Raw genomic sequence first — 121896 nt, forward strand, 5'->3', positions numbered from 1 at the left:
CCACAGTCAGGGGAGTCACTGAGCACAGGGAGGAGACAGACACCACAGTCAGGTGAATCACTGAGCACAGGGTGGAGACAGACACCACAGTCAGGGGAGTCACTGAGCACAGGGTTAGAGACAGACACCACAGTCAGGAGAGTCACTGAGCACAGGGTGGAGACAGACACCACAGTCAGGGGAGTCACTGAGCGCAGGGTGGAGACAGACATCACAGTCAGGCGAGTCACTGAGCACAGGGTGGAGACAGACACCACAGTCAGGGAAGTCACTGAGCGCAGGGATGTGACAGAAACCACAATCAGGTGAGTCACTGAGCACAGGGATGAGACAGACACCACAGTCAGGGGAGTCACTGAGCACAGGGATGAGACAGACACCACAGTCAGGGGAGTCACTGAGCACAGGGTGGAGACAGACACCACAGTCAGGAGAGTCACTGAGCACAGGGTGGAGACAGACACCACAGTCAGGGGAGTCACTGAGCGCAGGGTGGAGACAGACATCACAGTCAGGCGAGTCACTGAGCACAGGGTGGAGATAGACACCACAGTCAGGGAAGTCACTGAGCGCAGGGATGAGACAGAAACCACAATCAGGTGAGTCACTGAGCACAGGGATGAGACAGACACCACAGTCAGGGGAGTCACTGAGCACAGGGATGAGACAGACACCACAGTCAGGGGAGTCACTGAGCACAGGGTGGAGACAGACACCACAGTCAGGTGAGTCACTGAGCACAGGGTGGAGACAGACACCACAGTCAGGGGAGTCACTGAGCACAGGGTGGAGACAGACACCACAGTCAGGGGAGTCACTGAGCACAGGGTGGAGACAGACACCACAGTCAGGAGAGTCACTGAGCACAGGGTGGAGACAGACACCACAGTCAGGGGAGTCACTGAGCGCAGGGTGGAGACAGACATCACAGTCAGGCGAGTCACTGAGCACAGGGTGGAGACAGACACCACAGTCAGGGAAGTCACTGAGCGCAGGGATGTGACAGAAACCACAATCAGGTGAGTCACTGAGCACAGGGATGAGACAGACACCACAGTCAGGGGAGTCACTGAGCACAGGGATGAGACAGACACCACAGTCAGGGGAGTCACTGAGCACAGGGTGGAGACAGACACCACAGTCAGGAGAGTCACTGAGCACAGGGTGGAGACAGACACCACAGTCAGGGGAGTCACTGAGCGCAGGGATGAGACAGAAACCACAATCAGGTGAGTCACTGAGCACAGGGATGAGACAGACACCACAGTCAGGGGAGTCACTGAGCACAGGGATGAGACAGACACCACAGTCAGGGGAGTCACTGAGCACAGGGATGAGACAGACACCACAGTCAGGGGAGTCACTGAGCACAGGGATGAGACAGACACCACAGTCAGGGGAGTCACTGAGCACAGGGTGGAGACAGACACCACAGTCAGGAGAGTCACTGAGCACAGGGTGGAGACAGACACCACAGTCAGGGGAGTCACTGAGCGCAGGGTGGAGACAGACATCACAGTCAGGCGAGTCACTGAGCACAGGGTGGAGATAGACACCACAGTCAGGGAAGTCACTGAGCGCAGGGATGAGACAGAAACCACAATCAGGTGAGTCACTGAGCACAGGGATGAGACAGACACCACAGTCAGGGGAGTCACTGAGCACAGGGATGAGACAGACACCACAGTCAGGGGAGTCACTGAGCACAGGGATGAGACAGACACCACAGTCAGGGGAGTCACTGAGCACAGGGAGGAGACAGACACCACAGTCAGGTGAATCACTGAGCACAGGGTGGAGACAGACACCACAGTCAGGGGAGTCACTGAGCACAGGGTTAGAGACAGACACCACAGTCAGGGGAGTCACCGAGCACAGGGTGGAGACAGACACCACAGTCAGGTGAGTCACTGAGCACAGGGATGAGACAGATACCACAGTCAGATGAGACACTGAGGGCAGGGTGGAGACAGACACCACCGTCAGGGGAGTCACTGAGCGCAGGGTGGAGACAGACACCACAGTCAGATGAGTCACTGAGCACAGGGTGGAGACAGACACCACAGTCAGGTGAGTCACTCAGCACAGGGATGAGACAGACACCACAGTCAGGGGAGTCACTGAGCACAGGGTGGAGACAGACACCACAGTCAGATGAGTCACTGAGAGGGATGAGACAGACACCACAGTCAGGTGAGTCACTGAGCACAGGGTGGAGACAGACACCACAGTCAGGGGAGTCACTGAGCACAGGGTGGAGACAGACACCACAGTCAGGAGAGTCACTGAGCGCAGGGATGAGACAGACACCACAGTCAGGGGAGTCACTGAGCGCAGGGTGGAGACAGACATCACAGTCAGGCGAGTCACTGAGCACAGGGTGGAGACAGACACCACAGTCAGGGAAGTCACTGAGCGCAGGGATGTGACAGAAACCACAATCAGGTGAGTCACTGAGCACAGGGATGAGACAGACACCACAGTCAGGGGAGTCACTGAGCACAGGGATGAGACAGACACCACAGTCAGGGGAGTCACTGAGCACAGGGTGGAGACAGACACCACAGTCAGGAGAGTCACTGAGCACAGGGTGGAGACAGACACCACAGTCAGGGGAGTCACTGAGCGCAGGGATGAGACAGAAACCACAATCAGGTGAGTCACTGAGCACAGGGATGAGACAGACACCACAGTCAGGGGAGTCACTGAGCACAGGGATGAGACAGACACCACAGTCAGGGGAGTCACTGAGCACAGGGATGAGACAGACACCACAGTCAGGGGAGTCACTGAGCACAGGGATGAGACAGACACCACAGTCAGGGGAGTCACTGAGCACAGGGTGGAGACAGACACCACAGTCAGGAGAGTCACTGAGCACAGGGTGGAGACAGACACCACAGTCAGGGGAGTCACTGAGCGCAGGGTGGAGACAGACATCACAGTCAGGCGAGTCACTGAGCACAGGGTGGAGATAGACACCACAGTCAGGGAAGTCACTGAGCGCAGGGATGAGACAGAAACCACAATCAGGTGAGTCACTGAGCACAGGGATGAGACAGACACCACAGTCAGGGGAGTCACTGAGCACAGGGATGAGACAGACACCACAGTCAGGGGAGTCACTGAGCACAGGGATGAGACAGACACCACAGTCAGGGGAGTCACTGAGCACAGGGAGGAGACAGACACCACAGTCAGGTGAATCACTGAGCACAGGGTGGAGACAGACACCACAGTCAGGGGAGTCACTGAGCACAGGGTTAGAGACAGACACCACAGTCAGGGGAGTCACCGAGCACAGGGTGGAGACAGACACCACAGTCAGGTGAGTCACTGAGCACAGGGATGAGACAGATACCACAGTCAGATGAGACACTGAGGGCAGGGTGGAGACAGACACCACCGTCAGGGGAGTCACTGAGCGCAGGGTGGAGACAGACACCACAGTCAGATGAGTCACTGAGCACAGGGTGGAGACAGACACCACAGTCAGGTGAGTCACTCAGCACAGGGATGAGACAGACACCACAGTCAGGGGAGTCACTGAGCACAGGGTGGAGACAGACACCACAGTCAGATGAGTCACTGAGAGGGATGAGACAGACACCACAGTCAGGTGAGTCACTGAGCACAGGGTGGAGACAGACACCACAGTCAGGGGAGTCACTGAGCACAGGGTGGAGACAGACACCACAGTCAGGAGAGTCACTGAGCGCAGGGATGAGACAGACACCACAGTCAGGAGAGTCACTGAGCACAGGGATGAGACAGACACCACAGTCAGGGGAGTCACTGAGCGCAGGGTGGAGACAGACATCACAGTCAGGTGAGTCACTGAGCACAGGGTGGAGACAGACAACACAGTCAGGGGAGTCACTGAGCGCAGGGTGGAGACAGAAATCACAGTCAGGGGAGTCACTGAGCACAGGGATGAGACAGACATGACAGTCAGATTAGACACTGAGGGCAGGGTGGAGACAGACACCACAGTCAGGGGAGTCACTGAGCGCAGGGTGGAGACAGACACCACAGTCAGGAGAGTCACTGAGCACAGGGATGAGACAGACACCACAGTCAGGGGAGTCACTGAGCGCAGGGTGGAGACAGACATCACAGTCAGGTGAGTCACTGAGCACAGGGTGGAGACAGACACCACAGTCAGGGGATTCACTGAGCGCAGGGTGGAGACAGACATCACAGTCAGGTGAGTCACTGAGCACAGGGATGAGACAGACATGACAGTCAGATTAGACGCTGAGGGCAGGGTGGAGACAGACACCACAGTCAGGGGAGTCACTGAGCGCAGGGTGGAGACAGACATCACAGTCAGGTGAGTCACTGAGCACAGGGATGAGACAGACAACACAGTCAGGTGAGTCACTGAGGGCAGGGAGGAGACAGACACCACAGTCAGGTGAGTCACTGAGTGCAGGGATAAGACAGACACCACAGTCAGGAGAGTCACTGAGCACAGGGTGGAGACAGACACCACAGTCAGGTGAGTCACTGAGCACAGGGTGGAGACAGACACCACAGTCAGGGGAGTCACTGAGCACAGGGTGGAGACAGACACCACAGTCAGGAGAGTCACTGAGCACAGGGTGGAGACAGACACCACAGTCAGGGGAGTCACTGAGCGCAGGGATGAGACAGAAACCACAATCAGGTGAGTCACTGAGCACAGGGATGAGACAGACACCACAGTCAGGGGAGTCACTGAGCACAGGGATGAGACAGACACCACAGTCAGGGGAGTCACTGAGCACAGGGATGAGACAGACACCACAGTCAGGGGAGTCACTGAGCACAGGGTGGAGACAGACACCACAGTCAGGAGAGTCACTGAGCACAGGGTGGAGACAGACACCACAGTCAGGGGAGTCACTGAGCGCAGGGTGGAGACAGACATCACAGTCAGGCGAGTCACTGAGCACAGGGTGGAGATAGACACCACAGTCAGGGAAGTCACTGAGCGCAGGGATGAGACAGAAACCACAATCAGGTGAGTCACTGAGCACAGGGATGAGACAGACACCACAGTCAGGGGAGTCACTGAGCACAGGGATGAGACAGACACCACAGTCAGGGGAGTCACTGAGCACAGGGATGAGACAGACACCACAGTCAGGGGAGTCACTGAGCACAGGGAGGAGACAGACACCACAGTCAGGTGAATCACTGAGCACAGGGTGGAGACAGACACCACAGTCAGGGGAGTCACTGAGCACAGGGTTAGAGACAGACACCACAGTCAGGGGAGTCACCGAGCACAGGGATGAGACAGACACCACAGTCAGGGGAGTCACTGAGCACAGGGAGGAGACAGACACCACAGTCAGGTGAATCACTGAGCACAGGGTGGAGACAGACACCACAGTCAGGGGAGTCACTGAGCACAGGGTTAGAGACAGACACCACAGTCAGGAGAGTCACTGAGCACAGGGTGGAGACAGACACCACAGTCAGGGGAGTCACTGAGCGCAGGGTGGAGACAGACATCACAGTCAGGCGAGTCACTGAGCACAGGGTGGAGACAGACACCACAGTCAGGGAAGTCACTGAGCGCAGGGATGTGACAGAAACCACAATCAGGTGAGTCACTGAGCACAGGGATGAGACAGACACCACAGTCAGGGGAGTCACTGAGCACAGGGATGAGACAGACACCACAGTCAGGGGAGTCACTGAGCACAGGGTGGAGACAGACACCACAGTCAGGAGAGTCACTGAGCACAGGGTGGAGACAGACACCACAGTCAGGGGAGTCACTGAGCGCAGGGTGGAGACAGACATCACAGTCAGGCGAGTCACTGAGCACAGGGTGGAGATAGACACCACAGTCAGGGAAGTCACTGAGCGCAGGGATGAGACAGAAACCACAATCAGGTGAGTCACTGAGCACAGGGATGAGACAGACACCACAGTCAGGGGAGTCACTGAGCACAGGGATGAGACAGACACCACAGTCAGGGGAGTCACTGAGCACAGGGTGGAGACAGACACCACAGTCAGGTGAGTCACTGAGCACAGGGTGGAGACAGACACCACAGTCAGGGGAGTCACTGAGCACAGGGTGGAGACAGACACCACAGTCAGGGGAGTCACTGAGCACAGGGTGGAGACAGACACCACAGTCAGGAGAGTCACTGAGCACAGGGTGGAGACAGACACCACAGTCAGGGGAGTCACTGAGCGCAGGGTGGAGACAGACATCACAGTCAGGCGAGTCACTGAGCACAGGGTGGAGACAGACACCACAGTCAGGGAAGTCACTGAGCGCAGGGATGTGACAGAAACCACAATCAGGTGAGTCACTGAGCACAGGGATGAGACAGACACCACAGTCAGGGGAGTCACTGAGCACAGGGATGAGACAGACACCACAGTCAGGGGAGTCACTGAGCACAGGGTGGAGACAGACACCACAGTCAGGAGAGTCACTGAGCACAGGGTGGAGACAGACACCACAGTCAGGGGAGTCACTGAGCGCAGGGATGAGACAGAAACCACAATCAGGTGAGTCACTGAGCACAGGGATGAGACAGACACCACAGTCAGGGGAGTCACTGAGCACAGGGATGAGACAGACACCACAGTCAGGGGAGTCACTGAGCACAGGGATGAGACAGACACCACAGTCAGGGGAGTCACTGAGCACAGGGATGAGACAGACACCACAGTCAGGGGAGTCACTGAGCACAGGGTGGAGACAGACACCACAGTCAGGAGAGTCACTGAGCACAGGGTGGAGACAGACACCACAGTCAGGGGAGTCACTGAGCGCAGGGTGGAGACAGACATCACAGTCAGGCGAGTCACTGAGCACAGGGTGGAGATAGACACCACAGTCAGGGAAGTCACTGAGCGCAGGGATGAGACAGAAACCACAATCAGGTGAGTCACTGAGCACAGGGATGAGACAGACACCACAGTCAGGGGAGTCACTGAGCACAGGGATGAGACAGACACCACAGTCAGGGGAGTCACTGAGCACAGGGATGAGACAGACACCACAGTCAGGGGAGTCACTGAGCACAGGGAGGAGACAGACACCACAGTCAGGTGAATCACTGAGCACAGGGTGGAGACAGACACCACAGTCAGGGGAGTCACTGAGCACAGGGTTAGAGACAGACACCACAGTCAGGGGAGTCACCGAGCACAGGGTGGAGACAGACACCACAGTCAGGTGAGTCACTGAGCACAGGGATGAGACAGATACCACAGTCAGATGAGACACTGAGGGCAGGGTGGAGACAGACACCACCGTCAGGGGAGTCACTGAGCGCAGGGTGGAGACAGACACCACAGTCAGATGAGTCACTGAGCACAGGGTGGAGACAGACACCACAGTCAGGTGAGTCACTCAGCACAGGGATGAGACAGACACCACAGTCAGGGGAGTCACTGAGCACAGGGTGGAGACAGACACCACAGTCAGATGAGTCACTGAGAGGGATGAGACAGACACCACAGTCAGGTGAGTCACTGAGCACAGGGTGGAGACAGACACCACAGTCAGGGGAGTCACTGAGCACAGGGTGGAGACAGACACCACAGTCAGGAGAGTCACTGAGCGCAGGGATGAGACAGACACCACAGTCAGGGGAGTCACTGAGCGCAGGGTGGAGACAGACATCACAGTCAGGCGAGTCACTGAGCACAGGGTGGAGACAGACACCACAGTCAGGGAAGTCACTGAGCGCAGGGATGTGACAGAAACCACAATCAGGTGAGTCACTGAGCACAGGGATGAGACAGACACCACAGTCAGGGGAGTCACTGAGCACAGGGATGAGACAGACACCACAGTCAGGGGAGTCACTGAGCACAGGGTGGAGACAGACACCACAGTCAGGAGAGTCACTGAGCACAGGGTGGAGACAGACACCACAGTCAGGGGAGTCACTGAGCGCAGGGATGAGACAGAAACCACAATCAGGTGAGTCACTGAGCACAGGGATGAGACAGACACCACAGTCAGGGGAGTCACTGAGCACAGGGATGAGACAGACACCACAGTCAGGGGAGTCACTGAGCACAGGGATGAGACAGACACCACAGTCAGGGGAGTCACTGAGCACAGGGATGAGACAGACACCACAGTCAGGGGAGTCACTGAGCACAGGGTGGAGACAGACACCACAGTCAGGAGAGTCACTGAGCACAGGGTGGAGACAGACACCACAGTCAGGGGAGTCACTGAGCGCAGGGTGGAGACAGACATCACAGTCAGGCGAGTCACTGAGCACAGGGTGGAGATAGACACCACAGTCAGGGAAGTCACTGAGCGCAGGGATGAGACAGAAACCACAATCAGGTGAGTCACTGAGCACAGGGATGAGACAGACACCACAGTCAGGGGAGTCACTGAGCACAGGGATGAGACAGACACCACAGTCAGGGGAGTCACTGAGCACAGGGATGAGACAGACACCACAGTCAGGGGAGTCACTGAGCACAGGGAGGAGACAGACACCACAGTCAGGTGAATCACTGAGCACAGGGTGGAGACAGACACCACAGTCAGGGGAGTCACTGAGCACAGGGTTAGAGACAGACACCACAGTCAGGGGAGTCACCGAGCACAGGGTGGAGACAGACACCACAGTCAGGTGAGTCACTGAGCACAGGGATGAGACAGATACCACAGTCAGATGAGACACTGAGGGCAGGGTGGAGACAGACACCACCGTCAGGGGAGTCACTGAGCGCAGGGTGGAGACAGACACCACAGTCAGATGAGTCACTGAGCACAGGGTGGAGACAGACACCACAGTCAGGTGAGTCACTCAGCACAGGGATGAGACAGACACCACAGTCAGGGGAGTCACTGAGCACAGGGTGGAGACAGACACCACAGTCAGATGAGTCACTGAGAGGGATGAGACAGACACCACAGTCAGGTGAGTCACTGAGCACAGGGTGGAGACAGACACCACAGTCAGGGGAGTCACTGAGCACAGGGTGGAGACAGACACCACAGTCAGGAGAGTCACTGAGCGCAGGGATGAGACAGACACCACAGTCAGGAGAGTCACTGAGCACAGGGATGAGACAGACACCACAGTCAGGGGAGTCACTGAGCGCAGGGTGGAGACAGACATCACAGTCAGGTGAGTCACTGAGCACAGGGTGGAGACAGACAACACAGTCAGGGGAGTCACTGAGCGCAGGGTGGAGACAGAAATCACAGTCAGGTGAGTCACTGAGCACAGGGATGAGACAGACATGACAGTCAGATTAGACACTGAGGGCAGGGTGGAGACAGACACCACAGTCAGGGGAGTCACTGAGCGCAGGGTGGAGACAGACACCACAGTCAGGAGAGTCACTGAGCACAGGGATGAGACAGACACCACAGTCAGGGGAGTCACTGAGCGCAGGGTGGAGACAGACATCACAGTCAGGTGAGTCACTGAGCACAGGGTGGAGACAGACACCACAGTCAGGGGATTCACTGAGCGCAGGGTGGAGACAGACATCACAGTCAGGTGAGTCACTGAGCACAGGGATGAGACAGACATGACAGTCAGATTAGACGCTGAGGGCAGGGTGGAGACAGACACCACAGTCAGGGGAGTCACTGAGCGCAGGGTGGAGACAGACATCACAGTCAGGTGAGTCACTGAGCACAGGGATGAGACAGACAACACAGTCAGGTGAGTCACTGAGGGCAGGGAGGAGACAGACACCACAGTCAGGTGAGTCACTGAGTGCAGGGATAAGACAGACACCACAGTCAGGAGAGTCACTGAGCACAGGGTGGAGACAGACACCACAGTCAGGTGAGTCACTGAGCACAGGGTGGAGACAGACACCACAGTCAGGGCAGTCACTGAGCGCAGTGTGGAGACAGACACCACAGTCAGGGGAGTCACTGAGCACAAGGAGGAGACAGACACCACAGTCAGGTGAGTCACTGAGCACAGGGTGGAGACAGACACCACAGTCAGGGGAGTCACTCAGCACAGGGTGGAGACAGACATCACAGTCAGGTGAGTCACTGAGCACAGGGTGGAGACAGACACCACAGTCAGGGGAGTCACTGAGCACAGGGTGGAGACAGACACCACAGTCAGGTGAGTCTCTGAGCACAGGGTGGAGACAGACACCACAGTCAGGGGAGTCACTGAGGGTGGAGACGACACCACAGTCAGGGGAGTCACTGAGCACAGGGTGGAGACAGACACCACAGTCAGGGGAGTCACTGAGCGCAGGGTGGAGACAGACATCACAGTCAGGTGAGTCACTGAGAACAGGGATGAGACAGACACAACAGTCAGGTGAGTCACTGAGGGCAGGGAGGAGACAGACACCACAGTCAGGTGAGTCACTGAGCGCAGGGTGGAGACAGACACCACAGTCAGGTGAGTCACTGAGCACAGGGTGGAGACAGACACCACAGTCAGGGGAGTCACTGAGCACAGGGTGGAGACAGACACCACAGTCAGGGGAGTCACTGAGCACAGGGTGGAGACAGACACCACAGTCAGGTGAGTCACTGAGCACAGGGAGGAGACACACACCACAGTCAGGTGAGTCACTGAGCACAGGGTGGAGACAGACACCACAGTCAGGGGAGTCACTGAGCACAGGGTGGAGACAGACATCACAGTCAGGTGAGTCACTGAGCACAGGGAGGAGACACACACCACAGTCAGGTGAGTCACTGAGCACAGGGTGGAGACAGACACCACAGTCTGGGGAGTCACTGAGCACAGGGAGGAGACAGACACCACAGTCAGGTGAGTCACTGAGCACAGGGTGGAGACAGACACCACAGTCAGGAGAGTCACTGAGCACAGGGTGGAGACAGACACCACAGTCAGGAGAGTCACTGAGAGGGTGGAGACAGACACCACAGTCAGGTGAGTCACTGAGCACAGGGTGGAGACAGACACCACAGTCAGGAGAGTCACTGAGCACAGTGTGGAGACAGACACCACAGTCAGGGGAGTCACTGAGCACAGGGTTGGAGACAGACACCACAGTCAGGGGAGTCTCTGAGCGCAGGGAGAAGTCAGACACCACAGTCAGGTGAGTCACTGAGCGCAGGGTGGAGACAGACACCACAGTCAGGGGAGTCACTGAGCACAGGGTGGAGACAGACACCACAGTCAGGAGAGTCACTGAGCACAGGGTGGAGACAGACACCACAGTCAGGGGAGTCACTGAGCGCAGGGTGGAGACAGACATCACAGTCAGGCGAGTCACTGAGCACAGGGTGGAGACAGACACCACAGTCAGGGAAGTCACTGAGCGCAGGGATGAGACAGAAACCACAATCAGGTGAGTCACTGAGCACAGGGATGAGACAGACACCACAGTCAGGGGAGTCACTGAGCACAGGGATGAGACAGACACCACAGTCAGGGGAGTCACTGAGCACAGGGTGGAGACAGACACCACAGTCAGGAGAGTCACTGAGCACAGGGTGGAGACAGACACCACAGTCAGGGGAGTCACTGAGCGCAGGGTGGAGACAGACATCACAGTCAGGCGAGTCACTGAGCACAGGGTGGAGACAGACACCACAGTCAGGGAAGTCACTGAGCGCAGGGATGAGACAGAAACCACAATCAGGTGAGTCACTGAGCACAGGGATGAGACAGACACCACAGTCAGGGGAGTCACTGAGCACAGGGATGAGACAGACACCACAGTCAGGGGAGTCACTGAGCACAGGGTGGAGACAGACACCACAGTCAGGAGAGTCACTGAGCACAGGGTGGAGACAGACACCACAGTCAGGGAAGTCACTGAGCGCAGGGATGAGACAGAAACCACAATCAGGTGAGTCACTGAGCACAGGGATGAGACAGACACCACAGTCAGGGGAGTCACTGAGCACAGGGAGGAGACAGACACCACAGTCAGGGGAGTCACTGAGCACAGGGATGAGACAGACACCACAGTCAGGGGAGTCACTGAGCACAGGGAGGAGACAGACACCACAGTCAGGTGAGTCACTGAGCACAGGGTGGAGACAGACACCACAGTCAGGGGAGTCACTGAGCACAGGGTTAGAGACAGACACCACAGTCAGGGGAGTCACCGAGCACAGGGTGGAGACAGACACCACAGTCAGGTGAGTCACTGAGCACAGGGATGAGACAGATACCACAGTCAGATGAGACACTGAGGGCAGGGTGGAGACAGACACCACCGTCAGGGGAGTCACTGAGCGCAGGGTGGAGACAGAAACCACAGTCAGATGAGTCACTGAGCACAGGGTGGAGACAGACACCACAGTCAGGTGAGTCACTCAGCACAGGGATGAGACAGACACCACAGTCAGGGGAGTCACTGAGCACAGGGTGGAGACAGACACCACAGTCAGATGAGTCACTGAGAGGGATGAGACAGACACCACAGTCAGGTGAGTCACTGAGCACAGGGTGGAGACAGACACCACAGTCAGGGGAGTCACTGAGCACAGGGTGGAGACAGACACCACAGTCAGGTGAGTCACTGAGCGCAGGGATGAGACAGACACCACAGTCAGGTGAGTCACTGAGCACAGGGATGAGACAGATACCACAGTCAGGTGAGTCACTGAGCACAGGTTGGAGACAGTCACCACAGTCAGGGGAGTCACTGAGCGCAGGGTGGAGACAGACATCACAGTCAGGTGAGTCACTGAGCACAGGGTGGAGACAGACACCACAGTCAGGGGAGTCACTGAGCGCAGGGTGGAGACAGACATCACAGTCAGGTGAGTCACTGAGCACAGGGATGAGACAGACACCACAGTCAGGGGAGTCACTGAGCACAGGGATGAGACAGACATGACAGTCAGATTAGACACTGAGGGCAGGGTGGAGACAGACACCACAGTCAGTGGAGTCACTGAGCGCAGGGTGGAGACAGACATCACAGTCAGGTGAGTCACTGAGCACAGGAATGAGACAGACACCACAGTCAGGTGAGTCACTGAGGGCAGGGAGGAGACAGACACCACAGTCAGGTGAGTCACTGAGCGCAGGGATAAGACAGACACCACAGTCAGGAGAGTCACTGAGCACAGGTTGGAGACAGACACCACAGTCAGGTGAGTCACTCAGCACAGGGTGGAGACAGACACCACAGTCAGGGGAGTCACTGAGCGCAGGGAGGAGACAGACACCAAAGTCAGGGGAGTCACTGAGCACAGGGAGGAGACAGACACCAGTCAGGTGAGTCACTGAGCACAGGGTGGAGACAGACACCACAGTCAGGGGAGTCACTGAGCGCAGGGTGGAGACAGACATCACAGTCAGGTGAGTCACTGAGCACAGGATGGAGACAGACACCACAGTCAGGGGAGTCACTGAGAACAGGGATGAGACAGACACAACAGTCAGGGGAGTCACTGAGCGCAGGGTGGAGACAGACACCACAGTCAGGGGAGTCACTGAGCGCAGGGTGGAGACAGACATCACAGTCAGGTGAGTCACTGAGAACAGGGATGAGACAGACACAACAGTCAGGTGAGTCACTGAGGGCAGGGAGGAGACAGACACCACAGTCAGGTGAGTCACTGAGCGCAGGGTGGAGACAGACACCACAGTCTGGGGAGTCACTGAGCACAGGGAGGAGACAGACACCACAGTCAGGTGAGTCACTGAGCACAGGGTGGAGACAGACACCACAGTCAGGAGAGTCACTGAGCACAGGGTGGAGACAGACACCACAGTCAGGTGAGTCTCTGAGCACAGGGTTAGAGACAGACACCACAGTCAGGGGAGTCACTGAGCACAGGGTGGAGACAGACACCACAGTCAGGTGAGTCACTGAGCACAGGGTGGAGACAGACACCACAGTCAGGAGAGTCACTGAGCACAGGGTGGAGACAGACACCACAGTCAGGAGAGTCACTGAGAGGGTGGAGACAGACACCACAGTCAGGGGAGTCACTGAGCACAGGGTGGAGACAGACACCACAGTCAGGTGAGTCACTGAGCAGAGGGTGGAGACAGGCACCACAGTCAGGGGAGTCACTGAGCACAGGGTGGAGACAGACACCACAGTCAGGGGAGTCACTGAGCATAGTGTGGAGACAGACACGACAGTCAGGTGAGTCACTGAGCACAGGGTGGAGACAGACACCACAGTCAGGGGAGTCACTGAGCACAGGATGGAGACAGACACCACAGTCAGGGGAGTCACTGAGCGCAGGGTGGAGACAGACATCACAGTCAGGCGAGTCACTGAGCACAGGGATGAGACAGAAACCACAATCAGGTGAGTCACTGAGCACAGGGATGAGACAGACACCACAGTCAGGTGAGTCACTGAGGGCAGGGAGGAGACAGACACCACAGTCAGGTGAGTCACTGAGCACAGGGATGAGACAGACACCACAGTCAGGGGAGTCACTGAGCGCAGGGTGGAGACAGACACCACAGTCAGGTGAGTCACTGAGCACAGGGAGGAGACAGACACCACAGTCAGGTGAGTCACTGAGCACAGGGTGGAGACAGACACCACAGTCAGGTGAGTCACTGAGCACAGGGAGGAGACAGACACCACAGTCAGGTGAGTCACTGAGCACAGGGTGGAGATAGACACCACAGTCAGGAGAGGCACTGAGCACAGGGTGGAGACAGACACCACAGTCAGGAGAGTCACTGAGATGGTGGAGACAGACACCACAGTCAGGTGAGTCACTGAGTGCAGGGTTGGAGACAGACACCACAGTCAGGGGAGTCACTGAGCACAGGGTGGAGACAGACACCACAGTCAGAGGAGTCACTGAGCACAGGGTGGAGACAGACACCACAGTCAGGTGAGTCACGGAGCACAGGGTGGAGACAGACACCGCAGTCGGGTGAGTCACTGAGCACAAGGATAAGACAGACACCACAGTCAGATGAGACACTGAGCACAGGGATGGAGACAGACACCACAGTCAGGGGAGTCACTGAGCGCAGGGTGGAGACAGACACCACAGTCAGGGGAGTCACTGAGCACAGGGTGGAGACAGACACCACAGTCAGGGGAGTCACTGAGCGCAGGGTGGAGACAGACATCACAGTCAGGCGAGTCACTGAGCACAGGGATGAGACAGACACCACAGTCAGGGGAGTCACTGAGCACAGGGATGAGACAGACACCACAGTCAGGGGAGTCACTGAGCACAGGGTGGAGACAGACACCACAGTCAGGTGAGTCACTGAGCGCAGGGTGGAGACAGACACCACAGTCAGGGGAGTCACTGAGCACAGGGTTAGAGACAGACACCACAGTCAGGGGAGTCACTGAGCACAGGGTGGAGACAGACACCACAGTCAGGTGAGTCACTGAGGGTGGAGACAGACACCACAGTCAGGGGAGTCACTGAGCACAGGGATAGAGACAGACACCACAGTCAGGGGAGTCACTGAGGGTGGAGACAGACACCACAGTCAGGGGAGTCACTGAGCGCAGGGTGGAGACAGACACCACAGTCAGGGGAGTCACTGAGAGGGTGGAGACAGACACCACAGTCAGGGGAGTCACTGAGAGGATGCAGACAGACACCACAGTCAGGTGAGTCACTGAGCAAAGGGTGGAGACAGACACCACAGTCAGGGGAGTCACTGAGCACAGGGTGGAGACAGACACCACAGTCAGGTGAGTCACTGAGCACAGGATTGGAGACAGACACCACAGTCAGGGGAGTCTCTGAGCGCAGGGAGAAGACAGACACCACAGTCAGGTGAGTCACTGAGCGCAGGGTGGAGACAGACACCACAGTCAGGGGAGTCACTGAGCACAGGGATAAGACAGACACCACAGTCAGGGGAGTCACTCAGCACAGGGTGGAGACAGACACCACAGTCAGGTGAGTCACTGAGCACAGGTTGGAAACAGACACCACAGTCAGGGGAGTCACTGAGCACAGGGTGGAGACAGACATCACAGTTAGGTGAGTCACTGAGCACAGGGTGAAGACAGACACCACAGTCAGGGGAGTCACTGAGCGCAGGGTGGAGACAGACACCACAGTCAGGGGAGTATCTGAACACAGGGTGGAGACAGACACCACAGTCAGGTGAGTCTCTGAGCACAGGGTTAGACAGACACCTCAGTCAGGGGAGTCACTGAGCACAGGGACGGAGACAGACACCACAGTCAGGGGAGTCACTGAGCACAGGGTTGGAGACAGACACATCAGTCAGGGGAGTCACTGAGCGCAGGGTGGAGACAGACACCACAGTCAGGTGAGTCACTGAGGGTGGAGACAGACACCACAGTCAGGGGAGTCACTGAGCACAGGGATAGAGACAGACACCACAGTCAGGGGAGTCACTGAGGGTGGAGACAGACACCACAGTCAGGGGAGTCACTGAGCGCAGGGTGGAGACAGACACCACAGTCAGGGGAGTCACTGAGAGGGTGGAGACAGACACCACAGTCAGGGGAGTCACTGAGAGGATGCAGACAGACACCACAGTCAGGTGAGTCACTGAGCACAGGGTGGAGACAGACACCACAGTCAGGGGAGTCACTGAGCACAGGGTGGAGACAGACACCACAGTCAGGTGAGTCACTGAGCACAGGATTGGAGACAGACACCACAGTCAGGGGAGTCTCTGAGCGCAGGGAGAAGACAGACACCACAGTCAGGTGAGTCACTGAGCGCAGGGTGGAGACAGACACCACAGTCAGGGGAGTCACTGAGCACAGGGATAAGACAGACACCACAGTCAGGGGAGTCACTCAGCACAGGGTGGAGACAGACACCACAGTCAGGTGAGTCACTGAGCACAGGTTGGAAACAGACACCACAGTCAGGGGAGTCACTGAGCACAGGGTGGAGACAGACATCACAGTTAGGTGAGTCACTGAGCACAGGGTGAAGACAGACACCACAGTCAGGGGAGTCACTGAGCACAGGGTGGAGACAGACACCACAGTCAGGTGAGTCACTGAGGGCAGGGAGGAGACAGACACCACAGTCAGGTGAGTCACTGAGCACAGGGATGAGACAGACACCACAGTCAGGAGAGTCACTGAGCACAGGGATGAGACAGTCACCACAGTCAGGGGAGTCACTGAGCGCAGGGTGGAGACAGACACCACAGTCAGGGGAGTCACTGAACGCAGGGTGGACACAGACACCTCAGTCAGGTGAGTCACTGAGCACAGGGATGGAGACAGACACCACAGTCAGGGGAGTCACTGAGCACAGGGTGGAGACAGACACCACAGTCAGGGGAGTATCTGAACACAGGGTGGAGACAGACACCACAGTCAGGTGAGTCTCTGAGCACAGGGTTAGACAGACACCTCAGTCAGGGGAGTCACTGAGCACAGGGACGGAGACAGACACCACAGTCAGGGGAGTCACTGAGCACAGGGTTGGAGACAGACACCTCAGTCAGGGGAGTCACTGAGCGCAGGGTTGAGACAGACACCACAGTCAGGGGAGTCACTGAGCACAGTGTCGGAGACAGACACCACAGTCAGGTGAGTCACTGAGCACAGGGATGAGACAGACACCACAGTCAGGGGAGTCACTGAGCACAGGGATGAGACAGACACCTCAGTCAGGGGAGTCACTGAGCGCAGGGTTGAGACAGACACCACAGTCAGGGGAGTCACTGAGCACAGGGTGGAGACAGACACCACAGTCAGGTGAGTCACTGAGCACAGGGTGGAGACAGACACCACAGTTAGGTGAGTCACTGAGCACAGGGTGAAAACAGACACCACAGTCAGGGGAGTCACTGAGCACAGGGAGGAGACAGACACCACAGTCAGGTGAGTCACTGAGCACAGGGTGGAGACAGACACCACAGTCAGGGGAGTCACTGAGCGCAGGGTGGAGACAGACACCACAGTCAGGGGAGTCACTGAGCACAGGGTTAGAGACAGACACCACAGTCAGGGGAGTCACTGAGCACAGGGTGGAGACAGACACCACAGTCAGGTGAGTCACTGAGGGTGGAGACAGACACCACAGTCAGGGGAGTCACTGAGCACAGGGATAGAGACATACACCACAGTCAGAGGAGTCACTGAGGGTGGAGACAGACACCACAGTCAGGGGAGTCACTGAGCGCAGGGTGGAGACAGACACCACAGTCAGGGGAGTCACTGAGAGGGTGGAGACAGACACCACAGTCAGGGGAGTCACTGAGAGGGTGGAGACAGACACCACAGTCAGGTGAGTCACTGAGCACAGGGTGGAGACAGACACCACAGTCAGGGGAGTCACTGAGCACAGGGTGGAGACAGACACCACAGTCAGGTGAGTCACTGAGCACAGGATTGGAGACAGACACCACAGTCAGGGGAGTCTCTGAGCGCAGGGAGAAGACAGACACCACAGTCAGGGGAGTCACTCAGCACAGGGTGGAGACAGACACCACAGTCAGGTGAGTCACTGAGCACAGGTTGGAAACAGACACCACAGTCAGGGGAGTCACTGAGCACAGGGTGGAGACAGACATCACAGTTAGGTGAGTCACTGAGCACAGGGTGAAGACAGACACCACAGTCAGGGGAGTCACTGAGCACAGGGTGGAGACAGACACCACAGTCAGGTGAGTCACTCAGGGCAGGGAGGAGACAGACACCACAGTCAGGTGAGTCACTGAGCACAGGGATGAGACAGACACCACAGTCAGGAGAGTCACTGAGCACAGGGATGAGACAGTCACCACAGTCAGGGGAGTCACTGAGCGCAGGGTGGAGACAGACACCACAGTCAGGGGAGTCACTGAGCGCAGGGTGGACACAGACACCTCAGTCAGGTGAGTCACTGAGCACAGGGATGGAGACAGACATCACAGTCAGGGGAGTCACTGAGCACAGGGTGGAGACAGACACCACAGTCAGGGGAGTATCTGAACACAGGGTGGAGACAGACACCACAGTCATGTGAGTCTCTGAGCACAGGGTTAGACAGACACCTCAGTCAGGGGAGTCACTGAGCACAGGGACGGAGACAGACACCACAGTCAGGGGAGTCACTGAGCACAGGGTTGGAGACAGACACCTCAGTCAGGGGAGTCACTGAGCGCAGGGTTGAGACAGACACCACAGTCAGGGGAGTCACTGAGCACAGTGTCGGAGACAGACACCACAGTCAGGTGAGTCACTGAGCACAGGGATGAGAAAGACACCACAGTCAGGGGAGTCACTGAGCACAGGGATGAGACAGACACCTCAGTCAGGGGAGTCACTGAGCGCAGGGTTGAGACAGACACCACAGTCAGGGGAGTCACTGAGCACAGGGTGGAGACAGACACCACAGTCAGGTGAGTCACTGAGCACAGGGTGGAGACAGACACCACAGTCAGGTGAGTCACTGAGCACAGCGTTGAGACAGACACCACAGTCAGGGGAGTCACTGAGCACAGGGTGGAGACAGACACCACAGCCAGGTGATTCACTGAGCACAGGGTGGAGACAGACACCACAGTCAGGTGAGTCTCTGAGCAAAGGGTGGAGACAGACACCACAGCCAGGTGAGTCACTGAGCACAGGGTGGAGACAGACACCACAGTCAGGGGAGTCACTGAGCACAGTGATGAGACAGACACCACAGTCAGGAGAGTCACTGAGCACAAGGTGGAGACAGACACCAAGTCAGGTGAGTCACTGAGCACAGGGATGGAGACAGACACCACAGTCAGGGGAGTATCTGAACACAGGGTGGAGACAGACACCACAGTCAGGTGAGTCTCTGAGCACAGGGTGGAGACAGACACCACAGTCAGGTGAGTCACTGAGCACAGGGTTGGAGACAGACACCACAGTCAGGTGAGTCACTGAGCACAGGGATGAGACAGACACCACAGTCAGGTGAGTCACTGAGCACAGGGATGAGACAGACACCACAGTCAGGAGAGTCACTGAGCACAGGGTGGAGACAGACACCACAGTCAGGGGAGTCACTAAGCACAGGGACGGAGACAGACACCACAGTAAGGAGAGTCACTGAGCACAGGGAGGAGACAGGCACCACAGTCAGATTAGGCACCGAGCACAGGGTGGAGACAGACACCACAGTCAGGTGAGTCCCTGAGCACAGGGTGGAGACAGGCACCACAGTCAGATGAGACACCGAGCACAGGGTGGAGACAGACACCACAGTCAGGGGAGTCACTGAGCACAGGGTGGAGACAGACACCACAGTCAGGAGAGTCACTGAGCACAGGGATGAGACAGACACCACAGTCAGGAGAGTCACTGAGCACAGGGTGGAGACAGACACCACAGTCAGGTGAGTCACTGAGCACAGGGATGGAGACAGACACCACAGTCAGGTGAGTCACTGAGCACAGGGATGAGACAGACACCACAGTCAGGAGAGTCACTGAGCACAGGGTGGAGACAGACACCACAGTCAGGGGAGTCACTGAGCACAGGGATGAGACAGACACCACAGTCAGGTGAGTCACTGAGCACAGGGTTGGAGACAGACACCACAGTCAGGGGAGTCACTGAGCACAGGGTTGGAGACAGACAGAACAGTCAGGGGAGTCACTGAGCACAGGGATGAGACAGACACCACAGTCAGGGGAGTCACTGAGCACAGGGTGGAGACAGACACCACAGTCGGATGTATGACGTTACAACGCATACTTTTACAACGCCTACCTTTACAACGCATTTTTTACACCGCAACATTCATTGCAACGCACACCATTACAACGCATGCCATTACAACGAATTCTTTGAAACTACCTTTACAACGCATTCCACTACAACGCATACTACATTTACAACGCATACCATTACAACGCATTACATTACATTGCATGTAAGGTAAGTGTTGGATAGTGTAGGGATAAAAATTACTATTCTAACTCCAGGGGGTGCAGCAGTCGGGTAAGTGTTGGATAGTTTAGGGGTAAAAATTACTATTCTAACTCCAGGGGGTGCAACAGTAGGGTAAGTATTGGATAGTGTAAGGGTACTATGTGTTGTAATGCTATGCGTTGTAATGGTATGCGTTGTAATGACTGCGTTGTAATGACATGCATTGTAGTGGTGTGCGTTGTAGTGTCATGCGTTGTAATGACTGCGTTCTAAATGCATGCGTTGTAATTGATGTTGCGTTGTAAAAGTTTCGTTGTAAATGTAGTGCGTTGTAAAAGTTGCGTTGTAAAGGTTGTTCCCCACCACAGTCAGGTGATTCACTGAGCACAGGGTGGAGACAGACACCACAGTCAGGGGAGTCACTGAGCGCAGGGTGGAGACAGACACCACAGTCAGGTGAGTCACTGAGCACAGGGATGGAGACAGACACCACAGTCAGGAGAGTCACTGAGCACAGGGTTGGAGACAGACACCACAGTCAGGTGAGTCACTGAGCACACGGATGAGACAGACACCACAGTCAGGAGAGTCACTGAGCACAGCGTGGAGACGAACACCACAGTCAGGTGAGTCACTGAGCACAGGGATGAGACAGACACCACAGTCAGGTGAGTCACTGAGCACAGGGTGGAGACAGACACCACAGTCAGGGGAGTCTCTGAGCACAGTGATGAGACAGACACCACAGTCAGGGGAGTCACTGAGCACAGGGATGAGACAGACACCACAGTCAGGAGAGTCACTGAGCACAGGGTGGAGACAGACACCACAGTCAGGTGAGTCTCTGAGCACAGGGTGGAGACAGACACCACAGTCAGGGGAGTCACTGAGCACAGGGATGAGACAGACACCACAGTCAGGTGAGTCACTGAGCACAGGGATGAGACAGGCACCACAGTCAGATGAGCCACCGAGCACAGGGTTGGAGACATACACCACAGTCAGGTGAGTCCCTGAGCGCAGGGTGGAGACAGACACCATAGTCAGGGGAGTCACTGAGCACAGGGATGAGACAGACACCACAGTCAGGTGAGTCACTGGGCACAGGGTGGAGACAGGCACCACAGTCAGGAGAGTCACTGAGCACCGGGTGGAGACAGACACCACAGTCAGGGGGGTCACTGAACACAGGGTGGAGACAGACACCACAGTCAGGAGAGTCACTGAGCACAGGGTGGAGACAGACACCACAGTCAGGTGAGTCACTCAGCACAGGGATGAGACAGACACCACAGTCAGGAGAGTCACTGAGCACAGGGTGGAGACAGACACCACAGTCAGGAGAGTCACTGAGCACAGGGTGGAGACAGACACCACAGTCAGGGGGGTCACTGAGCACAGGGATGAGACAGACACCACAGTCAGGGGAGTCACTGAGCACAGGGATGAGACAGACACCACAGTCAGGAGAGTCACTGAGCACAGGTTGGAGACAGGCACCACAGTCAGGTGAGTCACTGAGCACAGGGATGAGACAGACACCACAAACAGGAGAGTCACTGAGCACAGGGTGGAGACAGACACCACAGTCAGGAAAGTCAATGAGCACAGGGTGGAGACAGACACCACAGTCAGGAGAGTCACTGAGCACAGGGTGGAGACAGACACCACAGTCAGGAGAGACACTGAGCACAGGGTGGAGACAGGCACCACAGTCAGGAGAGTCACTGAGCACAGGGATGAGACAGACACCACAGTCAGGAGAGTCACTAAGCACAGGGTGGAGACAGACACCAAAGTCAGGAGAGTCACTGAGCACATGGTGGAGACAGGCACCACAGTCAGGAAATTCACTGAGCACAGGGTGGAGACAGACACCACAGACCACAGTCAGGTGAGTCACTGAGCACAGGTTGGAGACAGACACCACAGTCAGGAGAGTCACTGAGCACAGGGTGGAGACAGACACCACAGTCAGGTGAGTCACTGAGCAGAGGGTGGAGACAGACACCACAGTCAGGTGAGTCACTGAGCACCGGGTGGAGACAGACACCACAGTCAGGGGGGTCACTGAGCACAGGGATGAGACAGACACCACAGTCAGGGGAGTCACTGAGCACAGGGATGAGACAGATACCACAGTCAGGTGAGTCACTCAGCACAGGGATGAGACAGACACCACAGTCAGGAGAGTCACTGAGCACAGGGTGGAGACAGACACCACAGTCAGGAGAGTCACTGAGCACAGGGTGGAGACAGACACCACAGTCAGGGGTGTCACTGAGCACAGGGATGAGACAGACACCACAGTCAGGGGAGTCACTGAGCACGGGATGAGACAGACACCACAGTCAGGAGAGTCACTGAGCACAGGTTGGAGACAGGCACCACAGTCAGGTGAGTCACTGAGCACAGGGATGAGACAGACACCACAAACAGGAGAGTCACTGAGCACAGGGTGGAGACAGACACCACAGTCAGGAGAGTCAATGAGCACAGGGTGGAGACAGACACCACAGTCAAGAGAGTCACTGAGCACAGGGTGGAGACAGACACCACAGTCAGGAGAGTCACTGAGCACAGGGTGGAGACAGGCACCACAGTCAGGAGAGTCACTGAGCACAGGGATGAGACAGACACCACAGTCAGGAGAGTCACTAAGCACAGGGTGGAGACAGACACCAAAGTCAGGAGAGTCACTGAGCACATGGTGGAGACAGGCACCACAGTCAGGAAATTCACTGAGCACAGGGAGGAGACAGACACCAAAGTCAGGTGAGTCACTGAGCACAGGTTGGAGACAGACACCACAGTCAGGAGAGTCACTGAGCACAGGGTGGAGACAGACACCACAGTCAGGTGAGTCACTGAGCAGAGGGTGGAGACAGACACCACAGTCAGGTGAGTCACTGAGCGCAGGGTGGAGACAGACACCACAGTCAGGTGAGTCACTGAGCACAGGGTGGAGACATGTGGTTCTGAAAATTCTGGACTCGTGTAATAATTCTGGACTCGTGTAATAAACTTTGTTGTAGCATGACGATTTTTATATCAAAAGACCGAGAATGGCTAGTACACTATGTACAAGCATTTTTCGTCATATTCCAGTAACGATTTCACCTCGAAATCGTCATTTTCGTCCTGAACCCTTGGCTTCCATTTTGTGTACGGCAGCCATTTTGTGAGTTGCCCTCACATAGGCTTATAACTACAGTCAAATTCGATTTCAAAGTTCACGTACACCTTAATTGACTTCTCTGTGACCTGGGCAAGCTGGAACCATTGCCCCAGGCCAAACCTGTTTGGTCAGTTCCTCTCCCAGTGGCCGAACGAGATAGCATCAAGGCACAATATGCCATAAACCCTTTTCATCGCACACACACCCTGCCTAATCTTGCTCACACCTGTCCCTGCTCTTTTCTCTCTCACTTGCTTTATGATGAGGAGGTGCCCGTTTTTATTGGGAGTCCACCGATATCTGATGGAAATGTTGGGCCTTGCCGGGTAATTTGTTATGGGCTGGACGAACTGTGATGTGGGCTTGTCATCATGACTCTGCTTTTCTTTTGTAGTGAAAACATGTGAATGGTATACTAAAATGTGAAGAATGTTTGCCTAAAGCACAATATTTCGTATAAAAAGAGAAGCCTGGCTTTGTAAGATTGAGCAGTCTCCTGAGAATATACACGTGTTGTACTTCTAGGACGCCTGTTACTTGGTTGCAGCCAATAAATTCGATCTTTGACTTCACCTAGAAGACTCTGAGTTTCTGTGTCTGAATCAGGAAAGTACTCGAGGTCTTTGGGTGTTGTCCCTGGCACCGCTGGGTTACCGGTTCAGTACCGGTTCTGAAAAACCCAGTACCTCAGCTGGCGCCCAACGTGGGGCGATACCACCGGCACCGGTCCAAGCCTGAGGTTCGTGAGGAGCTTTGTGTGAAAATTCTGGAGGAAGGCCGCCACTTCATCGACCCCTGCATGTCGACGTGGTCTGAAAGTCTTTGCTGCGAGGTTCCCCGCTTCCCGACGGCTACGAAGGACTGCTGCCCTGGCTATCGCCCTGATTTGGACCCTTGATGCTTGTAGAGCGAAACGATAGACGAGTCTTCTGGTGACTTCATCGATATCTCAGTTAAGTATAAGTGGAGCGTCTCCCAGTCCTTATTTGGTCTTAGTTTTGGGTATCCCCTTGGGATCTTTGATTTGGAACTTGCAAGTACCAAAGCCGAAGGACTCGTGCATTCACGAGAATATCGTAATCGATAATCCTTTGAAGTTTGAAACTAGACTAGAGAGCGAAGATGCCTGGTCTTAGCAGACTTGGAAATTTGTTTTGTTGTGGTAGTAATAGGGATTCCCGATTGGAGGACTCGTGTCCGGTTGCTCCGATTGGAACTCCAAAGTATGAACTGTATGTGAAACATGGAGTAGGCCCCATCACATATAATGAAGTGTGGATCAAATACACCAGAAAAGATGGTGTTTTAAAATGGCCCCAATATGGTAGCTTTGACACGGAAATCTTAGACAACCTCGAAGTTAAACTTTTTAAGAAGAAAGCCCGGCCGGCGATGTTTGACTCTTTCCGCCTATGGCGTAAGGAAGCCAAACAGAAGGAAATTAAATTAGCGAAGAAAAATAAGAGAGAAAGGGGTATTTCGATAATGCAAGCTGCTATGCAGTTTAAAGATAACGAAGAGGAACAGATGAGAGCAGTTGCACAGGCAACGTAAAATGGTCATCGATAAATGTTATCCAGTTTTGCCGCCTCTTCAGCAAGATGCAGCAAAAGAGCTTGAAAAAGATCCCCTAATGTCGCATTTGTTAAGTTCGCCACCCCCCTATGCGCAAAATGCTACGGCACCTCCGCAACCTTTAGTTGCGCAACCCGTGGTTGCATTGCCTCCTGCTCCTCCACAGCACCCACCAGCTGTTCTTCAGTTGGCTCCTGCTCCTCCGGTGCAGCCTCCTCAAGGGCCACCGGCTTTTACATCTGCCCTTCCTATACTTCCTACAACTTTGACTACTATATCGACTACCACTCCTAGTATTCCTCCTGACACTGCCTCTACATCTGCCTTGACTCCTCCTGCTTTCCCTCTTGTCTTTTCATCGACTTCTCCTTCTGTTCGACAGAGAGTGACTAGTACTGTTACTAGGCTTTTATATCCTTTCTTTGGGGCGACAAGTACGACTCCCACTTTAGAGCGTACACAGTTGCGTAGCCAACTGCCTGATTCAAGGGAGAAGGAAACGTTGAATTATTTGGCACATAGATGGATGACCGAACCGACAAAATATGGTCTAGAGTCTGTTATGGATGTCTTCCATCAGTGGGAAGCATTGAAGCAGAGATACGTTTTTGAGAAAATGTGTGCTTTTCTGTGTGAAGATTTAGAGGACAATGATTTGGACTCTAATCCGCCCGAGTTGAGCTATGTACGGTTCGAGTTTTCAAAAGGCGCAATTGTGGGTTCAGATGTTAAGAAAGCAGTTGCGACGTTGTTGTCGCTTAGGACTGAAGGTGTTTCTAGGTCGTTGTTTGAGTCTGATTCTTCTGTTAAGAAGAAGGGGAGACAATATCCCATGAGAGAAGTTCCCCCAGTTTGGAGAGATGGTGATCCGAATGCTAATCCGGTTATTCCGCCACACTTTAAGCGTGTGTGGGTACATGTTCCATGGAAGCGAGCTGAAGTTTTGGCCCTTAAACAGACATTGCCTGATCCCCGTAAAAATCCTGCAGGGTATTACAAGGAGTTGTCACAGACTGCTGGGTCATGTATGATGAATTTAGCGGATATAGACATGTTGTTTGGGAATGTTGTTCCACAGCCTTTATGGGGAAAGATTCGCCATGCAGATCATGATCAGGAGTTAGGTGACTCATGGGCTAATATCACTGCTGCAGATGGCCGACAAGTTGGTGGTGCTAAACCTGAGCCTTTAGTAGCAGAACTTCCTGGTAAGATCATTGATTACATGAAGACTTTAATGCCTGCGATGCGTGTAAATTGGGATAAACTGTCTGCGTGTAAGCAGAAGAAAGATGAAACGGTGTCTGATTTCTTCACCAGGTTTGAAGAGACGTTTGTCGACCACAGTGGTCAAGATATGAGCACAGAAGGTGGTCAGCGGTTGTTCGTCGATACATTTGTCCACAATTTGCGTCCCGAGTTGTGTAAGAAGTTAAAAGATTCAGAAAGTTCTTAAGCAGTTTCCTCTTCAGCACAGATATTGGCTACTGCCCAGTACTACGAAAATAGGGACAAAGATGAGAAAGATAGAGCAGAGAAGAAAACTAAGGAGTTAAAAACGAAGGTTCTGTTACAGCAAGCGTATCCGCCACGTGGTGGTGGTGGCCAGAATAATGGTGCTCAGAGTAACTATCACAATAACTATCAACAGCCTCAACAGTTTCAGAGGAACTCGCAAAGAGTCGAGTATACTCAACCACATCTCCCTGTAGGTCCCAACCAGTGTTCATATTGTAAGGAAGAGGGTCATTTCAAGTATAGTTGCCCTATTTTGTTACAGCGCGCAAATGGTGTTTCTGGCTCAAGAGGTCGAGGTGTTCAACAAGCACCTAGAGGTAGAGGACGTGGAAATTTCCCCCAGAACACTCGTTCCCTTCCGCCTCAAAATTCAATGAATAGTTTTGATCAGCAGAATAACGCGTCTGGTAGGACGGCTCAGTACTATGCTGATGATTACTATGCAGAAGATGAAAATATGGAAGGTAATGATTGCTAGGACAGCCATAGACAAAGAGAGGGAGTTGTTTCAGTTCAAGTAGATGAGAGTGGACCTTACGTTGAGGTGATTTCCTCAGGTGTGTCAGAACCTTTTCTGTTGGATAATGGTGCTACAAAGAGTTCTATTATGCACTCAAAACTCCCTGACGCACCTTTGTCTGGCGAAATGAATGTTTATGTAGGTTTTTCTGGCGCCCCGGTTAGGAACCCGATTTCTAGTCCTATGTCCCTTTCTGTTGGTCCTTGTGAGTTAGAAGCACCCCTTATTCTGACAACAGGTTGTGGTGAAAACTTGTTGGGATTGGATCTGTTAAAAAGATTGTATGCGACTTTGTACTGTTCTCCTTCGGGAGTACAACTTACACTGGGTAAGAAAGTGGTTTCTCCAATGTATTTGTCAAGGGACAAACTCCCGACATAATTGTCGTTTCTTCCTGATGTTCTTTGGGCTACTGGTCCTAATGATGTGGGTCTTTTGGAAATACCACCATATGTTGTAACATTGAAAGCCAATGTTAAAATGCCACGCATTCCCCAATATAAAATTTCTAGTGAAGGTGAAAAAGCTTTACTAGCGATCATTTATGATTTGATTGAAAAAGATGTGATTGAAGAGACAAGAGGCAACGTTTGCAATAGTCCTGTTCTGCCTGTTTTGAAGCGTACTGATCCTTCTCAGCCACCGGTTTACAGATTTGTGATTGATCTTAGAGAGGTCAATAAGATCGTTGTGCCACAATTTCCACTTGTTCCTGATATCACTGCCCTATTGACTATGATTCCAGCTTCTGCCACCTGGTTTTCGGTGATTGACTTGAAGAATGCTTTCTTCAGCATCCCGATTGCTGAGGAGAGTAGGGATATTTTTGGCTTCAGTTTAGGAGGTCGAAGCTTCCGCTTTAAACGCGCTCCCCAGGGCTACTGTGAAAGTCCATCAATATATAGTCAAGCTTTAAAAACACAGCTTGATACGATTGTTTTACCTGATGGCGCTACCCTCATTCAGTATGTAGATGATTTGCTTGTTGCTGCAGATACTGAGGAAATCTGTAAAGAAGGCACGTTGTCATTGTTGCGTCATTTATCTGAGTTGCATCACAAAGTGTCTCTCTCAAAATTGCAATATTGTCGACAAGAAGTGACCTACTTAGGTCATCTCTTATCGAAGGAGGGAAGGAAACTGACCCCAGAAAGAATTCAGGCAATAGCGAAATTGAGTGTGCCAAGAACATAGAGAGAAGTGCGTGCTTTCTTGGGCATTACATCATATTGCAGGCAATGGATACCAAATTTTTCCTTGCTGGCCAAACCTTTGGTGGCATTAACTTGTAAAGATACACCGAATCCCGTCCCATGGTCTGAAGAGTGTCAGAAAAGTTTTTCTGAATTGCGCAAAGCATTATGTTCGGCTCCTGTGTTGGGTACCCCCGACTACAGTAAGCCCTTTACATTGTATGTCCATGAGAAAGAAGGTTGTGCATTGTCTGTGTTGACACAGTTGTTCGGAGACAAGCAGCGTCCATGCGCGTATTTTTCATCGACTTTAGACCCGGTAGCTAAAGCATTGCAGAGTTGCTTGAGAGCCACAGCGGCAGCAGCTGTTTCTATTCGACAGTCTGCTGGTTTAGTGATGAATAACACGTTAATCGTGATGGTTCCACATGCAGTGGACACGTTGTTAAACAGAACCAAGACACAGCACTTAACTAGTGCTCGATTGTCAGGTTACGAGTTAACATTGTTAGCGAGTCATGTGCACATAAAGAGATGCCACACACTTAACCCAGCTACGTTGTTGCCAATTGTAACAGAGTTAGATGATTCAGAACAGCATGATTGTTTTCTTAGAACAGAAGAAGAAACAAAAGGGAGAATAGACCTCCAGGATACTCCTCTTGCTGAATGTGATGGTACATTATGGGTGGATGGCTCATGCTTCAAGCTTCCGAATTGTGATACGACTGCAGCATATGCTGTCACGACTATGCATACAATTGTTGAAGCTGCACGTATCCCACATAATTCGGCTCAAGCAGCAGAATTGATTGCACTTACGAGAGCATGTGTGTTGTCAAAAGGAATGAAAGTGACCATCTATACCGACAGCCAGTATGCATTTGGTGTGGCTCACAGTTTTGGACAATTGTGGAAAGAACGTGGGTTCCTGACTTCGCATGGAGCTAAGATACAGCATGGTCAGTTGGTGAATGAGCTTCTTGAGTCACTTACTTTGCCGTTGAAGGTTGCGATTGTGAAATGTAGTGCACACAAGAAGGTGACTGATGATGTTGGTCGTGGAAATGCATTTGTTGACGAAATCGCAAAAGAAACTGCAAGGAATGTGATGAGTCGAATGTATGTTGCAGGCCCTGCAAGATGGGTTGGTGATGTTGGAATGTGTGAAGACACGATAGAGAGTGTGAAATCTATTCAAGCTGAAGCTACAGAGAAAGAATTGAGTGTGTGGAGAGAAAGTACGGGTAAAATGGATGCAAATGGTTGTTGGATTGAATTGTCAGAGCATCAGAGATGGTTGTTACCCGATGCGTACGTGCTTGCAGTGGTTACAATGGCGCATGGAATGGCTCACATCAGTGTGAAAGGGATTTGTAAGTTGTTGGCTCCGGTATGGCAAAATACTGGAATTCCTAAGTGTGCAGAGAATGTGGTCAAGAATTGCATGGTATGTCTGAAATACAATCCTGGTAGGGGAACCCCAACTCCAGCTGGTCATTTTGCACCTCCTACGTATCCGTTCGAGGTTTTGCAGCTAGATTTCATCCACATGGAGAGGTGCAACAATTTAAAATACGTACTCGTTGTTGTTTGTGCCTTTTCAAGATGGGTGGAAGCCTACCCCCTAAAAGACAACACTGCCTTATCCACAGCTAAAGCCCTTGTGAAAGAGTTCTTCCCTAGATTTGGAATGCCGAGAATGGTCTGGAGTGACAATGGAAGTGAATTTGTGGGTCGTGTGATGAAGAAAGTATGTGAAGGGCTAGGCATCCAGCAGAAATTCCACGCTGTAAATCACCCCAATCAGCTGGACTAGTAGAATGCTACAATGGCACGTTAAAACTTAAATTGGCCAAAATTCAAGCGAGCTCTGGTCTTAAATGGCCTGACGCTCTACCTTTAGCACTCCTATCAACCAGAATGACTGTGCATTCGCGAGTGGGACTTAGTCCTTATGAGATTGTTTTCGGCCGCCCGGCCAACATATGGGGAGTGCCAAGGCCCACCAAATTTAGTGAAATCGAACACCCTGTTTTGCTTGACTATTTGTACGAATTGACGGCTAAATTGCGTGTTTTACACCAACAGGTGCATGATACACTGCCTCAGGTCTCTGAAGCTCCAGGACATCAGATCGTTCCTGGATCCTGGGTGCTGGTCAAGAACTTCCAGCGAACAAAGAATGACCAGCCCAGATGGACCGGCCCACACCTCGTCCTTCTTTCAACGAGATCAGCTGTTCGAGTGGAAGGAAAGAAGCACTGGATCCACGGTGTACATTGCAAGAGGGTGCCTTTGCCTCTGCCGTACGACCGGTGGGTCTAAGAGGGTGTCGCCGACTCAGAGACTGAAACTGTGCCTCGTTTTCTGCCTTTTAGTGATGCACGTATAAAAGGAACACTTACTGAAAAAGAGAGTGACAATATTTTGCAACCAGCTGTATCACCGTCAGTTCGATTGGACACTACAGAGCCTGAACTCTTGTTTCAAGATCAAACAATACCTGGAAAGCAAAGATACAATCTGAGGCCGAGACCTATGGACAAATAAATAATATGTTCCTTTTATTTGATATTTTTGAAAGTGCAGCTCTCCCATCTGAGAAACTTTTTTATATTTTGTTTTTTGAACCACCATCCGGGTTCCGCTGTAGGGTCGCAGTTGCCCAAAGTCTTTGGGGTGCAACTGAAGACGTTAGGTCGACAGTTCTGGTTGGTCTAAGGGAGTTGCCCTGGACTGACAGAAGCATTCTTTAGCATAGAACACCCAACCATCGCGAGCAGCATATTAGAGAGGATGGAGTTTTTCGAGGTGGAGAGACCTGCCAAGGAAACCAACTTTAAAAGCAGAATGTGTAAAATGATGACAAAGAAAAGCTTTTTGATATTGTGCATTTTCATGTTATTCAGTGTAATGATATTTTTAATAGGATATGTCTTATTTTCTTTTCAAGTGACATTTGCACCCACTACATGGCCTATACCTCCTCCTTCTACTGTTTCCCCTCACTCTTTTCAACCCCTTCCTGAACATGAATCCGCTAGGAGATTAGAGTTTATGAATAACTCCTTCGTTCAGCTTTTGCACCAACACCAACTAGTAATGAACACGACTAACTGTTGGGTGTGTGGTCTTATGCCTCACACAACGGATAAAGGTATTCCTTATCTGGTCCTGCCTTTCAGCCATAATGGTTCTGTGTGGGCATACAGAACAATGTTCATCTATGCACATGAAGTCTACCCCCTACGTTCTGTAACAGACAATCCTAAGAATAGTGCTCTAGTTAAGGGTATAGTAGATATGATTAAGGAAGATATTTCCTATGAGACTATCCCGAGAGATGAGACACTAGTATACATAGGATGGAACGTGACCGGATATGGAGCCACTCTGAGTGAGAAACAGCAAGCTAAGAGATCTTCCCCGATTTGGATTGTACCCCATCAGGGTCACCTGTGTCTGCAAGGTACTGGCAAGAATCCCAGAGCTCAGTTAGGGAAGAGTATCTGTACTAAAACGTATGTTTTTGCAGCCCAGACTTCCCCTTCGTTCTTAGCAGCTAAGGGTACCTATTTCATCTGCCATGATAGAGCCTATACATGGTTGCCCCCTGACTTTTCGGGCACATGTTTTGTTTCGTTCCTGTTGCCTCCCACCTACACAGCAGCGGCAGACTACCACAAGACAAGGATAGTTAGAGGTGTCTTGAGTAAAGAAGACACTACAGGACAAGAATTTGGGGACTTCGTAAAGGGTTTTCTGCCGTTCTGGGGACCCATGGCTAACAGCAGGAACATTAGGCAATTGACAAGGGTGGTTGAATCCACTGTAGTTGAAACTGCCGGTGCCCTTAGTAATTTGACTGCTGAGCTCCAGTCGGATCGTCTCATGACCCTTCAGAACAGGGTCGCATTAGATGTCATACTTGCAGACCGAGGTGGGGTATGTAAATTGATCCAATCGAGTTGCTGTGTTTTCATTCCAGATAACGCTCCAACAGTGTACCAGGCCATCTCCAAACTGCATAGGATTTCCGAATCTATTCATGTGGATAAAGGAGATTGGTCGTTAATGGGATGGTTCTGGGAACTGATATCCGCCTGGGGATGGAAAATTCTGATGGTCATTGGGATGGTCTTAGCCATTCTTTTCCTGTTCTGTCTGTGCATGCAGTGTGCTCCTGCAATATGTGGTCTCTGTGCTACATCATGTGTAAGGAAACCTGTATCAAGAGACGAGCTAAGTAGTAGGATGATGTTACAGCAACATCTCAAAGACTTTAGGAATATAGACCTGGACTCAGATTAGCATGAGGATAGGTTAATTGCCTGTGTAAGGGCAAAAGGAGGGTTTGTGGTTCTGAAAATTCTGGACTCGTGTAATAAACTTTGTTGTAGTATGACGATTTTGGTATCAAAAGACCGAGAATGGCTAGTACACTATGTACAAGCATTTTCGTCATATTCGAGTGACGATTTCACCTCGAAATCGTAATTTGCGTCCTGAACCCTCGGCTTCCATTTTGTAAACGGCAGCCATTTTGTGAGTTGCCCTCACATAGGCTTATAATACAGCTAAATTCGATTCCAAAGGACGCGTACACCTTAATTGACTTCTCTCTGACCTGAGCAAGCTGGAACCATCGCCCCAGGCCGAACCTGCCCGGCCAGTTCCTTTCCCAGTGGCCGAGCGAGATAGCATCAAGGCACAGCCTGCCATAAACCTTTTCATCGCACACACACCCTGCCTAATCTTGCTCCCACCTGTCCCTGTTCCTTTCTCTACGACTTGCTTTACAAGGAGGAGGTGCCCGTTTTTATTGGGGGTCCACCGATATCTGATGAAAATGTTGGGCCTTGCCGGGTAATTTGTTGTGGGCTGGAACGAACTGAAATGTGGGTTTGTCATCATGACTCTGCTTTTTCTTTGTAGTGAAAATATGTGAATGGTCTACTGTAAATCTAAGAATGTTTGCCTGAAGCATAATATTTTGTATAAAAAGAGAAGACTGGCTTTGTAAGATTGAGCAGTCTCCTGAGAATATACACACCGTGTTGTTGTACTTCTAGGACGCCTGTTACTTGGTTGCAGCAAATAAATTCGATCTTTGACTTCACCTAGAAGACTCTGAGTTTCTGTGTCTGAATTAGGAAAGTACTCGAGGTCTGAGGGTGTACCCTGACACCGCTGGGTTACCGGTTTGGTACCGGTTCTGAAAAACCCAGTACCTCAAATATAAAGCTGTTAGGGAAACACACTTGCATCCTTTATCCTTATCTTTGCCTGAACTTTTGCTAAATCCTAATTGCATATGTCCCTTGTTCTCACCCTACCCTTTTATAAATGACTGAAAATCGTGAAAGTATCTTTATTAGCATGTTCCACTTTTTCCCCTACCTATAGGTGAATAAACACTGTTTCTGAACACCAACATCCCCCAGGCCCTGGTCCTCCTCGATCTGTCCGCCGCCTTTGACACGGTAGAGCATTCCATCCTTCTGTCCCGTGTCAGGGCGGCGGGCATAGAGGACCAGGTTCTCACCTGGATAGGATCCTTCCTCGAGGGGCGCACTCAGGCGGTCCATCTTGCCGAATTTTTGGCTCCACCCAGCAGGGTGAAATGCGGGGTCCCCCAGGGTTCTTCCCTCTCCCCTCTTTTGTTTAACCTCTATATTTTTCCTCTTATTTTCGCACTTCAACAATTGGAGGTCACAGTTTATAACTATGCTGATGACCTCCAACTCATTTTTGATTTTTATGTTCCATCATTAGCAGCCCCCCGCCTCCAGTCCATCCTGCTGTTTATCCGGGCTTGGATGAACGCAAACCACCTCAAACTCAACCCGGATAAAACAGAGTTGATTTTGACTGGAGGTAGAGGCAATCCCTGGACACCCTCCTTCTGGCCCCCTTCCTTTGGTCCCCCTCCGACCCCTTCTCACTCTGTCAAGACCCTCGGAATTATGCTCAATCACCACTTGACACTTCACACCCACATTAGTTCTGTTGTTTCCTCTTGTTTTTTTACTTTACGCATCATCAGGAAAATACGTTCCTCTGTCAAGTCCCTGCTAGTCATCACCCGGTTCAAGAAAAAACGATCCGGTGGCCAGAAATTTTCGGTACTCGCACCTACCTTCTGGAACTCCCTGCCCCTTCCCCTCAGATCCTCCCCTTCCTACTTGGAGTTTCGTAAGGCTCTAATGACCTTCCTGTTCCAGCAGGCTTTCGGCCCTTAGCTTTCCGATGCTTCCCTCGATTCTGAAATCCCATAGCGCCAAGAAACTGCTTAGTGAATGTGCACTCTATAAATAACAAAAAATTCAAATTCAAATTCAATTCTGAATAAATAGATGTTCCTTCTCTTTACCCACCCTTTACTGAATTAAAATATTTGCTCTGAATGTTAGCGTATTCCATTTCTCTCCTTCCCTATAGCCATATGGTAATTCAAATTCTTTTAGTCTTTTGAGGAATACTCAACTGTGATATTCTAGCGTGTTCGTTTTCTCCCGTCCTTTAGACGCTCTATATTGAACCCAAAATCCTAGAAACGTTTTAATAGCATGTTCCCTGTTTTTACCTTCCCTTTAGAGTCCTAAATGGTTGGCTTTATCCTTTTCTTGCATAGCTATACAATTTTCTTGCTTCTAATCATTGATAGTTTAATTGCTGTAAACATTTTACTTTCTGACCTTGAAGAAGATTAGATAAAGTTCTTTAAAACTTCCCTTCTGGTTATTATATGAGTGCAAAGAATATAAATGGTATTGTATTTTTGGTGACTGCTTATCTTTTACAGCTAGCTCCCTGATCCATGGTGATCATAGGTACCCTTGACAGTGGATTGGTAAGTTGGGTACATTAGAAATAAATAGGAAGTGTGTAGGTTACCCGAATAATGAACGTGGTAAATTGGATTTATGGGCCCAATGTGTATATGGTAAAATTATAGTCGGGTGACCTGCGCGCTGTATCACCTGTAGATGATGGCGAGTCCTCCTCCGGTTTGGTTAACGCGGTCCTTACAGGTGATCTTGTAGCCGTCCGGGGTGGCTATGGCGATGTCGGGGGCTGAGGAGGAGTTCATCCAGGTTTCCGTGAGGAAGGCGATGTCCGGTGCTGTTGTATCGAGGAGGTCCCAGAGTTCGACGGCGTGCTTGTGGACGGAGCGGGTGTTGAGTAGGATGCACTTGAGGTGGTTGTAGTTGTTGCTTGATCCGGTGGGCGGGGGGCAGGTTTGGAGGCAGGTGAATTTGCAGGCTTGCAGGTGAAGGGTCCGTGGGTGCGCTTCGGGGTGGCTTGGTAGCAGGCGGGTGGCCGTCCGGTGTTGAGTGTGTTGAGGGCAGCGGTGTCGTATCTCAGTTGGGTTTCCTGGTTTCGGAGGGGGCCAGGGGGCCTGGCGCAGGGCGCGGACAGGATACGGATGGGCGCAGACGGGCTTGCCTTTGGCGCGCCTTTGGCACGCCAGCAGCGCGCCCGCCTCGCGGCCTCCATATGAGGGGCTGTAGGAGGGAGGAGCAGCTGGGAGGCGGGAGTTGGGTGGCGAATGGGACAGCAGGGGGTGGGGCCGCAGGGACGCAGTGGCGGGAAAACACGGGCGGGGGACACAGAAGGCAAAGAGGACGGGGGAGGGGGCACAGGGGCACAACAGAGGTCACAACAGTGAAAATGCAATGAAATACAATGGCAGTGGAATAAAGTAAAAATTAAAGGCAGCAGGTCACAGAAAAAAAGCAGCAAGTTAGAGAGAGAGATGAGGGGGATAGGAAAGGCACTTCAAAACAGCTCAGCGGCAGCGGGACAGCGTCACAGGGAGGACCGTGTGGCGGCTGGGGGGGGTGACTTACCTGAAGACAGGGTCACGGGTCGCTCCCTTCACCACCGCGCGGCCTCCATATGAGGGGCTGTGGGAGGGAGGAGCAGCTGGGAGGCGGGAGTGGGGTGGCGAATGGGACAGCAGGGGGCGGGGCCCCAGGGACGCAGCAGCGGGAAAGCGCGGGTGGGTGACACAGAAGGCAACGGGGGTCAGGGGGGAGGGGGCACAGGGGCACAACAGAGGGCACAACAGTGAAAATGCAATGAAAATATAATGGCAGTGGAATAAAGTAAAAAGTAAAGGCAGCAGGTCACAGAAAAAAGCAGCAAGTTAAATGCCATAATTCGTGAAATAATAAAATTCTGGGATTTTTCGGGCATCACAATCAATTGGGGAAAATTTCAAGTTTTGCCGCTTACAGATTGTACCGTTCTGTTCCCAATGGATTACCCATTGCAGTGGTGTGACGACGAAGTTTGCTATCTTGGGGTCACCGTCACTAAGGACAAAGATGCACTCATGAGGGAAAACTATGGAGTGGCTCTCGACAAGATAGAGAGCTTTATCACCAGATGGTTAGCCCTTCCGCTCTCCCTTGAGGGTCAAGTGGCCTTAACACAAATGGTCATTATGCCCAAATTCTTGTATCTGTTCATAAATATCCCCTTCTCCCTATGCTGTCATTTCTTTACCAGGCTGAAGAGTCAGCTCATTCGCCTGATGTGGAGCGGGAAACAGCCTCAGATAAAGTGGAGTACCCTCACACTACCGTTCACCCAGGGCGGATTCGAAGCACCCGATCCTGAACTCTACTATCTTAGCGCTCAGGCACACTACGCTGCCTATTGGCTTGCACCCCCACCCTTTATGACTCACTTGGCAGTCGAACATTGGCTTCAGGCATCCGGTTCTCTCACAGGACTTCTAGGCGTTGACAATAAAACAGCTGGGGGATCACGTCCACAGTGGCATGCACCAACAATGCGTGGCGTGCCATATCCAAACGATCTCAGGGACCTATGAACTACTCCCCGCTACTCCCAATTCGCGATCAGCCTCATCTGCCCTTCACTAAGAAGGCATCTGCAAGCGCATGTTCCTCAGGTTTGGGATCAATACCTGGGGAGACATGTACCACGAAGGGCAGTTCAAGGGCACAGCAACATTCTTCGGTGACACTCCCCCCACTACCATGGACCGCTTCCTCTACATTAGCTTGCGACTGGATGTCATGGCCGCCACACCGGCATTCCTGGAGGAGCCCGCTACACTGTTACCACTACACCTGACACTATGGGCTGGGGCATCACATGCTGTATCACGCATCTATAAGGCAACCATCGGGCAGGATTGAATGGCTCCCTGGAAGCACGACAGGGATGGGAAATGGAATTAGGCCATCCCAATTCAGACGAACCCTGGGCATATTTCTGCCAGCAGACTGAGCGCATTACAGCTATCAGCAGATTTAGGATCATACATTTTAAATTCCTTCACCGCGTGTATTATACCCCTGCGAAATTGCACGATAGAGATAAATGCGACCGCTGTGGGGGGAGTGGGTAGGGGTTCCTCCACTTGGCATGGGAGGGTGGCGGCGTTGGGGGACATTACTGGGGGGCAGATTGAACTTACAGTTTGTGTTTGTATTGAAATTGGTGGGGTTTCTCCATGTTAACATCTTAATAAAAGAACTTAAGTAATCTACGCTAGAAGTCCTGACCATCTTCGATTACAACATTAACCATCCAAAACAGATCCACGTAGACAGTAGTAAGCCACAAAGTTGTCAAACAGGAAATTGGGCATAAGGAAATAAAGTTGAAATCTTCTGAATCCGTAAGAAAGATTTCCGTAGTAAATCCGTGGGTTCTTGATGTCGGTGTCTTCAATTATCACTCGTTGCCAAAATTGTTATGTCAGGATGCACGTAGTCCACGATGACTTCAAAGCTTTATTGAAGGATGAAGATACAAAAGGAGCACACCATCTTCAATCCTTCTCCTCAGCAAACCCAGTAAAGAAGGCCGGTTGCCAAGGGGAAATGATTTAAGAACGGAATCAACAGGTTGAATGAAAACATACCTGCGTGCAACATATGTACAATACAATGCTTGTGCAAGAGCGCGAGGTGTGTAACAACATTAAAGAGAAATACATAGGAGGAGGAGCTACGTCGCGAACCAATATGGCTGCATAAGCTCCCGGCTCCGTCGACCTCCGCCGGCGGCTCGTCTATCCTGTTGTCTATCCTCTACCCACGCCCTATGCCTGGGTGCATGAAGGTTGCCTGATGCCGACGGTGCCATCCCTGACTTCCTACCTTATTCGGTGACGGAGTTATGTCGTGTCTCATCCTCGGCCTACTCCAGGGCTGCCGCCGGGACCTCGATTCCTGACCCATCCGAGTGGGGACTGATCACCATCGGCTGTGGGACCCAGATCGTGACCGGTCTTCCGGATTCGAATAATTCTTTGCGCTTCCGATTTGTGGCTTCGTTGATGGAGGGTGCCGGAGATGAGGCATCGTGACGTGCTGTGATCCTCCTGAGCCGTGGCCGAGGGCTGTGTGCCCCGACCCCCGTTTCCCGGTCCGGGGCTGACGGGCTGCTCCCGCGGCCGGTGACGGTGTTGAGCGTGCCAGTTCGGGGCGCCCCTGTTGTCGAGATCGCCTGAATGTGTGTCCGAAGCCCAGCGATGTTGTCTGGGGCTCGTATCTCCCTCCGTCCTCTGGGTCCCGAGATGGAGGGGACGGATGGCGCACTTTCGTTGAGATCCGTAATGGCAGCAATTGGGGCGCTCCGCTCCCAATTCACCGTCACGTATGTCTTTCTGGCGGCCAAGCTGGACGATGTCTGCTCGCGACCAGCCACTGACGCTGCGACACCTAAACAGCACTTTGTGGTCCCGTCGAGCGATTTGACCCGCCATTTTGAGGTTCCCGAGCGGCAGCCTGACCTTGCCCATTTGGAAGTTTTCTGCCCCACTTCTCCTTCACCCGTCACAGTGCCTGGTCTTCCCCTCACGTTTCCTATTCGATGGAGTATCGTCGCTGGAGGTCATGATCGTCAACGCCGAGTCTCAGGGTCCTGTTGTAAGGGACTGCCGTTCTTCTTCATCCTGGCCCGTCTGTACGGCGAAGGCCGCCATTTTGTGTTCGGACTTTGTTCCATCCTCAGTGCCTCGGACTGCCGTGGACGCTTTGTCTGCCTCTGGTCGGCTGTGGCTTGGTTGGCGCGTGCCACGGGAAGGATTCGCACTGGTCAGGGCTGATTCCAACTTTTTGTTGTTCTTGCTCCTCGCCACTGCTTTGGACTACCTGAGACGCTTTTCCTGATCGCATTTGCTGTGACTCTGGCGATAGGTCTCCCCATGATCCTTTCAGGGTTGACTTTTACTTTTCTGGGATTGCTCAGTTCATCTTTTTGCCGGGATTGCACCGAGTATCTCACCGGGCGCTGGGGTGGGGGGGTTTCTTATTGGTGACTGTCCTCCCCGTGTTACTGCCAAATGTTTGCTTTGATTGACGATGATTGTGCCTTGGGGAGGTCACTGCCGGCGGGGGGTACCGGGTGTCCGGGAGTGTGTCTGTCTCTCTCCTCCTCCACTTCTTTTACTTTTTCCCTTCTGTGGGGCAGTTCCGGGGCGACAGGCACGCTGTTAGTGGGTTAGGCCGTAGCCATTACAGGGGTGCAGGGTGGCGGGTGCGGGGGGGTTTGTTATTTTAGTTTGTTTTGTTCTATGGTCCCTATCGCTCTTTTCCGGCTTTGGGAGGGTCTTTTCCTCTTTAGTAGGGTTGGCTGTCTCTTGGTCTTACACCTTTTTTCTTTTGCTGGCGTCTCAACATGCCTCTGTTTCTCTGTCCTTGGGGGGTGGGTTTTCTGGGATGATACTTAGCAATGTTGCTTTCTGTAGTGTCGCCTGCTGCCCAGTTCGGCCGCCGCGGCCGCCTAGATTTAATAATTGCTGGAGTCATAGCCTGTCTCCGACTGTAAGTGGGGTACGTCCCCCCTCGTCTCCTTTGTGTATTTCTCCTGTAAGGTGTGATGTCCTTGTTGTTGCAGCCCCTACTCTTCTCTTATATTTTAAAATGAAAACCTCCTATCCTGTGTTGCGGACCTCACAGCCACGTCTGAAATAACTCTGAATATCCTGATTGTTGATCGACCTGCGTTTCTCCTGTTCCTATTTACTGTCTTTGCGGCCGGCCATGGTGGTTGTGGGCCTGCGCATGTATCTCCTTACTTTTTAAATAAAGGTTTAAAAAAAAAAAAAAAAAAAAAGAGAAATACATAACATGTACAAAGCCAACACAAGGACGCCTCAGATTGTCATTGAAGCTGGTAGAATTTGTCTTTCAAACGTAACACTGACATCCGGGAAGACCTATAAAATAAAAGTGTGCTAGATGAGAAATTGGGATGAAGAGCCTAGAGCTTGTGATCATACAATGCTTTTATTCAGGGAGCACTTTCCCAGTGTGCTGCATATTTATTTATTATTTGAGTTTTATATAGCGCTGGCTAGACCCGGAGGTATCAGAGTGCTTTACATAAGGAACAAAAATAGCGAGTTACAAGGTAAAATAATTTAAACATTTGTTGCACAGTATTTACAAAGTAAGTGGAAATCTCATAGGAAGGGAGAGAAGGTAGAGGGGGACAAGAATAGTGTTCTGAGAGAAGGTGAGGAGGGAGAAGGAAACCAGAGGGGGATGGAGTTAAGGCAGACCAGGAGAAAAACATTTGAGGATCGTCAGGGGGAGTCCGGAGGGAAGGGAGAACAGACAGATGTCAAACAAGATGGCGGGTCCGGGTCGTGGGTATAGACGGAGAACAACAACAAAATGGTGGGATGCACTAAAGTAAAAAAAACAGAACGAAGAACCAGAGAGCAGGATTTAAGTGAGAAGAGTCACACAGCCACAAACCCAAAGGGGGGTCGAAGGCTGTAGAAGGCGTGCAGAGGCTCAGGACCACGGGGGCATTGGTGTCGACGATAATAATAATAAATAATACTGAGCTTATACAGTGCCTGGTTACACAAGCCAGTGTGTCCCCGCGCTGTGCCGCTGAGGAACCCGTCCTGGCCTGTTCCTGTGAGGTGCCCACTCCTGGGCACCCCAAGGTGAAGCCAGGCATCCTAGCGGTAGGGTTGGTGTGGAGATTAAGCAAGCTATCGCCCAGAGTTGCAGAGTGGGACCCATGATTAGAGTAGGCACCGAGGCGAGAGAATTATCGGGTCCGAGGACATTGAGCCCAAGACCCTGCCGTGACGGGAATTGAACGCTGGTCCGGGCCAGACCTCTGCATCAGAGTCTGACGCTCTAACCAGTGAGCCACAGTTCTCCTCTCCACTAAAACTACACGATCCGCAGGGCGTAGATCTTGCACCCCCATACCTGGAAAGGACTGGCGGGTCCCAGAAGTCCGAACTGAGAGGAAACACACCCAAGCAGACGGCCAGTATGAAATGAATCGCTATTATTGCAATACTTATAGTTAAGTAAAGTGTATACAGTAAAAACAGAATTATAAAATAATACTGTAAAAGCATTGATATGGTTTCTTAGCCATATGATACTTTAAAATGGATAAAATAGATACATACATATATACATTGACTAATCGTACTCAACTGGTGCTTCTAACTACGCCTACCCCAGTGTACCTGACCTAAGCCTAATACGTGGGCGGGAGTAGATAAGTAGCAGTTTAAGTTAAGTTTGCTTTGCCAAGGATCTGATTCAAGAATTCTCTGTAAGGGGTTATTCAGTTCTGTACCTGGGATTTAGAAGGCTGGAGGGTTGGTATCTCTATCTCAGGACTTGATATCCCAGCTGCCTGCGAGGGCGGCTGGAAACGCCAGGGCTGGATTTCTCGGCAAGAGAAAAGGCAGCGTCTCTCTCTCAGCGCGTCAAAAGGGAGGGGCAGCGTCCGTGGGCTTTCTCTGCATCAGCTGGGCTCCTCGGCAAGTCGCGCTGCTCCAATCCTGTCACCACAGTGTGTTTGCTTAGGGCAATGTCAGTATTATTTATACCTGAAAGGTGCCGAGATTGACGTAAGGATGGACATAAATACGTCAATAAGGATGTCATAAGAACTGGTCGTTCCTACATTCTTTACTGGAGTTCTTGGCTAAATCAAAACAATAGCTGCGGGGGATTTCCCAGGTTGCTGGAGGTTTGATTTGTTTTGAGAACTCGGTATGCTTTCTATGGGGGCTGGAGGGATAGTGCTTGCCTAATGTGATAGCATGCGCTATGACCTAATTAGAAAACGGGGTTGCGTGCCGTTGTATGGCCACTATTGATTTATTAACCGGACAAGGGTCAGAAACAGGAATATCGATACAGTTCCCATAGGAAATACATCACAGGGGAAGCAGCAGCGGGGACTGGCAAAGTGAGCTGCTCCTAGATCAGAAGATTGCAGGCAGAAATTCAGGTCTACCGGACCAACAGCGCTGCAGGAGATGAAGCGTCAGGGCCGACAGCTACTCATAGGAAATATACTTCTCTTTTAGAGCTTTGAAGTGCCTGCTGTGTGTGGCACACGAGCCCGGCTTTGTTAGAGGGGCAATCCCAGGGGAGGGCAGACTTGGCACCTGACCACCCTGTGACCCACCTCTCCTAGGAACACAGCCGAGAAATGGCGGGAGATCCTCAGGGGGAGAACCTCGAATCTAGGATCGTACGCGCTGCACTAGCACCACTCGACAAAGGGACACCACACCGTAGGATTAAGAGAACGTATTCTTTATATCTTCAAGTAAAAATGGATCTTTATGATCCGCAGATTCTCATGTACAGGCGAGCAAGGGCTCAAAGAGTTTTGGTCGGGGGTAGGGTAGCGGGACAGTCTTAAGGTTTAAAGTCACTTGCGGGTGCGTATCCGGCGCACAGCTCTCAATCCTCGAGCCGGGGGATACGGGGCGATCTGGGTCCAGCCGGACCCGGATAGTCTCTGAGCCGCGATCGAATCAGCAGGGCTCGAGTAAGGATGTAGCAGTTCTTACGGTCTGTAGGGAGCCGCGATCGAATCAGCAGGGCTCAGGAGTTTCTCAAGGTCGCAGGGGAGCCGCGATAGCTGTGGTACTGAAAGAAGATTCCAGGAGATCATCAGAGAAGTGGCTTTCTGTGGGAGTGATCTGGTCAGGAGACTGAAAATCTACTGAGGAGCACAGAACAGGATTCTACTAAGAAAGTACTCTGTGCACAGGGATTCTGGAGATTCTTTGATTCTGCAGCCCGGTATATTTCTGATTTTCCTGATTTTGATCCTCCACATGATGTCACTCCTGACTGATAACCTTTTTGCGTGAGTATTCTAAAAAGACCGTTAGGTCATGTAGAACTTGACAGTTAGAATTTGGATAACCTTTTGACTGGTAAAAGGAAGAGTTAAGTATAAGTGGGTCGCTCCCAGTCCTTTGTTCCTTGGTCCTTAGTTTGGTTCTTAGTAAAGGGTCTATGGGTCGCACACTTCTGACCTCACCAGCGGGTGTAACCCTCGAGCATCTTGGTAAATGCAGTCTTTTAGGCGTGTGCGCCTCTCGCAGCTCTGAACGTGTGACAGGCAAAGTTGCAGCATCAACTCTGTACACCGGTGTTTCGGAATTGTTGTTCCTCATCAGCCGAGTTTAGGTTATTCAGGGATTACTGGATAGGTCGCCAAAGAATTAACAGGTTTGGTACCCCTCGTGGCGCGAAGATGCGGTGTCCGAGCTCGTCAGCTCCAAGGTTCAAGGGAACCATATAAAGTAAAGGGTCTATGGGTCGCACACTTCTGACCTCACCAGCGGGTGTAAGCCTCGAGCATCTTGGTAAATGCAGTCTTTTAGGCGTGTGCGCCTCTCGCAGCTCTGAACGTGTGACAGGCAAAGTTGCAGCATCAACTCTGTACACCGGTGTTTCGGACTTGTTGTTCCTCATCAGCAGAGTGTAGGTTATTCAGGGATTACTGGATAGGTCGCCAAAGAATTAACAGGTTTGGTACCCCTCGTGGCGAGAAGATGCGGTGTCCGAGCTCGTCAGCTCCAAGGTTCAAGGGAACCATATAAAGTAAAGGGTCTATGGGTCACACACTTCTGACCTCACCAGCGGGTGTAACCCTCGAGCATCTTGGTAAATGCAGTCTTTTAGGCGTGTGCGCCTCTCGCAGCTCTGAACGTGTGACAGGCAAAGTTGCAGCACCAACTCTGTACACGGGTGTTTCGGAATTGTTGTTCCTCATCAGCAGAGTGTAGGTTATTCAGGGAATACTGGATAGGTCGCCAAAGAATTAACAGGTTTGGTACCCCTCGTGGCGCGAAGATGCGGTGTCCGAGCTCGTCAGCTCCAAGGTTCAAGGGAACCATATAAAGTAAAGGGTCTATGGGTCGCACACTTCTGACCTCACCAGCGGGTGTAACCCTCGAGCATCTTGGTAAATGCAGTCTTTTAGGCGTGTGCGCCTCTCGCAGCTCTGAACGTGTGACAGGCAAAGTTGCAGCACCAACTCTGTACACCGGTGTTTCGGAATTGTTGTTCTTCATCAGCAGAGTGTAGGTTATTCAGGGATTACTGGATAGGTCGCCAAAGAATTAACAGGTTTGGTACCCCTCGTGGCGCGAAGATGCGGTGTCTGAGCTCGTCAGCTCCAAGGTTCAAGGGAACCATATAAAGTAAAGGATCTATGGGTCGCACACTTCTGACCTCACCAGCGGGTGTAACCCTCGAGCATCTTGGTAAATGCAGTCTTTTAGGCGTGTGCGCCTCTCGCAGCTCTGAACGTGTGACAGGCAAAGTTGCAGCACCAACTCTGTACACCGGTGTTTCGGAATTGTTGTTCCTCATCAGCAGAGTGTAGTTTATTCAGGGATTACTGGATAGGTCACCAAAGATTTAACAGGTTTGGTACCCCTCGTGGCGCGAAGATGCGGTGTCCGAGCTCGTCAGCTCCAAGGTTCAAGGGAACCATATAAAGTAAAGGGTCTATGGGTCGCACACTTCTGACCTCACCAGCGGGTGTAACCCTCGAGCATCTTGGTAAATGCAGTCTTTTAGGCGTGTGCGCCTCTCGCAGCTCTGAACGTGTGACAGGCAAAGTTGCAGCACCAACTCTGTACACCGGTGTTTCGGAATTGTTGTTCCTCATCAGCAGAGTGAAGGTTATTCAGGGAATACTGGATAGGTCGCCAAAGAATTAACAGGTTTGGTACCCCTCGTGGCGCGAAGATGCGGTGTCCGAGCTCGTCAGCTCCAAGGTTCAAGGGAACCATATAAAGTAAAGGGTCTATGGGTCGCACACTTCTGACATCACCAGCGGGTGTAACCCTCGAGCATCTTGGTAAATGCAGTCTTTTAGGCGTGTGCGCCTCTCGCAGCTCTGAACGTGTGACAGGCAAAGTTGCAGCACCAACTCTGTACACCGGTGTTTCGGAATTGTTGTTCCTCATCAGCAGAGTGTAGGTTATTCAGGGATTACTGGATAGGTCGCCAAAGAATTAACAGGTTTGGTACCCCTCGTGGCGCGAAGATGCGGTGTCCGAGCTCGTCAGCTCCAAGGTTCAAGGGAACCATATAAAGTAAAGGGTCTATGGGTCGCACACTTCTGACATCACCAGCGGGTGTAACCCTCGAGCATCTTGGTAAATGCAGTCTTTTAGGCGTGTGCGCCTCTCGCAGCTCTGAACGTGTGACAGGCAAAGTTGCAGCACCAACTCTGTACACCGGTGTTTCGGAATTGTTGTTCCTCATCAGCAGAGTGTAGGTTATTCAGGGATTACTGGATAGGTCGCCAAAGAATTAACAGGTTTGGTACCCCTCGTGGCGCGAAGATGCGGTGTCCGAGCTCGTCAGCTCCAAGGTTCAAGGGAACCATATAAAGTAAAGGGTCTATGGGTCGCACACTTCTGACCTCACTGTATCGATAGAGATAGCCCCTTGAAGTTTGAAGCTAGATTAGTGAGCTATAAGGTGCCTGATCTTAGCAAATTTGGAGATTTGTGTTGGCCAACTTTGTATACGTTTGGATTAGCCGGCTTCCCCTAAAGGGAATATCTAAATAGGTTTAGATTTAAAAACATATTTCTTCCTTGGTGATTTTGTATCCCCAGGGAATTAAAATATGACATATTACAAAACAAGGATCCTTTGTTCTGTGCAATTTTTTGAATGGAGATATGCAGAACGATTTTTGGTGTTCTGCCAGCCAAAGCTAGTGAATTAAGTGTATTGTGGCTTCGTGCACAGTCTTTTGGAACCCTATTGAGACGTGTTTCTTACAGCTAATATTTACAAATGGTTTGGTTTGAGTACAGCCTATGGGCTGTCCTTTGTTTTCGTCCTAAGTGTTGATTTGTGGGTTCAATGTGTGTTTCAATGTCTATGTGGTTTTTTTCATTGGTGTAACTTCAGTATGTGAATTGCGATGGCAATTTATGAAAACAATAGCTACAACACTGTATTGTGTGTCCTGAGTGTTTAAATCCTTTCTCTTTATGTTTGCAATGAGCTTGTGGGTTTCTTGATGTTTTCAGTCTGTTAAGTAAAATGTCAGATTAATTAATATTTAGTAGAAATTAAATAACACTCCAGCAATTTACTATGTCACATGCTAAAATCGCTATATGTTGCGATTTAATTTACAGACTAAGCAAAAACGCATATGTGCAAATTGTTAAATGCTTAAAATAGATAAGTTAAAATTCACATTCACTAGGAATATGAAGGGCCTCAAAAATAATTGTGTGTTTTGTAGCAAAACGAATTTATAGCATTTTTACTTACATACATTGTAGTACATGTAAAAGGCAAACACCTCAGCTAAAGTGAATTTTTTTCTTGCTAGATTTAAATGCAATTTTTTTTGCACGCGCATTTTTAAAAACTTGAAATGTCTGTTTTCAGTAAAACTGAAAGCGTGCTCAGGTTTCAGCACTATGCAGGGCCTTTTCTGCCTTAAGGCAGCAGATGTTGGTTTTCGAAGGCCATAAATAACATTGGAATGTTTATTTAGCCCAGGACTTAGCCGTTAGTTAATCACAGTTGGCCTTTTTCATTTCAGAATAGTGTTTTAGAGGGTTACAAAAATAAGGTTCATCACTTTGTATCACTGGAAGACATTCCAAATGCGGTTTTCCTCTCTTAAAGCATTTTTTTCAAAGTATATTTTTGGTTCTGTTGAAAATACTGATTGCCCTTTAAAAATGGCGTGAAAAATGTCATGTTTTAAGTTAGGCTTTTTGGGCGTAGGCGCATAAATGAATGCATCTAAAAATGATAGGCAAGGGATGCAGCTTACCTTTATATGTGGAGTTATCATAAAAACAGATAATTGGTTTCATTGAATGAAAAATTATCAATTATGGAAAAATTATTTGAGAAAAAAATAAGTGCTTTTTAAAATTGTTTTTTGATATTTATAAAGCTTAATACTCATACTATGACCTCCTAGTATTAAAATTTGATTTAAGTTATGTGTTACGGTGTAATTAGGTAATTTGCATGTTGGTTTTCACTTGGCGCAGGCGTAAAAAACTCATTTTTCCAAGGATTTACATGAGATATGACTAATGTCTAATATCTGTAATGTGTAAAGAACATCCTGAGGATGATTAATATGTAAAACAATTATAGGATATTTATTTTTAAGTGCCCCAAAGATAAAAGTCGAAATTGAGTTAAATGGGTTTTTAACACAGATTCTTGTCATTTACCATAGCTTGAAAGCGTCTCTGGCTTCAGTAATGCATACATTTGTGCATAATACAAACTTGTGGGTTGTTATTGAGGTTATTTTTCATAGCTCAGTGAGCCAATGTGCCCGGTGCAGAGGTTTGTGTTTAATATCAGGGTTGAAGGTTCTAACTTTAGCGGGGCCCATTTAGGCGTTCATCCATGTTAGGTTGCTAAAATGAGTACCATTGTATAGGGTGGTGGCAAACATTTGTTCTAAAAACTGGTATGTGTGAATCATTCACAGTAAATGTAGTAGGCCTCGGAATGAGCAGAAACTGTGGGCTACTCACGTTGCACTAAGATGCTATCTTTAGTGGCTGTCATGTTGACATTGTGACCTTTTAAATTCGAGCCTTGTCTCTGTGAAATGCAGAATAACCTTGCTAAACAGGCCTCTGAAAGATGGAATTTCTGGTTTAAAGTTAAAGACTTAATTCCAAAGGGAAATATAAAAAAGGTTTCTTGAAAGGTTTCTTTAAAAGTCCCAACATCATGACATTTGTATTTCTGCTCTAAAAAATAATGTCTGCTAGTACAGAAAACGAAGTGTTGCATTACGTCTTAGGCAAAAAAATAAGATGCAGCCTTTTACTAAAATTTTGAAGCCTACATGAATAAGTAAGAACGATTTGACAATTAAGAATTTTTTTTTATCGTGGAGATTGTGGCACAAGGCTAATTTTAGGTGTCAGGGAAAGGATTTTACCTCTGAAAGTTAAAAGGGCTTCATGTTGCAAGGTGACTGACAAGATGGTAACAGTTAAGTAATGGAAATTTATTTTTGTGTTTGTTAATGTGTATCATGTTTGTCTTCTGCTTAAAAGTTACAATTGATGTCTGTTTATTATCAGAAATGTCTCTCTTTTGTGTGCTGTGCATTTTTTTCCTTTTCGCTTCTGCTCACAGATCATTCATGGATTGCTCTGGGGGATTTTAAGCCTAACAAGACACGTGAGTTTGGTTGGCTAAAATGAGATGGGTTTTTTTTTGCGCAACCCCTTTGAAAAGAAATGTCCATGCGTTTTTCATGTTTGTGTATTTTGTTCTATCATGAATTGTCCTTGCTGGTCCTGTGTGTCCGAAAGTTATATTTGACAGCAGATACCCACTATTGGTGATCTACTGTCAAAAAGGAGGGTATCCTTACATGGTATTATGCGTCACCGCTCATTTATATATGCTATCGTTTTACAGCGAGTATATCTGATGGCTTGACGTCCGTTTTGTGCGTTTTTGCATGTTTTATGTTGTATGTTGCTGCTTAAGAAATTATTACAAATTCACCCGTGTTGTTGTGAGGGGACATGTATGACGATACGTGTCGCTGTCAACAGTTGGGTAAAATTTTCGCTGATACTAAAATTCACAGATATGATTATTTTTTTTTACATATTGTGAACCAAACAGACAACACTTCACCAGTGTATGTCAAATTTGGCTATAGGTATTGAAGAAAAATAAACAGCAAATTGTGTCATCTGTAGTCACGATACTGCCCTTTCCTGTAAGGAACAGGCAGCCCTAAAATATATATCCTGATTGGACGTAAGGATAAATTATAGATTTGTGACTCTTGTACATGGTGACCTAATTTCTATATTACATTAGTCAGTTTGATTCTGCTTCCTAAGAAGTATATGGCTTTGTACCGTAAAAGAAACCAGGTTTAATTTTTTTTTTTTTTCCCCCCTGAAGAAGGAACTGGAACATTAGCTGAGATTACCATATATGGTGTAGTGGCCAACGGTAGAGTTAAATTTGTAGACTATTGTGATTTTTTTTGTGTATCACCCATACTCTTGGCATTGTGTCACATGCCTGACTATCACCCAAGCACATCATGTCTAGTTATAGGGGATTTTAGCTGTGTCCTAGTCCCATTCCTCTTTTCCGTATTCCTTTCACCAGTCAGCTTTTATTATTATTAGTGTATTGTGCAGGTTCACACTTTCAGATTGCAGTAATGTACCATGGACCCCCATCTTATGTATAATTCCCTTTTGCATAACTAGACTGGTTCTAAGAATTTTCTTTAGGCCTATTCTGATGTTTTTCCAGTCTGTCTGTTAAGGTAGTCATGGACTGATTAAATGACTCAATACTATAATACAATAAGCTTTCCATCTCAATAGGAGACACTTTACGTTTTTTTTTTTAATATGACAAATTCAATGCCTATTCTAATTTGGTTTTTAGTTCCTTTTTCTGCTGCTTTAATTTTAATGGACCAGATGTATTTTAAATAATGGAAATACCAGGACTCTCTAGTTCTTGCCTTTTGTTCCCACATCTTGATCATTAGCTTTTGCATTGCATAGTCCCACCTGATGCACAATTATTATGATAACATGTATGTGATCCCGCTTTTGAGATGTTCTAGATGAGGAATTTAGGAACACCTATGTGTAAACATTGAGATAAAATGTGTTTGCCCCATTAGACATGCCACTATGTGTGAGGACATCCATTCAGATAGAATTCCCATGTCGTTGTTTACCCTTAAATGGTAAAGGATATGCTCTCACACGGAAACCCAATTGAAGAGCCTAGAGGCACTGTCTTGCCTATTGCCTTTGTTTTTGTATTGCCTTTGAGAATGACAGTGTATTTCAACACAGAATTGTCCCATGGCGTGTGGCCACTCCTTTGAAGATCGCAGGCCACCTGTTTGCAGTCCCCTTGTTACACAACGAACTGTTTAAAGCATCGCACTTGCTTCATCAGAAGGCGCTCAACATCAGAAAAGAAGGAGGAGCTGGTTTTTGCCACAGAACCAGAATTTCAGTGCAAAAGAGCGCCTGTCATGTGCTGGTTAACCTCTGACAGTGTGCAGTCCCTTGCGAATTTCAGTGCAAAAGAGCGCCTGTCATGTGCTGGTTAACCTCTGACAGTGTGCAGTCCCTTGAGCCCCTTGGCCTGAGTTTTGGCCACACACAACCCCTTTTTCCTTTGCTTCAACGGAAGTGCAGTGCACCAGAGGATCCAAGAGTGGCAAAAGGCACTCCATTCTGGTGCCCATGAAAGAACAGCCTGAGCGTCCTCTGACACTGAATTAATGAGTGTTGGAGTCTGAGAATGGTCCCGGGTCTGCACGAGATGATCTGTGCCCATGACCAATGAAGAGCACAATATCTGTAGTGTCTGCCGCAGAGGAGAGATACGGTGCACTGTCTTGAGACATTGAGACTTTGTGAATGAGCTATGAGTGTTTGCCAGGAGGGCACTCCAACAGATACTGAGCATTTTTTTCATGGGAGGCCTGAATCCAAAGGCCCATGCAACAATGGGAGCAGACTTGATTGGACAATAGAAGCCTGCCAGAGAGGCTTTTTGAACAGACTCTGGGCATAGTTGGTTTCACAAGAGGTTTCCATGTGACTGTATAGACTAAGTGTTAGGAGAATGATTTTGTTGTTCTGCTGGCATTATTTTAAATTAGTATTCTGTTTAGTAAAAGCAGAATAAAGTCCATTTTTTGTGGAAGAGTATCCCCTTTTCACCTCAGAGCATTAATGAGGGTCACCACTGTTTCACTTGAACATATAATAAATTACAGAAATGCATAGGAAGACCTAAAAATTGTACTAGAAAATTCTAGGATTTACCTTTTGTTTAGGGTTGTGAAAAATTATAATTTCGTTTGTAATAGTGGTCACTACTTTTTCCTGTTGTCTATATGTTCTTAATAACGTGTTTTCTAGTGTTTTTTAAACATGGCATTGTCTTTTATGGGTGGGATTGTTTTTGCTACCCAATTCACATCTGTACCCACATCCCAACCTATGTCTTTTCCTACTCCTACTTCTTTGCATTCTTTCCATACTTTACCTGAACATGAACTAGTTAGGAGGTCAGAGTTGATTAATAATTCCTTTGTACAGCTTTTGCATCAACACCAGTTAATAGTGAACATCACTAATTGTTGGGTGTGTGGTCTTATGCCACATACTACAGATAGAGGTATTCCCTATTTTTTTTTCTTTCCTTGCCATATATGGCCTTTGTGCTACTACGTGTGTAAGGAGACCTGTCCCGAGAGAGTTGCTAAGTAATAGGATTATGCTTCAGCAAGATCTTGATGATTTGATAAATATAGACCTGGACTCAGACTAGCGTGAGTATTGGTTATTGCCTATGTAAGGGCAAAAGTAGGGTCTGTGGTACTGAAAATTTTGAACCTGTGTCATAAACATCGTCGTATCATGACGATTTTGATATCAGCAGACCGAGAATTGCTAGTACACTATGCACAAGCATTTTCGTCATATTCAAATGACAGAATCACCCTGAAATCAGAGTTTTCGTCCTGAACACTCGGGTTCCATTTTGTGTGCAGCAGCCATTTTGTGGTTGCCCTCACATAGGCCAAAGACAATTCTGAAGGACACGTACACCTTTGCTGACTTCTCTGTGACCTGGGCAAGCTGACTCCACTGCCTGAAGCCAAACCTGTTTGGCCAGTTCCTTTCCCAGTGGCCGATTGAGATAGTATCAAGGCACAGCATGCTATAAACCTTTATTGCACACAACTATGTCTTATCTTACTCACACCTGTCTCTGCTCCTTTCTTTATGGCCTGTTTACGATGGGGTGTGCCCGGGTTTTATTATGGGTTTGTGCAGCTTGTGTAAGAAGGAATGTTGGGTTTTGCATGCTTGCAAAACCTAGGACTGCCCCTTACTTTTGTACTGAATCATGTAACGCTAAAAACATATAAAAGGCCTCTGTCCTCTGTGTTCCTCAGACTACCTCGTTCAGTTGCTACAGCTTCTGGGTGACGTGGCCTCACTATGTTAAGTTTAATAAAGATGTCTTTTCATATTTTCAGATTCTGTGCCAAGTTCTTGTTATATTAGTAAGTATTCCCTGAGCCTTTTAAATTTACGCTACTTCACAGCGTCAGCAGGGCTCAGGTGGTCCCGGGCAGAAGTCCTTCTCTGCCAAGTGGGAGCCGCGACAGCGTCAGCAGGGCACAGGTGGTTCTCGAGTAGAAGTCCTTCTCTGCTCGGTAGGAGCCGCGACGAGGTCCGCAGGGCTCACGTAGTCCAGGACACAACTGCCTGATCATCCCAGAGCAACCCTTGATATAGGACTCCTCGCCTTTGATGTCCGGAGTCCTCGCAGGCGGAGGTCTTAGCACCTGGGAGCTGGTTATTGTGGGTTCCGCCTCGGCGGCTCCTTTCATCCCTTCAAGTTGGGTCTGGAGGGATCCCAGACGCTCAGCAGGCCTGGAGCCAGCCCTCAGGGAGGCCGAATGGGTGATCGAAACTCATCTCTCGAGGGGAGGTGGGAGGTGTTATCGAGCTACTCCTCCCTCTCTCGCTCACAGGGAGCGCTCTACCCACTGGCCGGGTATGGCGCCGAAGGCCGAGGTTGGGCTGGGGCCGGGCCGGCCATCTTAGGTGCAGGGACATGGGCATCGGCCTCGGGTACCAGGGAAAATGGAGGGAGAGGACGGGGAAGCCCAGTGTCGAGGATGTGGGTCATGGGGGGAATGGTCGGGTGAATCTGGGCCATGGGGAGCTGCACGGGTCAGGAAGGATTACTACGGGTCAATGAGGACCACGCCACGAGGCCGGGTCCAACAGGCTTTAAACAAAAATAAAACGTGACCAGTTAAGATTTTGTTTGTTTTATTTTATTGTAAATCGCGTCTCTGTTTTCCACGTGCTATGTGATAATCACATTTAAAGAGGCTCACGGTAAGGCCATTTTGTGTAACAAATGGGGGCACCTGATAGCTGTGTTTAGAAACCGGGCTCTAGTCTTGGATTTGTGGCAAATCTTTTAATATCTCATGCCTAAAAATCAATGTGCCCGTCTGTAATTCACCTGATTCTATGGGATCCAGATCGAGCTACAAACTACAAAAAAACACACAAATGGCCTGGGGAGAATCCGACTCCTACTGCGCATGACACAGGGAAGTAGGGAAAGTGTTGGATAGCGTAGGGGTAACATTTTTTATTCCCACTCCAGTGAATGCAACAGTAGGGAAAATGTTGGATAGCGGAGGGGTAAACAATTTTAATTCCCACTCCAGTGAGGCCGGCTGGTTGAGAACATAGTTCACAGAGTCCCACCCAACATAGGATCACAAGGGATAGCAGCTGCTACCCCTAGCCCTGTTTGTCACCTCCTCCTATCTGGGCAGTATTTCCATACCAGACCTGCTATAAACATATAATCAAAAACCTGTACTTTTTAAATGTAAATTTAATGCAACAAATATAAACTCGTCAATAGAATTCAAGTGCAAGTCAGTCCTAAAATACTTTTAAAGGAAACAATGGCAAAACTGCTAACTTAAAAGGGCGTTCCGGTGTTTTAGCCAAAGTGTAGGACTTCCAGAAGCACACACAACCACCCCAGGGGAGAGGATGTGGCGTAACTATTAAACCTGTCGACTTTCATACTAAGGAATCAGGCTCTAGACTCGGATTCTTGGCAAATCAATTAATACTTAGTTTATATTTTTTCAAAACAAAAACTATTCATAAGGGGCGGCATGAAACATGGCAAACATTCAGTGCCTGCAGAGGACGTAAAGTGATGACGGCTCCTTTGAAAATGTAGAGTTCTCAGCCAGACTGTTGCAGATTTTTAAATATTGTGTGTGGTAGTCTGCCAGGACAGTGGAAATTACCACCTCTGCCACCTTTATAGACATTGAGCCGCCTACCAAACTTTAAATGAGGGTTCTGGGCTCCAACTGACCTAACTTATGCTCTCTGTTCCCCCAACGGGGAACATGCAAATTTAACAAGGAAAAAGTATGCAACAAAATCTGCATGTTATTTCCCCCAAACTGGGAATAAGAGCTATTTATCACCCCAGAGAAGTAATGTTCCCAGGGGCTTCGTTATTCACCAGATGTGATAGGTAGCACCTACTTCTCCCACAAACTCAGAACCAGGGCATTATTATCTAATATTGTGAAAGCCTATACGTCTAAAAACTGATTAGATTGATAAGACAGTAAAAATCTGAGATAACATTTTTTATGAAACCGTATTGAAAAGCTGCTTCATTCTGTCAAACCTACAAGATACCCAATATTTTCAGAATGCTGCACAAAGGAGCTAGCTAGCCCTTTAAAGAGAATCGGACTGGGGGGGGGGGGCAACCACTCACCTGGGATTAACTGATCTAGGTTTCCCACGCTTGCTCTGGCAGAATGCACTAAAAGTCTATTTTTCCATATGAGTTACAGTGAGACAGGCGAACCTCTCCAAATACCAGGTCACCTGGCCTGTGAGTCTGAGAGTTCCCAGACTGATACAATAACACTTGTTGTTGCCCCTACAGAGACTTCACTTAGTGCAGATTCAGCAGCAGCGTGTTTAGGAGGCGTTTACCCAGAATTCAACTACATGTATGTTGACTAACTGTCAGTTGGTTTCTATAAGAACTCACAATTAAGAAACTAAACAATTATACTGAGGGTAGCCTAATAAGCATTACTAGGTTTCTGTATTCCAACTTGCCCAGGGCATGTGCCATCCAGTTCTTATTCCTCTGGCCTGAACTAAGCAGTCTACTACCGTCCATGCTTTCTTTATTCCCCAAAACTATGTCCCAGCCCGGTTCATTTTAGAGCCAGACCTAACTGGAAATGTTCATGACTGAAAGTCAGGACAGCTCACTGAGGCTGCGTAGAAAAGAGACGCGGCGCTAAAGCGCATGTGCACAGAAGACATGTCAGTTGCCTCCGAAAGTGTGCGCAGGAATGAGACACTGCTTATTGGTGCATGCTTAGAGTAGCGGCGTACGCATGCGCATACAAGAGACACTACACCCTACAGCATGCCCAGTAAAAGCATGTCATGCACAGAGTCCTGTGTCTGCGCATGCGCCATTGAGCTGGGTGCTCTCGTGCTGCTGTAATGTCTGCCATCCTCCCTGCTCTGTCTCAGCTGGATGGTGCAGTCTCTCGTTTGTGCAGCGCCACCAGACATGCTTCTGCAGCTGAGGTACATACGTCTTTATGCTGCTGTAGTGACACAGCTCTACGTTCGTAGTGTATAAAAGTGTGGCATGTTTATGCCTTGTATGCAGGGGTGTAGCTTGGTCAGTAGGTTTGAGGGGGTGAGAGCTTCAGATTTCCCAACAATCACACTGGTTAAAATACATGATATGAGAAGCAGGGCAGGTGGGCGGCTTAAGGAGCAGTAGGAAGGAAGAGGAGCGTGGATTGTGCGGGCTAATTAAAACTAAATATTCTGTCAAATAACCATTTTAAGACTGTTAAAACAGGTGATATTGTGTGTGTTTTTGTCTGCATGTGTATGTAAAAGTCCCAAGTGAAATGCGACAAATACCTCACCATACCCGACTTAAAACACCTTCACCCAACTATTTACTACAGAATCATTTTTAGGTCTCGCCTCTCAATGCGCATGCGCATTGAGCAGAGCGAGACTATAGGGACTTAAACAGACTTTACCCAACTTGGCGATTTGGTGCTGTGCCCGTGCGCTTTAGGCATTGACCTAAAATGCGCGTGCACATCATCAGATCGCCATCTGTTCCCCAGCAGCTCTTCCCGCTCCGCCCCACAAGCTTCCCCCAGCGTGCGCTCTGCCTCAGCCGCACTCCTCCCACACCTTTGAAGTGAAGCTTAGCTTCACTTCAAAGGCCCCTGCTGCTTCACACCCTCATGCCGCTCTCCCTGCTCCGCCCCCTCCCCTGCCCGCCGTGTCGCATTTCTCCTCCCCCCTCCCCATAGCAATGCCCTCCGTCTTGTTCTTTCAGCTGTCTCCTTGCCACTCGTGGGTACAATCTCCTCGTGCCTTCGACCAACACCTCATGCTTGTTTTTTTTTGGGGGTGTAACTCCTTAACCACCCCTGCCCCCAAAACTACTCCCCTGTGTATCTCCGGGATATGAAAACCTTCAATGATAGTGAAGAAGCACAAGAGGTTAGACGGGCCCACAAATCCCTGGCTTTTAGTAAAATAACACAATTTTAATATCTCAGCAAAGTTATGTCATTGGTACGAAAGTAGGAATGGAGAACGGAGATGACCGTTCACGAAATTGCATGGGGTAACGGAAGTGACATCACACACCCTTTGACGTCACAGGAAGTGGTATATGATCTTCAACCCTGTATCCTAGGAAGTGATTCCACCTGATCTTGATCTTCAAGACGTAACAAAAACTGAGACCACAGAAGCGTAATGATAACCTAACAGAAAAAAATATTGATAAATCGCAGGAAGATGTACAAAATGTAGATTTAAAAAACAATAGGGGTCAAGTTCACCTGTGCTAGTTTATATTGACTATAGCTGTTGAATGTAAATACGTTTTGGCTTTATTTACACTTTATCATTGTTAATAAGTTGAGCTTTATGGTCACTTGTAAGAACTGAGATCGAAGTTTTGTTAAAACGTGTCCTTTTTATGCATTCATAATAAGAGAATATGGATATTATTAAGAATGTGCGTTTCTGGGTGGTGTGGGCGACCGCAGAAGGAACTGGCCACTTCTCTAGCTGCTCTGTGGCACAGTCTACTTCTCCCCAGTTATCCATTCAACCAGCCGTCCCCTAGACGAGGCCCAACCAGCTCTGGGTCGTCTGGCATTGGGTGATACCTTAGACTTTTGGCCTATTTCCACTCATCGTGTCCCTCCGCTGGCCCGAGTGTGAGACTTACCTTGAGCTCGGACTAGCCGTACTGCGGCCTGAAAGCTGAGTTAATGCGTGCTTAGGTGGGGTGATAGATACACAGGAAGAAACCTGACAGACCGCGTGGGTGCCTGACGTACCCGCTGGCAGGCGTTAGTGAGTATCCCAGTGTCCCACTCACCCTTCATTGATCCAATTATACTTGCTCCAGCAGAATGACGGACGGAAAGAACATGAAAAATACCCATCAGATCAAGTTGGATTAATTCACCTTTCACAAGGTGTAGGCTCTGCACATTGGAATAATATACACTACAGATTTGACATAGGACTGAGCTCAGTATGTCTCTATCCAGTATACTAAACATAATTGTGAGTGCCAGCTAGCTCAGAGGTCACTGGAAACTTTCTCGAATACACAAGAAGGGATTAGTTTCTGACAACCACATAAACATGACAACTTTGTTTCCCAAGAATAAGAAATGTATCTCTAGAGTCGTGAAAACAATAGATAACTATTTCACTCAGTCAATCGTGCATGCTTCCTTTCTACAGAGGTGCAGAGAAACAGAGACGGGCGTTTCAATAAAAGGGATTATTGCACAGTCTTATTTCTCATGCAAGAGAGGTGAACTGCTACAATCGTTAGACAGAATGCAAAGTATAATGCGTACAGCGTAAACAGTAATATAAAATAATACTGTAATTGCATTGACTCAATCAATCAATCACAGACATTTATAGAGCACACTACTCACCCGGAGGGTCTCAAGGCGCTTGGGGGGGGGGTGTGCTGCTACTGCTCGAATAGCCAGGTCTTGAGCTTCTTCCTGAAGGAGAGGTGGTCTTGGGTCAGGCGCAGGTCGGTCGGGAGGGAGTTCCAGGTCTTGGCGGCCAGGTAGGAGAAGGACCTTCCTCCTGTTGTCGTTCTTTGGATGCGGGGGATGGCGGCGAGGGCGTGGCTGGCTGAACGGAGATGACGTTTGGGAGCGTAAAAGTTGATGCGGTTGTTGAGGTAGCTCGGGCCTTGATCGTGTAGGGCTTTGTGTGTGTGGGTGAGGAGACGGAAGGTGATTCTTTTGTTGACGGGGAGCCAGTGCAGGTCTTTCAGATGTCCGGAGATTTGGCTGTGTCGTGGGATGTCGAGGATGAGTCTGGCTGAGTCGTTCTGGATCCGCTGGAGTCTCTTCTGGAGCTTGGCGGTGGTTCCGGCGTAGAGGGCGTTGCCGTAGTCCAGTCGGCTGGTGACGAGGGCTTGGGTGACCGTCTTCCTGGTCTCGGTGGGGATCCACCGGAAGATCTTTCGTAGCATGCGCAGGATGTTGAAGCATGACGAAGAGACGGCGTTGACTTGTCTGGTCATGGAGAGGGAGGAGTCCAGGATGAAGCCCAGGTTGCGTGCGGGGTCTGTTGGTTTGGGTGCGGTGCCCAGGGCGGGGGGCCACCATGAGTCGTCCCAGGCGGAGGGCGAGGAACCCAGGATGAGGACTTCCGTCTTGTCTGAGTTCAGTTTCAGGCGGCTGGTCGTCATCCACTCGGCTACGTCTTCCATCCCTTCGTGAAGGTTGGCTCTGGCGGCGGCGGGGTCGTTGGTCAGGGAGAGGATCAGCTGGGTGTCGTCAGCGTAGGAGATGATGTTGAGGTTGTGTTGGCGTGCGATGGCCGCGAGGGGGCTCATGTAGATGTTGAAGAGGGTGGGGCTCAGCGAGGATCCTTGAGGGACGCCGCAGATGACTTCGGTGGCCTCTGACTTGTACGGTGGTAGAAGGACTCTTTGTGTTCTTCCGTCGAGGAAGGAGATGATCCAGTCCAGTGCCTTCTCCTGGATTCCGACGTTGCTGAGGCGCTGCACTAGGGTGCGGTGGCAGACAGTGTTGAATGCCGCGGAGAGGTCTAGGATGATGAGGGCCGCTGTTTCTCCGTTGTCCATCAGGGCTCGGATGTCATCGGTGGCGGCGATGAGGGCGGTCTCGTGCTGTGGTTGGCTCGGAAGCCAGACTGTGAGGGGTCGAGGGATCCATTCGTCTCGAGGAAGGCGGCCAGCTGTTTGTTGACGGTCTTCTCGATGACTTTGGCTGGGAACGGGAGGAGCGAGATGGGGCGGTAGTTCTTGAGTTCGGTGGGGTCCGCTGTAGGCTTCTTGAGTAGGGCGCTGAGTTCGGCGTGCTTCCAGCTCTCCGGGAAGGTGGCGGTGTCGAAGGAGGTGTTGATGATGTCCCGCAGGTGGGGTGCGATGACAGCGTCGGCCTTGTTGAAGACGTGGTGAGGGCAGGGGTCGGTCGGCGATCCGGAGTGGATGGAGTTCATCGTGCTGACGGTGTCTTCGGTGCTGATCGGAGTCCAGGCGCGGAGGGTGGTGGTGGGGGGCGGTGGTTCGGTCGTGGCGTGTGTCGGTTGAGTGCTGAAGCTGTTGTGAATGTCCGCGATCTTGTTGTGGAAGTAGGAGGCGAGGGAGTTGCAGAGGTCTTGCGATGGGGTGATGTCGTTGTCTCCGGCGTTGGGGTTGGAGAGCTCTTTGACGAAGAGTTCCTTGCAATTGTGTGCGTTGTTGTCCAGCCGGTCCTTAAATGCAGTTTTCTTGGTGGCGCGGATCAGTTGGTGGTGCTTCCGGGTGGCAAGCTTGAAGGCGGTCATGTTGTCCGGTGTTGGTTCCCTTCTCCAGGATTTCTCGAGGGCTCGGCAGTTCTTTTTGGAGCTCTTGAGTTCGTCGTTGAACCATGGGGCCTTCTTGCTGCCGGGTCTGCTGGGCGGGGTCCTCAGTGGGGCGAGTTCGTCCGCGCAGTTGCTGATCCACTTCGTGAGGTTGTCGGCGGCCTGGCTGGGGTTCGCAGAGCTGGCGGGAGGGTGCTGGCTCAGGGAAGCGGCGAGCTGGTTGGCTGTGATCTTGCTCCAGCTTCTTCGAGCAACCTGTTGCTGGTGGTGGTGGATCGTCGTTCTTCTGAAGGTGAAGTGGACCCAGCTGTGGTCCGTCCAGTGGAGTCCAGTGGCGTGGCTGAAGGCGATGTCTTTGCTGGAGGAGAAGACGGCGTCGAGTGTGTGTCCGGCGAGGTGGGTGGGGTGGACACCAGCTGCTTGAGTCCGAGGTTGGCGAGGTTGTCGAGCAGGGTGATGGTGTTGCGGTCGTTGTTGTTCTCCAGGTGGAAGTTGAGGTCTCCCAGGAGGATGTAGTCAGCGGAGGGGAGGGCATGCGGGCTGGCGAAGTCGGCGATGTCCTCGCTGAATTGTGTGCGTGGTCCCGGGGGTCGGTAGATCAGGGTGCCTCTGAGGGTGGTGTTCGGGTCGGTGCGGATCTGGAAGTGCAGGTGTTCGGCAGTTGCCAGGGTGTCGTCGGTGTTGGTCGTGATGTGGATGGTGTCCCTGTAGATGATGGCGATGCCTCCTCCAGTCTGGTTGCCGCGGTCTCTTCGGGTGATCTTGTATCCCTCTGGGATGGCGATGGCGATGTCGGGTGCTGAGGAGTCGTTCATCCAGGTCTCTGTGAGGAAGGCAACGTCAGGAGCTGTGGTGTCGAGGAGGTTCCAGAGTTCGATGGCGTGCCTGTGGACGGAGCGGGTGTTGAGCAGGATGCACTTGAGGTGGTTGCTGCTGGTGTTCGGCTTGGCGGGTGCTGGGGCGGGGCAGGTCCGAGTGCAGGTGAACTTGCAGGAGTGGCAGCTGAAGGGTCCGTGGGTGCGTCTCGGTGTGGCTCAGTAGCAGCCTGGGGGTCGGCCGGTGTTGAGAGCGATGAGTTCGGCGGCGTCGTAGGTCCGTCGGGTCGGCTTGACTGGCGCTGAGACATATAAAAATACATACATAAATAACACAGGATAAAATGATCAACTGGTGCTTCTAAAATATGCCTACCCCAATGTACCTAACCTAAGTCTAGTACGAAGGAAGAAGTAAGAATGGTCTTTAGCATAGGTTTAGTTTTGCCAAGAATTGCCAAATGTTTCTCTAAGTTCTAATCAGCTCCATACCTTAGAATGAGAGAGGTTGGTATCTCTTTCACAGACTTGATTTCCCAACACCCCACAAGGGGAGTCAGAAACACTGGAGCTGGATTTCTCGCCAGAGGAGGACAGCTTCTGATCAGTGCATCAGCTGGAGAGTTGGCTTCCTTCGGCACTTGCTGTAGTAAGCTGCGTCGTGCAAGTAGGTAGTCGAACTGCAACAAACCACACCGTGAATTGCCATAGCAAGTGAAGGTATATTTATACCTTGAAGATGTTTTAGGACTGCCAGCTTTGACGTAAAGTCGGGCATATGAACGTCCTGAATGAACCCCTAAGGAATATATGTTTATGTAAAATAACTGAGTTCTTGGAGAAATCAATATTCAAGCAAGGGGAAGTCCCTAACGGCTTAAGAGTCTGGTTTTCCAAGAAATCGTTGTGACGTAGATGAACGGATGGAAGTAGCCATGCCTGTATTTGGGCAGCATGGGCTATGCCTAAATAAGGGCTTGATTTCTATGCCTATATAAGGGCAAAGTGAATTGTACCTATATGAGGGCATGAATCGGGAAATCCAATCGGAATCTAAAATCGCACACAACCAAGGGGCCTGAGAGTCTGGAGAGCTCCCAAAAATGTTTGCCCTCCATGACCCCACCCCCAGACGTCTGGAGGGGAGACCCTGTCCTTCCATGATATTATGGTTTCTTTACATGGAGTCCGCACTACACTAGAGGCGAGCATGGACACCGATACAACAGAGGTCTCCTGATAGTGGCAGTCCTGCTCACCATGGGGACAAGATTCAAGAAGGTGGAGGGCTCAGCAGTGACCTTGCTCCAGGACACCAAGGCTCTCAAGATCCAGGTCGGTTAGCTGTAGGCAGCCAATAAAAATTTAGAGGCGAGGCTTGAGGACTATGAGGGCAGGTCTAGACGCAACAATGTCCACATTTTGGGGGTCCCTGAGCCGGCGAAGGAACCAGCAGCAGACCTATTTGCAGCGGATCTTATCCGCAAACACCCCCAACTACGGGGTCTCTCTAAATTCTTTTCGGTGGAAAGAGCCCACCAAGTGTCGAGTGGATGACCTCGCCTGGGAGCTCCACCGAGGCCTATCCTTGCCTGACTCTTCAATTTCCGTGACCTGGATGTGGTGCTCCAGACAGGATGCACTGCTCAACCAGTGATTTATGAGAATACGAACATTACCTTTTTTCCTGATTTTACCCTGAAGTTTCAGAAACAGAGACGTAGCTAGCTGGCAGTTAAGAGCTTACTGAAGGAAAAGGGAGTGAGATCCTCAGTGCTTTTCCCAGCTAGATTGCGAATTGAGGCCAAAGGTAAGGCATGGTTTTTCAATACAAGTGGGAGTGGCTAGAGGGATAGCTGACAGTCAGCGGCCCTAGCCCCATGGTGCGCAGTGAGAGATGAAGGAGGAGATTGACGGCATCTGGTGGACACTCTACGGAAGGGAATTCGCAGGTGAAAGGGTTGTCTGTACATCAACAGGAAACTTAACTCCTAAAATGTTCTCCAGACACGTGGGGGAGCTATCCCTTTAATTTTTTTACATGCACCTAGGGGAAGCAGTGGTGCGGTTCTGTGTCCTCTCTAAGGGGGGTGCCTGGTAGTCTTGATGGTGGGGGGGTTTCATACTAAACTGTCAGCGACTCCCTTTGCTTAGTAATGGAATGGGTATTGCTTGAGATATTAAACTTGTTTATCTATTGAAACCACATTTCTCCTAAATGGTCTAAAGGTATAAAAGTTCTATCATTGTGGGAAAGGGCCACGAAGTAGGTCCACATTCTCCTAAGTTCACTATGTTGGGTTGGGACGACAGGCACTCTGCTAAGTTGGGGGGGGGGCGGGCAGTTCTGGGTCCGTCAGGCTGGGCGGGGAGGGGGTTTGTTTCAAAGGGGGTGATCAAAAGAGGGTTGAAGGTATTTATTGTGTTTAATCAGTTTTTCCATATTAGGTACAACAACACAAGACATACACTTGTCACACACCACATTAATCCACTTAGCATGTCTAATGATGCTCGGGTGACTTTGGCGTACCACTCTGGGGGAATAATTTGTCACGAAGCCTGGAGAACAGTGTGCACTGTGGCAGGAAAGTCCATACCTGAAATTTGATTAATGTCAAGCAATGTAAAGGGCCTGGAGTACAAGGTGAAACGTGGAATAGTGTTCCGATTTATCAAAAGGCACTCCCCCCGACGTTATCCTATTACAGGAGACCAACCTTATGCGTTACACTTGCTGGCCCCCAGACCGATTGGGATAAAAATGGGGGGACATGCAGGGTACACCTCTGGTTCTACTCCACCTCTCCCCACCCCCTGTCTCCCTGTACCTCCACTCCCCACTGCCCCCTTCCTTGCACAAACAAAAAAACTATAACACATTTTTTGGTGTTAATTCTGGTTTTTATTAGGATACTTCAGTTGTATATAATGTTTTCTAGGTTATATATAAGGTGACTAATGGTTATAATTATAACTTATAACTTTTAAACATGCTGTACAACATTCACAATGCGCTGCAACACATATTAAAAACTTTAACAAAGCCAATTGCCCTCTCTGATAACTTATAAGGCCCCAGAGGCGAGACCTATTGGCTATGCAAATGCTTGTTTTTAAATCCTGCCGCATTCCAGGACCTAATATTTATATACTCATGGGTTTGAGTACCTAATACCGCTTACTCCAATATAGACTTCATGGGTTTGAGTACTTAATACTGCTTCCTCCAATTCACAAAAAACACAGTTGATGGACAGAATGTAGAACAATGTCATACATTCACCCCAGTACAAAGATCTGGGCCTAAATCCATCATTTTTTTGCACTCCACACCACCCTGGGTTAGACACTGGCTATATGCAAATCAGCTCTGACCCTGTGCCTCATGGGAACAGTCCAGTCCTAACTACCAAGCCATGTCTTTCCCAGACCGGAATCAAGCATCCAAGGACCGGTTTCTGGCTATCAGCCTTCATCAGCCTGGATAGCTTGACTCCAGTGGTGTGGAGAGCCTGGGACTCAGGTCTGAGCATCCCCAGCACACTCGGGGTGAAAATTGCAAAAAACACAGTTGATGGACAGAATGTAGAACAATGTCATACATTCACCCCAGTACAAAGATCTGGGCCTAAATCCATCGTTTTTTTGCACTCCACACCACCCTGGGTTAGACACTGGCTATATGCAAATCAGCTCTGACCCTGTGCCTCATGGGAACAGTCCAGTCCGAACTACCAAGCCATGTCTTTCCCAGACCGGAATCAAGCATCCAAGGACCGGTTTCTGGCTATCAGCCTTCATCAGCCTGGATAGCTTGACTCCAGTGGTGTGGAGAGCCTGGGACTCACGTCTGAGCATCCCCAGCACACTCGGGGTGAAAATTGCAAAAAACACAGTTGATGGACAGAATGTAGAACAATGTCATACATTCACCCCAGTACAAAGATCTGGGCCTAAATCCATCGTTTTTTTGCACTCCACACCACCCTGGGTTAGACACTGGCTATATGCAAATCAGCTCTGACCCTGTGCCTCATGGGAACAGTCCAGTCCGAACTACCAAGCCATGTCTTTCCCAGACCGGAATCAAGCATCCAAGGACCGGTTTCTGGCTATCAGCCTTCATCAGCCTGGATAGCTTGACTCCAGTGGTGTGGAGAGCCTGGGACTCACGTCTGAGCATCCCCAGCACACTCGGGGTGAAAATTGCAAAAAACACAGTTGATGGACAGAATGTAGAACAATGTCATACATTCACCCCAGTACAAAGATCTGGGCCGAAATCCATCGTTTTTTTGCACTCCACACCACCCTGGGTTAGACACTGGCTATATGCAAATCAGCTCTGACCATGTGCCTCATGGGAACAGTCCAGTCCGAACTACCAAGCCATGTCTTTCCCAGACCGGAATCAAGCATCCAAGGACCGGTTTCTGGCTATCAGCCTTCATCAGCCTGGATAGCTTGACTCCAGTGGTGTGGAGAGCCTGGGACTCACGTCTGAGCATCCCCAGCACACTCGGGGTGAAAATTGCAAAAAACACAGTTGTAGTTCGGACTGGACTGTTCCCATGGGGCACAGGGTCAGCGCTGATTTGCATATCGCCATTGTCTAACCCAGGGTGGTGTGGAGTGGAAAAACGATGGATTTGGGCCCCGATCTTTGGACTGGGGTGAATGTGTGACATTGATCCACATTCTGTCCATCATTGTTGTGTTTGCAGTTACCGCTCTAAGTGTACTGGGGATGCTCAGACGTGAGTCCCAGGCACTCCACACCACTGGAATCAAGCTAGCCGGGCTGAAGAGAGGTGTTACCTCGAAACCGGGCCGGTCCTCGGATGCTTGTTTCCGTTCTGGGAAGGACATGGCTTTTGTAGTTCGGACTGAACTGTTCCCATGGGGCACAGGGTCAGCGCTGATTTGCATATCGCCATTGTCTAACCCAGGGTGGTGTGGAGTGGAAAACCGATGGATTTGGGCCCAGATCTTTGGACTGGGGTGAATGTGTGACATTGATCCACATTCTGTCCATCATTGTTGTGTTTGCAGTTACCGCTCTAAGTGTACTGGGGATGCTCAGACGTGAGTCCCAGGCACTCCACACCACTGGAATCAAGCTAGCCGGGCTGAAGAGAGGTGTTACCTCGAAACCGGGCCGGTCCTCGGATGCTTGTTTCCGTTCTGGGAAGGACATGGCTTTTGTAGTTCGGACTGGACTGTTCCCATGTATGCCAGGCAGGGCATAGGAGAGAGACTGCTTCTCACCTTTCCTGGTGCCGAGTAGAGACTTGTGGTTTAGGTAAGTCGTTGTTTTAGAAGTCGTGGTTTAGGGAGTCGTGGTTTAGAATTTGTTGTTGATGAGAATTCGTTGTTCAGGTAACTCGTTATAAAAACGTTGTTGTTTAGGATGTTTCCCATGTCCTTATTTGTTACATTATTACTATATAGCTCTGCCTCTGCAGCTTTTTATTTCCCTTTGCACACAGGAGTCATGGAATCGCACCCGCGCTTTGGTACAGATTCCTTCAGAACGGCATCTAGTGCGTTTTAGTAGCTGTCAGTTGTTCCTCCACAAGGACAATCTCACTATCGATCATCCCTACACCAGTTTTTAAGTACTTCGTAATGGGTGCATTGTTTGCATGTGACCTCCACATGGAGGGCATTAGTTTCCTCTTTCCCATGTTCCAGTGAGGGTGTAATCACAAATGGTAACAAGGCAAAAATAATTGATTTTCCTTACCAATCTCTATGATGTTCTTCAGAAAAACCAAGGGGGGTGGCCCAGCCCAGTCTTGTCCTGCCGCGGACGGGCGCATGCGGGCCCGCCCTTGGCCCGGGCTTCGCTATTGGGCGCCTCCAGGCGCAGTGATGACGCTGGCGGCAAGTGCGCCGCATTGCAGCGTGGGGATTGTGGTCCCTCCCCCCCGCTTGGTGAAAACCGGCAGGTAAACGGCAGGGAAATGATTATGTCTGGTGGCAGTAAAGTTGAGCTCACATGCTGCAGGAGCCCTGGCCGCTTTTTAGGTGCCTCCAGTCGCAGTGATGATGTTGACGGTGAGCGTGCAGCGTTGCTGTGTGGGGATTGTCGTCCCACTCCCCCGCTTGGCGAAAACCGGCAGGTAAACGGCAGGGAAATGATCAGGTTTGGTGGCAGTGAAGTTGAGTTCACTAATAGCTCTGTCATCTGGGTAGGAGCAGCAATAATTTCCAGTTCATGTTTAAAAACTCACTTTTCATAAATATATTACTAAAGCATGATGTGATGGTGCACTGTCATTTACAGATAGCATACTTTCCATTGAAATGGCCACAGAACATTCCCACTAACATGTCGTTTCACTGATAATAGCGCATAAACAATATTTGGAAATTGGGTTTTAGCAAAAATATTTTAAATGTACACATCATCAAGTAAAGTGTTCTAATTTATTTTGAGCCTATAAAAATATTTAGTTCACCACAGAATTACAATAATGTGTCTTCATAACTAGTGAAATAAATTTGAACAGTTTGAACAGTTCACTTAGCTATTTAAGTGTTTGTATTATAAAAAAAGCTGGACATCTTGTAGACTACACTGTGTGCCACTGTAGTTTGTGGGCTGCACCCGCGAGCTTGATTGACCACTGAAAGCTGCATGCCCGAGGTAGTGCACAACTCTAACAAGTGAGTGCAAGTTGGCAGAGCATATAGGAGTGTGCCCCCCTGCTTCTTCTCAGGAGCCTCGGGCCTTCAGCATGTTCTTTTGGAAGGAGGATACTTCTTTGGATACGGTTTTGAAACCTGAGGAGGCGTCCTGCACCACCTCAAGTCTATTCAGATGAATCAGTTCTGACCAACATCTAAAGACCAAGAAAGGTGATGGGAGGGCCAACAAAAGGTTGCCCTTCTGAGTCTACAAGGAGAGCTGGTCTGAGACTGCATGGAAGGCTGGGGTCCAACTTCCCAATCCCATCAATGGTCAAATGTGTATTATTGTAAATAACCCATTTCAAGACTGCTTAGCAGCATCTTAGTAGCAAAAACGACTAAAGCTCCATCATTGGAAGGAAAAAATACAGCCTGATAGTCTGTCATTGAAAAATGAGAAAAAGGTATACTAACCCTTTAAGATTCTTGGAGGCTCCCTTACCTAATTTTTCACAGCTTTCTCGACTGCTTGTGGTGTTGCGGAGCTGTGGCAAGCGGCCATATCTCCACCACAAGAAGTGTTCTGTAGAACACGCCATTCCAACGTTGCAAGCGGCTGTGGAAACCTAAAATGGAGAGGTGTGCATGGATGTGGCGCTGCTTCGCCAGGACCACTTAAAGGCCACGGCACGGATCACTGAGGCAGAGTCGCAAATATCCATGGTAGAAAATGAGGTCACGTCCCTTAAGTCCCAGGTCTCCAGCCTTCTCATGCCTAAGTCAGAGTTGCACTGCTGTAGAGGAGCAGTAATGTGCGCTTGATTGGCAGCTCTAAAGGAACTGAGTCTTAGCAAGTTGCAGACTTTCTAGAGACCTAGATTAAGTCTTGGATGCCTGTGGACCAGTTGTTCTCCTGATTCACAATCGAGAGAGCTCACTGGGCTCTGACCACTAAACCTCCTCTGGGAGCCTCTCCCAGACCAGTGATCGCATACATCCTAAACTTCAGAGACAGAGACGCGATCTTGAGGGAGGTCCTCTCCTGGCCGGAGTTTTGCTGCCGGGATGCCAGAGTTCTCCAACTCCCTGACTAAACCCGGTAGATGCAGCCACAACGCCGCTCTTGCGTCTAGGTTAACCAGAAACTTAGAGCAATGGGCCTCCATTACAATTTCCTGTTTCCTGCTAGGCTCTACATGCCAACAAGTCTCACTACTTCGAAACTCCGGAATTGAATTGGTCGTGGCTTATAGAGGAAGGACTCAGTCAAGCCTGCACAGAGGCCTCTCCTCAGAGATCCAGGACCACCAGACCTGCTGAGAACACATTGGCACCCAAAGCAATTAGATATTGAAACCGCTCCTGGAAGAGACGCCAACCACTCCACATCTCCTTCCAGTTCTCATTCAATACAAGAACACTCTCCTTCTCTATCTCATCGCCTCCGGTGAGGGGGAGCAGAAGTCGGCCAGGGAAACTCTCCTTGTCACAGCCTCCCTCTTAGCTGCTGAAGGTATGTTGTCTAAAACTTCTTCATCCAGGACACACTTGTGGTTTTCCTTGTAATAGGGACTGAAAAAGTCAGCTTGTTGATTCATCTCCCATGGAATGCGGATCGCTTGTTAGTGATACGTTTTGACCAGAGCCCACTGCCAAATTAACTGAGCTTCTTTTGATAGTAGTTTTTCCCTGGTGCCTCCTTGGATTGTGGTGGTTTTTCCAGTCCTAATCGGGATTGTTGCCAATTGTTTAAGGGATGGAACGAACGCTTTAATGGCCACTTAATCTGCTTTCAGCTGGAGGTGGTTTAATGATTTGTCCTTGTACCAATGGATGATTCAAGTGAGCACGCCATCCTGCCATGGATGGATCCGTAACTGTTGTTTGTAACAGAGCTTCTCTGGAAGGGAGCTCCTTGTACAAGATTCTGACTGTCGCAACCCATCCCCCAATGCAAAAAACTGTTTCGATGCAGCGGTTTGTTTCAATTGATGTTTACAAATATATAGAAAAGCAGCGAGGAGCAGATTTCAGAATAAATGGCAGTATTGGCTGTAGGTAGTGATTTTCTGTTACCATGAATCTTACATACTTCCTGTGTCTGGGAGCAACTGGTATCTACTTATTAAAGCTATATCATGCACGTTTAATTGACTCATGTAAGATGCTGAATTGTTTGCTATAGGACGAGCATTCAAAATTTCTCTTTATTGATGACATTTCTTTTTATCAGTGAATTTGTTTGTGAATCGTAGATCTATATTAGTCTGAACTCTCCAACTGGACCTTTCTTATGCACTAAAAAATATTTGGTGTATATTCCTAGGCCCTTTTGTTCAGGTGGTACCTGCTCTATTGCCTTTTTTACAAGTAGGACAGACATTTGTTTTCTCAGGGTCGGTACGTTAACAAAGGTTTTGGAAGAATTAGCAGAGGACTGGCCTTGAAATTTAAAAAATACCCAAGAAATACAATATTTAGCACCAATGTATGCTAAATATTGCAGTCCACTCTTCTGGGCGCAAAGTATCTGCTTCCCCCAGTGAATTGGGAAACAGGGTTGGGGGTTTACAAGGTTGCCATTGCCTTCGCCCTCAAGAATGGCATATTCTAGAAAGTTGTTGGTTTTCACATTGTATTGGGTTTAAATGTTTTTCTTTAGTATGGAAATCTCTGGCTCTGGGGATACTGTTGCTGTAGGTGGTAGCGCCAGGATGGGGGTTTGAACGCCATTGTTAGTGTCTGGGGTACTTAACCTTGTGCAGCTGTCTGAAGTATATCTACTTCTATTGCCTTGAGAGGTTCAGCTTTGTTTTGAGCTTGAGAAAGGAAGGTCCATAGCCATATGTTGGATTTCTGTCTGGTGACACGAAGCCAAGAAGGTTTTCTAATTGAAACCCAGTGGCAATTGCCAGTGGAAGCTAACTCTGCTAAGTTGACAGCTGCACTGATTACATGGTTAGTAACAAGAAAACCCTCATTGAGCTTGTCTAAAAAGTCTTGTTCCCAATGTTTTGACAAATTGGCCATGAAAGATCTCATGCTGTCCATGATTTCTCACTGGTATCGCCCTAAGAGAACCACTGCACTAGCTGTTTACAAGCTGCTTTGCAGCCGTGCCGCAGACATTTCTGCCTAGATATACCTATGTCTCACAGAATCAACTCTTATGGAGTCTTGTTTCAGGTCCGACTACTGAAAATCAGGTTCTGCTGAAAAGCTCTATATTTTAAGACACATGGAACGTCAGCCTTAAAAGGAGAACCTGTAAGGAACGTCCTCCTGTCCTTACTTTCTTAATTCGCCTTGTTCTGGCGAAGGCTAATTGAAGTGACCACAAACTCCTTGTGGGAACATAGAACTCAATCTTCTCCTGAAGTATTCTAGGGCCTGTTTTGTGCAGAGATTTGTGAGTGTAACTAAGTAGTTTAAATGCTGCTCTTTGGCGCATAGGCAACCAATGTAGTTTCTTCAAGCACATTGAGGCAGAATCGAGCTTCCCCTTATTGAAGACAAGTTTCGCAGCAGCGTTCTACAGCACCTGTAATTGTGTAAATAGGTGCTCATTCATGCCTACAAATAGTGCATTCCCATAGTCTAACAGACTGACCAGCAAGGCTTGCGTGACAGATCTTCTGCAGTCCAATGGTATCCAGGGGAAAAGTCTGGCCAGAAGTTTCAGGATAGCAAAACCTTTGCCACAAAGGGACCGTACATGTTCCTTCCTGGTCAGGGCGTCATCAAAAATGATGCCCAGGTTTTTAGCATGTTGTTTTGGAATTGGCGCATTACCAAGAGTGTGTGGCCACCGGGTAGCGTCCCACACTAGTTTGGCGCCACCAAACAATAGGATTTCGGATTTCCCTGCATTCAGCTTTAAGCAGTGCGTGTGCATCCATTGGGCCATTTCTGTAAGACAATTGTGCAGCTTTGATTTAGTAATCTCTGGTTTTTCATCCAAGGCCACCATCAGTTGCTTGTCATCCGCATAGGAGCAAATGCCAATGCCCCACTTCCTACCAATTTTAGCCAATGATGAAATATAGACATTAAATAGGGTGGGGCTTAGTGAGGCTCCCTGCGGGACACTACAGCCGATGGGGCTGGGTTTGGATTGAAATTGACCTAGATGTACTGATTGTGTCCGGTTACTTAAAAATGAACGTAGCCAGCTCAATGCATTGGAATTAACTCCTTTTTCATAGAGAATTTCCATCAGGCTGTCATGAGAGACCGCGTCGAACGCTGCAGACAGGTCCAACAATATCAGAGCAACTGCCCCTCTTTGGTCAGAGCATAGTCTAACATTGTCCGACACTGCCAGCCGCGTTGCCTCTGTACTGTTGTTTGCTCTGAATCCTGTCTGAGATGGATCAAGAAGATGATTTGTTTCCAAAAACTCAGACAACTGCCTATTTACCAACTTCTCCAAAACCTTGGAAAGGTAGGGGAGTTGGGAAATGGGACGATAGTTTTCGGGATTGAGGACATCCGTTCCTGCTTTTTTTTTCTTTTTCAAAACCGTTTTTATTGAGAGTTCAAGCAAGGTTCAGGACAGCCCTCCACAGTCAGGAGGAGACTGCCAACAACACACACAGATAAAAGCATGGCAGTGAACCCAGAGTTTTACGAAAAGCACACCCCAATTCCCTCCCAACCACCATCCCCAACAACACCCCCCCCAACGCCCCCCCAGCCACCCACCCCTTATCCCACCCTAGCCCAGTGCACGTGATCACAGGTCAGCAACATGAGATGGAAATCAGAGTCAGTGTCGGCTAATAGCCTAGGGCACGGGATCCACATCAAGGGCCAATACATCATCAATATCAGCCGGGGGATCGAGGTCCAGACCCCTGTAGTCTGCCCACCGTTTCCAGATTTTGTAGTGTTTCCGGGGGCACCCCCTGGCCTCAAATACAGGTATTTCTAGACCCATTAGAAAGTCCAATCCCGCCTTCCATGCACTCAGTGGGGGGGCACGTTCGCTCTTCCATGCTTGGGCCAGATCACGCTTGGCCACCACTAGTCCCAACAGCAGCAAGTGTCGTTTGTAAGCGTTACCCCCAACATTTTCCAGAATATGAAGGTGGCCCAGCCTAGGGGTACGGGGAATGTCCCACCCCAATACCTCCGACAGGCAGTACCACACCCCCGCCCAGAATCGGGTCAGCCTCTCACAGGACCACACTGTATGGAAAAGCGTCCCCCTTTCAGCACCGCACCTCAGACAGTCTGGAGCAGCTATGAGGCCCGCCCGCCACAGCCGCTCTCTAGTATAATAGGCCCTATGAAGGTACTTGAATTGAATAAATCTAAGACGGACGGCTATAGCTGCGCCGCGGGGGGATTCAAGGGCCTCGCGCCAATCATCGTCATCCAAGGGGCCAACATCATTCTCCCAGGAGGCCTTCAATGTCGAGAGGGAGGGGGAGCAGTGTGTGACCAGGGAGCGGTATATCTGAGAGACCTTCTTGTCGCCAGGTCGCCCATAAACAGTCTAGCCTCAATAGGACTAAAGTCGGGGAGTTGCTCCAACCCCACCAGGCTAGGGCCAAGGGCATGGCGGAACTGAAGATACCGAAAGAATTGGGACCTAGACAGACTATATTCGGAACTAAGGTCCTGAAAGGACTTAAGTGTAGTCCCGTTAAGGACATTACCGAGGGACGAGATCCCGATCGCGTCCCAGTTTCTAAACCCGGACAAGGAGGCCAGCGCTGGCAGTAGGCCGTTGTGCCACAGCGGCGTCTCGGCCGTCAGCCTGCCCCACCACCCCATACGGTGCAAAGCCTGCCGCCAGATCGCGAAGACCACCTGAGTGACCCTTGGCAAGCCCTCCTCCGTCTGGCCGAGTACAGCAGGGTGTGGAGTGTGGCACCTCCCATCAATGAATGTTCCAGTGCATAGGCCGGATCACTACGGTCCCCATACCACCACTCGTTGAGCACTAGGAGATGGGAGGCCTGGTAATACGATAGTAGATCCGCGGACGCCAAGCCGCCACAGTAGTTAGAGAGAAAGCAGGTACGCAGTGCCACCCTAGAAGCACCCCCGGCCCACAGAAATCTACCCAGTACCGAGTTGACACTGCGGAACCATTGCGGGTCGATTTTATATGGGTGATTCTGTAGTTGGTAGAGGAGCCGAGGCAGGGCCACCATTTTGAATATGGCCGACCGGCCATAGATATTAAGGGGCATACGCGTCCAGGTCTTAACGTCTATCTGGACCCTGTCCCACACCGGCTGGACGTTCCGATCCCACGCCACGGTAGTCGAGGCTGAGAGGAAAACACCCAGATACTTCATGCCATCGACCGCCACTTGAAGGGACGCAGCCCACTGGCAGCTCACCGAGGCTCCCCCCAATACCCACAGGGTTGACTTGCGAGGGTTAAGAAAGAGCCCCGACGCCTGACCGAACTCCCGCATTATCTCAAGAACACGAGGTCCCGTACGGTGTAGGTCAGTCAGAAAGAAGAGCACGTCATCCGCATACAAGGCAATGCGGTCTGAGTGGTCCGTCCCCCACACGAAACCCCGATAGAGCGCGTCTTGGCGTACCCGGGCAGCCATAGGTTCCATAGCCAGCGCGAAGAGGTACGGGGAGAGGGGGCACCCCTGACGAGTGCCCCTGGCCACAGGAAACCGCGCAGAGATCGCCCCAGAAACACGCACCGAGGCAGTGACATTAGTATAGAGTAATTTCACATAGGAGATGAAGACAGGACCCAAGTTCAGTAGTGGCAGAAGGGCAAAGAGGTAGGTCCAGCTGACTGAGTCAAAGGCACTATCTATGTCAGCCAACAACAGTGCCGCTTGGTCCCCGGTCGTCCCAATCGCGTCAATCGCTGCCTGCGCCCGCCGAATGTTGTGTCGCGTCGCCCGGCGCGGCATAAATCCCGCCTGGTCTGGGTGAACAAGGGCCGAGATGTGTGGAAGCAGGCGATTCGCAAGCGCCTTGGCCAGGAGTTTGGCCTCAAAATTAATAAGGGAGATGGGGCGGTACGACTCGTGGCGCTCAGGGGGTCTGCCCGGCTTTTGAAACACCACAATTTCGGCGTGTCGCCAGTCTGGGGGGAGGCTACCCCGCTCCCGAGCTAGTTCCAGTGCCCGCCTGTAATGCGGCCCGAGCTGTAGGTGGAATTTCCGGTAGAATTCGCTGGGGAACCCGCTGGGCCCAGGCGCTTTACCCACATTAAGTTGACCCAGTGCTTCACCCAGTTCTTCAGCTGTCTGGGGGAGATCTAGGGCGTCACGGACATCATCAGGTACCGCTTGTGGGCGGACCGCTGTGAGGTAAGCCTCAATGCAGTCGGGGGAGAGGCTCTCACGAGAGGTATACTGATGCTCGTAGTAGCGCGCAAAGCTCGCCGCAAGGATCGAGGGGTCCGTAATTGCCACCCCCGCATCGCCGACCAGCCCCGGCAGGGTGATCGGGTGGAAAGTCTGCTGACACAGCCGGTGGAGCATTTTGCAAGACTTGTCGCCCCACTGGTATACTCTACTACGTGTAGCCAGCCACGCCTGGCGGGCCTCATCTAACAAGACCGAGGAGTAAGACTGTTGCGCTTGTAGAAGCAGCCGCAGCGTCACATCATCGGCCGCCTCCCTATGTCGTGCCTCCCGCCTTTCCACACGTTCCACAGCAGTAGCAATACTTTCTTGTCGGGTCCGGCGAGCAGAAGCGCACCAGGCAATATCGACACTCCTCAGGGCAGGTTTCATGGCCTCCCATACCGTCACCGCATCAACCCCCTCGGTAAGATTATCCTGCCAATAGTGGGCGATCACGCCGCGCAGATGCCGGGAGTAGCCCGGTTGCTGCAGGTGCCACGTAGACATCCGCCATCTGAACGGTTGGCGCGCTTTACAAAGGTCAATCTGAACCGCCACAGGGGAGTGGTCGGACAGCCCGCGAGGTCGGATCGCCGCCCCCTTCACCCTGTCAAGGAAGGCCCCCGGTACAAACACACAATCCAAGCGCGAGAGGGAGCCATGCACAGCAGACACATAGGTGTATTCTCGTCGCTCTGCATGAAGATGCCTCCACACATCCACCCATCCAAGACCATCAAGCATTGCACTCAGCTTCGTAGGGGAGGCCACAGCCGCGACCCCTCGCCCCCTCTTCCTGTCTAAAGTCATATCTAACACATCGTTCCAGTCACCACCAATCACAGCCAGGGAACGGGGAAGCTCGGCCCACAAGGCAAACAGCCGCTCCGCAAGGGCCCACTGCAGCGGGGGGGGGGGCATACACACTACCAAATATTACAGGCTCCACACCAATCTTCCCCTGTACAAACACAAACCGGCCCTGAGGATCGAGCCATTGACACTCATGAGTATAGGCTAATCGTTTGTGGACCAGGATGGCCACCCCCCTCGAGCCCCGAGCAAACCCGGCATGAAACACCTGGTGGAAGCCAAACCTCTGCAGACTCAGTGCTTTAGTACCCAGCATGTGCGTTTCCTGGAGAAGGAGCACATCAGCCAAGTCCCTCTTTGCCCAGCGAAGCACAGCCCCCCGTTTGATCTTGTCCAGGAGCCCCCGGACATTCCAGCTCAATATACGCATAAGAGTACCAGACGGCACAAGTCGTGGAGCATCAGCCATCGTCACGATGGGTCTGTCCTGTAATCCCCGTAACCCGACCCAGACTCCCAACCCTCCAGCTGCCAACATCAGAAGAAACACGTGCACCCCGTAGAACACAACCCTGACCCCCACTAACCCGCTAAACCCGACCCAACCCACCAGAGACCAAACACCCCAGTACCCCCCTCCCCCACCCCCATACCTCAATGAACAATGAAGTATCTGTCGCGGTATACGGTACTTCAGGCCCAAAACACAGCGCCCAAAGCCAGCCATACCAATGGATCCCAACCAGTCCCCCCCCGAACTAAACAGACACGCTCCCAGAACCACCCCCCAGTCCCAACAGGAGGAGGCAGCCCATAGTACGTGCCCCGAACCCCATCAAACATATGGCAAAGGCACAAGCAAAGCACCACCGGGAGGCACCAGACCACAAGGGCCCAAGTACACGCCAAAGAAGAAGGCAATACTGCACCAGCCAATGTCCGTTCCACCGACCAGGGCTCAGCAGCCGCAGTGCACAGTCACAGATGCAGGCGATCAGCAGATAATACTAGCGAATGGTGATCAGGGGTCTTTGCCAGATTGGTCCGTATCGGGCTGTGTGTCCCCCAGAAGGGGATCCCGGGACAAGGACGTCCGCCGGGAGCGGGACTTGCGGTGCCATTTTCCTTTGCCCGACGAGTCGCTCCGGTCCTGTGATGAGCCACGCGACGACCCGGAGTGCAACCCCGGCTGGACATGCGGTCGAAGTCTGACCGCCTCATCGGTCCAGTTGAAGACGGCCTCCGGTGTATCAAAGAAAAGAGTCTTGGAGTTGAAGATCACCCGGAGGCGAGCAGGATAGAGCAGCGAGTATTGAATCTTCAGGCCACGCAACTTGGCCTTAGCCGCCAGGAAGGAGTGCCTCTGCTGGTGGACCAGTTTGGTATAGTCTGGGAATATCATGATCTTGTGGTTGTCGTAAAGCAGAGTGTCTTTAAGCCGTGCCTCCCGGAGGATAACGTCCCGGTCATGGAAGTTGAGGAACCTGGCAATGATCGGGCGAGGCCGCTCCCCGGCCGGCGGTTTCTGCGTCAGGGCGCGGTGTGCACGCTCCACCACGAAGCAGCGCGACAGGGTGTCCGGGGTTAGCCAGCCCTCCAGCCATCGGGATAGGAAGGCATCCATGGGCCCTTTCTCGCAGTCCTCCGGAAAGCCAACAAAACGTAGGTTGTTTCGCCGCGCCCGCCCTTCGGCATCCTCCACCCGAAGTGCCAGGCCCCGTTGAGTCTGTTCCATGTCGGCAACCTTCCGCTTGAGAGCGCCAACATCCCCTTCCATCGCCGTGACCCTGGTCTCCGTTTCAGTAATGCGGGCGACCGCATTGCGAAGATCCTGGCGCAGCAGCATCACATCGGCACCCACCGCGCCAATCTTTGCGTCCAGCATGTCGCGGGACTGTGTAATGGCTGACAGCAACGCCGCGTTGTCCGGTCCAACAGTTTGGCCCCCACCAGCCGCTCCAGCCCCTCCACCAGGGCCGGTAAATTTATCAACGGGTCCAGTCTTAGCGGCGGCTGACCCCCTGGTCATGGCGGTCGCAGGGATAACAAATCAGCAGCACGTGCCTGAACGGGGTCGCACCGTGTGGTAGTCCCCTCTCCTGGTCCCGGGCGGGGCGTCCAGAGCACACCAAGCCGCTCGGCACCCCTTCGCCAGCAGCCCGCAAATCACAGGTAGGCCCCCAGGTAGCACCGCTCACCAGCGCTCAGCAGATCGTTGCCGTCGGCCCCGGCAGGGCAGGACCCCAAGTGTTTACCCCTGCCGTCCGCTCCCGTGCACCCCCCAGGCCCAGGGCACCGCAGGGGACACCTCCGGTCCAATCGGCTGGTTAGGGCCCACAGAGAACTCCCGGGGCCCCACGTCCCACAGCAGGTCCCGCAGCACGAGGTGGGAGGGAGGGGGGGGGCCAGCACTCACTGTTCGATGGACACCCCCCGCAGGTCGGCGCCAGGCCCACACCGGGCCCACCAGTACTCCCGTCACAGCGCAGAGATGGGTCACTCCAGGTCAGTCCACAAGCTCTCCGGCCACTGCTCCGGGGACCACAGGGATAGGATAGGGCAACAGTTCAGGCCCAGCGCCCGACCGACCCCACAGATCCGGGGAGCGCCGATGCGTCCGCACTTCCGGTCCAGAAGATAGGGCCGACGACTCCGGGTGGGGAACCACCAAACTCGAGGTCCCGGCTCCACTAAGGCCGAGTAGGCCGCAGGTCTTCCACGGCCCCCACTAGGCTCAAGCCCCCCACCGTTGGAATGGTGGGGAGAGGCGGGGGACTCCGCAGCCGGTCGCTGGCAGCAGGCAGCTTCTAATCACGGCCAAAGAACAGCGCCGCAGGCCCAGGATCGAGACCCCCAGTCCGGGTGCGCCAAATTTGAGGCCCCGTCGCCCGACTGGCACCAGGCCGCTCACCGCTCTGGATCGCCGCAGCACCGAGAAAGGTCCCAGCGCGTCACTCTCAGCACCGGATTACTCCTCGTGTCATCCGACGCCGGTACCCCTGACCAAACACACAATTCGGGTCCGGGGGCCAGAAGAAATCACAGGATAAGTATCGGGCCGGCGGGAGCTCTTAGCAAGCTACGTCCGCCATGATCGCCCGCCAAGCCACGCCCCCCGTTCCTGCTTTTTTTAAAAGGGGAATTACTGAGGCATGTTTCCATATATCGGGAAAAATGGCAGTTTTTAAGTAGTTGTTAAAAAGCTGAGTAATCAATGGACAGAGTGGGGGCAATCTGCGCGAAAATGAAGTGGGGGCAAGGGTCTAACGGGGATCCAGATTTCACTACGCTCATTGCCTTCAAAACCTCGTTATCTGTGAGGGGTGTAAAATTGCCCATAACTGATGTGGCTTCCGGGTGAGGAGTTAAAAAAACGTATTTATTGTATTGACTTTACTAGGGGAATTAAAAGTAGTATAGATCTTCCTTATTTTATCAGCAAAAAATTTGCTTATTCTGTCGCAAGCCTCTACTGAAGGGACTCAACTTTGGGACATGCTAGTCAGTTTACTAAGTTCTTTAACAATTCTAAAAAGTTCTTTAGCAGAATTGCAATTCTCATTGATGCGCAGGGAGTAGTATGATTTTTTTTGTGATTTTTATAGCTTGATTGTAAGATCTGAGCTCGGACTTATAACTCAATTTACTTGATTCATTTTTTGACAGCCTCCATTGGTGTTCAAGTTTCTGACATTTCCTCCTGAGGCTCTTGAGTTGTGGGGTATACCATTTTTCCGTGTGGGGTCATTGCCGAGACTTAGATTTCCGTGTAGGGGCCAGTTTATCCAAAGTTCGGTAAATCTCTGTTTGAAGATTAACTGCTTCTGTACATACTGCAGTGTCATCTGAGATCTGTATGTTAGAACCTGAGAAATGTGTTGCAAATGCAGATTCAGTGACTAGCCTCCAGGCTCGATTTGAGGTTTGGTAGATTTTCCTGGACTTAATTGGTTTAACTGGTAGACCCAGCGTAAAAACTATAAGCGAATGGTCTGTCCAGAGTAATGGCTTGATCTCTTGAATATACGTGGCTTCAATGTTGTAAAAGAGTAGGTCAAGCGTATGACCGGCTATATGGGTGGGCCCTTCTATCCACTGTTTAAGGTTAAGTATCTGCATGTCGCTCTCCAATTGAGAGATGACTAGATTGTCTTTCTTCTCATAATGTACATTAAAATCCCCAATTACCAAGTAGTTTTTGTATTTTAGGCAAGTTGGAAGAAGTTGTGTAAATAGCCTAGTACTAAGGTTAGCTTGGTGAACTGGGGGATTATAAATTACTACTCCTGCTAAAATAATAAGACCTTCATGAAGTAATTTGATGGGGAGTATTTGATGTTCATTGTGTGATGTTACTTGTACTGGTAAACAGGTCAGATAATCTTTAAATATGATAGCAACTCCCCCTCCCATTACTTCCAATTCTGTCTTGTATGATAATTTTGTAATTGGTGGGTAGTGCATTGGCCACATCTGGAGAGTTAATATCATTCAGCCATGTTTCGGTTATAAAGACAAGATCGGGATTCCTTTCATTCAGAAGGTCCCAGATATCAGTGGCATGATTTGAGAAGGATCTTGCATTAAAATAAATACATGAGAGTTTTGGGTAATCCTGGATTGCCTGGCTACCTGTCTGATATTGTCCCATGCTGGACCATTTGCAAGCGCGACAAGAAATTGGGCCGTGTGTAAATCCGAGGTGGGCCAAAGCACACTGTGTATGGTTGTTACGTAAATTGGGCTCATAAGCTAGTAGCGCATTACGTGAATACCTAATGGTGTCGTATTGAGCTGGTATGCCACAGACAGGGGTTCTGGCACCTGGCCCCGGCCGCGGACGGGCGCAGATGGGCTTGCCTTAGGCGCGCCAGCGGCGCGTCCGCTGGCACATTGGATAAAGTAGAGAGAAGCGCGGGCTCCTGGGTCCGCTCTCCCGCCCACCGGAAGTGCACAACGATTGGTCTGCCTTCTTCCTAATCGCCCTCCACTCAATCGGCACACAGCCGTGGTGGACCAGAGCTCGGAAGTCAGCAGGTAGCAAAACATGGTAGGAAGGAGCAGCCTAATTCGTTACCTTCCAATTTGACATAAAAGCATAGATCCTGACTTTTAAAATCAGTGGTGCAAATATAGCAGCAATGTGCAATGTGCAAATGAGCGATTCTAAAAATATTATAAATCGCGATTTATCCCAGCGTCACAGCGTTCAGCAGCAGCAGCCTTACCAGTGGTACGCTGCGTGTCCGCTGGCACATTGGATAAATTAGAGAGAAGCGCGGGCTTCTGGGTCCGCCCTCCCGCCCACTGGAAGTGCACAACGATTGGTCTGCCTTCTTCCTAATCGCCCTCCACTCAGTCGGCACACAGCCATGGTGGACCAGAGCAGTAAACAGTGTTAAAATGGACACCGGCCTGAAGAAAAATGCTTGTTTAGTTGCACATCTACCCCCATTTCAAACAATCCAAACTTCAGCCAGTGAGATGAAAGTGGCAATACTTCTGTTCCCGCCAGAGGTGACCATAGCTCAGATTTCAAAGCACCAGCATCAGAAGAGTATGTAATAAATGAGCCTCTGACCGGGGAGGAGGGAACGTCACATGTGAATATATGAAAGATTTCAAAGCACAAGCATCAGAAGAGTATGTAATAAATGAGCCTCTGACTGAGGAGGAGGGAGCCTCACATGTGAATATATGAAAGATTTCAAAGCACAAGCCTCCGAAGAGTATGTAATAAATGAGCCTCTGACTGGGGAGGAGGGAGCGTCGCATGTGAACAATGAGGAATTTCAGAGGTACTCGAGTTACACAATCTTTTGTGAACTAGACATGCAAACCACAGGTACTTGGATCCCCACTGCCTCTCTAATTTATTCATGGTAGTGATCCTCCTTATCCATTCCATCCTGAAAATCTGGGATTTAGCATACAACCAATTGTGTTTTCAAACACAATTGTGTTTGAATTGTGTTTGACTGTATGCTGTGTCTGATGCTAGGTCACTGGCATTCTCTTTTTGTTCTGATTCCATAATTTGGAATGGCAGAGATGTTGTCACCCTTAATTGTGATAATACAAGTGCACCACAAAATACAGTTCAACATCATAGGTTTCGCCATAGTCAAAGTTGTCAACAATGTCGACAGCGGTAAGGGAGGCATACATGGTGCTGCCGTCGACGGCATAATCTTTGTCAGTGACTGTGACGTAGACAAGGTCTTTTTGAAGGTTGTCGACTAAGTGCTTTCAAATTATTAGAAGCAGGTTGTACATTTTGTGAATTACATTTTTCCAGTTTTCTGTGCAGAGAATTTTTTTCTGGAGTGTTTTCCCGGTTTAGCTTGTGAGGAGGTAGTTGCAAGTGCTGTCCCACATAAGTTCATTTCAAGAAACTGAACAAGTATCTTTTTCTGCGCTATCTTCTTGGAAGTGCTTGGTGGGGCACTTTTTACAGAATCTTCCCCCAAGGAGGGAAATATTCTTTATCCAGCAAATACAGTGCCAGCCTCCTCTCGTCCTTTAGAGTAATTGAAGTAAAGGTTTTACACAGGTCACAGCATGAAGTCTTGTGAGTCGGACAAAGGCAACAAATACACTGGGAATGAGGATCATCAGTGTACATGTTCAGCCCACAGGAGGAACAGGGTTTGAATAGAGATTTGTTTCTCTGGGTCAGCAATGGTGACATTTAGTTACAGTTGTGAGGAGGGTGAATGGTCTCCTTTGCCCAGAATAGTAAGTTTCCCTGAAACCAACTCGCAGTATAGTGCCGGCTGATAAAGGGCTGGGCCAATCCTAGGGTAAGCAAAGAAAATAACAATTTTAGGTTAACTAATGGTTAGAGCACAGCTCTGCCTGGCGACTCCCTCACATACGACATGCGATAGAAATCAGAGCTGTAGTGGCCTCTAGGAGAAGTAGAATGGCCAACACTTCCACCTCCTTGGCTACAGTTCGGCTTCTGTCAAATGAGGTGGTTGTGCTACTAAACAAACACAGTTCACTTCTATTTAAATACACAGAGAATTCCCAGGCTGATGATGGGAATGATTCAAGCATGTGAATGTATGAGAGATCCATTGTTGGAAAACAGTTGCCACTTTCAACGTACAGGATAGAAACGAGGCCTCCGGAGGAGGAGTTTTTTCAAACCAATATTCTGCCCCTTAAGTGTTTCATGGAGTGGCACGATGAACCTCTGGGCAACACAGAACTACAGACAGCTTTCCTGCCTTAAGCATTTGTTTATTTTAATATTATATAGGGATCAACCATTTCATATTTTTTATGGACATTTCTCATTGAAACATAAGAAAAACAAGTTATTAGTATAGTTCATGATATAAACCAAAACCAAGATCCTGTAGTGTCTACTCTTACATATTGCAAGACTGCTCGGCCGTCTGGATGAAACCAAGGCAAAGAACATATCCAGCCGAAACAATTGTGTGATGGTCTCTCCAAAGAAATGTCTCCCGTACATACTGTGAGATAATAACAGCCCAAGGTGCTTCTTGCCGGTTGTAGAGAACGTAGAGGGGATGAGAGGCTGGCTTGCTAGAACAGGAAACAAGTGATAGTATTCCTCTGCCCTGCCAACAATAATGCGTCACATGTGATGACCATGGTGTGTGCATCTCTCTGAACACAGGAGGTTGGCGTTAAGTCCTGTGAAAAGGGACCCCAATAGCTAAAGATTTCAAGTTCATCCAAAGTAGAAACGAAGGGTTAGAGGGGGTGCCAAGAGCTGTCAGCACCAGACTCCTCCAACTTACACTCCTATACCACAGTTGTTTTACTTTGATTTTAATAACATATCTACTTGTCCATAGGGCAGGTTGCTTCATAAATCTACTTGTGCTGTAACAAAATTCACTTGTCCCTTTGGTGCCATGTAGTGCAGGGACAAATTATGGCAGCAATCTCATTATGTAAGATATCTGATATAGCCTCTGGGATTATGCCAGGGTTGTAACCATAGTAGTGTTTGAATACTTGCAATCCCCTTATGTTGCCGCGTTTCCGCAGATCTACATACTGGGGCTGAAGGTAGTGGTAAGCAATAGTCCAGGGTTAGAATGTCCTTTTGAGACTGTGCAAACCTACCAACTTACATACATAGCCTCATATAGCCAAACGTTGAAAACGTGTGTACTCATTTTTATACTGGAACCACTGTCAGTAGTGCAGGCAAAGCATACAACAGTTACTTGGAGCATTCACTCTAATAATAAAGGCTTTGTATTACTGAACCATGAATACAAGTCTGAACAGCATTAACATATAGACAAAAATATTACCTTAACTGCAGACAGTGCCCTTACCTGATCCATATTGTGGTACTGCAAACTGGCAGCCAAAGGGTTTGTGCTGCAGGGGCTTGGGCCTACTTGTCCCAAGGACAACGTGTTGCCCTTGACCCCAAAACAATATGTCCTGGGCGTCAGGCTATAGGAATTCCACATCCCTGTACTGAAGGTCCACCTAAGCCAGAAAACTTCCATCAACTGCGGGGAGAAAGTATCCACACAGCAGACAACTTTTCAAACTAGTCCCAGTGGCTACTCAGATGGCTTTCACTGTCAATGTACACAGGCCAAGGGCCACTGCCCGGAGGTAGTGCTCCCCTTGACTCGTCACTTCAGTCTACAGGCCAACTCAGGTAGCAGGCATTTGGGAGTTCCCTGAAGCTTCAATATTGCCAAGGAACAGTAGGCCATAGTCTGACACACGTGTGGTCATTACAGAGTCCTCCTGAACAGAAACCAGCACAGTCTACTTTTCTCCCATCCCTTTGAAGCTTGTCAGCTAAGCATGGGAAGGTCACAGGGAGATCAAACACTGCTCCTCTGCACAAGCAATGTTGATCACAAGTGCTAAACCAGCCTAGCTAGCACTTAATCGAGATGACATGATGGCTGATGGTAGGTGAGAGATAATGAGAGGGGCCCTCACAACAAGGGGCCCGGGCACTACCATACCAGTAGAAGAAAACTTCCCTTGAAGGGATAATCTCACACCCTCAAACAGATATCAGCCACTCACCACACACAATCAAATTTGTCCTACGTGTAATGTAAAACCTTCACGCCCTATATAGGTACCACCACAATTTAATAGTCACACAAAACTTCAAAGTCACATATATGTAAATGCATAGTTACAGCATGTCAACATAAGACATATAAAATTTGATATCCTCATAGAGTAATACCAATCATTCATCACATAAATATAAAACACACTGTGACTCCCTGCACTATGGCTGTGATCAAGTGGAGGCTGTCGCAACGAACGGCCCCGAAGATTCCAACATGGCGGCGGTCTCTCACGATCCCGGAAGTGAGGTTAGCAGTCTAGACCCTCCGTCGGAGTCCAGAGGATGAACACCTCTGACCAGAACTGAGGAGGAAGGTTCAGAGACATTTAAGCAGCTGCGGCAAGCAGCAGAACGGGTAGGAAAACAGACGAAGGAGCTCAGGAGCAACCAGCAGACGGATCCGCTTTGGGAGAAAACGGACGAAGTGGAGGACGACGGTGCCTCTCCCTGCGAAGTGAACAAGGGCAAAGCTAGAGACCGCTCAGGGAGCATCGAGAGCGAGTCCAGTACTTCCCCCCGAGGAAAGAGGAGGGTGCGACTCCCCTCCTCATGGCCCTGGCGGGTTGTGGGTCCAGGCAAGTGCTACAAGCCCTAATCTTCTTTAAAGGGTTGGGGGGGCGGGTTTTCAAGCTGCACCATCATAAAGTCACCAAATTGTTCCCTCACTAAAGCACAGCACCAAACAGGGCACTGGTGAAGGAGGCGCACAAAGTCCTCCCTTTATTTTCTTTACTTTTCTTTTCTTTTGATGGCCAAGAGAATCCTGTCCTGACCCTATTTCCCTGTTTTCTTTGTCGAATCCTCTGTCCTTACGGTGGGACTCTGCCCCGACGCAGCATCAGCAAGAAGCAAGGGGCAACTGTGACAACCCTTTTATGCCACTGAAGACTGTGACCAACAACTGCATCTCTCCACTACCACACCTCTCTCTGTTCTTAGTTTGTTTCTGATCCCAAGAAGTATTGGGAATTACAAACTTACTACTGAACAATAAAACACCCTGTTCTGCATTCCTGAGTTCTGTGTCATTAAGGAAGACAGGGAGACTTAGGACACCCAAACCGGTCACCCTATAACAACGGCGTAACACAAGCCACATGGATACAATAACATTTTAAATTTAAAAAAGCTTTTTCACAACAATTGGGAGCACCATACAAAACAGTACTCATGTATCTGTTGTATATGCTGATCCTTTATCTCTATCAACCACAAGTCCCAATGAAGTAGATATTCTTCATCTGTGTTCCCTGGTTGTGAACGGGTTCTGCAAAAAGAATGCGTCATCGTGCTTCTGTGGATTTGGAAATAATTCAACCAGCTTCTTCAGGACAATATAATGAGGTTTATGTCTCCACAGTTCAAAGATAATTCATTCAATGTTTATGAAAAACATACATATAACAAAAATCAATGAAAACAGCATAAAATACCACAATGTGGACAGAATCAAAACAAAGCTTCATATATTCCAATTCTCAGTGGGTCCCCATTACAATTGTCCTCCCTGTTTTCTCATGGGTCCATCCAAAGTGGGGGACCAAATCTCACAAGGAATACACTATCAACTTGGAAATGGTGTTGGCTCTATATGTTTTCAGGGTCTGGTCCACCCAAATAAACATGGGAACCACCTCCTGGGAGTAATTTTAAAATTCCTCATTCAGGTCTGGTCCACTCAAATAAACCTGGGAACCACCCCCTGGGAGTAATTTTAAAATCTCTCATTCATTCATCCCATTCGTTATTGGGCAGGGTTGCAAAAAGGTCGACCTTTTTGCAACCCTGCGGAGAGAGATGACGACGCCATTTTAAGGGAATATACGTGCCACATTCGACGGTTTGAGAAAAGCCTGAACCTTTCTAAAAAAAGCTAATTGCATGGAACATTCGCAAGAATTAAAACACATGAGAGAAGGAGGCCAACCCTACACACCCCTGAATTTGTACTTTTAAATTTCGAACTACAATTACTGGTCGTCATAGGATCATACTACTTTTGCCCTGAAGAAGTCCTCTGGATGTAACGCGTTGGCTTCGCTTATATGAAAGAAAACAGAATTAAAGCCATTTTTAAGCTCTACTGAACGGACTCTTCAAACTTTATTGCTTTGTCACTATTTATTGTGGAGTGCTGAACCATTGTGTTTTGTTCTCCCCACACATTTGCAGGAACCCTGACTATCAGGCCTTCAGACGTCTTGTGAAGACCTGACTCTTTTCTCATGTCTAACCCCTTGGTCTTGTCCCCTGCTTAGTCTTGCTCCAGCGCTGGGACGTCTTTTTGCTGGGGCACCCATGCGCTTCACAAGTATTTTAATCTAATCTAATCTAACTGGCTCCCTGTCGAGAAGAGAGTAACCTTCAAGCTACTCATCCACGCCTACAAATCTCTCCACAACTTCGAGCCCAAATACCTCAACAATAGAATCACTTTCCACTTACTGAAAAGAACCATCTTCTCTGCCGACCTTGCCCTAGCTGAGAGCCTGCACATCCGCAGAACCAGAGCAGGCGGAATGGCCTTCTCCTACGTCGCAGTCAAGGCTTGGAACAAGCTCCCAGTCAAAATCAGACGCCCCCCTACCCTGCACAACGTCAGGACCTGGATTTTCGGCTGACCTGGAGCTACACCCCCTACCCTGTGAAAGAGGAAAAATTAATTAGCCCTTTGAGGAAGGAATGCATTAAAATGAACCGTAGTTTTACATTAATTTCTGTTCCACTTGCTTGCAAATAATATGTGCCCACTAATGTAATATGGGCCCACCACAATGCAAGGCAGCTCCATAATGCACACAGGGTTAAACTAAATTGTCTGAAATTCAGCTTTGACCAAATGGATTGCAAATGAAAGAGTATGTGTCCCTTCTGTTGTAACTCCACGTTGTGTAATTATTCATTAACCTTCAGAATATTTGCAGAAGCCAGTTCAGCGAGTCCACTTCTTAGAAATGGCTCAACCTGCTCTGCTCCTGCTTGGCTAAAATGTTTGCTCAGAATAAATACAGTCTGTGGAAATTGAACAGATAAAGCAGAAAACACGAGGATCTGCTGACCAGATCAAATAGTGCATGTTTGACAAAAACAAGATAACAGATTTGACTGTAGGTCAGGAGGCAGTAGCGTAAGAGATTGGCTAAATATTAGCATGGTCATGTGCGTCATGCATAAAGCAAATGTACACGTGGAATATTTGTGAATATTTCTGAAATGCTCACACCATGGTGTTTAAGGTAATAATTAACATGTTCTGGTTCTGAAAATTGTATAAAAGGACTGGTTTCCCTTCTGTAAAATAGATCTCTTTGCAGCTACTAGCAAATTGTCTCAACTGCAGTTCATTGGCAATAAAGAGCCACTCTTGAAGCCTTTGTGTGTGTCCATCTTACTTGCCTCTAAAAAACCGTGCTTTAACAGATGGTGCCGTGGACTCGCTGGGGACTGGTGGTCTCTGCAGGGGTTAATGTACTGCGGTCCCAGGACTCTTCGGGGGCCTTCTAGTCTCGGTGTATGCTGCGCAGCTGCTGATTGGACTTTGTTTCCTACAAGGCCCAGGCGTGAAGGCTCCCATTGATAAGCCTGTGACATCAGACACCAGCAGCTCCCTGCGAGCCTTCAGGTGAATTTTTTGCCACAACAAGAAGGACGCATACAACGGTGTTACTGGTCAGATGATCAGGTAGGCAGTGCGTAGTGCACTGAACTCATTATTATACATTTAGTGTTGTTTTTTCTGGTACATATGAGGGTACACACTGGGATTCATTAGGGGTCCCTAGGGGAGGTCTGAGGGCACCTTTAGGATAGGTGCCTGAGGAGGGCTGTCCAGTCTGTGAAAGATCGTGAGGATCCCAAGGACAGAAGAGCACCTTGAGACCCTCAAGGGGGAGTGGTGCGCTTTGAAAAAAACGTATTGATTGATTGACATGTGATCTGTTGGTTATTAAGAGTTTACCATTTTCATGTATGCAGATAGTTTATTGGTGTTCGATTTTGTGACAATATGATGCGGAACAGATGGTGGGGAAAGTAAGTGGGACCTAGTCACCAGAAAATGAGAGCGGACTGGGGCAGCGCTTCCCAATGAATTTAGTTGCTCAGAGGAGTAAGTAAGAGAAGCCAGCTTACCTCATAGGTAAGAGGCTGCATTTCATGCGGTGACCAGGGGCATACAAGCGCCGACAGGCTTACCTTTGGCACACCTCTGGCCCTCCCTTGCAGCAGATGACTGTTGTGTGGAGGGCCTCCTGCACATACTTAGTACATGGTTCATCTCCCTTTAATGATGTTTCTGGGATATTAGAGGAATTGGAGAGACCTGTGAAGCATGTCATTTTAGAGTGTAAAGTAGGACACCTTCAAAAATAAAATATGAAGCATATAATACTCCCTGAATATGGCGGTGAATAGTTTTTTATTTCCAATAACAACCTTTCCACTTTTTGGGGGAAAAAAACTGTAGTACAATTTGAGTGAATGACCATCTAAACTAATAGCGGCTGTCCCCAAAAACTTTAGTACCTTGACAGTAACTGTGTCGCCGGCAGTGATCTCTAAATTTGACGGATGATAGTCCACCTGCAAACTAGATCAGGCAGTTAGTTTCTGTGTTAATTAAAGATCTGATCAGTGGATTAGAAGTTATCTTTGTTTTTGACATATCCATGTTCTGCTAATTGGATCACATGTATCATTGTCTGAGTTTTAAACTGTGCCTTTGGGACCTTCGATCTGTCGCAAAAATATACATGGAAACATTCAAGAAGGAGTTGTTTTGTTTGCATTCTGTGACCTGAACTTTTTTTTCCTCTTATGCCTTTCCTTTGCAACTCCCAGAAAAGTGGGTGTGCCTTTCAGTCACTGTTGCCAAACTGTGGAATTCTCTTTCTTTATATCTCCGATCGAGGCCTGATAAGATTGTTTGTACAAAGCTTCTAAAACCATGGCTATTTGGTAAATAAAACCTTAACTTCTGGCTGCAGCTTCCTGTAGTCTAGCACCAGAAAACTGCAGTTGGTATTGCTTTGCTCCTCAAATAACTGGAATAAATTATCTTAGAAGATTTCTTATGTATCCCAATACATGCTATGGACATCCCCATTTAATGATTGATGTCTTTATGTCAGTGTCATTCTTACTGTAATTATTGGATTACACATCCAGGTTTTTGTTTTAATCCATGTTGTCAGCAGAGTCATGTTCACCAATTTCTTCCTGTTTCCTGCTGTGTGTTTGGTATCTGGTGTATAGATATCTCACTGTCCGTTATAATTATTGTTATGAACATTGTTAGTGGATGACTAACAACGTACACTGGATCGTGTTACAAGGATGGAGATGTTTTGGTCCATAGATTAATAAAATTCTGTGGCCACTAGATTAGGTTTATAGTATTTCTATGCTAATGCGCTGTGAATATCACTTACAATTGTGTTCCTGGCTTTTGTTACTTCATTTTCATATAAGGAAACAAACGTATTGTTTTTAATGCTGATATTTGTATTTTTGGCTCATAAAATGCTAATGCTTATCTATTTGTTTATCCCCTAAGTGAAAGAAACACAGAATAAAAGCAATGGTCAGAGGAATATTGCGGACACCAAGAATTGCAATTCAACTTTGAGACACCCCCTGAAAAGTACAAAACTGTGTTCGGAGACTTTATTCTACTAAAGAAGCTCTACAATTGTTACTGGTGTGCGTTCCTTGTGCAAACAGCCTTTTTCTGTGCAGATCTGAAATCGGACACCTATTGAATGATGTGTGTCTGACGAATGGGACATAGCACCTCACACCAAAGGACTGAGGGGTATCGCATGAGTATGACTGCATGTTAGCATTCCAAGGATCCCTAATCCATCAATTGACCAACAAAGGTGAAAGCCACACAAATGTATACAATGTAATAAATCTTTCCAGGCTAAAGTGGCTAGGATAACAACAGAAAATGTATACACTAAACACTAGCAATGGACGAAACTACTGATTGATGTCTTCTGCGTAAAAGGCAACTCTAACAACACATCAGAATATCCCCTCATGAGAGGCTAGCACAGAGCGTTGCCATGTAAATAATCAGTGAATATGAGAAATGACTATCTTATAGCAAATCACATGTGCCATACAGACAAAACATTGTTTCCATGCACTAAATGTGCTTTCAAAATGCCAACTAATGCTGTATAATTGACTTTATACCAGTGAGAAAAGAAATAAGAGAGCGTTATAATGGCAAAATGATGCTTCCACGCTGTTAACTTAGTTGAACACCTATACACAGAGGGACTATCAGTAGAAAGGATTTACCTAATTTGTCACGTCAAAGACACTGGTGCACTTCATTTATGTGCACAACTTTGCAGTTCTAATCCTAAAAATGTCAAATGTAGAGAGGTCATTTTTCATCTATATGTGCAAGTAAAATGTACCTAACTTGAAAGTATTAACTTGGACAGACACACGAGAAGTTACATGCATTTACCCAGTGTCTCTAGGATATTATTACAAGGATGTCATTACTTAAACATAATGTGTGCATAATGGAGGAGGTGCACAAATGCTTTAAATGCACACGATATTTATATAAAGATCCATGTGGAAAAACATCAAGGTGATCTCTGCAAATTAAGACAACATAAATCTACAGTGACTTCAGAAGACTTTTGTTAGAAAAAGCTATTTGATGGCAGGCAACCAAACCCATACTGCAAAAAAACATTTCAATGTCTTGAATGTAAAGGTTTTATCACAAGTACAATCTCCTTGAACAAAAGTAATTCTATTCTGAACTAAGACCATATAAATGCACTGAGTGTGACCAGACGTTCATCACAAATTCACAGTGATGATAGATTCATAACCCATACTGGTGAGAAACCATTTGAATGTTTTGAACGGGAAAAGACTTTCTCGCAAAAGAGTGATTTATCATCTCAGGAGAAAAATCATATTAAGGAAAAAACATATAAATGTTCGAAATGTAATAAGGCTTTCCGTCTTAAAAAATATCTGTTAAGTCATCAAAGAACACACACTGGCGAGAACCCTTATGAATGTTCTGAGTGTGACAAGTGTTTCATCACAAAGGACAACCTAATAATATATCGAAGAAATCACACCGGCGAGAAACCATATGAATGTTCTGAATGTCAAAAAGCTTTTAAGGCAATAGGTGGCCTATCCATACATAAGAGAAGTCACACTGGTGAGAAATCATATAAATGTTCTGAATGTGAGAAGGCGTTCATTACAAAAGGAAATTTAAGGCAGCATCACATGTCTCACAGTGGTGCCACTCCATAGAAATGTTCTGAGTGTGACAAGAGTTTCAAAACCAAACTTCACCTCATGAGACATCAGAAGGCTCACACTGGAGAAAAACCATATACATGTTCTGAATGTGACAAGACTTTTCAATGAAAGAGAGAATCATCAATACATGAGCGAATTCACACTGGGAAAAAAACATATATATGTTCTGAATGTAATAAGGCGTTCCGTCGTAAGACAAGTATGATAAGACATCAGAGAATACACACTGGTGAGAAACCATATAAATGTTCTGAGTGCAACAAGTGTTTCATCACAAAGGACAACCTAGTGATACATCAAAGGAATCACACCGGCGAGAAACCATATAAATGTTCTGAATGTCAAAAAGCTTTTAAGGGACTAAGTGGACTATCGCTACACCAAAAAACTCACACCGCTGAGAAATCATATAAATGTTCTGAATGTGAGAAGGCTTTCATTACAAAAGGAGAGTTAAGAAAACATCACATGTCTCACAGGGGTGAGACTCCATATAAATGTTCTGAGTGTGACAAGGGTTTCAAAACCAAACTTTATCTAATGCGACATCAGAATAATCACACTGGAGAGAAACCGTATAAGTGTACTGATTGTGACAAAGCTTTCACGCACAAATATGGGCTGTCATTACACCAGAGAAATCACAAGGGAGAGAAACCACATAAATGCTCTGAATGTGATAAGTCTTTCATTCTGAACGCTGAACTATTAGTACATCAGAGATATCACACTGGAGAGAAACCCTACAAATGTTCTCAATGTGACAAGTCATTCGTTCTAAAGAAAAGGCTGACAGTACATCAGAGAACTCACACTGGAGAGAAACCGTATAAATGTTCTGAATGTGATAAGGCTTTCAGGCGTAATGATAATCTGTACGCACATCAGAGAATCCACACGGGGGAGTCACCATATAAATGTACTGAATGTGACAAGGCTTTCAAGCGAAAGAGTCATCTTTCAATTCATCAGAAAATCCACACAGGAGAGAAACCATTTAAGTGTTCTGAATGTGATATAGCATTCAGGCGAACTGATAGTTTTTACATACATCAGAGAATCCACACTGGGGAGACACCATATAAATGTACTGAATGTGATAAGGCTTTCATTATGAAAGCTGACCTTATAGTTCATCAGAGATATCATACTGGAGAGAAGCCCTACCAATGTTCTGAATGTGACAAGGCTTACGTTCGAAAGAAAAAGCTGACAGTACATCAGAGAACTCACACTGGAGAGAAACCCTATAAATGTTCTGAATGTGATAAGGCTTTCAGGCGTAATGATAATCTGTACGCTCATCGGAGAATCCACACGGGGGAGTCACCATATAAATGTACTGAATGTGACAAGGCTTTCAAGCGAAGGAGTCATCTTTCAGTTCATCAGAAAATCCACACTGGGGAGAAACCATATAAATGTTCTGAATGTGACCAGGCTTTCAGACACAAATGTACTCTGTTGAATCATCTGAGAACCACACACCTTTACAACGAGTGTAGATCCAGTGACAAATAGAATAATCTACAACAAAGAAACCATGTACATCTTCTTAATGTGACAACGCTTTCTGGGAAAAATATCATCTCCCAATCCATTTGAGAAGAGATAAAGGAAAGAAATCATATTAATGGTGTAAGGGCCTGGTTACCACTTGAGGCACTATTATTGCCCCTGATAAATAATGATACCACGGGGTACGTTATTTATCATTTGTGATAAATACCACCAATTATGGGTTTATGGGGTATAACTTGCAGATTGTGGTGTTTAATGCACCTAAAGCTGCATGATACAGTAAATACCCTGGGCCAGATGTAGGTAAATATCATTTATCGATTCTAAAATACTGAATTTTACCGATCCAGTAAATGATATGTAGCTAATGATTCGGTATTGCCTGGAGGCCCATAGGAATGAATGAGAAATACTGATCGGTAAATACTGAATCGGTACTAGGGGGTAGACCTACAAGGGTGGCAGGGTGTCACATTGACACCCTGTTGCAACCCTGCATACTGCATGGGTGCACATGGCATGTATGTCTGCCACATGGCACAGTTGAAACAAGCACAAAATTCCTTTTTCTAAGGTTTTCGATATTTACCACCAACTATTAGTTGGTGGTAAATAACGAATCCTTACAAGTGAAAAGCACTCACTTGAGTGCTTCCTACATTAAGGATTGGGTAATTTACCGAATCGGTATTTAAGAATTCTGTAATTTACTGATTCCTTAAATTACCAATTCGGTAAATTACCGAATCTTTAAATTAGGCCCCTACATTTCAAATGCTTAATACCGGTCGGTAACGGTCGAAATTCGGTAATTTCGGCCGTTACCGACCGGTATTAGGCTTCCTACATCTGGCCCCCTATGTTTTCCCCTGTTATACTTTGTCAGGTCTGACCTGATGAAATGTAACAAAAGCTGAGTTATTTAACAATAAATATTGGATGTGTTAAATACCTTCAAACTCATAATTCCGACCCATGAGTACACAGGGTTTCATAATAGAAGCAGTATGACAGTCACTGTAGTTTGAAATCAAGTAAATATTCTGAGTGGGGCATCATATTCATTACAGAGATTTCACTAATAATACACAAGAGAACTCACACTAGTGTGAAACTGTATGCATGTTCTGAATGCAGCAGTATCGTCAAGTAAAAAAGCCTCATGGCATCAGAAAGTCAACACCTGGAAAATCAGGAAATCCTCTAAATATTTAGCATTTTAACAAGAATTCAATTGAGAAATTATACCTGATACAGAGCAGATGGAGGCTGGGGCATTAAGGAACCTTGCAAGGCTACAAGAAACCATCCTTTGTCCAGAGGAACTGGCAATAGGAGTGACCTTAATGTTCAGAATACTGTACCGCGTGGGAACTTGAGAGTAAGTCTGCTTTCATTATTACCTGGGGCCATCCAATGTATATTTCAAAATTATTTTGGAAAGACACCCAGTACAATTAGATAAATTAGGAGGAGACACAGAATAACTGATAACCATTTAAGGAATAGAGCAACCAGAAGGAAACTAGGTAATTGGGCAGAACATGACATACAGTGAAAAGTACAAGGTAGTACAGAAACCTCATACTGTTTAAAGTAGAGGCATAAATAGTTATATGTGGTTATGAAAGCACAAAATGAAACCCAGAAACAATTGATTACTCGTAACATACCAGGCTAGTAGACATTCTACTACATGATTTACCCAAAGTGTAGCGTATATCGGAAGAATAAGAAAGATACAGAATCTACAATACAGGAGAGATACAGCAGATGGTGGCCACTAAACCACATTCCAGTATCATCCCATATTCTAGATTACAGTATGGCAGAAACACTGGGACCAGGAGCTAGAGAAAATTATGAAATTGCCATTGTTTCTAAACTGCTGTTTCACTGCCACATTCTGCTGTCGAACTAATTCAAATATATAACAAAATGCATCTCTGTACATTAAGAATGCATGAAGCTTTTCGCTTCAAGTTACTACCTATATATTTTTGAACATGAATCAATTTTGGAGATATAATTGGATTAACAGAAACCTTTGGATATGAAAACCTGTCAATGCACTGATGCAGTGACTCCCTTCGTTGCAGTCCCTCGTTTCCATGGCAACTTGTGGGTCTTAGGCTCACAACGAGGAAAGATATCTGGGACAATGAAATCTGAGGGACAGATCTGTTCCTGGAAATGTTTTTATAATGAGTAGTTCCCTCCATTCACCCTTCCTGTGTTTGCTTGTTATTTATTGCATCACTGTATTTTGGCAATTGTTTCTTTCAAGATCGCTCATTTACACAATTGCAAAAAGACCAGCTCTCCCCTGAATATGTGTGAGTATTGCCTTTAGATGTAGTTAGTGTAATCAAATCAAAGAGCCCATCTCAAGGAGCGTTGCGAGGTGGCAGTAATACGTAAGCAGCCTCGGATGCATAACAAGATTCTTCTCCCGATATAGTTTGTACTTTGTACATGCCTCTACTAGGTCCTAGTTTACAGAAAAGGGGCTAAAGAGATACTGAAAACTACAGAACTATTGCTGGTTATTTACTGGGTATGAGGATGTTGGTAATGATATCATGATCATATGTAACTGAGGAATGTGAAGGAACATTGTGATCTGTTGCTGTTTAAAGATATGCAATGCAGTTGCCTCTGACACCAATTGATTTGCAAAAGAATAACATGTTGTTATACACAAGTTGTGACATTTGTATTGAGAACACATTGAGGCACTTCATAGAGAATAAACATTCAAAGAAGATTAAGGTGGGATTACATTTGCGTACTCCTGCTTTCTGACATGCATTTGGCACATTTTCTACAGATATTATAACCAGAATGTATCTTTGCTCAAAATTTGGCTAATATGCCCTTATAGTTATTGTACAGAACTAACGACCATTGCTTTTTATTTCATTTTAGAATTAATTATACTTGAATTTCCTCTAATTGGTCTAGGAAAACCTAGACCCTATAGCGTGGAAAATTATTCGAATCAGCAGACTTTCGGGTCTCCGTATCAACGGGGCTAAATCTGAACTGTTCCTACTGACGGAGGCCATGAGCCACATCCACCATGCCAACATCCCTTCCGGGTGTCTGCTGACTCCACCAAATACTTGGGGATCATACTACATAAGAGCAGGGAACAGCTCATCCACTTAAACTACGGCCTGCCAGGGACAAGCTTTCCACACAAATATACCGCTGGATTCACCTCCCTCTTTCCTTGGCGTGCTGAATTGCTATCATTAAGATGAACGTACTCCCGTGCTTCTTGTACCTAATCATCAGTATTCCCATTCCTCTGACAAATTCTTTCTTTGGTCAACTGCAAAGCCTATGGCTGAGGTTGGTGTTGGCGGAGCATAGGCCATTTTTTGCGTAGGTAACCAGGGCTCGAAAAATCCTTAAAATGCACTAGACCTGCATGTCTAGTAACCTACGAAATCTCCTCGATCTAAGTGAAATGCACTTGACCTCTGACTCTGAAAGCAGAGCAAATGTGACAAGTTAACAAGATTTAAACGCATTTGTATTGCTCATTTACTTTGTGAGCAATAAAGATGCCTTTAAATCTTGCTATCCTCTCACATTTCCTCTGCTTTCAGAGGCAGAGGTCAAATGTCCGTTTGTCTTCCTACTCGCCAGAAAGGGTGAGTAGGACCTAAAAGTAGCTCATCCTGAATTAATCTAACTCGCAAATGCGAGCGGTCGAGTGAATTTTTCGAGCCCTGGTAACGCTCACACTTCCTTATGACTGAGGCGAGTTCCCTGTCCCCGATCTCCGCCTATGCTATCTGGTCGTGAGGGAAACATTGCGCTTACTATTGTTTTCACTCAGATACCCATTTACCCTACAATAGACTGGAACAGGACCTAGAGGGCCCCACACCCTTAACACGCTGTTGCTGCGGGGCGTCAAGTTGGACCCAATGGACGTTCATACCCTATTCATAACATGCTTGGCATGGGGAAAGCTCTGAGGAACCTTGGGCTTCCACCTCTTATGGTCCCCCAGGCTCCCCCTATCCCGGAACCCCTGGCTGCTCCGCTCAATGGAAAGGCCATTACAACGCCTTAGAGGAGAGGATGTAGCTTTACGGCAATAACGGTCGACCTCGAAGCGGAGGAACTGGATTCGAGTTTCGGCAATGGCGCTCCACATCCTCTGATTCTGGTCAAATCACTTAATCTCCCCGTGCCTAACAAAAAAGAATGTGTCCATCTGTAATGAAACTGGTGCTCATGTAAAGCGCTCAGATACCTGATGTCTCTGGTCTAGTTTGTGCTATCTAAAAGTGATTGATTTTTTTAAACACTCCTTGTTGAGGTTACACTTACCCACCTTTGGGGATCTCTTCCTTGATGGCCGTGTTGGAGCACACCCCAATGACACAGGACAGAGTAATAACATACATGGACAGATTCGTCCTTAATAGGCTTCACAGTACGCTACGGTCCTTCCTACCCTCCCAACACCTAGCCCCTGAGGAATTTCCTCCACTTACACTTCTAATCACAGACCCAGAGGGCTCCCACCTGATCGCTAAACTCTACCGCTCATGCATGGCACAAAAACACACACACAACTGCGGTGTCTGGCCCCGCAGGGAAGAAGATTACGGTCATCCCATCCCCGACAAAGACTGGGCATTTAGATGTGCGCAAACTATGCTCGTAGCCCCTAACCACTGCCATAAGCCTCTCAATTTCTGCTTTTTGAACAGGTCTCTCGAGTTTGCCCAGTTTGACTCCACCAGATCCTCGCACTGCCCCAAGTGCCTCTCCCCGGAGGCTGACTTCACACACATGAACTGGTCCTCTCCAGTCATTGCCACGTATTGGACGGCAGTGTTTAGCACTCGGTCACAAATAATCACGGTAACCTCATAGCCATCCCCAGTGCTCGCTTTGCTGGGTAACGTGTCCTTCATCCCAGCGTGCCACCGCAGATATGCAGCTATTGCCCTACTGTTAGTGAAGAGAGAAATTGCATTACACTGGTGTAGAAGAACTGATTCTGTTGTTTTTTAGACTCTGTATTCTGGTGCCCTGCTACCCAGTACATGTGCTCTGACCTCTAAAATGTTTTACTGTTGGTTAAAATTCATATTTGGCACATATAATTGACCTATAAGTCACTAGTGTGTGGTACCCAGTGTAATCAGGGCATGTAAGTTAAATGTCACGTGTACTGCAGCACCAATTGTGTTGCCATTAAATGGACAAGCCGAATACTGTCTTCAGGCCTGCCTGTGCAGATTTAGAGCTGTAAATTTGACCTGTCCATTTAAAGATTTTGTCAAACCTAAACCTTGTTTGATACTTATAAGTCATCCCTAAAGTATGTGATAAATACGCCATATAGCAAGGTACATGGTAATGTAAAAGTAGGATATGTGTACTTATGTTTTACATGTCCTGGCAGTGAAAAATCTCCAAGGTAGTTTTTTTTACTGTGGCAATTCTGACTCTCCAATAGAAAGCAATAGATTACTTTATAATTAGGGCTCCCGGTGTTATGGTATTTATTTTTTTGCCATTTCTATCTGTATTTATCCATATTTATTTTTTGGGCATTTTGTCTGTATTTATCCACATTTATTTTTGCGACAAGCAGAAGGCAATGCTGCAGCTAGTAATTTTCTATATTTATTTAAACTGACAATGCACACATGTATTTGGTTGTTATTGGTCAACACAATACATTCATCGGAAAACTTGGCCATTCGCAGAATGTCCCAAATATGCTTAAAAGTGCTATCACAAGCCATTTGTCTCAGAGCCTTGCAGTCAGTTTCTGTCATCGGCACAGAGTGCTACATCCTCTCCCCCACTGAACACCATCCTGTCCCACTGAGAGAAACTCACACTCCCTTCAGCTACAACCCAATTGTGCCCCGCTATAAACACCTAGAAGCAACTCAATTCAAACTATCCACTAGACAATAGTAATTTGCTGCCTGAAAAAAGTAACAACATTCTGGCAAAATTAAACACTCATAGGGAAATACAACTTGAAGCTTTTACACTCATTATTCAGAAAGCTAAGGACATGAAAAGAAAAATAGTGCTTGACTGGGAAACTCTGTAAGGTGGCTCTAATGTGTTTGGGTGTGAATAACACCATTCATTCCTGCCGCCGTCATGGAGGCGCTGATTCCCGTCATCAACAAACTGCAGGATGTCTTTAACACAGTGGGGGCTGATGTCATCCAGCTGCCTCAGATCGTGGTGGTGGGGACCCAGTTAAGCGCGAGCGGCCCCGTGGGTTGGGTGATGGTGGCCTGGTATGGACACACTATTCAAAGAGACACAGTTTCCTCCACTGCCTTGTACCCAAAACACAGGGCCTCTGCAGAGCACAGGCGATGGGTGTGCAGGCTCTCTCTGACATTATAACTCCCAGGTGTCGAGTGGTGCGCGCGCAAAACAGAAGACCTGTGAAGTTATTTATCTGCGCTGTTGGTTTAAATCCTTTGAATTCACCTCTCATCTTCGTGACACTGGCAAAATGAGTATCATTGAGTTGTATATTAGTAACACATTATTTTGAGTAATTGAAAGATGCACTTCTGTGTCAGCAATGGTGATATAGCACAATTAACAAAGCACCCCAAAATAATGTGTGAACAGCTTTCAGTATTTTAGGTCTGTGCAACTAAGCCACAAAACTGCATTAAACCAAGAATGAATTCCTAAATTCGCCAACAATTTTATTTGTCTAAATCGCTGGTATGTTAGTGTTCATCCATTGTCAGACTTAATCCCACAAATGAATGTATCATTATCATGAACGAAAACCTAGCCTACTTAGTAAATGCAATTAAATGCAATTAAAATGCATTCCTTCAGATAAGGCCTCTTCGACCCTTAACCCCATATGCAAACGTCCTAAGTAACTACTGAATGATGCAATGGTGTGGTTTATGTAAATATCCTAAGTCTGACTCACTGAAACACAAGTGTACAGACAGATCTCCTGCTTTTCACATCTTTCTGTTGTTGTCTCCTGTATGTTGAAGGTCACGGCTGTGCCCGCTTGACATTTCCGAGAAACGCATAAACTTAAACTCAAATAGAAAATTAAAATCCTGTCCGGACGGACAGTAGACATACGACTTATTAAGTTTATGATTATTGTGCTCTGTGTTCATTACTTCTATATAGGGACCAATGTTCTCTGCAATTTGTAATGCCCAAGGTCCCTATGTTATACCTTAAGGGTTCCCTTGTTCTGTCGAAACATACTTAGTAAATGCCAGCCTACTCTTAATCCTTCTTTCTGAGACATTTATTTTCGTACTAAAGAATTGCGTAATCAAACATTAAGCTGCCCCTTCCATGACTCAAAGCTATTGTGATAGATTATTGTCTAAATAACCACAGGATGGTCTTTGAAACATTTGGAATAACGTGTTATTAAAATAGTCACGTATTTCAGTTTTCTGTAGATGTAGTATATTCACTTATGGGGCTTTGTTGTTTAAATGTCTCATTGATTGCCTTCTTAAATGTCACTGTAGCGGTCTGTTAAGTTTAAATCAATCAATCAATCAATCAATCAGCGAATTTGTATAGCGCGCTACTCACCCGCTAGGGTCTCAAGGCATTGGGGGGAGGGGAAGTTGCTACTGCTCGAACAGCCAGGTCTTGAGTTGTTTCCTGAAGGAGAGATGGTCCTGGGTCCGCCGTAGGGGGAAACATCCTTTACAACGCAACTTTTACCACGCAGTGCCTTTACGACGCAACTTTTACAACGCAAACCATTGCGCTGGGGTCGCTCTAGGATAGGGAGTAAGTTTAATTTACTGTCCAACACCTTCCCTAGTGTCCACGGGGACTGGAGTTGGAATAGTAAATTAAACTATTCACTATCCAGCACCCCAAAGCGCTATGCGTTGTAAAGGTATGCGATGTAAAAACCGCGTTGTAAAGGCATGCAATGTAAAAGTATGCGTTGTAACGTCATACATCCGCCGTAGGTGGGTGGGGAGGGAGTTCCATGTTTGGCACTCCAAATCATCGTTCCTTTGCCTGCCATGCCACATTAGTTTGCCAGTACTTGTTTTTTTTGGGATCCATTTCACTTGGGAATGAATGACAGAAAGGAAAGAACAGTCACAGTTTTCTGCAAGTGAGGAGGAGCGCGACAAAGAGAGGGAGTAAGAGGAAGAAAGAGGGGGGGCCAGCAGAATTGGGTTTCTTCTCTCCGCTGTCCACCCCAGGCATGTCTGTGAGAGTGAGATCCCAGCCTGAGGCAAGGGAAGGGAGGGGGCTGAATGCGGTGTGTGTGAGCATGATTTACCTCGAGGTGGGGCGCTGAGAACAATGCAGGCCTCCTGGCGCTGGCAGCCGCAGATCATCTGGGAGCTCAAGGCACCTTGCCTCCTGCCACGACCCCCCATTGTGCAGGCACAATGAACAGGAGTAGCAGGTATTGTGATAGTGAGACGAGGGGGGCTGCACACATCACAAGCGTTAAAGCTCCCGCCAAGCCACAGCAAACAGTTGTGTCCTGGGTGTTGGCACCCCCGCGACATAGCAGGATCCGGCCCTGGGGGCTGGTGGGCCCCAGGCCATTATTAGCTCCAAGAGTTAGGCAGCGCGGCCCACCTCCATTCGTGTATGAGGGCATGCCCCGGGCTGATGCAGTCCCCAGGGCCTAGAACAGCCCCGGAGGGGGGCTGCGCGGCCCAACTCCCATTTAAAAATATTGATTTTGGCAACTGGGAGCGGGTGGTCCTAGGGGGGTCCTTGAGGCCCCCATTTCAAAATTAATATTGAATAGATGTGCAAAGCGCAGTGTATACCCGGAGGCGTCTTGGCACTACCTGTGATCAATAAGAAAAGTCCCTTTAGTTGGAGAAGAGCCAGGTTTTGAAAGCATTTCTGAAAGCTAGAAGAGTGGTTGAGGATTTCAAAGATTGAGGAAGACTGTTCCGTTGCAGGACAATACATCTGATGAAACTCCTGCCTCCCCAGGACATACATTTGTTGGGAGGAACTACTAGATTTTTTCCATGGCTTCAGTATAGGAATCTACCTGCAGTTCACCATTTAAGGTTATTTTTCAAGTAATCTGGGCCAATTCCATGCAGCGCCGTATATGTTAGGTAGAGAGCCTTAAAGGTAATGTGCCACTCAATAGGAAATCAATTTACTCATTCGAAGTCAGGGATGCCGATGCAAACCTAGGGATGTTAAAGAGCATCTTTTCTGCTGTGTATTGCATTATTTGAAGTGTATTAATTGATCCTTTTTGCACGTTTTGGTAAAGACCATTACAGCAGTCTAGTCTTGCCAGAACTAGTGCAGTGACCACAGTTTTTAACCGCATCACTGCGGCGGCTTTTCTTGCTGTGCGCGGCGGTTTTAAAAAACCCGCGGTTCATGACGAGCTCAGCTCGTCATCAGCCTGGAAGGGGTTAATAAGTCAAAAGTAATCAGGTGAGCAATTTTATTTATTATTCTTAGAATGCAAAAAGAAGAAGAGATCACTGAATTGACTTGCTCTTTAAAATCAAACAGCCCCGGAGAGGTGCCAGTCCCCGGGGCTGCAGCAAAGGCCTTAAAGGCCTCCCCCGCGTTAACTTCATAAATAGTCACAAAGACTTGGAGGGGGGCCCATGCACCCCCTCCTTTTTGTTTATAAATCCAGCATGCCCCTGGGATTTGGTCCAGCGCTGGGCTTATTTGAAAAGAGTCTTGGGAGCACAGGCGTACTTTTATTTAATTTTTGCCACAAATTATTGAATCCACATCTGAATTTGAGGCAAAATTGATTTGAAAAAGGTTTTTAACCGTCAGCAGAGGTCTACACTGACCACCAGTTTTAGGGTGTCAGTGTAGTCCTACCCTGACCCCTTTTTTTGGGGGGGGGGTCTCAGCCCAAGAGAATCCGCTTCCCTATATATACAAATTTGTTTTCTAGTAAATATCTTTAAAACTTCTGAATGTATTTACACCAGATCACAAAGAAGACTATCTGCGTATCAAGATCTAGCTCCCTGCCAAATTTGGTGTAAGTCCGTCCCATGGTTCTGGCTATAGGCTTGTTCAAAGGTCCTGTGGGAATTAAAATGGGCAAAATGCGTTTTGGCCCCTCCCTTTTTTCTCAGCACCCACATGACGAAACTCCCCAAAATGTTCCAGACAGCACCTGAAGTACCGGGCGAATTTGTTTGGAAAATGTCATGAAGATTTATCAACCGGCGCCAGAGATATGGAAAATTGAATATCATCTTTTTGATAGAAACTAGGTCCTGACTGTAACTACCTACTGGCAAGGACCAGTAGGTAAAATAAATACACCTAAATATATATGTATATCTTACCTACTGGCGGTCGCCAGTAGGTAGTTATATTTAGGACCTAGTTTCCATTGGAAAAGCGTTTTTTGATTTGCCAATATCTTTGGGGCTGTATGACGAATCTTCGTGAAATTTTCAAAACTAATGGTGAGCCCTGGTCAGCTCTTGTCTTGAAAGTTTAGGGGTGATTCATCAAGCGAGGGGCGAGAAAAAAGGGGGGGTCACAAAATGCGTTTTTACCCCATGTTAATTTCCATAGGAACTTTAGACACAGCTACAGCCCGAATTGCTGAACGGAATTGGTTCAGAAAGCGCCCTTTCTTTTTAAATTGTGTAAATCTGTTCAGTAGTTTCTGAGACATTAAAAAAATAAAAATATCGATATTGAGCACCGAGGAGGATTCCCAAATCCTCTTGAGCACAAGCTTAATTTTGATTGGCTGCTAACACTCCAAACCAGGAAGTGTTGGCAGCCATCTTTTCACTCGTTAACCGAGTCACAGAAAAAGGGTGATAAAAATTACAAAACAAGAAATGGGGGCAGGGTACAAACACCCTGACATCCTAGGCCTGCTCAAGGGGTCCCACAAGGACCACAGGGCCCAAAAAAGTATTAAAAAAAAAGAAATCAGCCGAATTCATGCTGGGTGTGCAAATCTGGTGTAAAAAATTAACAAAAAACAAAACGCATGCTCCCACGCTTTGTTTTCTATACGCTTCCGGGTGGGCCAAGTCCCGGGGGCAATGAGTAAATAAATAGCGGGGGCCACCTCCACAAGGCACTAATTATTCAAATGCGGAGGTCCGTTGCGGCCCCCTGGGCCCCGGGGACCACCACATCCCTGGGGCTTTGCATACCTTGGTAGGGGGGGCCACTCCTGGAACCCATGATGACCCTGGGGACTGCCACCCCCCAGGGCCAGCTCCTGCAATGTCCGGAGATGTCCACCCCCAGGACATTGCTGTTTGCTATGACAAACACTGCTTTGCTTCATTGAAGCGAGAGCAGGAAACCTGCTCTCGCTTCAACAAAGGAAAGCAGAATTGCTTTTGGGCAAGAGGAGCTGCATGTTAGCAGCTCCCCTTGTCCAAAAGCAATTCCAGGCTCCCGCAGTAGGCGTGGAGCCAGCTGGGACCGTGGGTGCATTGGGGTCACCCCATGGTCCCTAACGCAATGGCCAGCCCCGTGGGATGGGGTCCTTGGGCCAGAAGTGTCCCGGGAGGGGGGCAGTGCGGCCCCCTCCCCTAATAATCTTTTTTTTTAAAGAGGCCAAGCGCCGGAGAATAGGGTCCTTGGGCCTATAGTGGCCATGGGGAGGGGGCCATGTGGCCCCCCTCACCTAATAAAAAAAATGCCAGACCCCGGGGGATGGAGTTGCTGGGGCCAAAAGTGGCCTCAGGAGGGGGGCCACGTGTCCCCCCTCCTCAAGTAAGCAGGCTGGCCAGACCCCAGTGGAGGGGGTCCCTAGGGCCACAGGTGGCAAAGGGGAGGGGGCCACGCGGTCCCCCTCCTGTGATAATAAAAAAATATGAGGCCAGGCCCCAGTGGATGGGGTCCCCAGGGCCAGAAGTGGCCCAGGGGAGGGGACCACACGACCCCCCTCCTGGGAAAAATATATTTTGAGGCCAAGCCCTGGCGGATGGGGTCCCCGGGCCAATAGTGGCCCAGGGAAGGGAGGCCACGCAACCCTCTCCCCATTTTCTTAATGAAAAAAAATGCTCAGGCCCTGGGGGGTGGGGTCCCCAGGGCCCAAAAATAATAAAGGGAAGGGAGGCCACACAGCCCCCTTTCCAAAAACTAAAATAAAAAAAAAGCCAGCATATCTCCGAGGCCCTGCCCTTCCCTGCAGTACTCTGCAAACATGCCCACTGGCGCGCTCTAAGGTGGTGGATTAAGTCCCCTTCATTTCTGATGGTTCTTGTGGCCACCTAGCCCATCCAGGTACCTCCAGTAAGCTCCACAGAGTGGGATTTCTGAGAGGAGAGGTGGGCCGAGGTCACGCCCCTTTTTATACCACTCTGCAAACCTACCTCTTGGGGCACTGCTGGTGGGATGATGAGGTCCTCTTGTGTCTTGAGGACCTTAGGACACAAGTGGGCTTCATCCCCCGAGCAGCAGTGCGCCAGGTGGCGGGTTTACAGAGTGGTGTAAAAAGAGGGCATGGCCTCAGACCACTCTCAGCAATCCAGCTGTGTTGGGCTTACTGAGGGTACCTGGTGGGCTAGGTGGCCATCAAACACCCTGGGAGGCAAGGGAACTGCATCCCCCAACAAAGAGCATGCCAGGAGGTGTGTTTGCAGAGTGGTGGAGAAAGGGGGTGTGGCCTTTGTCCACCTCTCAGCAATCCCACTATGTGAGGCTTACTGGACATAAGAGGTAGGCTAGTTGGCCCCCCCAAAAGACCCCCAGCAGCGAAGGTGACTTCAATCCACATCCAAGAGCACGCCAGGGAGCGCATTTGCAAAGTGGCGGTCAAAAGCAGCATGCCTGCTATGGGAATTAAGCAATCCTGCTGTGTGGGACTTATTGGAGGTAATAGGGAGGGTAGTTGGTCCCCAAGGATGTCCTTGGGGGCTAACTACCACTCTTGTTACCTCCAGTAAGTCGCACACAGTGGGATTGCTAAGGTGTCTTCGGAGGCCACGCTCACCTTTCTCCACCACTCTGAAAGCTCACCTCCGGGCAGACTACGAGATGGGGGACGAAGTCCACTTTACTCCTGAGGGACTTTGGGGGCCAAGAAGCCCTCCTGGTACCTCCTCTAATTCCTACGCGGCTTCCTACGCAGTGGGATTGCTGAGTACTGGTCGGAGGCCCAGCACCCTTTCTCCACCTCTCTGTAAACGCGACTACCAGTTAAAGAAGCATTTGTAATGTAATTGGTCTTGCATTTGCGAGACTTAGAGCTATTGGCTTTGTAAAGCTAAAAGTGTTTTATTAATGTTCTTTGGAGTTGAGAGGATGTAGGTTGTGTGTAAGGGAATTATGTGATATGCTGTGCAGTGAAATTATGTGGATAGAAAGTATGTGGTATTTAGTGTATAGGAATTATGTAGAGTGGGATTATGTGTTATGGAGAGTAATTATGTGGTATGTTAGTCTGTGTTGTGGAGTGGTAACTTCAGCTTTAGTCTTCCTTGTTTCTATAGAAGCTAAACTATGAACTCAATAAGACAAAAAAAAGAAGGAATTACTGAGGAGCACTTCTGGACCTGGTCAGAGGTATGAGCAGGGCCACTGAAATTACGCTACTGTTTGGTTGCACCAACTATTGCACAATTGTTAGAAATGGGATCCCTGGCTGACCAGGGCTTGCGCCAAAGTCAGTCAGAGACCACCATTCCCACGTCAGGGCAAGGGAGTTACACGCCAAGATAACCCCTGCTCACCCACTGGGTCACGTGACACGAGCAGTAAGGCTAAACTCTGAGGCAATGTGAGTTAAGTGGTTGCGCGCGCACCCAGCAACAACACCCAAGGCCCACCACAAAGGAAACTCTACACAAGGTTATGTATAAATATAGCCTTTGTATTACACCAAACACATTAGATAAAAACACACACTTTACAATGTGCCAACAGGCACGGGCAGAATTTACAGGGGATATGTACAAGACAGGGCCACCTGGACCACTGTCAGGAATCAGCACTTTTAGAACTAGAAATACTGTTAGAAATAGCACGTTGTAGATCATAGAATAATAATCACTTTAGCACACAATAGAAAATAGAGCACACAACCAGTAATCACTGGTAAAGGTTAAGTACCACCTACGCAACCCTAACCACCTTAGGAGAATATTACGCAGGGAACCAGGACCTCACTAGCAACACCTGTACTAGGAGAAAACAACCACCTAAGTATCACCATACATTTAGGGGTATAGGCATAGGAACATTACACATGATGCATCACAACATTCAGAGGTGTAGGGAAGGAAAACACATGATGCATAAACATACATTCAGCGGTGTAAGAACCAGGCACATGACGCATCAAAACACAATCAGAGGTGCAGCACAGGAGAACACATGATGCATAAACAACACATTCAGAGGTGTAAGAACAATTGCGCAGAAATCACATCAGTCACCACCGGTGACTGTCCCTAGGCCAACTGGCCTCGCAGGGGCAAGGACGCCCTGTGTCCCAAAGTCAGGGGGGCCTAAACGTAGCAGCTGCCCACTAAGTGCTGGGCAGCTTGTGTGACAATGAGGGGGCCACGTGGGAGCCTCGCAGCTCTGAACAAATGACTGGGCCCCCAGGAGCCTCTTGTGGCCTCTTGGCAAATGAGGGGCAAGGTAGGAGCGGCCCGCTGCCTTCCGGGGGCCGCTCTACCATGAAGAAAGGGTGCCCCCCTGAGCCTTTCTGGGCTCGTAGAAATGAATGTGGCCCTCAAGAGCCTCTCTGGGCTCTAAACAAACAAAGGTGCGGCTGTTGGAGTCCCTCCTGGACTCTAAAGGAATGCCCCCGTTGGTGGAGTCCCCCCCCTGGGGGACTCGGAAATCCAAAAATGCCCCCAAGGGAGCCCTCGTGGGCTTGAAACAGAATGCGGCCTTGCCGGAGCCTCTCAGGCTCTCTGAAGGAGTGCCCTTGGCCCTCGTGAGCCTCACCGGACCGGTCTCCCACCCCCGCCCTCACTCACCGGCTCGGGCAGGGTCGTGGGCGGCCTCGGACAGCACAGCGCGCCGTCCTTCCTCGGGGTCTCCGCAGGTGGCGGCGGTCCCTTCCTTCTGTGCGGGCCTCTCCTCACCTCACAGGAGCCCCGCTAGCACCGTCAGTCCTTCTCCTCTGCGACCACGTCCCAGTGCGGGGTAGGCTCCCGCCTGGACTTCCGGCTGTCCCTTTGTCCTGCCCCTGGCCTGCCTGACTTCCGGCCGGGCGGCGGCGGCGATTCCTCGCGTTTACATGGGGTGAGCTCCCATCCAGGGAGCGGCAAACAGATGCGGCAATGAGCGGGGTGGGCACCCGCGCCGCCCGCGCAGCCACAGCACACCAAAGAGGCCCAGTGGGCACCGGCCCCAGCAAACAATGCGCTCCCAGGTGCCTAGACAAGAACAAAGTGCTCCCAGTGCTAGAGGGGCGACCACAGCGCTCCCAAGCACTACAGGGGAAAGATAAAGCGCTCCCAGGCGCTAGGGCAAAAATGAAGCGCTCCCAGGTGCCAGAGAAGCAAAAAGTCCAGCCACAAGGTCCTCCAAGGAATGCAGCAAGATGGTGGGGGGGGCAAGGCTGGGCCCAGGGGCCAGCTCACTGGTCCCTTCAGGCAGGAAGGTGGTCCTAGTGGCGGTCTCTCCTGCGCCCAGCAGCAGCACGCCCCCCTCCAGTCAAGATCAGGAACAGACATTTGTAAGGAGGCACAGCCCCCTTTTTATACTAATAAATCCTTTGTCTGGCTTCATGGTGAGGGGAAAAACCAGTCACAGCTGCTTTGTGAGCACTCTTGATGTGCCCAGTCACCCTTCCTATTCACTGGCCAGGCTAGGGTCATTAGACGCACCACAGGGGGTGGAGCCAGCATTGTGTGGGGAAAGCCCAGCCCTATTCAGGACCCAGGTGCACCCCTCCCTCACATCAGCATGCTAATCTCTCCATTCACCACCGGGGCAGACCCATCCAGACTCCTGGAGCCAGGCTCACCAGCCAGCTCCAGCCAATCACACGCCAGCACACTCACTGCACACGCACACCCATGTCTAGAAGTGGTACTTCCACACTAGACACATACACGCCACATACATCATTGCGCAGCATTCAATCACACGAGTCCGCACATACCAGACTCGAGCCTGCACACCCCACGCATCAGGAACTACCAGGGACACATACATTCCCCATGCATTCCTATGGGAGGGCAGGCCTATCTCACCACATGCACTTAGAGTGCGCACGCACTTTCCACTGGGACACAGTGAAAGTGCGCAGAAACCAAAAATCACCATCACCAATGTTAGAAATGGGATTCCTGGTTGGCTAAGGCTTGCGCCAAAGCCAGGCAGAAACCACCATTCCTTAGTCAGGGTAAGGAAGTCACCCGCCAAGACAACCCCTGCTCACCCTCTTGGTAGCTTGGCACGAGTAGTCAGGCTTATCTAAAAAAAAGCCTTGTTTCTAGCTCAAATGGATCAAACGTTACCAAAAATGCATCGACAAGTGTTACAGCGTGGTGGAAGGTCCTTGGTAAACCTAGAATAGTCACCTGTTACTTATTGCTTAATGTGGGTGTTAAATTGGTAGTAATGGTGTGCAAGACACTCCTGCTTCTTTCTGTGCCTCTCTTGCCTCTTTCTGCATTTCTGCATTTCTGCATTCTGCCCCTTTCTTTCTTTTTCTGCACTTCTCTAGCCTCTTTCTGCACATCTCTTCAACTTTCTGCACCCCTCTTGCCACTTTCTCTACCCCACTTCCCCTTTCTGCATGTCTGTTGCTTCTTTCTGCACTTCTCTTGGCTCTTCTTCCACCCCTCTTCCCTCTTTCTGCATCTCTATTGCATCTTTCTGCACTTATCTTGCATCTTTATGTACATCTCTTGCTTCTTTCTGCCCCCTTGTGCCTCTTTCTGCACCTCTCTTCTGTTTCTGCACTTCTCTTGCCTCTTTCTGCACTTCTCTTGCTTCTTTCTGAACTGTTCTTGCTTCTTTCTGTACTTCTCTTGCAAACTTCTGTATCCCTCTTACCTCTTTCTCCACCCCTGTTCCTTCTTTCTGCATATTTCTTGCCTGTTTCTGCACCTCTGTTGCCTCTTTCGGCACCTCTGTTTCTTCTTTCTGCACTTATCTTGCCTCTTACTACACCTTTGACTTAGATATAGTCAAGTCAAGTCAAAACCACTTTATTCAATTAATAAAAATCATAAAAGTTCACCTATAAATCACATATCATAAAATATAATAGGGTGATACAAGAATATTTGAAACAAGGAAAAATCTCAGTTAAAACAATTTCATGATTTTTAAAAATCCAGTAAAGTTTATGTTACAATCATTGCTGGGCATCTTGTTTTTCTCATCCGAACAGCAGCTACAAAAAAAATTGCGATATTATAAATATTCCAGGGGTTATCCAATAATTGCAGGTACAGTAAAGCTAGTTTGACCTGTAGAAATCCCTTGCCTCTTAGAAGGGGAATAACAAACTTCTTTCTGATATCAGAATAAAAATCACAAAATAATATAAAGTGCACAGTATCCTGAATTGAGCTGCAGTCACAATCACAGAGTGCTGCATCCTCTGGTTTGCTTCAGCCTTGGAAATTCCCCAATGAAAGGTGAATCAGATTAAAACGGAATCTTATCAGTAACCAGCGATGGAAGGGCTTTGTTACTAACCTTAGGTAGGGCTCAGTACATGGTGATGTAATTAATAAGAAATGGGCCTTAACCAGAGGTTTTTTTAATTCCTCACTCTCCCGTTCCTGTACCCTTAAACTCAGGAAATGTTCTTTAACCCAACTGATGTCACCTTTAACAATTCCTTCTGGTATATCATAAATTTCTGGGCGCCCAAGTTTTATAAACATTGCTTTAATATAAGAGAGCCACTGTATATCAGTAGCTCTATCTAAAACTACACAATCTTTTAAGATCTGCGATTTAAAGTAAGTTCTGGGTTCAACCATGTTTTTATCCAGCAGATTAGGGGAGCCATGCTCATCAAGTCAGAAACATATCCCATCCCAGCTCCTGATGGATGGCAAAAGTTGGGGTCGATTGGGGGATAGACAGAAGTGAACGAAGAAATTTATTTTCAACCTTCTGTACCCCCTCCACATGCTTGTACCCCCATATTGCTGCACCATATATCGCATCACAATCAAAGCTCACAGCAATACACACGCAGGAAATGGAAAAACTTTTCCATTGACTCCTTCATAAAAATCCTCCAAGACACTGGGCCTCCGAAAGGACTGGATTGTGAGACTGCATATGATCACCTGCAAGCATGTATCATAAAAGCCTTGGACATCACTGCCCCCAAACGCACTGTGACTAATGCCACGAGGAAAAATAAATCGGCCCCTTGGTTTAGTCAGGAGCTTCAAGGCGCCAAAACTGCTTGTAAAAAGCTTGAAAGAGAATGGCGTCAAAATTTCTGTCCTGAAATTAAAGCCCGGTACAAAGCAGCACAAAAAGAATATAATAAAAAGATACGAATATCCAAAGCCTCTCACTACAATGACCGGATTCAGGAAGCTGAAAACTCCTCGAAGGAGCTTTTTCAGATATTTAAGGAAATATCAATCATTGACTCGAGCCCTACCTCCCACAACGATTCTGTGGAAACCTGCAATAAAATCGCGAACTATTTTTCTGGCAAAATCGCGAATATATATGCAAGTTTTCCTGGTAACAAAATGCCTGGTATTGATTTTGTAGAGAGTAATGATCACATAAGCACCCAATTCCATCTAGACGCTTTTTCTGTTCCCTCTGCCAATATACTAGTGTCTACTTGTAAGAGTATTAAATCCGGCTCCCCAAGTGATCCTGCGCCTCCTAAAATCCTAGCAGCCAGTCTGTCGGTACTAGAGCCCCACCTCAGACACATACTGCAACTATCCTTTTCCAATGCCTGCCTACCTGCAGAATGGAAGAAAGCTATAGTGCTCCCCATCAAAAAGAAGCCCAACATGAGTCAGGATCTATTGGAGAATCTACGTCCCATCTCCCTGCTACCTTATGTGGCTAAACTAGCAGAGAAAATCGCCAATGCCCAACTTATGGCCCATCTTGAAGCCCAAAACGCTTTTCACACATCGCAGTCCGGCTTCAGATCTAGATTCTCCACTGAAACAGCTCTCCTGAGAGCTACCGAAACCCTGCGAGAGGGAGCCGATGAGGGCAAGACTATGGCCCTTATCATGCTAGACCTCAGCGCCGCGTTTGACACTGTAGCACATTCCACCATGCTACAGTGTCTAAACCGGGCGGGTGTCACCAAAGAGGCTCTGGGATGGCTGAAAGCTTTTCTCACCAACAGAAGCTTCCAGGTCCAAAGGGGGATCTGCCTCTCAGATAGTATGACACTGGGACAGGGGGTACCTCAGGGCTCTGCCCTGAGTCCTACCCTGTTCAACCTGTACATGGCTCCTCTGGCAGAGGTTGTTCAATCGTTCGGCGTAGAGCTAGTCTCTTACGCCGACGATACTCAACTGTTGATCTCCCTATCTCAAGCTCCCTCCGCTGAGGCCGATAACTTCAAATCCTGCATGAGTGAACTGGCAACATGGATGAACGGAAATTGCCTCAAATTAAACGGTACAAAAACGGAGGTACTGGTAATAGGAGGAAAAGAGACAATGTGGACAAAAGACTGGTGGCCCACCTGCTTAGGACCTCTACCTACTCCGAGTCAGGAAGCTAAGAACTTGGGTGTCTGGATAGACAACAAGCTCTCTTATGACAGCCATGTCAAAAAAACGGTAGGTAAGTGCTTTGGAGTCATGAAAACTCTCAACCGCACCCTGGACCTGCTCCCGCTGAATTCCAGGCGTACCATGACTCAGGCACTTATCACCTCCCGAATTGACTATGGCAATGTGCTGTTGTTGGGAACATCGGACAAAAACATCAGGAAGTTACGAGTCCTGCAAAATTCAGCTGCACGCCTTGTGCTAAGACTTCCTCGTAGGGCTCCTTCTAAACCCTCCCTGGCCTCCCTTCACTGGCTGCCTATTGGGCAGAGGATACTATTCAAAGCTCTCCTATGGTGCCATAGGATTATCCATCATAAAGCCCCCTCCTATATGTCCGACTTAGCCCTTCCATGCGAGCCGAATAGGTCCCTTCGCTCCAAGGGAATGGGGCTGCTCAAAACATCGCTCGTGAAAAAAGCTAGGATGGGTGGAAAGTCCTTCCGTACCCTTGCGGCCAGGAAATGGAACACCCTCCCTACTCCCATTAGGCTAGAAAATAATGAGGCCTCTTTCAGGAAACTGCTGAAGACACATCTGTTCACCTTCTAAACCGCCACCTTTCCCGGGTTGGTTAAGATTCTCTCTCCACAGCGCGGGGACACGCCGGGAGGCGTCACCAGGCGCTTTAAAAGCCCCTTTAATAATAATATCGCCAAACATTTCGCCTTATAGATAGAGAGAATGGCCTCACAGGGCTTTCCTCCTAGTCGTCGGGCGAAACTTAATAGGGCTGATGAAGTTCTTCCTACGCTATTTCTTTTTGCAAAAAACTGGGAGGCCCAAGAACATCTATCATCAAACAAGACCCCCAGATAAGCAAAAACCTTCACCCTTGTAACCTCTGCCCCTTTACAATAAAAGGTTCTGACTTTATTTTTGCGTAATCCCATAGTCAGAACATGTGATTTAGCGATATTAACTACCAGGTCCAGAGAACTCATAAACTCCCCAAAGGAGTTCAGTAGTCTCTGTAGACCTAGCAGGGTACTGGCTAGTAGGACGGCATCATCCTCGTGTAGGAGAACCGGGATGGTACTGTTCCCTACACGCGGAACATCCAGACTACCATTGCCCAGGGTTTTATCTATAGCATTAATATAAAGTGTAACAAGCATTTGCAATGCAATAGGTCTCGCATTAGGAAAGTATGAGCAATTGGTATTGTAAGTGACAAATATTTTATTCATGTGTTGGTTTTGTAAATAGCGATAATAACAGCTCTGTCATTTACAATGCCAATAGTTTTAACTTTCGCAAACGTGACACCTATAGCATTTGTAATGCAATCTGTGTTGTATTTACATGACTTAGATGTATTAATATTACAAATAACAATGGCTTTTATTTTTTTTAATAATTAATACTTAAATAAAAGTTATTGTAATTTATAATGGCAATAGCTTAAACTTTTCTAAATAACTTTTGGGAAGATTATGTTCATTGTATTTTATTGTGATGCAAATCCAAGAACAGCAGTGAAATATTAACATCTTTTTGTGACATTTGTAATAAAGCTTGAAACATTGAGAGAACATATTAGAACCAGTTGTTGTTGAATGGTTGCACAGAGTGATGCTGTGGCGTTCAGTGGTGCTGAGTGGTGCTGTGGCCTTCAGTGGTGCTGAGTGATGCTGTGGCCTTCAGTGGTGCTGAGAGATGCTGTGGCATTCAGTGGTGCTGAGTGATTCTGTGGCATTGAGTGATGCTGTGGCATTGAGTAATGCTGTGACGTTGAGTGATGCTGTGGCGTTGAGTGATGCTGTGGTGTTGAGTAATGCTGTGACGTTGAGTGATGCTGTGGCGTTGAGGGATGCTGTGGCGTTGAGGGATGCTGTGGTGTTGAGGGATGCTGTGGCATTGAGGGATGCTGTGGCATTGAGTGGTGCTGTGGCGATGAGGGGTGCTGTGGTGATGAGGGGTGCCGTGGCATTGAGTGGTGCTGTGGCATTGAGTGGTGCTGTGGCGATGAGGGGTGCTGTGGCGATGAGGGGTGCCGTGGCATTCAGTGGTCCTGAGTGATTCTGTGGCTCTGAGTGATGCTGTGGCATTGAGTGATGCTGTGGCGTTGAGTGGTGCTGTGGTGTTGAGTGGTGCTGTGGTGTTGAGTGGTGCTCATTTAGAGAACATATTAGAACCAGTTGTTGTTGAATGGTTACACAGAGTGATGCTGTGGCGTTCAGTGGTGCTGAGTGATGCTGTGGCCTTCAGTGGTGCTGAGTGATGCTGTGGCCTTCAGTGGTGCTGAGTAATGCTGTGGCGTTCAGTGGTGCTGAGTGATGCTGTGGCGTTGAGTGATGCTGTGGCATTGAGTGATGCCGTGGCATTGAGTAATGCTGTGACGTTGAGTGATGCTGTGGCATTGAGGGATGCTGTGGTGTTGAGGGATGATGTGGCATTGAGGGATGCTGTGCGCTGAGTGGTGCTGTGGCGATGAGGGGTGCTGTGGCATTCAGTGGTGCTGAGTGATTCTGTGGTGCTGAGTGATGCTGTGGCATTGAGTGATGCTATGGTGTTGAGTGGTGCTGTGGTGTTGAGTGGTGCTGTGGCGTTGAGTGGTGCTGGGGCGTTGAGTGGTGCTGGGGCATTGAATGGTGCTGGGGCATTGAGTGGTGCTGAGTGATGCTGTGGCGTTGAGTGTGGCATTGAGTGATGCTGTGGCGTTGAGTAATGCTGTGGCGTTGTGATGCTGTGGCGTTGAGTGATGCTGTGGCATTGAGTGGTGCTGTGGCGTTGAGTGGTGCTGAATGATGCTGTGGCGTTGAGTGATGCTGTGGCATTGAGTGATGCTGTGGCTTTGAGTAATTCTGTGGCCTTGAGTGGTGCTGTAGCATTGAGTGGTGCTGTGGCATTGAGTGGTGCTGTGACATTGAGTGGTGCTGTGGTGTTGAGTGGTACTGACTGTTGCTGTGGCATTTATTTATTTTATTGTATTTATTATTTGTATCTGGAGCACGAATCATCCCCAGAGGGATCTCTCGGCGCCCAGGATGCAGACTGCCATATACTAAGTCAGGGTGCTCAGAACAGCCAGGTTTTTAATTTCTTTTTAAAGGCCGAATTTGTGGAGCAACTCCGAACCTCTAGTGGTAATGCATTCCAGTGTCTTGGGGCAACATGGGAGAACGCACGTCCCCCCATCCTGGACTTCTTAGTTCTAGGAATTTGGAGAAGCTTATGTCCCCTCGATCGTAGGTGGCGAGTCGGGGTATACCAGAATAATTTCTTCGTTAAGTATTCCAGTCCCCCTCCAAACAAGGCTTTGAAAACTAAGCAGAGGAGCTTAAAGATCGCTCTTTTCCTTATTGGTAACCAATGTAATTCATTCAATAAGGGAAGAGAAGGTGTGCGTGGTGGTTTCTTAAGAGCAAGACGGGCTGCCGTGTTTTGCACGACTTGCAGTTTAGAGAATAGTTCTTCCCTCATTCCTACCAGCAAGGCATTTCCATAATCAAGCCTCCTGACCAGAAGTGCCTGTAACAAAACTTTTCTGGAGGAAAGAGGGATCCATTGAAAGATCTTTTTTAGCATGCAAATTAGTCCAAAGCATTTTCCAGCTAGAATTTTCACATGCTCATCCACGGATAATTTGGAATCGATTAACACACCCAGATTTCTTACCCAATTTTTTGGGTTGGGAGCTTCTCCCAATTCCTCTGGCCACCACTCATTGGTCCATATCTGTTCGGCTTTCCCGAACAGTATGATCTCGGTTTTATTTGAGTTCAGCTGTAGGAAATGTGACTTCATCCATGCTGCTATCCTTATCATGCACAGCTTAAATCTGTCTCTCGTCCCCTCTTGATCCTTCTCAATTGGGACAATTATCTGCGTGTCGTCGGCATATGAGATAGTCTGAAACCCGCAGGATTTAATCACGGAAGCCAATGACAACACGTAAATATTAAATAATGTGGGACTTAATACAGAGCCCTGCGGGACTCCCTTGTCCACCATTTTTGTCCCAGACACCCACGTGTCAAGTTGAACACATTGAGATCTCTCTGTAAGGAAACTCTGCAACCAGTCCAAGGCCTTTCCCATGACACCAATCTCCCGCAGTTTTCCCAGTAGGATCCTGTGGGAGATGGTGTCAAAAGCCGCAGATAGATCTAGAAGGACCAGCATAGTGGGAGTCCCTCCATCTAGCAGCAGCCTAATTGTGTCTGACACTTCCATTAGTGCGGATTCCGTGCTGAACCCAGTGCGGAAGCCAGATTGTGAAGGGTCAAGAAGGTGGTGCTGTTCCAGATAATCTGAGAGTTGATGAATAACCGTGGACTCAATGATTTTTGAACACAGAGGAAGGAGAGAAATTGGCCTATAATTTTGCATATCTCGATGATCAGCCGAGGTGCCTTCTTCCATTTCAAAGGAAAAGAGGCAGAGGATAGGGATAGAGTGATGCTGTGGCGTTGAGTGATGCTGTGGCATTGAGTGGTGCCAAGTGATGATGAGGTGCTGTATTGGTAGTCAGTTGATGCAGCACAGGTGCTGCGCTGGTGCTGAGGTGGTGCTGTGTTGGGGCTGAACAATGTTGAGATGGTGTGGTAGTACTCAGATGCAGCTGAGTGACGCTCATGTGGGGTTGCGGTAGTGCAGCTGAAGTGGTGCTGCGCTTATGCTGATATGGTGCTGAGGTAGTGCTGCACTGATGTAATGGTGCTTGGGTGGTCCTCAGGTGGCGCTAAAGTGGTGCTGTCTTGCTGAGTGATACTGAGGTAGTGCTGTGCTGGGGTGATGCTGCGCTGAGGTGGTGGTGTTGTAGTTGCGGTGGTGCTCGGGTGCTGCTGAGTGAAGCTCAGGTGGTGCTGCAGTAGTCCTGCTTTAGGTGTGATGAGTTACACTGACTGGTGCTGAAGTGGTGCTGTGTGCTGAGAAGGGGGCCAGGGGGTGATCACAGACTCCCGGACTCCAGGGGCAGGCTCTGCCCCTGTTGCACTGATAGCTACACCTCTGAAAGAAACTGGTACAGGGAGAAACGGATGTAGAAAGGAAGAGGGGTAAGAGTGGAACCTGGAGATGGCAGGAAATCGGTGAAGAGAGGAAACTGGTGAAAGTACGTAACTGATGTATAGGAAACTAGTGTAGAGACCAAAGTGGCGTAAATGGGAAACTGGGGTAAATAGTAAAGTCTTTGTAGAAAGCTAAAACTGGCGTGAATAGAACACTGCTGAAGAGAGAAAATGGCTGGAGTCTGATACAGGTGGGACATGTATAGATGTGAGAAAGCTGAAAACTGAAAGCCCAAATAAAAGGCATAACTGGTAAATGTGAAAATAGCAGAGAGAGGGGTCTGGTAAAGATGGAAAACTGTTGTAGACATAATTTGGTATAGATAGGCTCACAACAAATATAAAGCTATCTGTAAGAGAGAGGGGGAAATAGAGAAAGGAACCCACAGAGAAGAAAAGAAACAGTGAGAAAGAAAAGAAAGAGAACAAGCGGACTGGGTTAGGGAATATCAAATTCTTTTAATTTGCATTTATGTAAATAGGTGACATTTTGACAAAATTCTGCACACTCTTGTAATGCCAAACTCCCATTTTGCGCTACATTTTAGCGTGCAATGAAATGGACGTGAGGAGAGGACACTTTGGCGTTAAAAATATTATTGCCAAAAACACAAACACCTGAACGTGTTTTGCTTGTTCGTGATGTTCCCATACGGGATTGCGCATAATTATGCAAAAAGCATAAAGCAAAATTACACAAGATTATGCCTGCGGAACCAAATTTTCCTCCCCTGCCTGGAGCGTGTGGTATGGAGAAAAAAACACATGTCCGACGACCAAATCTCATGCGGAACATCCTCGTCAGACTACTCTTTTAAGCACACAACTCAGCATTCTGGGACTTGTAGTTTTGGATTTAATGTGAAAGGTATCGTCCTGTAACCATAAGACTCCAAAGAGCTGTTAAAACGTCAGCAATGACTGTATGTGTTCTACATAATATGAGATCACTAAAAAGCAAGGGTATGGACTTAACACAATAGGGCGTTGGAAGTGAACACGGTAGCTGTGTGAGAAGACGACGGAAGGCCAGTCCTTACCCAGGAGGAACAGGAGGATGCAGGTCATTAGCAAGGGCCGCTGCAGCTTCATGGTTGTCGCCTTTCGGGTGTCGGAGCCAAGCTGCTGGCATTCATGCAAAGTGAAACGCTGTTCAGCTTAGTGTGTTTACATTAACGTTTAACATTTGAGCTTACTAAAATAAATGTTTTGAATAATTATTGCAGACTAAAAGACGGAAAAAAAAAAGAAAAAAAAATCAAACCTTAGGAACGGGTCACAGGAAGCACGGTGTGCTCTGTGGCTATAAAGCAGGGAGGAAATGTTTTTAAAACAGGAAACATTTACAGATGCTGGAAACAAGAAACACCACGGAGGAATGTTGACGTTAATTAAAGCAGGACAGACGATGGGGTGGTATGGCAGGGAAAGCAAGCAACAAGATCTCGGCATTGCTGTGGGGGGAGGGGTGGGCGGGGGAGCAGCAGCCTTTGATGTGCGAGCGAGTGGGAGGGAACGACCATATGGGGTGTGATTGAGAAGTGAGGCCAAGCGCGCGCTGGGGAAGCGTCACGCTTGAGTTCCTCACATGTATTGGGGAGAATTCTCGCTTGTTCAAGAGTTTGTTTCGCCTACTATAGATCTCGACATCTGCAATGTGCAAACGCATTGGCAGAGGTCGAGACCCCAAAAGTCGAGGGGCCAGGATACACCCTTGTCGAACGCCTCTGCCAGATTTAAAGTGTCTTGTGCAATTGCCCTCCTGGGTCACCCTTACGGACGCAAACAGATCCCGGTGCAGATCCGCTAAAAAGCATACCAAACAGGGGTCAATCCCCAAGTCAAGCAAAATGGTCCACAGCCTCGATCTGTTCACCAGATCAAAGGCTGCGGATAAATCCATAAAGCCCAAATAAATGGATCCCTTGGAGGCTATGGTATACTTATTTATTAATAGATACAGATTTAGGCACTGATCCAGTGTGCTTCTACCTGATCTGAATCCATATTGAAGATTGGACAGAATATCATTTTTTGTCACCCACTCTGAGACCTTAGTAAGGATCACTTTGCCTAACATTTTAACAGAGGAATCTATTAAAGAAATAGGCCTATAGCACCTGGGATCCCCTCTCTCCCCTTGTTTAAAGACAGGGATGATGATAGAGTGGGACCATGAAACAGGAAACCCCTGAACAACACTGCATTGAAGACATTTGTAAAAATATTAGCCCAAAGTTTAACATTACCCTTATAAAGATCAGCAGGAACGCCGTCTGGGCCAGGAGCCTTATTACTTGCAGATTCTTTTATTGCCCTCTCAACATCCTTCTCATTAAACACTAGTACGGGCAAAGGAAGACAACTGGCAGGGGCCAGAAAGGGTTCGAACACCTCCTTACTCGCATAAATACCTTCGAAGTGAGTCAACCACTCTTCTTCTGGGATATTAATATCCAATAAACCATTCTCCTCACCCGAAAGCAGCGGGCTATTAACAATAGCCCAAAACTTTGAGCTATCCTTTTGGACTTCTTCAGACGTTAAGGAATCCTATGCCTCCATTTTAATTTTGTTTTTTCGAGTCTGTATAGTTAATTTATATTCTTTTCTAAGACTAGCTATAAAGGCCCTATCCCTAGGATTAGCTTTCAGAGATTTTAATAGGTTTTGATGGGCCCTAGAGCATTTAGAATCAAACAATCATTTTTCTTGTTTTGGTTTGGGCCTAGAGGTAATGGTTAGGTCTGCAGCGACCTGTCTACATATTGCTTCAAAGGCTAAGATAATTGCCCCCTCCGGGGTAGAGCAATCTGCACATTTCCTGATATCATCTTTGACCTTCAAACTTAAACTATCAAAGAAGTGTTCAGGGACTACTTTTGCCCATTTTAATCTCCTCCCTTGATCTTTAGTAATCACAGTGATAGGCCCCTTCATAGTAGGTGTGACAGCTATAAGTCAGAAACCTTTATCCAGCTCTAGAATTACCTGATTTTGATCACTAAAAGGGGAGCATGTGGCATTATAAAACAGTACG

General features: G+C 48.7%; 1 protein-coding gene across 1 annotated transcript; it reads left to right on the top strand.

Moving 5' to 3' along the window:
- The first annotated feature begins 56106 nt into the window (after positions 1 to 56106).
- LOC144772315 (uncharacterized) lies at positions 56107 to 96896 on the top strand. Its single transcript, XM_078656546.1, has 2 exons — positions 56107 to 56246; positions 90825 to 96896. Exon 2 carries the CDS (start codon positions 92786 to 92788, stop codon positions 94103 to 94105), a length of 1320 nt encoding a protein of 439 aa, XP_078512672.1. The 5' UTR covers positions 56107 to 56246; positions 90825 to 92785; the 3' UTR covers positions 94106 to 96896.
- The last annotated feature ends 25000 nt before the right edge of the window (positions 96897 to 121896 follow it).

Source organism: Lissotriton helveticus, chromosome 8, assembly GCF_964261635.1.
Source record: "Lissotriton helveticus chromosome 8, aLisHel1.1, whole genome shotgun sequence".
NCBI classification, from domain to species: Eukaryota; Metazoa; Chordata; class Amphibia; order Caudata; family Salamandridae; genus Lissotriton; species Lissotriton helveticus.

Bases quoted from the DNA above. Each gene is read 5' to 3' on its own strand.
- LOC144772315 (XM_078656546.1), top strand. From the start codon at position 92,786: ATGATAAGACATCAGAGAATACACACTGGTGAGAAACCATATAAATGT.